Below are 113,457 nucleotides of genomic sequence, written 5' to 3'. Positions count from 1 at the left end.
GCCTGCATATGAAAGACTGTACCCAAACTGCAATATTCAGTGGGATGAGAAAAAACTGCTTAGTCCAGATATTGCCTAGTCTAATAAGGTTAAGAATTTAGACTGTGTGCTTATCTTCACTGCCCGTGCCACAAAGCACCGGGAAGCCATACCTTAAGTCCTCTCAGTAGAGGGCTCTTTAGGAGCCTGGCATACCAGCAAAAAGGGGCAAAAGCTGAATTATCAAGAGATATTTACTGATTAAATAGAACATTCCCTACATGCAGTTATTCAACAGCACTCACTAGTAACAGGCAATGATTTACTCCAATATGAATGTAGAAAAAAAAATAAGAGAAGAAAGCCTGTCAGTTAAAACAATGAACAGTAGTATCACTAGCACCTAGATCCACTCAAAACTCATACACTTGAATAGTTCTGAATATGCTCATTAATAACAAACACCCCCAATTAAAATCTGATTTTACAACAACCATATCAGTCTCACAGGAGACTGTCAAAAATTGCTAGTGTTCACTATATTTCAAATCAACACAGCAGGGTATTGGGAAAAGTTTTCAACTAGCAATAATCATACCTCAGATTAACTTCATTGGTTATGATACTGCCACTGCGCAAAGTTAAAGAAAACCTTCCAATTTTACAAGCCACTAGAATCTGATCATTCTTTCAGATTAAAGGGAGTTTTCACTAGCCCTCAAAATGTCCTGAAAACTTTCCTCCATCAGGTCAATGTAAACCCACCTCTGTTATAATTAAGCAATAAGATATTTACACAGACTTTGACTTTCCCTAATGTTAGTACCAATTTAAAGACAAGAAGAGATACTGAAGCATTCTGGGATATTTTATGCTAATTAGCTAATTGTAATACCCCTATAAAATACGGAGGAAAAAAGCTTAGACTACTGTATTAGAAAAAGACCCCAATGTCAATTATTAAATTAATGTGATTCTGTATCATTTACAGTTTGATCTATCTGATACAATTTTTCACTCTTTCATTTGAAAAGATTTTTCTCATTCAGGTTACAGCCAATTTGTTATTGGGAGAAATTTTAATTTAGGCTCCAAGAAAGTCTGGGAGAATACCACTCTTAAATGAAAAATACTTTGAAGTTGCTTCATTAACTGCTTAAAACACACAAGTATATCTTGGTTCAGATTCTCAACCGATTAACCAAAAAAAATAATTGCAAACTTTATGAGCAATAGCAAAACACCTGGCTCAACTGGAAGTGATAGTTTAGTACATTTTCCCCATATTTATATTCTTGGTTACTCTTTCCACCTAGCAAACATCAATAACCAGCAAAGGTGCTGGAGCAATTTTTATAGTAGGGGTTCTGAAGGACATTGAACAAAACTGTATACCCTGTATATAATGGAAACCACCTCAAGCACTTCTATTTTCAGTACCTATTACAACCAGGGTTAAATTCTCCCTGCCAGGAAAAATTAAAATAATGGGAAGCCATGGCCTCCCTTTTAAAACAAAAATACAAATGATTTCCACTCCCTCTCTCACAAAATATATCATTAACTCCCATCTCCTCCACTCCCACTTCTCAAACCAGGAAATTTAGGCCTGGTCTACACTAGTGGGGGCAGGGTGAGCTAAGTCAGTCTAAGGCTGTCTTCACTACCCGGAGTATCGGCGGGTAGCAATCGATTTCTCGGGGATTGATATATCGCGTCTCATCTAGACGCGATAAATCGATCCCCGAACACGCTCCTGTCGACTCCAGAACTCCACCAATGCGAACGGTGGTAGCGGAGTCGACAGGGGGAGCCGCGGAAGTCAATCCCACGCCATGAGGATGGTAGGTAATTTGATCTAAGATACTTCGACTTCAGCTACGTTATTCACATAGCTGAAGTTGCGTATCTTAGATAGATCCCCTCCCCTAGTGTAGTCCAGCCCTCAGTTACGCAACTTCAGCTATGAATATAGCATAGCTGAAGTCGACGAACTTAGAACTACTTATCACAGTGTCTTCACTGCGGTAGGTCAACTGCTACTGCTTCCCCATCGACTCTGCCTACACTTCTCACTCCAGTGGAGTACTGGAGTCCACAGGAGAGCACTAGGCGGTCAATTTACTGCATCTTCACTAGACAAGATAAATCAACCTCCCACTGGATCGATCACTCCGGAGGTAAGTGTAGACATGCTCATCAAGTTAACTCACACTCCTGCCTTCATACAAATAGTAAGATGAGAACAAAGAAAATTGCGCTGAATATCTACTCATTCCAATCCCCCCCATCACAGCCTATTTACGGAAACCACCAATTAGAACAGGAGAAAAGCTTAGTTACCCAGACTAACACCTTCACATATTAATAAACATTCTAATGCAAATCTTCAGACACTTTCTTACAATTCCGTCTTCAGAGTCATGCACTTTAAAAGAAAATACATTGCTTCAGTTATAAAACTACCACTAAACTGCACTCACTCTCTAAACAAGACCTTCCAAAACTACTAGTACACACTATATTTCAAATCAATACAGGAAAGGTTTCCAAATAACAATCATCACAGCTTCCCCTAACCTCTCAGTCTATAGCACCACTACACAAAAATAACCTTTTAAAATCTTTCAACTTTACCATGCTCAGAAAGTGGCTAGAGTGAGTTTCTAACATAGCCAGAGTAGGAAGGAAAACCTTGCTTATATTCAGGTAGAATGTTGTACTGAAACCTTTATAGAGACTTTTCAATTTTCTAAATTCTATTACCTTTATAACAAAAGATCCTGGGATCTCATGCTAATTGGCTCAAGAAACTGCACAAGGCCATAAGAAACGCTCTCTACACCTATTAGCAATAACCAATTGTATCCAACCTCTGTAAATGTGGGAACATTAAATCTGCGGCAATGCAGCTGTTTGATCTTTCTCACACACTTTATTTTTTCATTGCTAATCTTCTATTGGGGAATAGCCTTATTTAGATGCAAACAATATGGTTTGTTACTGTACCAACTTCAACATCAAAAAATTGTGGAAGCAGAAGAAAACAGTAATTGCTGGCTACACATTTGTTCACATTTGTTTCATATGCACGCACCATCTGCAACAAGTATATCACACAACACAGACATGTAACACAGTGAGTGAGTCCTCTAGGATCTGTGTAAAACTGCATGGGTAGGTAATTTCTATATTTCATGTTAAGAAGCTGTATTTTGATATTAATATTACTGTAATGAAAGCATCAATATTACTTATTACTGTTATGTAACATATAAATGGACTTTCATTTTTAAAGTTTAGTGACTGCTGGGCCAAATTCTATTTTTGAGCCACCCCTTTCAAAAGATTAAATTTTAATAGAATTGGATTGATTAATTAATCTTGATAATGCTAATTGGAAACAATAAATAATTTTATTTATTATCTGAAACATTTATAACTCTTAATTTGGAAGTGATTTATAGGTAATTTCCCAGGCATTATACACAAATTTAATGCTCTGGATGAAAAATAGGGGATTGATAATAGAACCGTCTTTATTAAAGGTATTTAGGTGCCCAAAGATACATTTAGGGCTAGATCCACAAAGGGACTTAGGCTTCTGACTTCTACTTTAAGCACATAAGTAAAATATTTAGATCCTCTGACCCCATGCTCAGCTGCTGCCAAATCCTATAAGTATCTGAAGTATCAATGTGCCTCAGTTTCCATTGATAAACCACCCTAAATTATCTACTAACGTGTGTTCACAGAGCCACCTAAATCCAGACACCATAAGTAGCACCAAGCCTAAACCCTAAACCTAAAGGGGTGCATCCCTGACCATCTGAGCTAATAGCCATTGATGGACCTCTCCTCCAGGAATTTAGCTAATTATTTTTTGAACTCAGTTAATTTTTGGTCTTCACAACTACAGTTGCCAGGGCTTCTGGTTTAGCTGTGTGGCCTGATTCTCCTCCCATTCCTCTGTCTCGCTCGCACAGAAAAGAAACATTTATGAAGGTGATGTTTAAAAAAAGAAAAAGTGAACAGTATGAAGTTTAAGCATAGAAGTTTCCAGTTATCAGGGAATAATGTACAGATTATCAAGGGGTGTGAAGTTTGGTTTCAGATAAAATGGCATAAGGAATACATAATATGAAATATCCCCGATTGGGGGAAAAGGTTGACGGGTCAAAGTACAGACATTGAGATATGAGGGTATGTTGTTCATATGATGGCTATGTTCAGGTGTGGAGTATAATAAGTGGATACAATGATGAGGATGGATTGACCCTCATTTGGTGCGATTTAACATTCAATGAGTTTATGGTTCCAGTTCATATGGTCCAACGAACAAAGTATCTTGGTACCTTTCTAGTAGTCGATGCACAATGCTGCTCTGGCTCACGACTCCTGGTTCTGTCGGTGGCCAGTGATGTGTTCAGTGTAGATGTCCCTGGACCATCGGATGGTGTCTGAGACCATGAGGCACCTCATGAGCTGTGTGTAGCATCGACCGATCCCGCAGGTCCACAGCACACACTTGTTGCAGGGGTTGATGTCAGGTTGCAGCTGGCTGTCAGTACTGGGAATGGTGCAGTTCATGGCGACTTCTCCCAGGTGTGGTGCGATGGCTTTCACCAGACAGTTCTGGATGGTGTTGTGGTGCATCTGCTAGGCTCTGGAGTGGGGTTTGCAGCTGCACAGGATGTGGGGCAGGGTCTCGTTGGAGTAGCCGCACTTCCTGCAACGCTTGTCTCGGTTTTCGTGGCAGACGACTCTGATGAGTGGGATGCAGTTGAGCTGGGCATGGTCAGCGAAACAGGTGAAGCTGCCCCTGGCGAGGAAGTGGTTGCTGATGCCCACTTGCTGGTCAACTCGAAGGCTTTACCCTGGTCTGGTTTACGCTTCAGGGTTTCCACGTACAGTAAGTGGATGGTGGTCTTCAGGTTCCTCTCCAGCATGGCCCTGGTGCTCGGGGTAATGATTGTGTTGTTGTGGGACCTGATCTCTGGCACCAGGACTCCCACCTCCTGGCACTCCTTGCACCACACCCAACAGCAGCTGACGTGCTTCCCCAGGTGTTGCATGGCGTTGCGAGTACGGGACCACAGTGAAGCAATGTCGCGCCCGTACCATCTGAATTCGCCATCCAGACAGCCGCTCAGGAAGGTGGCAATGTCTTGACTGGAGGGTGCTCTGACGATCCGCTTCTTTATCACATCATGCAGGGTGTTCGCTGTGATGTTCCTTAACATGGCATCAGGACATGTCAGCAGGCGGAAGGCATGGGTGATCACCGCAACATCGCACAGGTCTCCCATGTGGGGGATGTTGGCACTGCCATGCCTGTGGCTGATGTAGACCAGCTCGTTGCTGGCTCTCTGGGGAAGGAACAGCCGATTCTTCACCAGCTGACGAACGATCTTGTCTGCCTTGTTGAGGGGCACCGTATATGGTGTCCTTTTACCTTCAGGGTCCAGTCATGCTTTTTGAAGCAAGTGAGCACAGGACTCACTTTAAGAATTCAGGGAGTCTGTGCTTCCCAGCTCTGGAGACCAAGCCTCCCCAAACCATCAGAAAAGGAAAACAGCAGAGCTCCTCAGGAACACAGATTAAACCACAACAGTTTTAAGACAAGATCAGTATTTATTCCTGCTCCAGTATATCATAAATACACCATAAAAGCCTGGTGACAAATTCAGGAATCCCAGAGAAAAGAAAAGAAAACTAAGAAAGAACATAGCCTCTCAGAGAAATTTCCTCATCTTACCTGTTTTTCACTCAGGCAAAAAGTCAGCCTCCACAGAGACTGCCAAAAATAGCCAAGCTATCAAGGCACGGTTTTCAATTAGCAATATCAAGGAAAAGTTTTCAATTAGCAATAATCACACCTCAGTGAACTAACTGCCTGCCTAGCTCACTCTGGGTGAAGCCGCCAGCAGCTATTCCACCATGAACCTCTCTTGCTGCAGGACCTAATCCTGCTGAAAAAAACCACAAGTCTGCCTCATGTCAGCCTTTTTCCCCAATCTGGTCGCAGGGCATCATGGGCCTTATTATGCTAATTAGCCAATCACCCTTTTTGCAGCTCTATCCTCCTGTCCCCTTCCTTTCTCCCAAAAGTTCCGCACGTGTGGCAGCCTCTCCCAGGACTCAGGCATCTTCAAGAGGAGAACTTTCCCATTTCTCCTCCCCTGCTCATAACATCAGCACCACAGCAACTGTCCTGTTCTCTTACAGGACCAATGCCAAGAAACATCCCATTAGATTCTTCCAGACAGCTCGGAGAAGACAAAGGCAGCCCAACGCTCCTTGCGGCCTCAGTAAGGCCGATGACCACTTGTGGAGAGGCTGAGAAGATAGGCCATGGTACAAAGAGGGGAGCAGAACTTCCATGTACCTCAGGCCTCCAGGAGCAGCTTGCCTATCATGAGAGGAGGAGGAAGAACCCCATGGCACTTTTGCTTAACCCTGATTTGACATGCTACACCTCGGGGGAGCACCCTGTAAACCCCATATTCATCATTTATATATAATTGTGGTATTTCATATAAAGCATGGCATGTAAGGTATCGTGGGAAAGGCTATGATCTGCTGAAAGCCATTGTTCTATCTAAATATATATATGTAATTAGTGCAGTAGTTCTCAAACTGTGGGTTGGGATCCCAAAATAGGTCGCAAACCCATTTTAATGGGATCACCAAGGTTGGTGTTAAGTATGCTGGGGCCAAAGCTCAAGCCTTACCACGTGTGGCCAAAGCCTAAGGGCTTCAGCCCTGGGTGGCGGGGCACAGGTTACAGGCCCCCAGTTGGGGCTGAAGCCTTTGGGCTTCAGCTTTTCTCCCCTGCCCAGGGTAGCAGGGCTCAGGCTTTGACTTTGGTTGGTCCCCTCTCCTGGGGTTGTGTAGTAATTTTTGATGTCAGAAGGGGGTTGCGGTGCAATGAAGGTTGAGAACCCCTGCATTAGTGTATATGAAGTTATGAGATTGTGTTGTATGGCTGTCACTAAAATATGTTGTGAGTTGGGGAATTGCCCAGATATTAGATCCCCAGAGACAAGGACAAGGGAGGTAACTAACGCCCAGGCAGGTGTTGACCAACCATCAACAGCAACATTTTCCAGCAAGGGAGCTACAATGCAAGGACTCACATGCACAAGGCCACCCCAGGAGAATTGCTCAACCTTGCTGGTGACTCAGCAAAGCCCACCAGACATGCCTGGACTTGTGTTCTCCAAGCACATGGACTGAGGATATAAAATAGAGGACAGAGGCCACTTGGTTTGTCCTGTCTCTTCTTCCACCTACACTGAAAGCAATGCAAACGCTGAAGCTGAAGAGACTGGTCCCCAGGCTAACAGGGAGAGCCTGAATATAAAGGAGTGTATCCAACCTGCAATATCCAGTGGGATGAGAAAAACTGCTTAGTCTAGATATTGCCTAGTCTAATAAGGTTGAGAATTTAGACTGTGTGTTTATCTTTTATTTTCCTTTGGTAACTACTCTGATTTTTGCCTATCACTTATAATCACTTAACATCTATCTTTTGTAATCAATTAAAGTATTTTAATGTTTATCCTTACTGGTGAGTTTGACTGAAGTGCTAGGTAAATCTTCTCAGGTTACAAAGGCTGGTGTATATCTACTTTCCATTGACAAGGTGGAGAAGCAATTAAACTTGCATTGCTCAAGAAAGGGTCTTGAGAAGTGTAGGATGGTATATTCCTGAGGTACAAGGCTGGGAGCTGGGGGGATTTGGATGGTGCCTTTCTCTAAGAATGCACAGGGGGGTCTGAAGGGTGAAGAGCTCCATGCACCAGCTGAGTGTTCGGGGACATTAATACATAGTTGTAGCTCTGCTCCATTGCTATGAAACACTAATCCCCACGGCAGATCTGAGGACTCGGAGTGATATCCTCTACTCCACAGTGAGTATCTATTAATACTCAGGGTCACCCAGCCTGGAGACATGCATACCCAGAGTTCACTGCCCCTGCCACAATGCCCTGTGGGTACTGCACTGGGAAGCTATACCATAACCCCACTAATTACAGGGCTCCTTATGAGAGGGGCAAAAAACTGAATGATCAAGAAACATTTACTGATTAAATAAACAGAACATTCCCAACACACAGTTATTCAGCAGTACTTGCTAGTAACAGGCAATGATTTCCCCCAATAGGAAGAGTAAAAAAAAATAAGAGATAAAACATCTATCAATTAAAACAATAAACAGTAGCATTAGCTACAGTTAGATCTACTCAAAACTCACATACACTTTAAAAGCTATGAAGATGTTCATCAATAATAAACACCCACAATTAAAATCTGATTTTAAAACAACCATATCAGTCTCATAAGAGACTTTCAAAAATTGCTAGTGTTAATTATATTTCAAATCAACACAGCAGGGTATTGGGAAAAGTTTTCAACTAGCAATAATCACACCTCAGATTAACTTCATTGGTTATGATACTGCCACTGCGCAAAGCTAAAGAAAGTATACCAATCTTTCATGCCACTAAAATCTGATCACTCTTCAGGTTAAAGGGAGTTTTCACTAGCCCTCAAAATGCCCTGAAAACTTTCCTCCATCAGGTCAGTGTAAATCCATCTCTGTTATAATTAAGCAATAAGATATTTACATAGACTATGACTTTCCCTAATGTTAGTACCAATTTAAAGACAAGAAGAGATACTGAAGCATTCTGGGATATTTTATGCTAATTAACTAATTGTATTGACGCTGTATAATGCCGAGGAAAAAAGCTTAGATGTCTGTATTAGAAAAGGACCCTAATGTAGATTATCAAATTAACATCATATTGGATCATTTACAGTTTGATCTATCTCATACAACTTTCATTATAAAGAGCACCCAAAAAAGGAAAACAATTGCCTCAGGACCACAGAATAAACCAAAACAGATCTAAGACAAGACCAATGTTTATTCCCACCCCAACAAACCAGAAACACCACAAAGAACCCCAGTAAGAAATGTAGAGAGCTCAGACAAAAGGAGATAAAACAAAGAAGGAACCTTCCCAAGAGCCTTCATCCCATCTTTTTTTTCACTTAGGTAAGAAGTCAGCTTCTACAAAGGCTGCCAGAAATTACCCATTACAGCTATAATTCAAGCTCTCAAGATGGGATATTGGGAAAAGTTTTCAAATAGCAATAACCATGCCTCAGCTGAACCTCAGAGGCTAGAAACGACCATTGCACAAAGCTGAAACTATAGACCATGTGACCCTTGCTCACTCGCTGGCTATTCCCCTGGGAGCCTCTCTTGCTGCCGGAGCTAACCCTCTGAAAAAAACCCCACCAGGCTGCCCCATGTCAGTCTTTTTCCCCAGTCTGGTCACAGGACATCATGTGCCTGATTATACTAATTAGTCTGTCACCCTCTTGGCAACCCTAGCCTCCTGTCCCCTTCCTGTCTCCCAAAAAATCTACATGTGCAGCAGTCTCTCCCAGAGCTCAGGCATGTTCACAGGGAAACTCATCCATTTCTTCTCCACTGCCAATACCATCAGCATCACAGCAACTGTCTTGCTCTCTTACAGGACCAGCGCCAAGAAACACCCCTTTAGACTCTTCCAGACAGCTTGGAGGATGGGAACAGGGCCAGCGCTTCCATTTAGGCGTCCTAGGCAATTGCCTAGGGCGCCAGGATTATTGGGGGGCGGCATTTTCCCGGGATGGGTGGCAGGCGACTTCGGTGGACCTGCCGCAGGCGTTCCTGCGGAGGGTCCGCTGGTCCTGCGGCTCCGGTGGACCTCCCGCAGGCATGCCTGTGGCAGCTCCACCGGAGCCGCGGGACCAGCGGACCCTCCGCAGAAACGCCTGTGGCAGGTCCACTGGAGCCACGGGAGCAGCGCGCGGGGCTGTGAAATGGCCGTGCGCCTTGGGTGCCAAAAACACTGGCACCGGTCCTGGATGGGAAGGCAGTCCAAAGCTCCTTGCAGCCTCAGTAAGGCCACTGAATACCTGGGGAGAGACTGAGAAGAAGGGCACAGCAGGCCAGGGGAGAACACAACTCTCATGCAACTGAGGCATCCAGGAACAGCTTCCCTAAGCGGGGACGAGGGGATGGAGAACCACATGGCACTTTTGCTCAGTCCTGGCCACTCCTGGCTAGTCCCAGTCACTGCTACCATCCGTACTTGCTGACAGATAAAGGGAATAGCTCATAAGAATGGTCCATCTGAACAGTGCTGGAACAATTTGTGTTGTGGGGATGCTGAAAGACATTGAACTAAACAGTAAATCCTGTATATGATGGAAACCACTTCAAACCATGGAATGCAGCAGCACCCATAGTTCAAGCACCTATGATCCATCTAGCTCGGTATCCTGTCTTCCCACGGATGCCAGTGCCAGACACTTTAGAGGGAATAACAGAAGAGGGCAATTTACTGAGTGATCCATCCCCTGTCGTCCTGTCCTAGCTTCTGGCAGTCAGAGGTTTAGGGACACCTGCAGCATGGGGTGGCTCCCTGACCATCTGGGCTAATAGTCATTAATGGACCTCTACTCTAGGAACTTAGCTGAACTCAGTTTTTGGTCTTCACAACTCAGGTAGCTGGGTGTGACGAGTTGTGTCACAGAGACCCCCTTGAGACTGCCATCTGATGTGCTAAGACTTCTTTGAGCCTGTTTTCCCTGCCAGCTTAGGACTTCAGTACTCTGTCTTCTTGAACCAGACATGCTAGCCTGCTGCAAACATAGATCCAGGTCTGAACCACGTCCCCCAGAAGCTGCAGGCTTAACTGAAAACAGCTGAAGAAATGCTCCTGTATCTAGCACCCATATACCCAGTTCCCAATGGGATCCAAACCCCAAATAAATCCATTTTACTTTGTATAAAGTTTATACAGAGTAAACTCATAAATTGTTTGCCCTCTATAACACTGATAGAGAGATATGCACAGCTGTTTGCTCCCCCAGGTATTAATTATGTCTCTGGGTTAATTAATAAGCAAAAAGTGATTTTATTAAATATTAAAAAGTAGGATTTAAGTGGTTCCAAGTAATAACAGACAGAACAAAGTAGATTACCAAGCAAAATAAAACAAAAACACACAAGTCTAAGCCTAATACAGTAAGAAACAGATCACAGATGAAACCTCACACTCAGAGATGTTCCAATAAGCTTCTTTCACAGACTAGACTCCTTTTTAGTCTGGGCTCAATCCTTTCCCAATCCAGTCCTTGTTCCAGCTCAGGTGGTAGCTAAGGGATTTCTCATGACTGCAGCCCCCTTTGTTCTATTCCATTCCCTTATATATCTTTTGCATAAGGCGGGAATCCTTTGTACCTCTCTGGGTTCCTACCCCTCCTTCTAAATGGAAAAGCACCAGGTTAAAGATGGATTCCAGTGCAGGTGACATTATCACCGACTTTCCAGCACACAGGAGGACCTATGAGTAAACAGAGCCATTTACAACCAGTTGTCCTGGTTAATGGGAGCTATCAAGATTCCAAGCCACCATTAATGGCCCACACTTTGCATAATTACAATAGGCCCTCAGAGATATATTTAATATTTTTAGTTTCAGAAACAAGAATTATACAAAAAGAACAAGAGTACTTTTGGCACCTTAGAGACTAGCAAATTTATTTGAGCATAAGCTTTCGTGGGCTACAACCCACTTCATCAGATGCATAGAATGGAACATATGGTAAGAAGATATATATACACATACAGAGAACATGAAAAGGTGGAAGTTGCCATACCAACTCTAAGAGGCTAATTAATTAAGATGAGCTATTATCAGCAGGAGAAAAAAAAACTTTTGTAGTGATAATCAAGATGGCCCATTTCCGACAGTTGACAAGAAGCTGTGAGCAGGGCCGGCTCCAGTCTTTTTGCCACCTCAAGTGGCAAAAAAAAAAAATTAAATAAGCCGCAATTGGCGGCACTTTGGTAGCAGCTGTATCCCGCCGCTTCATTCTTCGGTGGCAATTCAGCAGCAGGTCCTTCCCACCAAGAGGGACGGAGGGGCCCGCTGCCTAATTGCTGCTGAAGAGCTGGACGTGCCTCCCCTTTCCATTGGCTGCCCTAAGCACCTGCTTGCTGAGCTGATGCCTGGAGCCGGCCCTGGGTGTGAGGATACTTAACATGGGGAAATAGATTAAATTTGTGTAATGACCCAGCCACTCCCAGTATCTATTCAAGCCCAAGTTAATGGTATCTAGTTTGCAAATTAATTCCAGTTCAGCAGTTTCTTGTTGAAGTCTGTTTTTTAAGATTTTCTGTTGCAAAATTGGATGACCACACTCAGTAGATTATAAGTTTTGTAATGTATCAGAGGGGTAGCTGTGTTAGTCTGTATCTGTAAAAACAGCAGAGAGTCCTGTGGCACCTTATAGACTAACAGACGTATTGGAGCATGAGCTTTCGTGGGTGAATACCCGCTTCGTTGGATGCATGCTTTCATCCACGAAAGCTCATGTTCCAATACGTCTGTTAGTCTATAAGGTGCCATGAGCTTTGTAATGATACCTGAAAAGAGACCTTTTGCATTAAGCATATTCCATTTACATTATATTCATGCTCATTAACATATTTTCATAAAATCATATAGAGTATAACGTCACACTGGAGCCTCTGCTTTGGCCATGTTTGCTCATTCACCTGTCATTCCTCTGTCCCCTTCTTGTTGGAAAGAAGGGAATATTATAAAGCTGCCCTTACATCTCCAGGAGTCAGTCATGCTCTTTGAAGGGAGTGAGCACTGGATTCACTTTAGGAATTCATTAACTCTGCACTTTCCCGCTCTGGAGAATAAGCACTCCCAGAGCACACAAAGCATCAGATAAAGAAGGCAGCAGAGCTCCTCAGGAACACAGACTCAACCATCACAGCTTTGAGAGAAAGATCAAGGTTTATTCTAACCCCACTAAACCAAAAACATCACAGAGAACCCCCATGAGAAACACAGAAAGCCCAGAAAAAAGGAGACACAACTAAAAAGGAACCTACCTAAGAATCTTCACCTTATCTATTTTTTCAGGCAGGCAAGAAATCAGCCTCCAAAGAAGCTGCTAAAAATACTAATAACAGCTGTATTTCACCCTCTCAGGACAAAACACTCTAAAAAGTTTTCAGTCAGATAATCACATCTTATTTGAACGTTAGAAGCTAAGAAATAATGTTTGTGCTTCATAGCCCAAAAGACACAGACAAGGTTTTAATTTCAGACCCAAAAGATCAAATACACTTAATCACGGCCTTCCAGAGACTAGCTCCACTTGATAGTAGTACTGAAGTACCAAGAAGTGAGCCAGTGACCCTTGCTCACTTGCCAACCACCTGCTTTCAAACATGGGGTGAACCAGACTGGTTGCAGGGTATCATGGGCATCATTAGGCTAATTAGTCCATCAGCCAACTTGCGACACCAGCTTTCTGTCACCTTTCTGTCCCATGAAAGTTTCACACACGCTGCAGCTTTTCTTAAGCTATCTCTGCTGTCTATATTATAGGATGCCAAATTTATGAATTAAAATATAATGCCAGTATAGATCTGCTAAATTAAGTGTAATAAGCTAAGTACTGCTAGAATCTGTCTCTAGTACTCATGTGAATTTCTCCCCCTAGACTTTGAAAGGATTGTATGATTGGTTTCCCTGTTTTGAAATCTTGCTTTTTTTCCTTGATCAGTTTTTCAACACGTGTGTTCTTTGAATTGTGGGATTTGTAGTTTTCCTTTTTAGGTTTTTTGTGAACTGCATTTCCCAGAGTTCTCTGCTTCAGCCGCCTTTTTGTCGTCTCTGAAGGTCAGGCACTACAATAACGTGAGAGGTGAAATTGCAAATGCTTATAGAATTTTTTGCTGGTTTAACAAGGGCTTTATTTTTTCTGTTTTATTTTTCTCGTTAATATGCATGTTTTATAGAAATGGAGGTATGGCTAAGGTGGGTGCTGTAGAGATCTTTGGAGTCAGGGATTATCTTTCCTGCTGTAATGCTGATCTGATCTGTCTCCGTAGTGGTTTATAGACGGTGTGTGAAATGTTAGTATTTTTTGCAACTGTAACAGGGGAAACGAAGAACTGTAGATGTGGGACTTGGCAGGAGAGTAAGATGGAAAATGATTTTTAATTATTTTGTGGACTAGAAAGCATTGATGTTAAGAATCATATCTTAAAAGTAAAAAGCCCTGTTTTTCAAGTGTATTTATTTTCTTCATTAAATATTTCTTTCTTTACATTTAGCATCCCCTTGCCCCCCAGTATTGCTTGTCACAAAATCTTTCTCTTTCATATTTCACATTTTTCCAATACTGTACATCCCTTCCCCTTGGTTTTTGCTACTTACTGTCATCTCCCACCTATACCACTGCAGACTCTCTTCCTCTCATCTTGCTCCCTTCCAGTCTGACTAATATGCTGATGCATAAACAAGTGTCCATTCCCATTGATCTCATCATGTCAGTCCCTTATTAAATATTGTCTCACTGGCTTCTCTTCAGCTCTATTGATTTTAGGCATCTAAAATCTTTGAGAATCTGGGCCTAAGTGACTTAGGTCTGGTCTTCACTACAGACCTATATCAGTATAACTACATTATTCGGGGTGTGAAAAATCCACTAATACCAACCTAACCCCTAGTGTAGCCAGTATTATGTTGGCAGGAGAGCATCTACCACTTCTCGGGAAGGTGGATTAACTATGCCGAAAAAGCTTTCTCCCTTCAGCTTAGAGCATCATCATTAAAGCACTGCAGCTGTGCGGACGCAGTGTTTTAAGTGTAGACATGCCCTTAAACAGCTATGTCCATTTTCAAAAGTGGCTTCTCTAGTTAGGACCAGATTTTTAAAGGGATGTTTGTATTGCTCAGCTGAGCAGAGCAATGACTAACCCCCTAAGTGGCCCACTGTCTAGTGGAAGCTTCAGCCCTGAGTTAGGCAGCGCTATGCTGCCTACGCTCCCTAGACTAGAGCATGGAGATAGTTAAGCACCTGAGAGAGGGATTTTCAGACGCTGACCAGGAAGTAAAATTTTCAGAACTGAGCAGGAGCCACCTAAGCTATCCAGGAGTAAAATGCCAGGAGGTGGGGCAGGCAGAGGAGAGGGGCTTAAGCATCTAACGGTCTGACTTGGGCCGGTCAGCTGATGGGCCAGAGAAAGGTGCCTCTGTCCACTTAGGATCCCCAGCCACGAACCTTCTCCTGGAGTTAGGCATCTAAACTAGGTCATCTGCTTAGGAAGCCTATGCCCTGGCAACTAACCCCCTGCTTTCCACCCCATTCATACTTCATCCCTCTATTACCTCGCCTCACCCTACATTTCCCTGGGTCTCTCGCTCTCTTTTGTGCAGGGCTGTACTGGCCACCCCTCCACCTATTGGTGGCCACCATCCGGCCCTCCTGCTGCAGGGTCTGACAGGACTCAGGCATGCACAGAGCACACCTACAGGATCAGGCCCTGTTGGCAAGATAGACATTCCTCCAATTAATTTAAAAATCCTAGTTCTTGGGCAGAGCCTCTGGGGCTTCAGCTTGTGCTAAGGCTCAGAGCAGCTCTTTAGCTGCAAAATGGTAGCAGCCCTTAGGCACCTAGATGGGTTAGGTGGCACCTGGGCTGACTCTTTGAAAATGTCCTCTGAGGTATTCAGGCATCTAACTCTCTTTGAAATCCTTAAATACCTTTGGGACTCTGGGCCCATGTGCCTATCTGCTTGTTTAGCTGCCTAAACCCCTTTAAAAATGTCATTGGTAGGTCCCAGCTTTGTAAACACATTTAGGGGAGGGATTTACAAGTCAGACTGAGACCTGGTCTACGCCTAAAACTTACCCCGACCTAGCTGTGTTGTGAAAATTTTTGCACCCTGAGCACCGTATTTAGGTTCACCTAACACCCAGTGCGGACATGGCGAGGTAGACCAAGCTACTTCCTCTCAGAGAGATGGATTACCTACATCATCAGTAAAACCCCTTCCGTCGATGTAAGAAGTGTCTACGCTACATCATCACAGCAGCAGGGCCACAGCTGTGCCACAATAGTGGCTATAGCGTAGCCATTAAGTGCCTAATTGCCAATTCAGGCACCTACATCCAATATTTAGGTGCCACTAGCACTCATAAAATCCCTGCTCAGCTGCTGCTTAAGCCTGTAGGTGCCTAATCTCTCTAGGTGCCTACGTTTGTGATGCACCTAAATTTTGGTGGCTGGGCCTGGGATCAGCTGCCTCAGTCCTGACCCTGTCCAGCAGCTTAGCACCTAATTCACACGTAGGCCCCTTCAGGATTCACAAATTAGTTATTTCTTCACCTATATTGCTTGCGGGTCCAGTTGGGTAGATGTGAACAATGGGAGTTAGGCGCCGAAAACCTCTGAGGGTCTGGGCCTTAGGCCTTGCAATGCTGAGTGGGGCAAGGCCTAATACCTTGAAAAATCCAGCCCAAACTTTTCAGATGTGGGTGCCTAAAATTAGTACCTAAATCCATACTTAGGTACCTAACAATGTGGTCAAATTTTCAGTGATGCTGGGCAGCTGCGGCATCCATTGCCTATAATTGGCATGCAGCACCTACCTTTGCAAATCAGGCTCTTCATTTTAGGATCCCATGCTGGCCTAAGCTGATATATTTGGTGTTTAGTGTGAATTACAAATTCTCTCCCTGTTTTCTATCCTCTTGTCTCCAGAGAGTTCATCGTCTCCACTGTTTTATTTTGTTTTTTTAAATGCTCTTTGTACACAGGGAAATTACAAAGTGGACAAAAATCTCCTGAAAATAGGGTGCACAAATGTTTCGCCTTGTGTCATTCCTCCTCTACGCTTTTTGACTCTTTTCCAACCCTGTCGCCAAAGCAATCAATGCCTCTCCTGTCCCCAGATCAATTCTCCTTCCCCCAGCCAATTTACATTGCTAGCTCTCCAAAATCCATTCTTCCCTCCCTCAGTAATTTAATGCTATCCCCTACTGTTTGTGGGCCACTCTGCGGCCCCTTTGTCGCCCTCTATCGCCCAGCTGCTCCTCCTACACTGGGCTCCTCTGTTCCTGGTTCCCTCCAGACCCCTGTAAGGGAGCAGCAGCTCAGAGACACACTGAACCTCCCTGCTGTTAGAGAAGCAGGAGAGAGAGGCCCCATTCCTGCCTCCCATCTTGCTCATACTGAGGGGGATGGTACCCAACATGGCAACTGGCTTGGTAGGCAGCTTAGGTTGCAAACTCACCCACCCATTCAAGGCCTGTTTTGCCCAGGCTCCGAACAGCCAGAGGCTCCATACTCTCATGCCCAAAAGGGTGGGATGCTGAAGGAATCTCTACCAGTAGGGTCTCTATCGTGGAGAGCGGGGAGACAACAAGGCAAGTCATCTCTGCCTTTCCCTCATCAGAGGCCAGTGGTGAGGAGGGGCATCACCTGTGGGGAGGGGTTCTGAAGATTGGGGTTGCTGCTGTGGTGAGGGCTTTGCTCCATGTGATGCTGCTTCTGTGTGCGCTGCTCCCCACCCAATTTGGAGAAAACTCTGCACTGAGACAGCAGAGCAAAGATCCCACCTCAGGAGAAACTGGGCTCCCAAACCAGCAAGGCCAGTGGAGATGGGCTTGACATTCCTGGGTTTCTCTTACCCTATCTCTCCACTGCCAGTCTTGATGCCCATCACATGTGCCTGAAAGGAGTGCTGTCCAGCTGCAACCCAGCGTAAAGCCATGCGTTAGGTAGATTCTGACTTTCCCCTGCCGTGGTGTCCCTTTAAAAAAGTCATAAAATGTGAGGAACTGGCCCCATCTATTCCAAGTTTGTCCACTTGCAGGGGGAGAGCTGCCTGTCAACCCAGGATGAAGGGTGAGACCTGTGAGTAGGGAACAGGGCTGGGAGTCAGGAGTTCTGGTGTCTCCCAGCTCTATCACTGACTCAGTGCATGACCATGGGAAAGTTACTTCTCCTCTCTATGCCTCAGTTTCTCTAGCTGGAAAAGGAGGCTAATAATGCTTTCCTCCCAGGTGCTGTTTAATTAATTAACGTGTCCAAAGTGATTTGGGATTGTTGACTAGAAGGCAGAAGAGAAGGACAAAGTTTCATTATCAGCATCATGAATTCCTCACAGTAGCCAAAGAAAAAGTAACCTTGTACTTAAGGAAGAGTTCTGTGTTCTAAGGTTTAACTGTCATATATTCACCTTGGATCCTAGATGAGCGTATACTGTGCTTTGAAGGTGCCGGAAGGTTGCAGAGCCCTCGGGCTCCACCATTACAGATCTCACTCTGTGGCCAAGGCCTCTCCAAACCTGGCTTTTGTGCCAGCCAGCCCTCCTCCAGATGCTGTGGAAGTGGAGGCACTGCAGCGCTTTGTTTCTCATTCCCAGAGGCTGTTGGTAATGACTGGCGCGGGAATTTCCACTGAATCAGGGATCCCAGACTACCGCTCAGAAGGGGTGGGGCTTTATGCCAGGACAGACAGGCGACCCATCCAGCATGCTGAGTTTGTTCGCAGTGCCAGTGCCCGCCAGAGGTACTGGGCAAGGAACTTTGTGGGCTGGCCCCAGTTCTCCTCTCACCAGCCTAACGCAGCGCACCTGGCCTTAAGAAACTGGGAGAAGCTAGGAAAGCTGCACTGGCTGGTGACCCAGAACGTGGATGCCCTGCATACCAAGGCCGGGAGTCAGCGGGTGATGGAATTGCATGGCTGCACACACAGGTATTCTACAGGTTTAGGGAAAAGATGGTTAATGCACAGGTACCATCTTATGGGTGGGAGGGTAGCTTACAAATGGGTGTGGTGTTGGGGGGGGCACAAGGAATTATGTAAAGATGGCATGTTACTATACAGGTGAGACAACATAAAAGGTACTGCTTGACTGCGGGGGAGGTGAGCACAGAGTTGCTATGCTATGGTGGGAGGGTGGCTAATCCACAGATGCTGTTCAAGGGGCAGAACATCTTATGCCCAGATGCTCCCACATTTCACACACCTTTTGTGCATCACTGTTTGACTCATTTCCCCTTTAGTCTGTTACAATTAGGAGCTTCTCCCTTTTTGTCATATCTAGAGTCCTCTCAGTGAAGGTAAGAAGGGGAACAGGAACCATGAGTGTGCAGGGAAAGTTAAATGGGGCTGAAATCAGCGTGTTGTGCTGGAAGCACAGAAGGTGCACCTGTTTGGAGACAACAAGTGCAGCAAGGATAGTACATGCCACAGACATTGCATACTGTATGTACACAGTACCACTGCTGTGCAGCCACTTCCTGGGAGGGAGAGCAGCACTCTGCACCACAGAAATGGAGGGGGAATTTTAGCCAAGGCCATTTACCAGAAGATCCCAAGGTACTTTAATGTCTACACAGCGCAGATGGGACCACAAAGTTCAAAGGCCCTGTAGGAAAGATCTGCACACACAGTAAACAGCATGGCAGCTAGTTTATCTGCCTTGGAAAGATGCTGGGCTGAGTTGACACTGTTGGAAGTTGAACCTGTGGTGATATTTCAGAGCAATGCTAAAACCAGGAATCCCCCTCCGCCCACTGGCGAGGATGGAGGTGGGAAGTAGGTAGAGGATTTAGGCCTTGCCTACACTGCCACTTTACAGCACTGAAACTTTCTCACTCGGGTGTGAAGAAACACCTCCTTCCCAAGAGATGAAAGTTTCAGCGCTGGTAGCTACTTCCCTCGTAGGGGTGCTCTTTTTAGAGCACTGGGAGAGCTCTCTCCCAGCACTGGTGCCACAAGTACACAGCTACGTTGCTAGTGAAGACATACCCTTAGATCTCTTCTTGAGTCGTTCTGACTTTCTAGAGCAGTGGTTTTCAACCTTTGTCACTTGTGGATCCTTAAACATTTTGAATGGAGGTGCAGACCCCTTTGGAAATCTTAGATATAGTCTGTGGACCCCCATGGGTCCATAGACCACGGGTTGAAAAGCATTGCTTTAGATCACATATTCTTTAGAATGCACCTGCTCCCACAGGGCAGTTTCCTTCAGGGTCATAGTTAAAGACAGTTGTGAGGGCCATATTGGACCTTCCAGACTTCACGCAGGAATGGCTAGGTAACATTCTCAGGCCTGTATTATGCAGGAGGTCAGATGATGATTAGATTAGATGGCCTTAAAATCTTTGGCTCAGTGAATCGCTGCAGCCCAGTGGAGATGGGGCTCTTTGAAAGACCATGAACTATGTTTCAGGGTTCTCTGTCTTGGCTGCGGAGAGCAAACTCCCCGCTCAGAGCTTCAGAAGCGCTTTGAAGCGCTGAATCCCACCTGGAGAGCTGAAGCACATGGCATAGCCCCTGATGGGGATGTCTTCCTCACGGAGGAGCAGGTGCATAACTTCCGCGTCCCGGCTTGCAGCAGATGTGGTGGGATCCTGAAGCCAGATGTAACGTTCTTCGGGGACACAGTTAGCCGGGAGAAAGTGGACTTTGTGCACAAGCGCCTGGCTGAATCAGATTCCATGCTGGTGGCAGGATCCTCTTTGCAGGTAACTGCTCATCTCCCCTGTCTGTATTCTTATTTTTCAGGGCTACTGTCTCTGCAATTGTCCCTGGTCCCATAATCTGGGACCACCATCCCTTTTATCTCAATCCAGTCTCCAGAGTTTCCTAGTATTTTGTTCTACTCTCTTTATAATCTGGCTTCACAGCCATCCCTTGGGGTACCTATAATATGCTTTTCACTTCAGTGCCAGTCTGACTTAGCCATTTTCCTGATACTGCTCTGATGTGCCTCTGCTATCCCATCTATACTTTCTTAATCTCCACGGTTGCTCAGGTAGCCCTGTTATCTGCCTGACTTTAGATACAGATTAGCCCTGCAAAGATCAAGGTCTCACCTTTTCTTGCCCAAACCTTTTGTCTTTAGCACGCTATTAAGCCCGATGTGAAATATCAGGAAGTTGTGGGACCCCTAAGTGCTGCAAAATCCCTCTTCACCCCCACTTCAGGTTTTCCTTTGAATTTTCTAACATATTCCTCTCACGCCGTAGCGTTATGGGAATGGCAGCCTGAAATAACTTTGTCTCCAATGTGGGAAGGCTTATACATTACCCAGGCTGGAGACCTGCAGGAAGCAGACTGACATAGAGCGTTCTCTGCCTGGAGAGAGAGTTGCAAGTGAATTCCTCATTAGACTGCTGAAAAAAGTTGAAGCAGATGAGGCAGCAGAGAGCCTTCACCTGCTTTCTGGAACAGCCCTGCTGGGCAGCTCCCCTTCTTTGCTTTGCCATCTTTTTTTTCTACCTGAGCTACTTCTTGCCTTTGCTGTTATTTATCCTGACTCTGAATCCACCACTTAACCTGAGAAAGAGTCTGGGACAGAATCTGCGTGAAAGCTACTTTACAGAATGAAGCTGCACTGTAAAATGCTCACACACGTCTCAAGGGCTGCTGTGAGTGGGTAAGGCCAAGGCTGTTGAGTTCCAATCCTCACCTCTTCAGGATACTTGCGGCCTAACTGCTGCTTGAACCTGAAGTGAAGTCATAATCCTGTCCCTGCAAGCGATCAAGGTCTCACATTTATCCACGGATTTCACCAGCAGGACCAAATGGGCAGAGTAGATAGGCCACGATGGTGGAAGCATGTAAGCAAGGCCCTATGATAACTAGCTAAGGGTGGCAAGGAAAGTCACAAACTCCCGTTGAAGGTGGAATATTTTCCACAGTATTGTAAATCTTTCCCCTGCCCTGTTAGGAGTTAAGTAGCAGCTGCTCCCATCCTGTGCAGGTTTGAAGAAAGGATCTAGTGCTTGAATGAAGAGTAGTTTATGTTGCATTCTTCTGTGTAGACAGTATCTGCAAATACACCAGAGGGAACAATCATGTTCCACCATTGGGCAATGGCCTATGCGGACTGGTACTTTCTATAGCTCTTCCTCTGCCCAGGCTCCTCATCACTTTGTTCCTTTGTATCTGTGCAGGTGTACTCTGGTTACAGGTTTGCACTTGCTGCCCATGAGAAGAAACTGCCAATTGTGATCATTAATATTGGACCCACAAGGTCAGATCACTTTGCATCCATGAAACTGAATTCCCGGTGTGGGGAGTTGCTGCCTTTGATTGTCCCACGGTGACTCAACTTCTAGTGTTAGTGAGCTAGGCACCTGCATCCACTCAAGGTAAGTACTCTGTTCGTGGTGAGTAAACTCCCCAGCCTTGCCTGTGACAAGCTGACGTGGGATTGTCAGTCACACCCACTGAGCAGCAGGAGGTCCTTATACACCCATCAAATGCTGAGCACTTCTGGCAGGATAGGGACAGATCAGCCGACCAAAAAGCCATCCGAGTAACAGCTGCCAACACTGGGTCATATAGTTTCAGCTCTGACTGATGCAGTCCTGATCGGGAAGGCTGACTGTCTACAAATTAATTAATTTAAATAAAGATGCTGAGCACCCTTAATTCCCATTGACTTCTTTGGGTTTGAGAATGGCTCCAAGGATGCAAATCCTCCCAGAGAATGGGGTGAGAGAAATTTTCAGACTTGATTCTTGAGTTTTCTGGTTTCTTTGGGTTCCAATCAGATGGTTACTTTAACAAGGCAGTTAGCAGAAAGCCCCCAGGGAGTAGCTACAGGGTCACAAAGTGGCTGATCAGCACATTGTTGAAACTTGGTGTCAAGACATTAAAAAAAAATGTGACTCACCAAGGCCCATTGTGCATTGTGATTTTTAGTGCAAAGTTTACAGGATGTGGTAATACAAAAACTGCCTCGTAGGATTACACTCAGCTAATCGGGCACTGATTTTTAAAGCATCAAGGTCCATCTGGGGCCTATGGTAATACAAATAATAATCAGCATAAAGCAATTTCTTTTCCTCATATTGTTAGGTGCTTATTGACCCATCACAATCTCTTAAGAGGGGCTATTTCAACTCAGGAGGCAAACAGAGGTGAGATCTAAAGGTGCATCTTTTGATGAGACCAGCAGAGAGCAGCAAACCATCATCCGTTCCAATCAGATCAGCTTCCTGCACTGAACCATGGTCTCCGTTTACTTGGAAGCAGGGGTGGGAAGCGTCTGGTATGAGATTCTCTCAGCCCTGCCTGTCCCTACAATCTACCGTGCCTCTGCTTTGGCTTCACTGCAAGGTGCTGGGACAGGGTGATCAGACTTTTGTATCTCCAAACCAAGACACTTTTCTTACAATTGGCACGAGGAGGGTTGGGGAAGGGGAGCTTGGAGGAAGGATTAGACAAATTAGAATGGGGGACAGGGAGAGCACAGAGTTGAAGAGGGTTTTAACAGCTGGGGGATCTAATGTCACAAACAGGTGAGAGGAGATGGCAGAGCTGGGAGGAACCTGTACTAGAAACAAGTTTTCGGCAGAAAAGTTGAACAAGGGCACTTGCTAAATGCAGCCGCTCTTCAGAGAGAGACTTTTGAGGGGTGGGTTATCAGCTGAACAAGTCCTCTTCTAGCAGGGAGAAGACTGAACATTACTGGGCCAGAGGAAGGTACTGTACAATTTTGCAGTTACCCCTGGCTCCTATTTGAACCTTTAAAAAAAAAATTACTGGGATATTGCTGGCATTTCACTGAATCAGTCTGACCAGAGCGCTTCTAACTAAACTATTACCTTCTCGGGAATGCACAGTTGGGAGTAGATTTTCAGTGTGTAATTAAATTTAAAAATTGCTTACAAGATTTATGTTGTTGCTTTGGAATTTTTTTCCCTCCTATGAATTGGTCAAGTTCATGCCTGGGTCAGATTCATTTTTCCAGTTCAGAAATTCAAGCTGAAATTATTAGCACTAGATGAAGCAAACAAGTAATATGACGACACCTGCACAAGAGACCACCCTGATTAGGGGACTGTCTGTCTAAACAGACAGACCACCCGAAAATATCACTATCCCTCATTTTGCCCCACCACTAAGAGCAGATCCACATCTGTTAAGCTACCAATTTCTGTTGGTCCCTTAAGACGTATTCGCTGTATACAGATTGAGAGGCAGAAGTGTATGCTGGGCAAACATTGGGTCTTTGAGCTGACCTGCTCGCTATGAGTGTGTTTCAGTGTTGTGGTGAGTCCTTAAGATTCCATTTAGGATGCAGATTAAAATGCTCTAGTGCCATCTTCAAGGGCAGTTTCCTAAAGTAACCTTCCAAAGAGAATAATAATAAATGCACAGGGCCAGGACTGCTGTGGTCACTTGCTGAAAGGACACTGCCCCTTCAAGTAGCGAAGTGGAGAGGGCTGCTTATGTGACATAGAGCTTTTCCCTACTCATGCACTTGTTGAAATCCAGATCAGGACAGCCGAAACTAATAAGTTAGGGGAGACCTGCTACACATGGCATCTGAAGTGAGGTAGCTTAATGTCTCCCTGCCCACAGACCACCAGCTCTACCTAAAGGGGGACACCTTTGCAGTGAATCATAGGTCTGTTTGCTGATGCTCACAAGTATCATACCAGCTCTGGCCTATTAGAATTGCCCCACCTGCCAAAGCTTCCCAAGCAACCAATCAGCTATTCTCTTCAGACTATCATCATTGCTCCTACACAGCAGAGTTCTCACCCACAATCAAGTAACTTGCATGGAACTTTTATTCATGCAGCAACTTTCCATACAGGAAGAGACAATTACGCCCCCTTTGGAGAGGAACTGGGGCCAGGTTTCTCATTATCCATGTCATCTTCTGAGCCACCTTGAAACCTGGAGAGCATGGGAGTGTCAAAAACAGAAGGTGTGGATTTCATGTCAGAAGGGCCTGCCTTTTGGGGAGAAGGGTTGGGACTGTTCCCAGGAGGCCTAGAACAAGAAAACATTTCCAGTGAGGATCGCCAGGGAGAAGTAATGTGATGGGTAGCTAACCTCTTTCACCTATCCCTATTTGTTCAGTACAAGCAGCTGAGCAACGGTGAAAGGAATTCACAGCACCCTTCAGGCATTACTGATAAATTAGGCTAAGCCACATTCCTCTAATGCTTTACATGAGGTACATATAACTACCCAGGAATAGCATGGTATGGAATGAATTCCCAGTGGTCCAAACCTACTTGCATAGAGTATTATGGTATACAAATGCACTACAGCCTCTTCACTACCACTACACTGCCTCTTCTCCCACTCCCAATCAAGGATCTGATCGTTGCAGAGTCAATCCTCTAAACTGCATTGCTTCATTTGTTAGCACTCTTATACAATGGACTTTAACCTTTTCTTTCCTATGGAGGTTTTTGACCAGCATAAGGCTGAGATGATGGGATTCCCTTTCTGCTGAAGCTGATCCAGCATTGCTGAAGTGGAAGCTTGACCATCATTGACTTCAGTGAGAACAGGATCAGAGCCCTTCATGTGTAATCAAATTCCCCTTTCCTTCCCCAAAAAGGAGATCCCACAAGGAGCCAAAAGGCCCCTCCCCAAGGGTCATATTCTAATCCCTTCTCATAGGAAGCAGCACCTTCTGCCATTTCTTTACTGGGACTGTTTGCACAGTACAGCTCTCCTCAGAAAAACCAAGATCAGAATCTGGCCCTGAGATAGCGGGTAACTATCATGCATCCGACGAAGTGGGTATCCACCCATGAAAGCTCATGCTCCAAAACGTCTGTTAGTCTATAAGGTGCCACAGGATTCTTTGCTGCAGGTAACTAATGAGACCTACCTTGAGAGACTGGTGTACCTCAGCTTATTGATGTGGTTACCAGCCTGGAGGGAGGCATGGAAGCCACCAGGGTTCAGCACTATAGGATGCAGATCGATCATGCTGTTGGAAGACAAGGCATTCAGGAAGAGAGCTAACACTCACTGCAGCCAAACTGTGCAATGCCCCGTTGTTCACCCTGGTTCTCTGAGGACAAGGGGAACCTGAAGGGGGAGATGTAGTAGTCCTATAGGAACAGACAAGAGGGAAGGCATCCCTGCGTCACACTGACCAAGCTGCAGGAGGAGCAGCATTACAGGGATTGAAGGGCATCAAATGTGTGTTCAGCCCACAACTGACAAGTGCCTGCTTCCCTCCAACTCCCTCTCACTTTCCCCTTCACTCCATCACTTATAAGGCAGTGGGGACGTGCTTCCTCTCCTCCTTGCTTTCTCACCCTCTCCTAGGCAATACTGACCCTCCCCAATGCCTCAAACCTCTTTTGGTTCATTGTCGACACCCCAGCCCAGTAGTGCTTCAGGTCAGTGTTTGAAGCTGTTGCTCTGTCCATCTATTGGAAATAAAAGTTCTCGTTAGACAACGGCACAAGCACTGTTTCTTCACAAGCAAGTTAGCTAACCCACCAATCAGTGCTCCTCCACACAATGAGCATGCCTACCCCACTCTCTACAGGGCCTCTGCTGAGGAGGCTAGACTTGGAGTAGCTGTGAGCTCCCCCACAGCCAGTGCTCTTGCCCCTTTCCTACAGAATCTCTGCTGGGAGAGCCTGGGGCTGGAGTAGCTACTGAGTCTTGTTCCTATTGGGAGAGTCTTGCTTTCTGCTCCTGTATGAATGCCAACAGTCAGCGTTAACTCCACACTAGAGAGGCTTGCAGCCTGGGACAGGTGCCATGTGTACTGTACTACAGTGAGGGTAGCACAGAGACCCCAGGCAGCCTGGACAACTTGCACGGCTTGACAATATGTCAGGACTGGGGTCCCTAGGAATATTAGTGGAAGATCGAAGTACAAACCTGTTTGCTCATCAGTTCGGGAAAAGGTCCGAAGACCCTGGGCATGGTGAACTTGGGAGGAGCAGTGGAGCCAGAAGTCCTGGCCCAGGAGGGACAGAACCCACCCTCCAGAGCTTGCTTCTTCCCAGTCACTTGCCTTGGACGTCGCATTTTCACAGCCTTTGCAGCTATGAGAAAAGAAGACAAAAGCATACCCCCAAAGCACTTCAAACCAGCAACTGTAAGGCCTTCGGGTGTGTTTCACTGCCCAGAGAGGCAGGCAGGGTACAATGTAGTTCTTCAGTTCTTGTGATACCATCTATTTCAAAATCAAGGCCAGAGGGGAACTGGACAGCTCAGGGTTTGGTAATAGTCAATGGAGCCTAGATCAGGGTGTCCTAATGCAGCTCAGGTCAGTTGTGACAGAAAGCTCCCAGCCCGTGGTGGCTGCTTGTGGCCTACAGGACATAAATATGGAGGGGCTCAGTCAAGTTCCTATTGGGTGAGTGTCCACATCAGCACAACTGGCCACCTGTTGGCCGTCTCAGCAGAGAGGTCATGGAAACTGAACTCTCCCACCCTGGGCAGTTGTCCTTCCAGGCTAGAGAGGAGAAATGCTGGGAGGACAGTGAATGTGTGGACAGAGGACTTTGCCCTCCAGACCTGTCAATCTAGCATCTTTCACCAGTAATAAATTCAGAGAGGACATTTTCCTTAAAGCACCTGATTGCTCCCTGCTTAAGATACTCTCCTTCTGAGAGAGAGCAAAATCCTGGTGTGCTGGACACATGCCTAGTGAACGCCCATAGTTAAAACAGATTCGATTTGTTGAGTTTCAGCCTAATGCAGTGACATTCCTCTTAGTCATTAAAATCCAGAAGGGACCCATTGATCTTGTTCATCCACCCATCCTGCCTGCAGCTCAGCTGTGGCTGGGTTCTTTTTCTTTGGCAAAAATCCCAAGCTCTGCACGCGCGCGCGCACACACACCCCCATTTTCTGTAACCCATGTATCTTGAATTTGTCTCAATACAGGAAATAATGATGGGTATAAAAAAGCATTTTTGTAGCAGTGTCAGTCCGAGGATATTAGAAGAAGAGATCTGTGTAAACTCAAAAGCATCTCCCTCTCACCAAGATAAGTTGATCCAATAAAATATATTACCTCACACAGCTTGTCTCTCCTGGGACCAACATGGCTACAACAACACATAAAAAAGTGAAACACAGCCACAATATATTAGTGCATCATTAGAGCTTAGTATAGTCTAGAGAGCATAATTTTCAAAAAGCTGGAGGCAAATGTACATATTTACTATTTGTGCACGTGATAGCTAGTAAGACTCACAGCTAGCGCTTGGCATGTGCAGATACCCAAAGTGCAAGTGAAATCTCAGTAACTACCTATGCATTTTTGCTAATAGCTTTGCAAATTAGACCCACTGCATTTTAAAATAATGTCACACCATCTGCAGAGGCACCAGCGAGGGGAATAGTTATAAGGGCCAACAGCTGTCATGCTTCAAGGCATTACCTGAGCACCTGAATTCTCCTTGGCAACGATACAGTATCAGATGTTAAGTACATTATGGCCAATAGGGTTTTGCACCTCCTATGGTGAGAGACAGGATACCAGACTAGATGGGCTATTGGTCCGTTCTTGCCTGCTGGCATTTATGTCCCACAAGCTTGAGCATCCCTCTGTAGTGGCAAGCACAGGGTGCTGTGTACAGGCTTCAGACTTGCTTCTCTGCATCTCTCTCAGGCATGACAATCCAAACAACTCAGCCAGCTTTCCTTGCTCACACAACTGAACCATCTCCCTGCTGTGGGTGCTTGAGCCAGTTTAATCTCAGGATGGACTAGACCAGCATTTGCCATATTTCTTAATTTCTTCTTTACAGCAGACCCGCAACAGAAAGGCTGCAACTGCAGTCCAGGCAGTTCTGATGTGCCCATCACTTTAGCATCAAGACTCTGTTATAACTAGCATTCAGTGAATTCTGTCTAACCTGGGAGCCAAACTCTCCAGCTTCCCTTTCTTATAGCCAGTGATCACTGCCAAGCAGGAGAGCATTACTGGACCCTTCTATTACTCCATTATGGTGGGGAACCAGTGAGAGAAAAATCCTGCAAAGTGCCATACATGAGGGAAGATTTAGACCCACTCTGGTCTCTGAGGGAGGCAATGGCTTTCCACTGACAATGTTCTCCATGTTCCTCTGGCTCAATGGATCTCTCTGCCATAAGGATAAAAGCTTATCTGTGCAGGAGACAGAACTTTCTCAGGAGCTGGTCCAAGACTATGAAATTAACTCCCTCAGGAACTAAGATCCATAACAAGTCACACCACCTTCCACTCCAACTGCAAGGTGTATTTCTTTCACCTGCCTTCTCTAACAAATGTATAGCAACATGTATAGTTATTTAAAAAAAAAACTGCTAAAGCAAGACACCAATGCATACACTTCTCCCTGTGGAGAGAGGATGAGAGACCAAACAACATATGGCAGACATTAATCATGTTGCTTAATGCACAATTGGAGGGCACTCAAATACTATGCTGATGAGCATGGTACAAGAACATATATAGTACTGTTTAGTGATGCTCCCTACCAGCTAGTCAGGATGGAGAAGCTGTGTCCAATGTTCTTTGGGTCTCACCCTAAACCACCATCCCTCAAAATGCTCATATTGACAAGGGACAGTAAGAGGACAAATGGCTGCTAATGGTCTGCAGCAGCTTCCAGAGTCTGCTCTCCCACAACAAAGGTGAGTAACTTTCTCCCTAAACAGCAGCCAATTAACATCTTCCATGTAGTTCAAGCCAGAACAGTTGGATGCAGCTCAGAAGAGATGGCACCATATGTGGTGCACTGTGCAAAAGGGGATCTTGGTTAAACGGTAAATCTCTGCCCTAGCACATACCTAGTCCAGTGCAAACTGATGTCAGGAGGAAGGTGATGCTATGCTCCAATGTGAGGCTGGTGAGAGAAATCAGACAGTGGCATAGGCTGAAATCAGACTGTGACCTTCACTGGTTTAGCACTTGGCCATGAAAGAGCCTGCTGGGTTTAATGATTCACTCCAGTATCTATCACAGAGCTGATACAATGGCTGCAATCAGGCTTCTCCTCTCACTCCTTGCTGGCCTATGTGCTTATTATTTCTACAGCCAGGAAACCCTATCTGCAGGTAAGCAAAGCAGGATGGGCCCCCAGGGAATTCACACCCCAGGCACAGAAGAGGGCTAGGGCTGACTCCCTGTTACAGATCAGATCCTTCGCTGATTGCCAAAAAGTGAGCTGAAATCAGGACGAAGGTTAGTCCCCTTTTGTGGCACTCTCACAGCTCAATGCAAAGGGAAACAATGACTCCCATTTGCTGACTACTGACAGCATCCAAAGCAATTGAAAAATCCTTTCTAAAACTAAGCTAGATCTATGACAATGATCTATTTAAGAGGCATATAAAAAGTTGGAGCTGAAAAACAAGAGGTGAACAAAGAGAAGGGTAAGTGTAAAAGGGGGTAATGAAGCAGGGGGCATGTGGCTCAGTCTCCACTGTAAGGGGAACCACTCCAATGAGTTTAGCAAATGCAAAATGGTGACAGGAAATGAGCCCCAACGATGCCCTAAGGGAAGCCAGATACTTCACTACAGACGTGTTATCACAATGGAAGCTTGTGGCTGCAGCAGAAGATTTCCTCCAGGTGGTGACAAAGGAGAAACGCTGGTTCTGAGTAGCAAGGAAAGACCAGGACTTGGGAGAAACTTGTTTCAGAGGCTAGGGAACCCAAATATCAGGAAAGGGAGAAAATACCTCTTTTTAAAAGGAGCCACTGGGAGAACCAACTTTCTGGTGCTTGCCATGAGCTCCCATCACAAGAGCGATGTGTTTGGGGAACATGCTTTCTGTAATAGCAGGTAAGACCACGTTTGCAGAGAGATGCATTAGCCTGTGGAATAGCCTTCCAAGGGAAATAGTGTAAGTCCCATCGCTTGGGACATTTAAAGCGAGCCTGGACGTACCATATCCTGTAGTGGCAGGGAGAGGGATGGGGTGACCCAATAGGTCCTTTCCCTCCCTAACTTGTCCAATTACACATAAACCCATATCACAAATGGTCTCTGCTCCAACAGGTCGGGCTGATCAACGTTGTAACCACTCCCCAGTTGTATAATTTAGTGCTCAGCACTTTACAAATACTCTCAGTACTCCTGGAGTATCACTATCTCCATTTTACAGATGAAGAGATAGACCCTCTTCGATGGTACATATTGTTGGGATTGAGAGAATCAGCATAGGAGTCCTGGGGCTCCCCGATGCCCAGGATCTTAGGGAAGCAGTGGGGCAAATTCCTGCTAACAGCCTTTTAAACCTCCAGAAATGGTGCGAGGGAAGCGTGTGCTGGTCACTGGTTCGAGCACTGGGATTGGGGAACAAATAGCCTATGAGTTTGCACGAATGGGAGCGCACCTGCTCCTCACTGCCAGGAGGGAGAAGCAGCTCAAGGAGGTAAGACCCCAAAAGAAACAACCCAAGGAGGGTGGAGAAATGGAACATTTGGGCTTCTATTATACCCCCCTCTCCAATTCCACACAGCAGGGTGCAGGGATGGCCAAACACCAGGACACATTGGCCACTCACCCACATTACAACCCTCTTCTCTCAACAGAAGTTGCGTTCACACCCGAGGCCAGGATGCAGCCTTGAGCGTGCTGCTGCAAATCATCACTTTGCTCCCCTGCCCAATGTGATTCTTCAGCACCATTCAGTCCCTTCTATTTCATGCTAGACCAAGTTCCTGCCCCATCCATTAACGTGGGGCGAAATGAAGCAGACGGCTGCATGCTCTCCTCTGTGCTACGAAACAGCTGCAATGTGAAAGGCTGCACAGCCTGCTGCAGTGTCAAGTTCTTTGCTGACAGCTGCTCTTTTGTTTTCAGGTGGCACAGAAGTGTCTGGAACTGGGAGCGAGTTCTGCCAGGCATGTGGTGTCTGACATGAACAACTTGACTTCAGCCCAGAATGTCATTGAAGACGCCAGAAACAAACTGAGTAAAACTTGCATCTCTTCCCTCCTTTTCCTTGTCCTCCTGGGACAGGGAAGGACACAGACCTCTCTTGGGTCATCTCCTCCAATCACCCATGCTGCCTTTCCCGGAAACAGGATGCTCCATTTTTCGGCTAACAGGAAAAAGCTTGACCATCCTAGGGATTGGCCCAGCCACACAGATTCCCAAACACTGATTCCCTGTAGTCTTAGTCGAGCTCTCTTTTTAATAACTAACTACTTCAGCTGGCAGCAGAGATGCAGAGAATTCCAGACGGGGACTTTGCCCCACACTCCAGCTGGAAAATCCCTGCACTAAACCTCAGTGGTAGCAGGGCAGCTTCACTGGGAAGTTGAACAGCCATTAAGGGTGCTTGCTTTAATCAACAGCTGCTGCTTCATCCCAAGCTGCCTGTGCTCAGTGTCAGATGGAATAAACACCATCTCTCACAATAGAGCACTCGAGTGTGCACTGAGTAGCTGCAGGCAAGTCAGACATACATCGGGTGCTGGGTTGGATTTGTCAGGGAGGAGGGAAGGCTGCAGTGAAAATGGGGTAGGTCCTTCAGCAGTCTGCACAGAGGAGGGAAAAGCAGAGTCTGACTGTATATGCCTGAGACGGCTCCACTGGCATATGAGCAGAATGGAGTTCTGAGTGGTTTCTCTGCTAGGGTCCTGACTCCAAAGTCACCAGCCATCAAGAGCATCAGCAGGAATAGCTGACCTGCATCCTGACTCTGGGGAAAGTGGGAATCAGCTTGGGACCAAGGCCAACAATATCAGAGTCCAGTTCTATTCCCTTTTAAATCTGTGGGAGTTTAAATACACCGCTACCCCGTTATAATGCGACTCGATATAACACAGGTTCGCATATAGCGTGGTAGCAGCGGGGCTCTGGCGGCACTTTAAAGGGTCCAGGGATCAGGCTGCTGCAGGGAGCCCAGGGCCCGTTAAATCACTGCTGGAGCCCTGCTGCCACTACCCCGGGACTCCGGCAGCGAGGCAGCGCTTTAAAGGGTCCGGGCTCCCTGCAGAGGCCGGAGCCCCGGGCCCTTTAAGTCACCGCCAGAGTCCTGCCGCTGCTACCCCAAGGCTGAGGCAGCAAGATTCACCGGTGATTTAAAGGGTCCAGGGCTGCTGCAGGGAGCCCCGGGTCCTTTAAATCACCGCTGGATCCCTGCTGCCACTACTCCGGGGCTGTGGCAGCGGGGCTTCACTGGTGATTTAAAGGGCCTGGCGCTCCCTGTGACAGGAGCCCCAGGCTCTTTAAATCACCGCTGCAGTCCTGCCACCACTACCCCTATATAATGGCGTTTCACTTAGAACTCAGTAGGGATTTTTGGCTCCCCAAAACTGTTTTATGTCAGGGTAGCACTGTACTGACCTCAGTGGCTGTTATTCCAGTTTAGGGTGACCAGATATCCTGATTTTATAGGGACAGTCCCATTTTTTGGGTGTTTTTCTTATATAGGCGCCTATTACTCCCCACCCACTTTCCTGATTTTTCACACTTGCTGTCTGGTCACCCTAGTCCAGCTCCACCTAAGAAATATTTGTGATGAAATGTGAGTGCATCCCAGTGCAGATCCCCTGATTCTGGTAGGACTCTGATTCAGAACGGCTGCTATCTTGGAGCAGAGAGGGCAGATAGTGTACCGCATCCATCCTGATCCAAGAACAGATGCACACACTTCATCTGAATCTGTGTTTCCCTTTCTCTTTCAGGGGGTCTCGACTACCTGGTTTTGAACCATGTTGGGGGGAGTGGCCGGTTTGGCCCATTCCAAGGAGACATGGCAGCAGTGACCAGCTCCATGACTGTCAACTTCTTGAGCTACGTCCAGCTGACAGTTTCTGCAATGACCATGCTGCAGGAGTCTCAGGGCAGCATCATTGTCATCTCATCCCTGAGTGGTAAGGAAGGCTGCTTCTTTCAGTTACCAGTGAACGCATCCAAGCTGCCCTACTCAGTCAAACCAATCTCACAGCTAACAATACTGGTGGAATCACTGTCTCATCTCGCCTCCTTCACAGGAAAAGCCATTAGTTACAACCACAGCCAGTCTCTTCTTGCCTGTTACAAAGGCTTTTAGTTCCAGAGAAGTTTCATTCTCTCTTTGGTGGCAGAGAATGAGTAATTACAACTCTCCTCCGAATCTGTCTTTCAAAATGCTCTGTAGAAACTGTTCACTGGGATCACTCACCCACCGCTGAAATGCAGCTACCCTGGTGATTTAGTCTGAGTACTAACTCAAAGCAGAGTAAAGAGGGCCACCTACGAAACCATCAACACTACAAGTGCCCCTAGAGGTAGCGGCGGCCGCAGGCACCAGTGCTCCAAGCGCGTCTCTCGGGCGGCAACCTGCGGGGGGCGCCCTGCCGGTCCCTGGGAGGGCGGCAGTCAGGCAGCCTTCAGTGGCTTGCCTGCGGGAGGTCCGCCGGTCCTGCAGATTCGGCAGCAATTCAGCAGCAGGTACGCCGAAGCTGCGGGACTGGGGACCTCCCGCAGACAAGCCGCCGAAGGCAGCCTGTCTGCCATGCTTGGGGTGGCAAAACAGCTAGAGCCGCCCCTGCCTAGAGGTCTCCTCCCAAGCACTGACATGCCCTGCCCCTGTTTAGCTTGTGAGATTTGATGGGATCCCAGCAAGAGCTGGTAAGGCTGCCTCATCTAATAGAAGACATGTCTGGTTACTGAGGTTGGCAGTTATGCAACAGAAAAATGATCTGAACAGTAATTTAGACTTGGATCTATGTGAGAGACTCCAGCTTGTCCTCTGATAGCTCCACATGCCTAAAACCGTTTCCCTCAGCGAATCGTTTCCTTGAGGGAAGTTCTCAGCTATTCCTGTTGCTTTGATTCTCTTCAGGTCGGATAGGAGCCCCATTCACCCTCTCATACAGTGCAGCCAAGTTCGCTCTGGAAGGATTCTACAGCTCGTTACGCAGGGAGCTGCGGCTTCGGGAGATCAGTCTCTCAGTCACAGTTGCTGTGCTGGGATATATTGACACAGGTAAAACAAAAATGCTACTCTCTACTGAGAGACCCAATCATTAGGCTGCAACACACAGTGCAGAAGGGGATAAATATCATCCAGATGTTGAGAGAGAATCTCAGGGGAAGAAGGGGAGGTCAGGAGATTTATTATATGATAATGATCTTTAGAACTATAGAAAAGGTTTGGGAGTTGGCTCCTGTAGTTCAGAGAGCTCATGCTCCCCAATGCACCAAGATACACTCTGTTTAATCTGGAAGAAGAGCGGGAATGAGATACTCTGTGTGATAATTGTTCTCTTTATCCCAGACAATGCTTTGAAAATCATCGGTGATAAAATCACCATGCAGGCAAATCCCAAAGAGGAGTGTGCACGGGAAGTGGTGCGGGCTGGTGTGCTGCGACATCGAGAGGTCATATATCCTTACTGGAGCCTAAAGCCTCTGCTGCTGCTAAAGGAATGGATGCCAGGCCTGATGGAAAGAATGCTGGACAAATTCCTCATCCTGGAAAATATCCTCTGAGCCTCAGGGCAGTTCAGTTTCACATTGAAGCACAATAAAAGGAAAACCCTGCTCAAGCAGAGGGGGCAACTGAGATGCTGGACTCATGTTTGCGCTGGACATAATCTTTCCAAAGTGCACAGAGAGATGGGTTAAAAGATAGGAAACAAAGGGTAGGAATAAATGGTCAGTTTTCAGAATGGAGAGGATTCATAGATTCATAGACTCTAGGACTGGAAGGGACCTCGAGAGGTCATCGAGTCCAGTCCCCTGCCCTCATGGCAGGACCAAACACAGTCTAGACCATCCCTTATAGACATTTGTCTAACCTACTCTTAAATATCTCCAGAGATGGAGATTCCACAACTTCCCTAGGCAATTTATTCCAGTGTTTAACTACCCTGACAGTTAGGAACTTTTTCCTAATGTCCAACCTAAATCTCCCTTGCTGCAGTTTAAGCCCATTGCTTCTTGTTCTATCATTAGAGGCTAAGGTGAACAAGTTTTCTCCCTCCTCCTGATGACACCCTTTTAGAAAACTGCTATCATGTCCCCCACGGGTCTGTAAATAGTGGTGTCCCCCACGGGTCTGTACTGGACCAGTCCTATTCAACATATTCATAAATGATCTGGAAAGAAGGGTAAACAGTGAGGCAGCAAAATTTGCAGATGACACAAAAGAACTCAAGATAGTTAAGTCCCAGGCAGACTGCGAAGAGCTACAAAAGGATCTCACAAAACTGCGTGACTGAGCAATTAAATGGCAGATTAAATTCAATGTTGATAAATGCAAGGTAATGCACATGGGAAAACATAATCCCAACTATACATATAAAATGATGAGGTCTAAATTAGCTGTTAACACTCAAGAAAGAGATCTTGGAGTCATTGTGGATAGTTCTTTGAAAACATCCACTCAACGTGCAACGGCAGTGAAAAAAGTGAACTGGATGTTGGGAACCATTAAGAAAGGGATAGATAATGAGATAGAAAATATCATATTGCCTCTATATAAATCCATGGTACGCCCACATCTTGAATACTGTGTGCAGATGTGGTTGCCCCATCTCACAAAAGATATATGGGAATTGGAAAAGGTTCAGAGAGGGCAACAAAAATGATTAGGGGTATGGGACAGCTGCTGTAAAAAGAGAGATTTATAAGACTTGGACTTTTCAGCATGAAAAAGAGACAACTAAGGGGGGATATGATAGAGGTCTATAAAATCATGACTGAGGTGGAGAAAGTAAATAAGGATGTGTTATTTACTCCTTCTCATAACACAAGAACTAGAGACCACCAAATGAAATTAAGAGGCAGCAAGTTTAAACCAAACAAAAGGAAGTATTTTTTCACATAACGCACAATCAACCTGTGCAATTCCTTGCCAGAGGATGTTGTGAAGGCCAAGACTATAACAGAGTTCAAAAAAGAACTAGATAAATTAATGGAGGATAGGTCCATCAATCGCTATTAAACAGGATGGGCAGAGATGGTGTCCCTAACCTCTGTTTGCCAGAAGCTGGGAATGGGTGACAGGAGATGGACCCCTTGATGATTACTTGTTCTTACATTCCCTCTGATGCACCTGGCGTAGGCTACTGTCAGAAGACAAGATACTGGGCTAGATGGACCTTTGGTCTGACCCAGTATGGCCGTTTTTATGTTCTTATGTTGAGCTAAGATTTCCCCATGAGCCCCAAAATACACACCTCAGAGCTGGACAGAGCCATGAGACACAGCTCCATCCTTCAGTCATCTCTAGCATCTGGACACCTTGACATGTGTAGCTTACAGCCTCCTCTACTCAGACAACTTAACCCCCAGCCTGGCCTGAGGTGCATGTGCAGCTACCATAGACTACCTAATAATGCATGGAATTAGACCCCAGAGTGGGGATACAGAGAGGGCATTTCCCTGTCAAGGGCTGTCCTTTCCCGGCTCTTCTAAGTAGTTCAAAACTATGCAGTTGTATAGGCTTCTGGGCAGATCTCAGAGCTGCTGTCCACCAATTAGAGCATAACGATAAGGGACAGTCCCGTCTCTCTGTTTCAAACTGTGGTATGTCAGTACATACTAGGGAACTTTTAGTGTGCATCAGGAGGGTCTACACAGTTAAGTGTGCGGTATGCTGAAGTGCTGTAGGTTGATACACACACACCCCTCTCTATACCAGTTGCTAATATAACCAGGAAGCCGAGAAGGGAGAAGGATACATCAGAGCTATATCATAGACAGGGGTGAAAATGGCCATCAGAATTCAAACACCTAATTAACAAACAATTACATCTAATATTTCTATAACATCTTTCATCCTAGACATCCCAAAGTGGTTCACAAACTTTTATACATAAACCACCACTAAAACAGCCATGTCAGGGATGGGAGAGCGGCAAATAGGCACACAACTGGTGCATAATGAAAGGGAAATTTTGGCCCAGGACAATGAGGCAAACTGGGGAGGCTGTGCTGCCCAGGCACTAGACTTGGAAACAGAAGACCTCGGTACAATTCACAGCCTTGCCCCCAACTCACTGTGTGACTGTCACAAAGTTACTTCATCTCCCTATGGCTAATTCTTCATAGGTAACAGAGATAATACTGCTTATCTCCCTTTGTAAAGCATTCAGATCTATGGATAAAAATCACTAGAGAGATTCTAGCTAAAATAAACTGTTTCGGGGAGCTTAGCTATTTCAACCTTGTGCTTAGACTCCTGAGTTATCCCTTCCCAATAGGGAAAGGCACTGTTATAACACTGCTGCATTTTCTCTTCTGCATCACAAGCCACAGGATGGAAAGAGGGGAGCCTAGAAGGGAAACTTCCTAGAGTTGTGCCACAGGCCCAAAGGGAGACTGAAGCACAGGGATTACCCTGAGCATAGTTGTTCACTTTCTGCATGTCTCGTTTCAGCTGCACCACCTTCTCTTGCATCTCCGCAATCCCCACATAGTTACAGTAATTCATCTCTCCCTGAAGTGTCCAGAAAAACTTGGCCTAGAAAACAACATGGGGGGGGGAGGGGAAAGGGAGGGTAAGGCACTGCTATTCGCCTCTGCAGTGGATACTGCTGTCTAATAGCCAAAGTGGACTGTTGGTTCACAAGACTACCTCACCATCTCTCCAGTATTCCACATAACAGCTGTTATGGCTTTAATGTTCTGTTTGTCCCTCCCACAGCTTCCATCCCTGCCCCGAGCACAGGAACAGAGTCACTGAAAACCAGGCTGTGTGTGCAGTGGGAGCGTTAGTGATTTGAAATCACAAAGATAGCTTTAAGCTACCTTTTTAACGCCCCCCCTCCTTCTGTTGGTTGGTAGGGTTGTGCATGCTCCCAGTGTAAACTGCAGCAGCCTCTGGGCTGCTCTAACATTCTGCTTCCCATAGCTCCCTGTGAACCCTGTTAATCCGAGAACAGCTGTAGTGCTGTGCAATCTGGCCATCCCCTCAGTGCACCCCTATGTTATGGACTAGGAGAAGGACTGGGGTAGAGCTTTTACACAGGTCAGGCAGCTCCCTGCACAAGGGGCAGTCTCAGAGGGACATTTACACTCACTTTAAGGCCCCTTTACACTGCCAGAGCAGTGACATACAGAATCATCAGGTACCTTCAGCCTTCCATTAGATTCACGTGGGTTGGAATCAGGGGAAAGTTAATGGAACAGAGCAGCTAGAGGGCTGGAGAGTGTATCTGAGGGCTTGTCTACATCAGAAAGTTGCAGCGCTGGTGAGGGAGTTACAGCGCTGCAACTTTGAGAGTGTCCACATCTGCAGGGCATCACCAGCGCTGCAACTCCCTGTTTGCAGCGCTGGCCGTACTCCCGTTTTGTCTCGGGTGTAGAGGATCCAGCGCTGGTGATCCAGCGCTGGTAATGCAATGTAGACACTCACCAGCGCTTTTCTTGACCTCCGTGGAAGGAGGAAGCCTCTGGTAATCAAGCTGGTTTCCTTTCCCGGTTTGCTCTCTCGGTCCCGGAGCCAGCCAGCAAACCGCGGGGAAGGAGACCTGCTTGCTCGGGGTTCCGGGACCGAGAGAGCAAACCGGGAACGCCGCGGTTTGCTCTCTCGGTCCCGGAGCCAGCCAGCAAACCGCGGGGAAGGAGACCTGCTTGCTCGGGGTTCCGGGACCGAGAGAGCAAACCGGGAACGCCGCGGTTTGCTCTCTCGGTCCCGGAGCCAGCCAGCAAACCGCGGGGAAGGAGACCTGCTTGCTCGGGGTTCCGGGACCGAGAGAGCAAACCGCGGCGAAGCTGGTTTCCTTTCCCGGTTTGCTCTCTCGGTCCCGGAACCCCGAGCAAGCAGGTCTCCTTCCCCGCGGTTTGCTGGCTGGCTCCGGGACCGAGAGAGCAAACCGCGGCGTTCCCGGTTTGCTTTCTCGGTCCCGGAACCCCGAGCAAGCAGGTCTCCTTCCCCGCGGTTTGCTGGCTGGCTCCGGGACCGAGAGAGCAAACCGCGGCGTTCCCGGTTTGCTCTCTCGGTCCCGGAACCCCGAGCAAGCAGGTCTCCTTCCCCGCGGTTTGCTGGCTGGCTCCGGGACCGAGAGAGCAAACCGCGGCGTTCCCGGTTTGCTCTCTCGGTCCCGGAACCCCGAGCAAGCAGGTCTCCTTCCCCGCGGTTTGCTGGCTGGCTCCGGGACCGAGAGAGCCGACCGCGGCGTTCCCGGTTTGCTCTCTCGGTCCCGGAACCCCCCTTGAAGCCGCCCAACAGCGCTGCAGTGTGGCCACATCTAACACCACTTGCAGCGCTGGTTGCTGTAAGTGTGGCCACTCTGCAGCGCTGGCCCTATACAGCTGTACTAATACAGCTGTAACAACCAGCGCTGCAAAATTTTAGATGTAGACATGGCCTGAGTCAAGCTAAGGAGCCCTTACTACAGGGGAAAGGAGGAAGTACAATAGCTTCAGTATCACTTCCTCTGTCAATTCCAGCCTCTATTCCCTGCACACTCCCCCAGCAAACAAAAATAAAAAATTCCTAAAAAACAGAGTAATTTTTCCATGGGGTGAGGGGTATTTGCTCCCATAATTTCCCACTAGTGGAAATCACATGACTGGATTCATATTGACCAGGTTGAACGTATATCATCACAACCTGTGATTTCAGTAACATTTAACTCCCCTTAACACTAGGACCGCTCTCCAAATAGCGATCTGAGAATCAGAGTCAACACACAGGCGGAGACTACAGTGGTGGTCTCAAGCTAGCACTTCTTTCCCCAGTGCCAGAAGAGATTGATCCAGGTCATGTGATGAGGCTACATCTAGGCTTTTCCATGCTGGAGGCAGGGGGGAACCCTGAGAGGGCTGCAGGTTTCAGGAAAGCTCATGTACAATTTGGAAAACAGACCTTTTCCTCTTCTTGTGGCACAGATACCAGCAGCCTAAGGAGAAACAGGGAAAGGAGTGGTGGTGCAAACCTACATGGTGATTTGTCTCATTACAAGAGTAGTCAGAGTTCCTGGCTCTGAGGGACACGCTCTCTCGCTGTTATTCCCGATAAAATCTCCCGGCAATAATCTCAGATATGTTGGGGGGAGGAGGAGCTGTTAGCCAGGAAGGCACTGCAGGTACCTTTAAGAATGAAGCTAGGCCAGCTGCCTCTTTCTCCATCTGCTTCCGCTTTCGCATGACCCTCTCACAGATCTCTGGGCTCCGCTCCATGTTTGTATACAGTTCTTGCAGGCACTGCTCAGTATAGGATAAAGACTGTACTTCGAAGTCCTCAGGGGAAATCAGCTTGCAGAATGACATACTGAGGGGGTACTCGTTGTCAAACTCATCCAAGGTCTCCATCCTATGCTTTGCTAGAGAAAAACAGGTAGTGAAGCTACCCTGACTGGGAAAGCAAGCCAGCAGAGTTACGTAGAGGCCTCCCTCCTTTCCCATTCTGAGGCCCTGACACTGACACATAAGAGGGTAGATTGCTGCTGTATTGGAGCTAATAGCTACCCTAGTGCCAGCCTCTCCTGGCAAGAATCTGTGTAGGGAATAACTGAGTTGCTGAAACTGCTGAAAACTTTAGGATAGAACATCCTCTCACAGGAAAATAAGGTGATAAGTGATCCTCTTGGGCGTGGCTTCTCTTAGGCTCCTTCTCTGCACACAGAAGCATTTTCCCCAAGGGCAGTGCTGAGACCATGACCTGCATCCTGTTTGAGGAAAGTGACTTCCAGCTGTGGAGAGGAGCTGGCTCAATGCCACTGAGGAGTCAAATCCCCTCTCCCAAGAGAGAGGCGGCAGCTGAAGAGGTCCCCTCAGACTCCTGCCCAGAGGCTGACAACACTACCACAATCTTCACTTCTGTCCCCACCTCCCTGTGCAGCCAGTACCCCCATGGGGCACGGGGGTGTCACAGAGTGACAGGCCATGCACAACAGGACCATGACCCACAGGCACTGGTGGGGCTGGACTGGACCATGTTGACCCCACTCACTCCCCTCATTCAAGAACAGGTTAGGAGGGGCCATCCAGCAACTTGGAAAATACAGAGGGGAACAGCCCGGCCCCTTTACCCCTCAAGCAAAGACCTGAACCCCTCATTCTTCGTACAGCGGGGAAGGCAGAGCAGGTGAACCTGCCCACCCCTTATACCACTGAAGGAAAGAGGGACTAGATCAGTTTCTACAGCCCCAATCGCCCTATGGGGGTGCGCGGAGGGAGGGAGGGAGAGGAAATGCCGGCGGGCGTGGCTCAGTCCTCCATGGGATCAGTGAGCGGGACTCGCTGTCCCCGGGACTCGTAGAAGGGTCTAGGTCTCCTATGGGGGAGGGGAAATGGGCGTGGCTCCTTATCCCCTACCCCGGCAGTGGGCGGGGCTCACGAACTCCCTGTCCCCTGTGTAGCGGCTGTTCCCGCAGGGTCGCTGGCTCCCGGAACACGTGTCCGTAGCGGCCCAATCGGGGAGGTCGGCGCGTGAGCCGCACCCGTGACAATGCGTTAGTGTGACGGTTAGGAGTGCAGGGTTACTACGTCACTCCAGGGAAACTAGCGCGCGTCGCCCCGCCCTCTGCCCCGCCCCGGCAGGTAGGTGGAGCCAGCGGCCGGGTCCCCTGCCCTGAGGCGCGGAACCCATCCCCCAGTCCAGCCTGGCGCGCGGAAGAAAAGGCGGGAGGCGCGGGGCGGGTGTCAGGCTTTATTGCGCAGCGTCGGGGCTGGGGCCGTCCCTCGGCCGGTCAGGCGCACAGGGCGGAGTCCAGGTTCTTGTGCTCCGGGTTGTAGGGCGCCCCCGCGAAGCAGATGGCCGCCTTGCGGTCGCACTCGCAGATGAACAGCTCGCACGGGTCGTTCTTGCCTGCGGGGGGAAGGGAGGCGACGTCAGCGAGGGTCCGGCCACGGGCCTGGCCCGCCCTGGGGACCGCGCACTAGGCGGGCTCCTTCCCCGTGCAGCGAGCCCAGCGCGGTTCGCCCCGCGCGGGTCTTGGAGCCAGAGGGGGGCAGCAGGGCACGTCTGGCACCCCCGGGCTGTGGGGGCAGGGCCCCAGGCGGCGGCGCCTCTCTCCAGCCCTTGGGCCCGTTACCTTGGAGGGCGAGGACTGAGCTGAAGACTCTGCACCGCCCCAAAGCTCGGCTCTTGCCCTAGCAGGACCTGGGCCAGGAAAAGCTGTTGCCTCATCCCTTGCCCCCCCGTGTTCACAGGCCTGGGACCACCACTGCAAAGTCCTTTATCAGCCACAGGACACCAAACCCCGCCAAGCCAACCACCAGAATTGGAGCAACATAGCGCAGCCCTTGCAAGACTAAATTACCATGTGCCCCGGGCAGAGAACAGGAGGGACCTGCTGCACCAAGACCCTCGTAATGGCAGGGAAATGATTTAGTAGGATAGTCCTAACAAGTGCATGGCCCATGCTGCAGAGGAAGGTGAAAACTCAGAAGGTCCCTGGTAACATGATAGCTTCTCCTAGTCCAAGCAATGGCAGCCCTTTAGGGAAGACAGAACTTCTGTTGTTTTGAATCCAATATTTTCTTTTTTTTTGCCCACTGCTCTGGTCCTGACCCTTTGTGTGTCAATTGTGCCTATCCCCTTTTAGGTGTCACTAGCCTCTGAGGGAATCCCTGTGGCTCTCATGGAAACATTACATACTTTCAGTTTTCAGATGTTTGAACAATAACTGTTAAGAGAGGCAGTTTCAAACTACAGTGATGGGAAGCTTTAAATCTTCCTAGGTGACAGGCAGGAGAATTTGCAGCCAAGATGATTCTCTCTGCTGGCAAGTGAAGCTGATTAACTAAAATAGTTATATTCCTTCCCTTCACTCTCATACCTACTCCCTTTAATTTGAAACACTCTCAAGGTTCTTTACAGAATACTTCAAACACACCACTACTGAAATGGAGCTGCCCCAGGGATAAAGAGCCACAGTCAAGTAGCCCTCAACAGTGGGAGGAGAGGAAACTATGGGCAAAATACTTGGGTAAATCCCCTCTCATAAGAATTGACATGAAACTTAATAGCTAGCAAGAAGAGATGGAAGCACTGTGCACCAGACACGGTGTGGAACTTAGTTTAGCAGGACAAAAGGCTTTGTCCTGTGTGTGTCCCAGATATGAACCTGTGATCCCAGGGAGTTAAGGCCTTTCAAACCAGAGCTATGGGCTATGCTGTGTAGAATGTGATTGTTATAGAGCAGGGGTGGCCAACCTGTGGCTCCAGAGCCACATGCAGCTCCTTGTATAGGCACCGACTCCGGGGCTGGAGCTACAGGCACCAACTTTCCAATGTGCTGGGAGGTGCTCACTGATCAACCCCTGGCTTTTCCACAGGCCTCACCTTCTCCCCTGAGCCTGCAATGTCTTTGCTTTTGTCCCTCAGAGCCTCCTACATGCCAAGAAACAGCTGATCAGGAGTTGCTGATCAGCAGGGCAGCTGGTGGGCTGGAGGCATTGGGAGTGAAGTGGGGGAAGCCGATAGGGGGCTGCTGATATATTACTGTGGCTCTTTGGCAACTCTGGCTCCTTCTCAGGCTCAGGTTGGCCACCTCTGCTATAGAGTCTCTAGGGGGAGGTATACCCACTCCTAACAAACACTGTCTCTGCTGAAGTGGTTGATGGTATAGAAGGAAGCCTGCTTTTAGGAAGCACCTTCCTGCTGAAGGAGATGCTGCTTAGATCAAACCCCGTAAAAAAGAAATCAGTGGCTGACGTGAAATAAGAAAGAGTTAGACATACTGCTACAGGTAACGGTGGTGCCTGAGCAGCTGTAGGTATACAGCTCTGTGTAAGGGTTGTCCAGAAGTCCTTTACATGCTGAAAGCTTCTGGGCCTCAGAATAGCAGTTATCATGCACCTGACAGCACCTGTGAAATAATGGGGAATACATTCAAAACCATGTACTCAGGCTTGAGCTTAGTTGGCTTGTTTTAAATTATCTAACTAGGGTGGATTGTCTAGACAATGCTCTAAACAAAAGGCCACAATGATCAGACAGCAAATGTAGGGCATCTCTGAAGAGAAAGTAATCTGCTAGATAGAGGGTCAAATTCTCAGTCTTATTGTTGCACATGCACTTACATCAGTAGCATTGTAGTGGCATCACTTAGGTACAAAGCCATATGATGTATGCTTAAATCAGATTACCCAATTTGTTTCTCTCTTGGCTGCTACTTAGCACCACTACAAGAGTTGCTTCTACACATTCACTTCAGCTCTTCAATATAGCAACCACCAGCAGAAGAGTGGAACAAGAGGAGCTGCTTGGATGATGTGTAACCTCTGAGAATGTGCACAGTGAAATACAGTACAACCCCATTTCTTAGCTCTGAATGTCATATTAGCCAGGAATGTTCTCCAAACACCTACAGACACAGGCACCTGGGAAGGCACAGTCAGCAAAAACGGCAGATACAGCTGCAAGGAGAGGGAAGGATTTTGAGAAGACAAAGTCTCACCAACCTGTCAAGGGTATCCACTGGTGTTCCACTGCCTCCGAGGCCACAGTAGCAGCCATAGTTATTGTAATCCAGTAATGGGTTGCTGCTTGGGATAGTGCATTTGATCATCGCACGGAACTGCAACAGAGCCCTGGAGGTGGCAGCGGCAGCGGCCGCACCCACTGAGAAGAAACACAAACGCTCAGGTTGAGCTATACCTGACATTAGCAGACAATACATATTCACGTCCCAGATATGCCCAATCTGGTTCCCTTGTAGCTGCAATCAAACTGATGTTAATCACAGGTCCTAAAGACTGGGGTATGGGGGAGGGTGGGAAAATAGCTTTCTTCTTTGAGTTTTTGAAGTTAAAGCAATAATGCTCCTGCCTATCAAAAATGGGGTGCTGCAGAGGCAGCTTCTGAAGGTGGATGATCTCATTGTCCAGCTGTAACTTTCCATAGATTACCTGTGTCTGCTCCCATATTTGTGGCAAGATGAGTTCGTACCCACCAAGACCTCCAGTCTGTGATGCATATGCAAGATAGACAGACTTAGGGTGTGAGAATGAGTAAATGAGGTAGCCATACCTGAAAACAGCAGAATGAGCAGAATGAATTTCATTCCTTCAGCAGGGTATGAAAAATGTGTCTTTGTGGTCTGCATCAGTCTCTTTATATTACAGCCTTACTTTGACACAGGTGTGATAACAGGGCAGTGTTTACATTGTTGAATGCAGACTTCTGTCAGTGGATGTGGGATCACAGAGTATAGCAAGGTTGGCTGAAGGTCAGCAGTTACCTTTCCAGGAGCCAACAGGCCAGCTGCATACTTCAGGGTTTTTCTTTTATTTTAAAATTAAGATAATGTTTGTGTAACAAGCTAAATTTGAAGTCCTGGAAATAAATTCTTTACATCCATAAAACAGATACAGTATAACATGGGCAAGCTCCCCAACCACAAACCTCGAAGAACTATTTCCATGCCCAGACAGTGGGGCCTCTCTGCTGAGAATAGCACTAATGGTGGCAGTTGTGCTAGTGACTCTTTTAACACAAATACCTATCCTCCAAGGAACTACCCTGACATTTTCATAGCACCCTATTTTATCCCCAGTCCAGAAGGTGCACCTGTGTTCTCCTGGCCTGGTCCAGATAATAGGGTGAAAGCAGTTCACTCCATTCTGAATGCTCTTCTGTCATGAGGTGGATGGCCAGGTGGAGGCGCTGTGTGATGCTAAGGGATAAGCAGGTTGTTATTTTGAAAACATGAAGGAGGGAGAGGATGGAGATACTCAATGATCCAAAAATCAAAAAAGAGTCCTACAAAAAGTGGAAACTTGGTCAAATTACAAAGGATGAATATAAACAAATAACACAAGTATGTATGGACAAAAGTAGATCAAACTGTCTAGAGACAAAAGGGTAACAAGAAAACATTCTACAAATACATTAGAAGCAAAAGGAAGACCAAGGACCAGGTAGGCCGTTACTCGAGGTGGGGGGGAAATAACAGAAAATGTGGAAATGGCAGAGGTGCTTAATGACTTCTTTGTTTCGGTTTTCACCAAGAAGGTTGGTGGTGATTGGATGTCTAACATGGTGAATGCCAGTGAAAATGAGGAAGATCAGAAGAGGCTAAAATAGGGAAAGAACAAGTTAAAAATTACTTGGACAAATTAGATGTCTTCAAGTCACCAGGGCCTAGAATACTTCTAGAATGCATCCTAGAATACTCAAGGAGCTGACTGAGGAGATATCCGAGCCACTAGTGATTATTTTTTAAAAGTCATGGAAGATAGGAAGAGATTCCAGAAGACTGGAAAAGGGCAAATATAGTGCCAATCTATAAAAAGGGAAATAAGGACAACCCATGGAATTACAGACCAGTCAGCTTAACTTCTGTACCCGGAAAGATAACGAAGCAAATAATTAAGCAATCAGTAAACATCTAGATGATAAGGTGATAAGTAACAGCATGGATTTGTCAAAAGCAAATTGTGTCAAACCAAACTGATAGCTTTATTTGACAGGGTAACAAGCCTTGTGGATGCGGGGAAGAAATAGACATGGTATATCTTGACTTTAGTAAAGCTTTTGATACTTTCTTGCATGACTTCATAAAAACACTAAGGAAATGCAACCTATATGGAATGGAACTGCTATAAGGTGGGTGCAAAACTGGCTGGAAAATTGTTCCCAGAGAGTAGTTACCAGTGGATCACATTCATGCTGGAAGGGTATAATGAATGGGGTCCCGCAGGGATCACTTCTGGGTCTGGTTCTGTTCAATATTTTCATCGATGATTTAGATAATGGTATAAAGAGTACACTGATATAGTTTGCGGACGATACTAAGCTGGGAGGGGTTGCAAGTGCTTTGGAGGATAGAATTATAATTCAAAATGATCTGGACAAACTGGAGAAATGGTCTGAAGTAAAGAGGATGAAATTCAATAATGACAAATGCAAAGTACTCCACTTAGGAAGGAACAATCGGTTGCACACATACAAAATGGAAAATGACTGCCTAGGAAGGAGTACTGCAGAAATGGATCTGGGGCTCATAGTGGATCACAAGCTAAATATGAGTTAACAGTATAACGCTGTTGCAAAAAAACATCATTCTGGGGTGTATTAGCAGGAGTGTTGTAAGCAAGAAACGAGAAGTAATTCTTCCGCTCTACACTGTGCTGATTAGGCCTTAACTGGAGTATTGTGTCCAATTCTGGGCACCATATTTCAGGAAGGGTGTGGACAAATTGGGGAGTGCCCAGAGAAGAGCAACAAAAATGATTAAAGATCTAGAAAACATGACCTATGAGGGAAGATTGAAAAAATTGGTTTGTTTACTCTGGAAAAGAGAAGACAGAGGGGGACACTATAAACAGTTTTCAAGTATGTAAAAGGTCGTTACAAGAAGGAGGAAGAAAAATTGTTAACCTCTGAGGATAGGACAAGAAGCAATTAAATTAAATTGCAGCAAGGGAGGTTTAGGCTGGACATTAGGAAAAACTTCCTAATGGTCAGGGTGGTTAAGCACTGGAATAAATTGCCTAGGGAGGTTGTGGAGTCTCCATTATTGGAGATTTTTAAGAGCAGGTTAGACAAACACCTGTCAGAGATGGTCTTGATCACTGAATGTTTGGCAAGTGGTAGGAACCAGGGGAGCTGGAATGTCTCTCAGCTTCTTAGGGTGCAGAAGCAAGGAACAGCCATAACATGGAAAATATTAGTGGTAGGATGTAAACAAAGGTAGAAAGGAATTGTCTGAAGAATTAACATCAGTTACTATGGCTGCAGTTCCAGATCAGAATTCAGAAAAGATCCAGCAGGGCTTTCACTGATATGCAAACTGAATGGGTGGCAACAGAAATTTGAGCTCATTCTTGTGCAGGGGTAGCTATTGACTGGACAAAATTGTGGCTACATTAGCATCTTGCCAAAAGAAATACATTAGCCACAATTAGTTTGTTTGAAATGGAAAAGATTGCAGCCAACCTAATTTTTAATGGCATGCTGTGCTCCCCAGGCTGCTAGGATCAGGATGGCACTTTGCATCTTGGGACCTGCCATCTCCACAGACAGCATTAAAACTAAAGATGCACGGGACAGTGTTGTAGAGATACCTGGCCTGTATTTGGCCAATGGAACCCACTTTGCAAACCCCTTTCCAGAGGGCATTGGAGAATTACCAGCACCTTAAAATTTCCCTTCTCCCATGCATCAAAACCATCTTGGAAACACAAGTATTTCACTCGAATACACTGTGTATACCAGGAATGATGACCTAATGTCCCACATTAAGAGCAATCCTAGCACTACAGACTTACTAAGTGCACCTCTAATTAGCACTGCACCACCAGATCTTTCCCTAGTTATGATCCTGCTAACCCATGACTGCTTTGGGAACACCTGCATCCACTTCTCTTCAGTCAGATGTCATCAGATTGATGACAGAGTTGCTAATGGAAAGAACTGTTGATGAATTGATTCCAGGAATAAGCAAGTGGCATGGTACTCACACTCCTGGAAAGACAAACCATCTAACTTAGACAGAGCCAAATTTATCTCTAATGTAACTCCAACTTCAGCAGAATTACTCCAGGGGTGAATTGGGCCCACTATTTTTAACTCATCCACCTGGTTATCTTTTATCTGAGAGATACTGATTTTCCAGTGCTGGCTTCTGAATTGTGATGGGAGCACCCAGTTACGTCTCTCACGAAGTTTTGGCTACTTTCCAGATCATAAATGATATTGAATAAAAGTGGGTTTAAAGACAAGCAGCTCCCCACTAGCCACCTACCTACAAGTACAAGCACCCAGTACTTTATCATCATTTCCCTTAATCTGTGGTCCTTCTGACACTTTTCAATATCTCAATTTTTCGGACAAGTTTCATTCACGTGCTTTGCTAATATCCAGATATTTCAGCAACTGTTTCTTTCAGCTCCTCATTTTGTGCTTTGTGTGACCAAGTCTCTCCAGAACTATTTTTATAAATAAAAACTTGCCATATTTATTACTTATGGTTCCATTATCCTCTAGAGATGCAACTACACTTAGACTTTTAGCCAATTCTCCCACTATATCTAGTATCTGTACCACCTCACCAAAACTAGCAGAAGAGACCACTTACATTCTTACCAACCTGTCTGCTAAGCCTCCTCAGCGTAGGTCTAGTTAACATGTTGCCAAAACCACTGGGTGACCAGTCTACACTAGTGCTCCTACCATTTCAAACACTGGTGGAGCTGCACAAGGGCTAGAGAAAGGGTGGGAGAACCGCCGTAAATTCTCAGTTGTAGACTAGGCCTCTGCTCAGATTCTCACGATAATTGTATTAAGGGCTTGTAGCTAGTTTTACTGGCTGCAACTACCAGGATTACTTTTTTCCTCCTTTTGTGTGTCCCACGTGCTGTTTGTTGTTTTTTAAACTCTTGGTTTCCTCCCCAGTTCTCTAAGACTCCAATCATTGGTTCAGAAAGTTAATTAATTCCCTTTACACCGAGATACAGATTATTCAGAACATTTGCTTAAGTACGTGTTCATTTTCCAAGTAGTTCAAGATTCTCATGACTAAACTGTCCAAACCTCTTATTAAAGCCAGATTTAAAACAATTCAGTATCTCAGTTGCTTTGGAATCACCATTAATTTCACCTTTTCCCCATTGTCTTTTCCGCTACTATTTTCACTTTTCATATACTTGTAAGCCTTCTTGTTCTCCACTTCTCTACTCTTAACATATTCCTTTTATTGCCTGTAAACCTTCACTTTCTGGGGTTCCTTTCCTCTCCAGTTTTAGCATGTGCGCTCCCAAAAGAACTTGATGGTTGTGTGTTGTGTATTTTTGTGTGCCCCATGTACATAAGGCACACATGTGGCAGGTACAATTAAAGGTCTGAGCATTTGTGTCTGGTGATTTCCAGACAATCAATCCTAAAGTGTGGGAAAGCGAGTTAGTGAGGACCACCCAGACACCAAACAAGGAGAAACAGGATACATTTCATTCTATCACTGAAGGATACTAGATGAAAGCTCTGGTCTTCATGGATCAGTCTATCCCAAAGCCTCCCACCTTGATAGCTGTGACAACACAGCAGAATTTCCATTATTAAATGCAGACTCCATCAGGACTCTTGGGGTTACTTTTGCCAGCAGATCTTTGAACAGTGTTTCATAAAACTATATTAGTTGCTGCTTATTATTTGCATTCTTCTCTCAGTAGCATTGTGACCTGTTGTATATTAATTTGAGTGCTTTTTAGGAATCTCCAACTTTCTTGTACACTAACAGATTTTAATATTTCCTCCCAGTGCTCTTTATTCACTAGATTTCTTTATTCTCCACAATTTGCTTTCTTGCAGTCTTAACTCCCTTGTTCTGCTGTGTTCAGCAAATCCAAAGAATACTTCCAGGCTTTTTGATTTCCTGGTGTGTTACTCCTTTCCGGAATCCACAGACATCCATGCATGACCCCTCTGAGGTGGAGAAGAATTATCATCTGTGTTTTACGGATGAGAAACAGATGCTCAAAAGAGAGTTAAGGGATGTACCATTGCTGGGAGTTGAATGCCAGGTCTATGGCTCCCAGGCTTGTATGCTAACCACAGGGCAAGATTCCCAGCATTCCAAACCTGGGTGAAGCTTTGCCCAATTCAGAGCCACTCAGACACATACCACAATCGAGGAGGACCATTTTCAAATAATTTATTAGGAATTTAAAACTGAAATCTGGAAAAAGGGTTACAGGTGTGGAGAGAACAAACACTGGAGTGTAATAACTTACTGGCTTTCAAAACATAGCTTTATTTCTTTTTAAAAAATGCCCACCGTCAAAACGGAGCCCCAGCCTCTGGGCAGCAGCAGCACTGACTGGAGAGCGAATCACAGCCCAGTGGCAATACAGTGGGGCTGTGAGGTGTGTGGAAGGGGGCACAGAAGCAGCTCAGCGCATGTACCAAGAGGGAAGAAAGCGCTGTCTGCAAACCCAAATTTGAAGTATACAGAATAAAAATAAACCCAATACAATGCAGCTCTTCTTTAATTAGGAAATATTAAAAAAACTCAGACATACAGACTCTTGTCTCAGTAACAAAAATTATTGCTTTGTGTTTTCAGTACTAACCCATTAAGTACCTCTGACTAAACAGAGCTCTCCAAATGTATTGCTTGGTCAGGCACGGCCCACACTGCTGGGTCTCAAAACTAGCCACAATGCAGCTAGGGAATCGGGAAGTGGAAGGGAAGGGGTCCATTTGCGCACCGTGGCCCCCCTCCAATCCTCTCACTTACTGGGGCTCATTTTGGGAGAAGAGAGGGAATGATTTTTAAAACTTAAGATGAAGCTACATTATTTCCCTGGGAAAAGTGTTGGGCTGCATCTTAATAAAAGGCTTAATCACCCCCCCTTAACAAGGTCTTTGGTTCACTTAAAACAAATCCAGACCCAATCCTGTCCCTTAAATTCCTGCTTGAGGCAACCCCACAGCAGAGGCCACTTGTTAACAAGGGCTCGGGCAGCCTCAGGAGAAGGGACCATATAATCAAATTACAGGACAAAGGACGAACTCCCCCAGATTTCAGGACACAGAGGAAAGCTAATGGGAAGCTGTGATTCTAGAATTCATATGATCCCTGAGAAGCCCTTTACTCACCCTTCCCCCATACAGTACCACCCCCAGTTCCCCCCCCGTTAATGACTTCCCCCACCCAATGCCCTGCCCTTCAAAGAATGACCACCTCCACATCCCACCCCAGACGAGCCCTTCCCAGTACCCTGCCCCCTAGAAGATGATGCCGTTCCCCAGACTATCTTGACACAAGCGATACTGTTTGGAGAGTCAATTCCTTTCAAAATAATGAAGACAAGCAGGGGCAGTAAAGCCCTTTGCCTAGCCAAACCAGATGCTGGCACTTAGGGAGCCCAGTGGTGGAGTCTGTACATCAAGCGACTGGAAGCAGCTTTAACCCGCTCAGCAAAATAGCCGATGGCCGGTAAGTTTCATTTCCCTCTCCCGCCCCTTCATCTCAGAGGTCTTAAAATCTTACAGTAAAAGGTATACAAAAAAGAAAGGAGTCCTGACAGGATTCTGCTGGAGAATATTGCTCACACTGAGGTGCCAGGTTCAGGAACCTGGAGCTGCTCCTTGAGTCAGGGTGCAGCCAGGTTCACCTCGCGATATTTACATATTATACACTAGGAAAAAGAAAACCCCACGTAAAACTAAACCTAGGAAAACAAAAATACTTTCAGCTGTAAGGATAGTGTTTTTACTTAGCAAAATATACATTTTGTTTTGTTCCGTAGCGATGTCCCACCTTTTCAGATCCTTGGAGCTTCACACATTTCAAAACCTCACATTTACAAAACAGAAACAATTAAAAACAGTTTCTTTAAAAAAAAATAGAAATGCGTCAGTTCTGCTCAGCGTTCTCTCTCTCTGCATCTCTCTTCCCTTCAGAACTGCATTCACATCACATACTGTCCTTTAAAAACTTTGACAACAACAGAGTTGAAAAGATTCAAAACAATTTCAAAGCCAAATAAAAATACTCCTCATTAAAAACTACCTAACACGATCACAAAGCCAATTCATAAAATATGTCTACTAGCTCAGGAAAGAGCAAACAATGAAAAAGGAGGGTCACCACCCACCAATAAAGATAAAAAAATAAAATAAAAAATAAAACTACCAGCTAATAAAATAAATAAAGAAGAATCGGTGGGTTGGGGAAGGGAGAAGCGTAAACCATCGGTGGTTAGTAAGAAAGCGAGATGATCTCCTTAGGTTCAGTCCAGTGTGGTCTGTTCAATGGGAGAGATCAGGGCAGGTCAGCAGGAGCCTGGCAACCAGCCGGCAGTGTGCAGTTTTATTCAATAGAAAGGAAACCTTGGCTCATCCCCCAAGGCTCACCAGATCCTCCAGCCCGCTGTCCTTGGTTAGGTAACGGGAAATCTGCAGGAGACCAGCAGAGGTGGAGAGTATGGCGGGGTAGAGGAGACAGAAACAGAAAAAAACAAACAAACAAACTAACAACTTTTCCTTTTTTTGTCATCTAACACAGCAACAGGGGGTGTCCAAGCTTCCCCTAGTGCAGGATTGTGCTGGCACCTTGGCAGTGGCATGAAGATCGCAACTGACTGGCAAAGAAGTGGGGCAGAATGCAACTGCCCCATCTTTAACATGAAGGCGTGGGTCAAAGGGACAAGCCCCAGCATGCAAATGCGACCTGACTTCTTGGATCAAGGAGTACTGAATGCTAAGATCTGCAGGCTCCCTGGCTCAAACTTCTGTATTAAAGACGAGGCTAGTTATATGCTGCAAACTGAACTCAGCTGAAGAGAAGCAGCCCAGTCACTCCCTTTCCCTGGAAACATCTGCCCTACTCATTTCAGTCACATTTCTCTTTTTAAACTACCAAACTTCTGCCACTTTTGAGGTGTGCACTGAGACCCTCCAACAGCTCCCCCTCACCCCTTCTAAGGGACACAGCTGGAACTGCATGTAGGATTTTCCCCTCTCCCATCTGGATGTGGAAGCCTCTTTTCTCTCCACAGATCACCTCCATGCTCTCAGCAGCAGTGAGATTTGCTGAGTTAACCGCATGCAGGGTAGTGTAAAGTAAAAGGGTTGGAGGGGCTTGTCTTTCAGAGTGCCAGTGCAAGAGCTCACATTGCCTTAGGATTTTGGCCAACTGTGCCTGTCTGTCTGTCTCCGTCAACTCCCCAATTTCTACCAGGTCTCCATTTCCCTCACTCCACACCCTTCCAACTGAGCACTCCCCCGTCTCCCTGCCACCACTGGGGCACAGCCACTTATTCTTCTGGCCTCAGAGACCTGGAGGAGCTTCCCTTTAGAGCCCAACAGTGACACTAATTGGCCAAAGAGGTTACTCAAGCAAAACACCATTTCCTTTCCCTTCCTGCCCACACTCAATGGAATGCCTCTGCAGCACTTCAAGCATGGGGACCAGAGTCTGGGAGAAGGAATTAGAACCTGGGTCACTGGGTGGACAGGACAAAAATGCAGCCCCTCGCCTGGCCTCCTTCCTCTCATCTTCAGATGAAGCCCCTGAATGAAGGCCCAACAACAGGAAACTCTCACTGTAACTTAATAATACAATCCCCTCCTGAGCCTAGCTTCACTCTTCTCACACCCTTCTCACTCCCTCCTGTTCAAACATCTTACCTCCTGCCTCCTTGGTTGCTAGCTTCAGTGGTACCCATTGGTAAAAGCCGTTGCAATCAAGGGACCCTACAGAGGAAGAATTCAAATCCCCTGATTAGACAAACCACAGGAAAGAGGTAGAGTCCATGAGTGTGATTTGTCCATCCGTCCCTCCCCTTTGTAGGAATTTACTGGGATGTCAATGTCCCTAAATGTACTATTTCCAAAGACAGCCCTACCCCCTTTAGAGATCTACTGGAATCATTTAGTCCCCCAGTCCACTATGAGGAGGCCTCCTAGCACCCTGAGATTTACATGGAGTGATACAGTCCCACTCAGGAAACATGCCATCACTAGACCGTCTCTTCAGAGCCGCCTAATATCCCCCTGCAGAGTCCTATGGAATCCCCAGTCCTCTCCCAGCTGTAGCCCCACATTCCACAGGGAAACATGCAGCAAGCAGATATTTGCTCTGCACTCTCCCCATCCCTGTCCAGCCTTGTGTTATTCCTGGGGACCCCTGTGCGTTCCACCCTTGGAAGGGAGTTCTGTGTTTCATTTTGATGGTGAAGAATGGTTGTGGTCTTTCTTAACACTTACAGTGGTGAGTTCAGCTATAGCCCAGCTGCTGGGAAAGCGCTTTCCATTGCTCATGAGTCTCACCCTTGAGGTGCCAGTTCCATCGACCCAGAGGAACATAGCTGTCATGGCAGACTATGATCAGAGTGAGGTAATAGGCCCTTGAATAGCTTGGGCCAGTTCCATGGAGGGCTTTGAAGAGTAGGACCAAGCCCTAGCACTTGACCTAGTATTTGATGGGGAATCAGTGTAGAGAGCAGAGATCTGGGGTGATATGCACTCAGCAGCCTGCTCTGTAAGCTAAGTAGGCTGCTGAATTAGGAACCAATTGGGGCCTTAAGCGGAGTGTTTTTATGCCTAGGAACTGTATATTGCAATAACCAAGCCTTGAGGTTGCCTGCAGCTGTCATCATTTGGGTATTCATAGTTGTAGAAATCACCCTCCCAAAAGGCTTAATGATTTATACACACCCCACCTCCTCCTACCTCCCAACCTCAACAGCTGGGTGTGAAACACTTACCCCAAGGCTGTGACCAAAGCCAGTACTTGGAGCTGGACTCGCAGCACTGATGTAACTGCTGACCCCTGAATCCTGATTGGCTGCTCCGTAAAGCTCTGCCATTGGCCCAGGACTGGTAGTGCCCAGAAACCCACCAGTGCGGCTCGGAGTAGAACCTAAGGGAGGAAGCAAAACTACATGGTGAAGATCCCAAAATGCAACCCCGTCCCACCCCCCTCCCATAGCCCAGTGCAAACCTCAGCCAGGTTGCTTCACAGGGTAGGAAAGTGGCAGTTACCTGTCCCTCGCACTACAGCTGCTGCCGCCGCTGCCGCCGCCATCGGTCCATATGCAGTAAGGGGAATTGCTGAAAGAGAAGGAACAGGCATCTCATAGTGGCACCAGAGGAAACTCCTGAGCAGGCATCTTCACTTCCCTCTAGAAACAGCTGCCAAAAAAGTGCATTAGCTTGGCACGTAACCTACTACACTCAAGATGGATAAGCAGGAGGAACACACAGCCCTGCATTTACAGGATAGTTTTCATTTAGAAAAGCCCTCAAGCAATTGAGCTGACCAATTCTAGACATAGGAAACTCTCTATTTAGGACTGAAACACAGCGACATCTGGGTGACACTGTTCAACCACAGTACCACATGCCATCTTAGGGCAGGAAGTGACTGAGAATCCCATAGCCAGGTGAACTGGCATGGGGTATTTAGGATGGCTATTGGCATTTGGCTCCAACCCTAAAGGCTAGCACCCCAACTCTGGGGATTTTTGGTGGGCACAGAGGGTCAGTAGCCTGGTTTGACATCTCATCCAGAAGACAGCTTCAATGCTGATCATCCTCTAGCCATACTGGGGCACAGCACTGTTCGCTAGCATCTTTCAACAGTAATGATTCAGTACTCTCACAACCTCCTCCACCCCAGCTCTCCCACTGCTGCAAACACGCAATCCTCCCTACTTTTCCAGCTCTCCTGCCAACTGCAACCCCCCAGCTGTCCATGCTAGCAGAGTGTGGAGCGTGCACCTGGGGGTGCAGAAGCCAGAAGAGGCACAATTAACACTGGAAGCTTTAACTTATATGTAGCAAATGTCATCCATATTTCTACTGCCATAGGTACCCAGCCCTGAGGCCACAAGGCACCTACCCACTACTGTTCTCATTGCCCCTAACATGCCTGGGTTAGCATTTCATGCTCAACTGCAAAATCCACTGTGATTCTGTTTATAGCAATGTAAAAAGAGGTCAGAACAAATCGATTGAGTTAAAGGGCTGAAATCCAGACTAGCTCAGGAGGGAATGTTTCATTGCAGGCTTTATCTGATTTCAGGCGTACATCACATTGGGGGCTTATATCTGGGTTAGTGGCTTATCATACGTCTACAGCAAACGTAAGCACAGAGCTGCAATATTTTTCTCCCAAAGATGCTGTTGTGGTGAATAAAGGGCCAGTTTTGCTGAGAAAGAATCCAATTTCCTCTGTAGAAAAAATATTTTTGCCTCGTAGTTTATCGAGTTAGAAACCAGACTTCTGCCTTGCCTAGGAAGCTCCCCTCTCATTAGCTGCTTCACACAGGAGCAGCATCCGATACTCTCAGAGTACCATCCTTCTTGTTTCAATGCTACTCAATACACTCCCTGCTGATGGTTGACATTTATAGAGCCATGTTCAGCCAGAAGGTTCTTGAAGCACTTCCCAACCTACTGGCCTGGTCCTGCAGGCTGCTGAATGCCCTGTTCCCACAGATGTCTCAGCAGGAGCTGCAGGAGCACAAACGTCCTGGGAGCAAGCCCAAGGTGTGCACATGAATCAGCACCCACCACTGACAACAAGCTGCCCGGTGACTGTTTAACAGCCCCCAGCAGAGAAGTGAGGAATGCCACCATCTCCAGCTGAAATTCTGGGGGGAATCTAGGGACAGAGGTTGTAATTACCCAACATGGCATGTAGCCAGGACACCAACATTAATAGTTCACTGCTGGCAAAAGTACCAGTGTCTCTCTAATGAGCTCCAATGAGCAGGACTTCTGTTTTATGCTCCTCCAGCAGCGAGGTGCCTCTTCGCACGCTGCAGGGGCACTAGTCCCATGTGGACTTAGAGGGAAGAGGACCTTTTACTGAGTTATCAACGCTACTCTTGCAACACCATTTTTTTCTATTCTAATGCAGACCCAGTCCAACCCTGCTCCGTTTGAGAACTGACAGAATCACAGCCACAGGTGGAATTTCAGAGGCTTATTCAGCTACACCTCTACTCCGATATAACACAAATTTGGATATAACGTGGTAAAGTAGCACTCCAGGGAAGGGTGTGGGGGAGGACAGGGCTGTGCGCTCTGGCAGATCAAAGCAAGTTCGATATAATGCAGTTTCACCTCTAACGCGGTAAGATTTTTTGGCTCCCGAGGACAGCATTATATCAAGGTAGAGGTGTATATATGTGGCTCCAGGGGATGGCTTTATTAACTTAACACACCCCACTTCCCTTTGAGTAACTTCTTTTACCAACCTCAGCGTTCTTTGACGTGCACACTCTACGAGGATCAGCACTATTCTGCGCCATTGAAAAATCCCCTTCCAATCCTCCCCAAACCCCCTGCAGCTAGCAAAGCTTCCAAATAATAAGCTCCCTGCAGAAGTCTGCATCCTCACTACAGACAAATCCAGTCCTTGAAGAAACAGATGATGTCAAGGAAGTGTCAAAGTGAAAGAATGTTACGGAAGATGGGACGGTGGTTAGGGAAGAGGAGGCCAGCCCACTGCTAGACACAGCTGCTTTTCTAAGACAAATACCAGGCATGCTACAGAGCTTGGGAAAACGTGGCCATGGAAGGAAGATCCTATGGAAAGAGCAGCCCCAAGATTACATGCTGCACAAACTCAGAGGCCTGAGGAGCTGAGGGAAGAAGCAGGTATTTGGGGAAATACTCAGACTCCTGACTAGTCCTTGCAAAACTTCATCATCCCCCCTTCTATTACACCAGGCTCAACCACCACTATTGATGAGTACAGCTGGGAGGTCCACCACACTCAACATTCCTCTACCATTCCTTGCCTAGAGAGCCTGGGGCTTAGGTAGCGCTAAGCTCCCCCAGGTCCAGTGCCCTGCACTACACCAGCTCAGGCTGGGACTACAGTAGTGGATTTCTTAGAATTCACATTGCTAGCAACAAGTTTTCATCAATGATTTAGAGGCTAACCCCTGGATAAGGAGCGAAAACAGGGCAGGGAACAGCAGCATTCAGAAGCTAGAGAATTTGGGGATTCAAGCCCACTTGCCTTTATCATGTATGAGCTGCATCTCTCACCTCCTCCAATGTGATATGCATGGTTCTGTTCCCCTCTCCACCCCTCACCCCCAGCCCCTGTTCTTGATGTAGCTAGTGCAGATGGAAGAGGAAATGAGGAACGTTTCCAGTCTCACTGCGCCAAGCTATGGGGCAGCGACATCACTGGAATAACCCAAAGCCCCTTCTCCCCTTCCAGCTTGTGAGTTTTAGGAAATCATGGGACTGACCTGTGAGCTCGGGGAGGACGGGGGCACTCGGGAGAGGGGTCCGCTCTACACGGAATTCTAAAAACGAAATGTAAGACAACTTAGGAACTTGTAAAACACCCCCGAGGGGGATCTGGCAGAGAGAAAGCAGCATTGGGCCTTTCTGGCTAGAACACAAGGCCAGACAGAGATGGATGAAGTCACTGCGGCACCTGGCCTTCGACTCTTTGTTTTAAATGAATTTCAAGTTGGACTGACCGCACTGGAGACCAAAAGCCTCCGCTTACCCCCAGAACAGGCATAGCACAGGCAAGGGCAGTGGAAGCGTGTCTTACACTGCCCCGCCCAGACCACGTGCCTCAACTCTGCCCTGGAGGGACCATCTCTAGGGTTGAAAGGGAAATTGAGTGCCTTTGGCCCAGCCAATCCTTGGCCTCACAGCTAGGACTGACAACAAATGCCAGTTGAGCTGGAGGTGGCTTTGTGACATGAACACCTGGTTCGCTAGGACTGAGACCCAGCACTGGATTCACACAGACTACCAGACAGCTACTTTCAGTTGCTGCCAACGTAGGCTGGGTTCTGACTAGCAGCTTAGAGGTGACAGCTGCCAGAGCTCATTGCCAGTCGCCTAATGTCAGGCCTTTCTACACAATCCATTGTGGTGGGGGTGGGGGAGGGGCAGAGGAGGGCAGGGACACTCAGAGTTGCCACTTGTCCTGAGAACAGCAGGGCAGTCTTTTATAGGATGGCCTTGCAGCCCGCTCTTTGCTTGTGCAAGAAGGGGAGGGCGAGGAGGCCAGCAGAAAGCTCAGAGCAGCTGCAGGGCATTCATCAGCGACCAGTCAGTGATGGTGACATATGGGCTTGAAGACGAGGAATGGGGCAGGTTGGGGAACGTACAAATATGCGGCGTTATGAAGAGGGGTTTACTGGGCCTTTAAGAGATCCAGGATACAACTTACTGCATCTCAGACTCTCACATTTAGGAAGCCTAGGAAACTTCAGGCCCATTTAAAGCTAGCAAGCTTCAAGTCCTGCACTCGGTTTTCAGAAAGGTGGCGACTCTGGTGGAGAGACAGACACACACAGAGGCAGCAAGACAGGCAGACCTGCAAGGGCCATTCTGTGTAATAGCAGTCCCCACGGAGGGACCTAGCAGAGAGGGGGGTGCATGAACCTAGGACTTTTCCTGTCACTGGAGTGAGAGGATAGCAACAGCAGACGCGCACATGGCTACAGCCGCCTACCTAACTAGCCAGTAGGCTGTTCCCACCTATTCCAGGCCTCTGTCCCCTCCCACCTTCACAGATTTAAAGAAAGTCCAAATTAGGGCACGGGTAAAACAGGCAGAGTTGGGTCACATGCCATGGGCTTCCCTTAGTGTGAGGACAAATGGGCAGGAAGAGGCACTTACCAGGAAACTGGTAAGTGTAGCCAGGCGCAAGGCCCGTGTAACTCCGACTGGCATAAGTGGCAGCTTGGAAACCTGGATAACCTGCCAGCAGAGAAGAGGGGATTGTTACACGAACGCACACGATGCCACTTTCCAGTTCCAGCTCTGCCTGCCTCCCCATAGCCTGAACACACACTGCGAAAGGACCAAGTAACATAGCAGTTACCACACACAGTGCGCACCATGCAGGAATCTGGGGAAGGATTTTAATACATTGCCCCTTTGTAGTTCCAGACATTGTTACCCTGCAAAGACATGTAAGAAAGCTGTCAGAAAGCTCAAGGTTTTCTGAAAGGGGGCTCTGAGAGACAGTGGAGCATATGGATGATGAGTGATTTAGTGCCAGTCAATCATCTACTTTAGTAATAGGGCTGCTGGCTAACACTCTGAAGTAGTTACAGAAAGAACAGGTGGCTGAAAACGTGCAGGCAGATAGCCTGTTCCTGGCACAGATCATGAGGACAAGTCTTCCCATTTCCTGAGACGCACTCACAGCTAATCACCTACTTTAAACAGTCCCATGAGAAAGCTAGCAGCTGACTAGGAGCTGAATGTTTGATTTGAGATCTCCCATGACAAGCATACATGGATTTCCCACTGACTCATTTGAGTCTACTGGTTTAAAATACAATTCTACCCAAAAAACCCAAAAACTAAAATCTGAAGTGGCTCTGTGGGGTTCCAGATCTATTTTATCTCAGCGGCTCTAGTGAGAATGTACCGAGTGCAAATGCAAAGAAGAGGTGTTTTTCCTCTGCCTGCCAGCCCAAGCTGGGATCCAAGTGCCAGGTTGAACGTTCCTCCTCCAGCACTACTCTCTGGGGCCCTGACCCAAAGGACACATGTGTTTGTTCACCTTAACCACACCTATAATACAGGTTGGATGGGCTCAGGGTGCTGGTGACGATCAAGCAAGAAAGAACCAAGTTTGACTCACAGACCCTAAAAGGAGCTAATTGGGCTGGAAGTCAGGGGTGTGGGGGGAACCTGAACACCAAAAAGAGGTCCCCACAATGCCACACAGACACTTCCTTGTCAGAGTGGCCGGTTTGATTTGTGACCCAGAATGCGTTCCCTAAAGGAGGGAAGTCAGTGGTATAAAGGCTCCACTGAATTCTCAAGGACATTTTTATCACCCTTGAAAACAATTATCAGAGGGGTAGCCGTGTTAGTCTGGATCTGTAAAAGCAGCAAAGAATCCTGTGGCACCTTATAGACTAACAGACATTTTGGAGCATGAGCTTTCGTGGGTGAATACCCACTTCGTCGGATTTTCGTCGAAATTTCCAGGGGCAGGTATATATATATGCAAGCAAGAAGCAAGCTAGAGATAACGAGGTTAGTTCAGTCAGGGAGGATGAGGCCCCGTTCTAGCAGTTGAGGTGTGAAAACCAAGGGAAGAGAAACTGGTTTTGTAGCTAGCAAGCCATTCACAGACTTTGTTTAATCCTGAGCTGATAGTGTCAAATTTGCAGATGAACTGAAGCTCAGCAGTTTTTCTTTGAAGTCTAGTCCTGAAGTTTTTTTGCTGCAGGATGGCCACCTTAAGATCTGCTATTATGTGGCCAGGAAGGTTGAAGTGTTCTCCTACAGGTTTTTGTATATTGCCATTCCTAATATCTGATTTGTGTCCATTTATCCTTTTCCGTAGAGACTGTCCAGTTTGGCCGATGTACATAGCAGCAAACAGGAAAACATCAAAAAAAGAGCTCTCCAACCTGGAGACTCATTAATAACCAAAAACTTCCATACAAACGGACTTCACTAAAATAAGACAGGAGATCTACATTACTCTCTTCACCTCTCTACAAAGGAAAAAGGAGTGTAAGCTGTCTAAACTCCGACCTGCACATGGGGCCACAACCGTGGTACCCCTAACCCACTCAGCAATATCGTCAATCTATCCAACCAGAAACTCAGCCCAGAAGAAAAGTCTGTCCTATCTCGAGGACTCTCTTTCTGCCCTGCCACCCCCACCAACATGATACAGTTCTGCGGCGATCTGGAAGCTTACTTTTGCTGTCTCTGACTCAAAGAATACTTTCAGGACAACAGTGAACAGTGCACTGATACACAGTTACCCTCCCACCAACAGCACAGGAAGAAGAACTCCACATGGACTCCTCCTGAGGGTCGAAATGATAGTCTGGACCTATACATTGAGTGCTTCCGCTGACGTGCACAGACAGAAATTGTGGAAAAACAACATCGCTTGCCTCATAACCTAAGCCGTGCAGAACGCAATGCCATCCACAGCCTCAGAAACCACCCTGACATTATAATCAAAGAGGCTGATAAAGGAGGTGCTGTTGTCATCATGAACAGGTCTGACTATCAAAAGGAGGCCGCCACACAACTCTCCAATACCAAATTCTACAGGCTACTTCCCTCAGATCCCACTAAGGAAAACACTAAGAAACTGCACCATCTACTCAGGACACTCCCTACACTAACACCGGAACAAATCAATGTACCTTTAGAGCCCCGACCAGAGTTATTCTATCTACTGCCCAAGATCCACAAACCCAGAAATCCTGGACGCCCCATCATCTTGGGCATTGGCACTCTCACTGAAGGACTATCTGGATATGTAGACTCTCTACTCAGACCCTATGCCACCAGCACTCCCAGCTATCTCCGAGACACCACTGATTTCCTGAGGAAACTACAATGCATTGGTGACCTTCCAGAAAACACCATCCTAGCCACCATGGATGTAGAGGCTCTCTACACAAACATCCCACACACAGATGGAATACACATTGTCAGGAACAGTATCCCTGATGATGCCACAGCACAAGTGGCTGCTGAGCTCTGTGCCTTTATCCTCACACACAACTATTTCAAGTTTGATGACAATATATATCTCCAGATCAGTGGCATCGCTATGGGCACCCGCACGGCCCCACAATATGCCAATATTTTTATGGCCGACCTGGAACAACGCTTCCTCAGCTCTCGTCCACTCACGCCCCTTCTCTACCTATGCTACATTGTTGACATCTTCATCATCTGGACCCATGGGAAGGAGACTGGAAAAATTCCACCATGATTTCAACAGCTTCCACCCCACCATCAACAGCTTCCACCCCACCATCAACCTCAGCCTGGACCAATCTACACAGGAGGTCCACTTCCTAGACACCACAGTGCAAATAAGTGATGGTCACATTAACACCACCCTATACCGAAAACCTACCGACCGCTATGCCTACCTTCATGCCTCCAGCTTCCATCCCGGGCACACCACACGATCCATTATCTACAGCCATGCACTGAGGTACAACCGCATCTGCTCTAACCCCTCAGACAGAGACCAACACCTACAAAATCTCCACCAAGCATTCTCAAAACTACAATACCTGCACGAGGAAATAAGGAAACAGATCAACAGAGCCAGACGTGTACCCAGAAGCCTCCTACTGCAAGACAAACCCAAGAAAGAAACCAACAGGACTCCACTGGCCATCACATACAGTCCCCAGCTAAAACCCCTCCAATGCATCATCAGGGATCTACAACCCATCCTGGACAATGATCCCACACTTTCACAGGCCCTGGGTGGCAGGCCAGTCCTTGCCCACAGACAACCTGAAGCATATTCTCAACAGTAACTGCACACCACACCATCGTAACTCTAGCTCAGGAACCAAACCATGCAACAAACCTCAATGCCAACTCTGCCCACATATCTACACCAGCGACACCATTATAGGACCTAACCAGATCAGCCACACCATCACCGGTTCATTCACCTGCACGTCCACCAATGTAATATACACCATCATATGCCAGCAATGCCACTCTGCTATGTACATCGGCCAAACTGGACAGTCTCTATGGAAAAGGATAAATGGACACAAATCAGATATTAGGAATGGCAATATACAAAAAGCTGTAGGAGAACACTTCAACCTTCCTGGCCACACAATAGCAGATCTTAAGATGGCCATCCTGCAGCAAAAAATTTCAGGACCAGACTTCAAAGAGAAACTGCTGAGCTTCAGTTCATCTGCAAATTTGACACCATCAGCTCAGAATTAAACAAAGTCTGTGAATGGCTTGCTAGCTACAAAACCAGTTTCTCCTCCCTTGGTTTTCACACCTCAACTGCTAGAACAGGGCCTCATCCTCCCTGACTAAACTAACCTCGTTATCTCTAGCTTGCTTCTTGCTTGCATATATATACCTGCCCCTGGAAATTCCCACTACATGCATCCGACGACGTGGGTATTCACTCACGAAAGCTCATGCTCCAAAACGTCTGTTAGTCTATAAGGTGCCACAGGATTCTTTGCTGCTTGAAAACAATGAGACTGTTTATTAGGATGATACAGAGAGAACATGCTCTGCTTGTGTATTTGAAGTGATTACACTCTCCCCTTCGCCCAGCTGAAGAAGGGTGACTAATAGTATTTGAGGCTGTTGAAGCAAACATCAATTGTACAGTCTAGCCCAGGACAGCAGTAATATACGTGGACGTGGAAAACTCTGCTTTTGGCCCAATTGTGTTACCAGGGCATATACAGCCTTTTATTTGTGTCGAGTCACTGTGTATATCCTGTTCTATAGGTATTATATTGGACAGGAATTCCAATTATGTGTTAAAATTTCTCCCAACCCAACTGCATTCCTGTTCTTTTAGTGACTCCACCTCTACAACCGTGCATACGCACTATATCTACAGTTCTTCCACGCTGCCACCAGAGGGCAATTTGTGATCATAAATTGGTCCCAGCCCTCCTCCTAGCTTCAGCGTTGCTTTTCAAAATGGGGTCTGATGTCATAGATCCAATCTCTTCTTGAACAGCCTGAGTCACCTCCCCCACTGTATTATCCCTAGAAACGTAGTCCCAGAATAAAGCCTTCTGCCCCCTGAGCAGAGTCGCGTACTGCTGCTGCCAAGTATGACATGGGGGCTAGAAAGAAGGGGTTTTTGCAGCGCTTACCCAGCATGCCAATCCCAAGCATGAAGGCATCCATCCCATAAGGCATCACTCGGGACCGCCCTCTCGCAGAGCCAGTGGGGGACATCACTTCCTTTGGCTGCGCTTTTTTACATTCCACCTGCCACAAGGAAAAAAAAAAAAGTGTCAGACCTTGGCCTTGACTTGCACAGCACGTTTGCTTGGAGCACATACAGTACCGCAGGCCACAGGCCAGGAGGGCTGCCTTAGTGCACTGGAACCACTGCGCTTGCTGTCCCATGCACCACTCCCCAAGCCTGCCTCCCATCCTGCAACCACTAACACGGTCTGCAGCCTCCCCCGCCCTGTTACTCTGCTAGAGAAGCACCATTGTTGAGTAGTTAAAACAGGTGACTAAAAGTTCTAGGCGTGGTTCTGTCCTTGACTTTCTCTGTGACTTTTGGCAAGACAACCTTGGAGCCTCAGTGTCCTCATTTGTTAAACAAGGATACCTGCCTCACAGGGGTGGGGAGAAGTTTAGTTAACACTTGTACAGCACTCAGGGGTCAGTTACAATTCCCAATTATGGTTGGACTGCATTGTCTTTTGGGCTCCAAATACCAGCAGTGGCTCCCCTCCTTGTTGAGTTCCTCCTCCCTAGATCTGGGGCAGTGATTTCAGGGGTCCCATCTGCTTCCAACCTGCAGTCCCAGAGCCCCAGTGCTATACCCCATCCCTCCACAGCCAGCTTTGTCCTTCACACTTACCATTTTGTTATTGATCTCATGGAAGTGGATCTCACACACCTTCTCCACAATATCTTCACTCTCAAATGTGACGAATCCAAACCCTGAAGAAAGGGCAACACTTCCTGGTCAGGGCACAACTCTGTGTAATCAGTACCTGCCACCTGCCTGTGCACATGCCCAGGAAAGAAGGCAACCCAGAGGTTCGTGGGGTGGACCAGTTGGGTCATGGCAATACTTCCACTCCCCTCTGGTCTCCAGTAAGTCCTGCATGCATGCAACACTCATATGAGGAGCAGGGAAATCACTGTCCTCTCCCAGATTTCCCTCTCTCCTCCCAGCTCCATTTCTGCACCTCCCACCTTCACTAAAGCCCATGGCACTTGTTGCTGATGGATTTATTCTATTAAACTTTGCCATTTTTCCAAGACAAACTAGATGGCTTAATGACAGATAACACAATAGAGAGTTCCAATCCAGCAGAGGTCCATATGAACAAAATTGTGGCCTACCAATGCCTGTTCACAATGTGAAATGAGTTTGGTGGGTCCCAGTCCAGTCCTCCACATCACAAACATCACCATCCCAAATAGTGAAATTTAGCATATTTTAAAGCCCTGCCTGTACATTAATTGGTCCTTACAGCCCTGTGTGTGACAGGCAAGTATCAGAATCACTATTTCTGGAGCAAAACCAAGGCATGGAAAGTTTAAGTGATTTGCTCACGTTCACACTGTCCAGCAGTATCTGAGGCGGGAAAAGAATTTGGGAGTTCTTGCCTCCCAGCCCTATGCTCGTGGCCCTTTTAGGGAAGAGCAGAGGCATGGCAGCGAGGGACCTTGAGTGAGCTTGCATTGCAGCTGTAGCTAAATGGAGCTTTCAGCATCCAGGGCTGCTAACTGAGTCAACTTCACCAGTGCTAAAAAAAATCACTTAAACACACACTTTTCTATTTTTCAGTATTTTCCAAGATGGACTGGACTCTTTCTATGAGCTTCTCCTTTCTTTCCAGGTAGGAATTTATATTGCCCCAATCATGGTCTGGTATCTGGGTGTCTTGGAAACTCAAGAGAAAGTACCCTACACTGTAGCCATGAAGTTGCCAACACCAGACCAAATGATTGGTCCATCTAGTCTAATATCCTGTCTCAGGCAGGGACCAATACCTGATGGCTCAGAGGAAGGCAGTCCTCCCTACCCCCTTCTGTAATGCTCTACATAAGAATGGCCATACTAAGTCAGACCAGTGGTCCATCAAACCCAGTATGCTGTCTTCCAACAATGGCCAGTGGCAGGTGCTTCATAGGGAATGAACAGCACAGGGCAATTACCGAGTGATCTGTCCCCCGTCATTAAATCCCAGCTTTTGGCAGTTGGAGGTTTAGGGACATGCAGAACATGGGGTTGCGTCCCTGACCACATTGGCTAATAGTCATTGATGGACCTATTCTTTATGAACATATCTAATTCTTTTTTGAATCCTGTTATATTTTTGGCTTTCACAACTTACCTGGGTAATGAGTTCCACAGGTTGACTATGCATATTGCAAATTATTTCCTTAAGTTTATTTTAAACCTGCTGCCTATTAATTTCAGTGGGTGACCCCTGCTTCTTGCATTATGTGAAGAGTTAAATAACACTTCCTTTTTCACTTTCTCCAAACCATTCATGATTTTATAGACCTCTATCATATCCCCCCTTAGTCATCTCTTCTCTAGGTTGAATAGCCCCCGCCTTTTTAATCTCTCCTAGTCTGTTTTTGTTGCCCTTCAATGTATCTTTTCCAATTCTAATACATCTTTTTAAGATGGAGCATGCAGTACTCAAGGTGTGAGCATACCATGGATTTATATAGTGGCATTACGATTTTTTTCGTCTTATTATTTATCCGTTTCCTAATAGTTCCTAACATTTGGTTTGCTTTTTTGACTGCCACTGCACACGGAGATGTTTTGAGATAACTAACCACAATGACTCCAAGATCTCTTTCTTGAGAGAGAACAGCTAATTTAGACCCCATCATTTTGTATGTACAGTTGGGATTATGCTTTCCAATGTGCATTACTTTGCATTTGTCGACACTGAATTTCATCTGCCGTTTTGTTACCCAGTCACCTAGTTTTGAGAGAACCATTTATAACTCTTTGCAGTCAGTTTTCGAGGTCTCTACATTGAGTAATTCTGTATCGTCCGCAAACTTTGGCATTTCACTTTTTACCTCTTTTCTAGATCATTTATGAGTATGTTGAACAGCATTGGTCCTAGTACAGATCCTTGGGAGACCCTGCTATTTACCCCTCTCCATTGTGAAAACTGACCATCTATAACTACTCTTTGTTTCCTATCTTTTAATCAGTTATTGGTCCATGCGAGGATTCTCCCTCTTTTCTCATGACTGCTTATTTTGCTCTAGCGAATTCCCGTAGAGGGCAGAAGTGCAGGATCTGATGATTTATTATGAGCTAGCCATTTTTCTCCCCCGTCAGTGTGGGGCTAGAGTGGTACATCTATAAAATCAGGCAACCAGAATCACCTAAACGGTAAGAAAATGGGATGCACTGAAGGGCACCCTAGACAGCAAGCGTGAATACTTAAGTATGGCTGGGAGAGAGAGCCAAAAGCAGAAAATGCTTCCTGTGTGAGTCTGAGGCAGATAAACAAACACACTGTGTAAGTGCTTAGTGACGTACGTGAACATGGCAGTGGCCCAGCAAAGGGCTGTCACCATCACAGTGTAGTTGTGTCCTCAGGATGGTGCACACCATTGTGGTGTCCTCCTAAGAGTGGTAGCCAGTTAGAGGGCACATGTACAAGAGAATCAGGCACCTCCAAAACTAAGGCTCAAACTCAGTGGTCTCCTGTCTGATCCGAAGAGCCTGAATACCAAAGCCAGGCTCCCACTCTGTACCCAGATTCCACAAATGGGATTTGATGAAAAGGTGACTTGGGAGCCCTGGGCTGAGGAAGGGGTCAGAGGCAGGCACTCTTCTGGGTCTTGCGTCAGCTTCTCCAGGGTTTGGATTACTCAGGACAAGGTAAGACACACACAGACGACTGGAGCCACGTAGGTAGTGGGGAGGGGAGGAGGCTGCCTCCTCTCACATGTCAGCAAGTTTACAGCACAGGAAACAGGCTGGACAAAAGCTCTCTGTGATGCAAAGGACTCTGCTAAAGGATGCGGATGCTAAGGGATGGGTGATGGGAGGTGAGATAAAGAGCAGCTGTGACCTGCATGCCCTGCTGCTGGCCACCGGACACTAGCTTCCCCTCCACCCCCATCACCACAAACACACACGCTGCTCCTGTCATTACGCAATCCCCTGCCAGCTCCCCACCCACCCACCCACCCACACTGCCAGGGTGCTGCCCTCACCTCGGTGTCGGTTGGTTGTCTTGTCAAACATCAGCATAGCATCATCCACCTGCAAGGGGCACAAAGGAGGAAAGGGCTCAGATTAGGTTATTACTAAGAAAGAGCTCTCTCCCACTCTCCCTCCTTCCGGCTGGCCCCTTGCCAGAGAGAAACGAGACACCCATCTGCCCCCAAAGCGGAACATCACACACACACACACACACACACACCAACCATTCACTTACCCTTGGGAGGCCCCCCAAGTGCCAGGGCCCTGACCCAACAATGGGACAGGATTTCCCGCCACATTAAAGCGTCCGTGCTGTACTGAGGGCAGGGACACCCAGCCTGAACCAATGGGCCCATCTCCATCCAACTTTTAGGGTGCTGGAACAGGTTCCCACCTAGCCATCTCCTGGGGCGGGCAGGCACTTTCCTTCCCACTGAGCCAGGAAGCAGCCCTGGACAATTTGTCTGCAGCTTCGGGGGGGGGAGGGCGGGAGGGAGAGACTGACTGACTGACTCAGGGTATGGCTACACTTGAAATTTCAAGGCTAGTGTGGTTGGAGCGCCAGCGCTGGGAGAGAGCTCTCCCAGCACTGCACGTAAACCACATCCCTTACGGGTGTAGCTTGCAATGCTGGGAGCCGCGCTCCCAGCGCTGCTGCCCTGATTACACTGAGGTTTTACAGCGCTGTATCTTGCAGCGCTCAGGGGGGTGAGCGCGAAAGTTGCAGCGCTGTAAAGTGCCAGTGTAGCCAAAGCCTCAGTGTCCATGTGCACAAACCAAAGCCTGAGAAGGGAGAAGGAAAAAGAGCCTCACAGAGGCCTTGGCTACACTCACACTTTACAGCGCTGCAACTGGGGTGTGAAAAAACACCCCCCTGAGCGCTGCAAGATACAGCGCTGTAAAGTGCCAGTGTAGCCAAAGCCTCAGTGTCCATGTGCACAAACCAAAGCCTGAGAAGGGAGAAGGAACAAGAGCCTCACAGAGACAGAAAATGGAGGCCTCAGATACAACAGAGACTCTGCTTGGGGACTCTCGGAAGCCACCTCCACCCCAGAGGAGCTTTCCTCTAAGTGAGATTTCCCTGCTGGAGGGTGTAATTAGAGCAAATTTACTGCAAGGACTGAGCTAGTGCTGCCTACTGAATGGGGGAAGTGGAAGCAGACACCAGCCATCCCCCTCCCCCACCCTGGGGCCACTCTCCCTCTCCAGCCCCTGCCCCCACCAGTGCCTGGTGCAACTTTCTTTCCCGTGCCTGCGCTCTGCTGGGTATTTCCTTGTAGAAAAGCAAATCTGTGCAGCTACAAGTCAGGCCAAGCAGAGTTAAAAACGCACTCCAATCCCCTCTGCGTAAACCACCATGTAAACCTGTCCCACTGACCCGTGCTCCTCACTAACACCACTGCCTTAATCTGATTATGAAACTGGATGTGCAAGTGCTCAAGGGAGGGCCAACGGTATCTATCCAGCAGCTAGCCAGGGCCTTCCTCCGCCTCAATCAACAACAACCAGGAGGGACCAAAGTAGCTGATATTGCTTGAGAGCAGCTACTTTTCCCTCCCTCACTTACAATTCCCCTTTTTCCTCCTTCCCAGCCTCGGTCAGTGAAGGAAGCTGAGATACTGCCTCCCCAGAAAGGCCCTGCAGTCCGTGGCCCGAAGCATAAGGGGCTGAGTCCATCTCTACCAACCAGCACTGTCAGATGGCCAAGCCCCAGGCTTCATTCAAAAGAGAGCTTGCAGCTGGAATGAGATGGGGAGGGGGCTTACCAACATCCCCCTACCCCCGACGAGAGGGCTCCATCAGCATCAGCCGCCAGTGAGATAAAGGGGCACCTTTCTCCCATAGGTGAGAATGGAAAGAAGCCATTACTAAATACCCTCCACAATGTCACATGGAAAAGGGTCATATGGTCACTTGGGTCCCCCCCAAGAACAGGGGTCACCACCCACATCTGCCAGCTCCAAAGAGCAGAGTGACATACAGAGGACTCAGCTACCACCCCACACCTCACTGCAGCCAGGGAAGAGGGACTTGAACTTTCCCAACTAGGCCCAAGATCCATCAGATCAGTGGTGTCAAGACCTGAGAAACTCACTAGTGATCCAAGTTGAGCAGAAGGGGTCCGAACAGTTTATATGGAAGACATGACAACCAACACTTTGTCCGACACTCCATGCTACTGGCTCATCTCCACTGAGGCAGGTGGGAGGGGGAGTTGCCTAATGGGTGGAAATATGCTGCAGCTGCTCGCTTTCACTCTCTTGTCAGCCATATCCACTGTTTACAATGGTCTTTGTTACCTGCAGAGCCTGCAAAGGGAGGGAGCTTTCACGGCTGGTGGATCCCATGGGTTAATTAAGGTTATGTGGGCCTGAGTGGGATGGAGCACAATACCATGGCCCTCTCGGCAACACCCTAAAATCAGCAGCTGCCTCCTGGCAGTACATGAACCCCAATCACAGTAGCTACCATCCCGAACTAAGCCTCACGTCCTGACGGAGCTAGCAGCCAATCCTCTCTGAAATCTAGTCCTCCAAAGTCAGATTGCCTACTCTGTACTCTAAACAAGCCCCCACACAGCCTATTTACATTTACAGTCTGAAAACAACTGGCCCCTACATGAACGCTACAGCAGTGCCACAAAACTCAGCCAACTCCTGCACCCTCTCAATATCTTGAGCCTCCCATCCAGGAGCTCTAGGATCAAACAAAATTCCATTAGGGCCAGGATCATTTTATACACAAGCATAAATACACTTTTAGAGTATCAACAGAAGCACTCACAGATAAATAACGGTTCAAAACACAGCAAAATGTATTCCTCAGACTTTCACCTCTAGAGACCCTGAGTCACATCTTTCCAACGTAACAGGTTAAATAAGTTTGATGGGCTCAGACTAGTTTGGAAATTGACCCACAGTTCAGCACAACTGGTGAATTTCTTTTAGGAGAGGCCCAAACTAGAACATCAGTGGGTTAGAATTAAGGAGCATCAGCAGCCTGAGGGGCTCAGGACTGGCTCAGCCAGCATTACAAATCGTCAGGATTGAGGTGCACTGTCAGAACAGCATGAGTGGCCCAGGCCTGTCCCAGCATGGGGTGGCCACTTGCAATTCCCCATCCCATTAGTCAAACTCCCTTGTTATCGCCCTGCTGTGTCAAACAACTGTACCAAGAGGACCTCTCAGGCTAGCACTGCCATGGTAACTCCCAGGACACTTCAATAAGCTGTGCTGGCCCTGGGCTGGCTCTGGTGTCCTGGGGACAACGAACACTAAAACACTCCAAAACCCACACAACAAAACGAAAGTGGAGCTCATTCCACGATACCCTTCACTCCAGCAGCTCAGAGCAGGGAGGGACTTTGCATCTCAAACGCCACCCTGACAGGGTTTCTCAAACTACACAACACAGGACTCAAACAGCACCACCCTGTGGAGAGCATGGTGGATTATGGAAGATAAGCAAGAACAAAGAAACTTCCAGTTGAAGAGCAGAAAGAGCAAGAATTCAACCACAGAGCAAAAAACTAAGCAATCCAGACAATATGGCAGAAGTGCAGGGAAATCTGGGAAGTGCCTAACTGTGCGCTCAGCTGCCACCAACTGCTGTCAGTATGGAAGGCCAGGGGGATCAGACAGGAGGCTCACCCTCTGCCAGGGAGATGCACCTAGGAATGCCAAGCATGGGTGCTTTACAGACATGAACCAATAAATCCCACAGCCTCCCTGTGAGGGTGTGTGTGTGTGTCACGATTATTTGTCCCATTTCACAGATGGTGAAACCGAGGCATAGAGCAGCTAAGTGGCTTGTCCAAGATCAGTGTCAGGAATGGAAGCCAGGGGATGCTGAGCTTGCAGCTCCTGGAAAGCAGAAGGCCAGGCTCCCCTTCAGCCCTCAGCACATTCCCAGTGACACAGGCCATTCGGAGCACTGCACCGGGTGCACATTCAACTCACCAACTGCTAATGTGTGTCCTTAATAGGCTTCGGTGTCCATGGAAACCCAGGGCCCGGGAGGCGGGATTAGTGGGGCCGGCTGGCCCCAGCAGCCAAGTTCATGTGGCCAAGCGCTAAGTGTGAGTGGCAGTCCTTGGCGGGCGGCTATTGTTGTGGCTGGCTGTTGGGTGCCTCTCTGGGCAGAGCCCCCGCTGGGATCCTTGCCACTCCCCAGCCCATTCTCCTGAGCCTTTCTTCTCCGGGCCACGCTAGCTTTGCCAACGCCGAGTTAGGCCTGAACAAAAGAGGCTGCTGGGGACAGCTTCTCTTGGGGCCTGATTACCATGGTAACCCTGGCCCCTCCAATCCCAGCTGCTGGATCAGATTAGTGCGAGCTCTAATGCTCTTCTGCAAAGCGCTCAGCACAGACACAAAGACACCCTGCTGCGGCCAGTCTCACCAGGGGCCGGCCTCACGAGCCTGTGTGAGAGAGGGCAGCCTGCACCCCCGCCCCAAATACACACAAAACAGCCTTTCAATGCCACCTCACTCCCTTTGTGCGCACAGCGCTGGAGCAATGCTACAACTCATACCACAGCATACCCAGTACAGCAGCTCAGATCTATGCCCATACCCCACACCCGGCCTCCAAACATCCTCCCTCTGTCCCCAGATTCCACTCACCCATATTCCAACATAAGCTTGCCCAAAGAGGGAAGGAGCAATGAGCCATCCCACACTCTTCTCAAAGGGGAGGGATGCACAAATTTCCCATCTCATAAAACTAAGTGGAGGAGGAAGAAGGGGAGCACCCAACTTCCCCAGAGCTCCCTCCCTCCAAGGGGGTCATCTAGAGGACACAGCCACCCCCTGATTTCTTCCAATTTCACAGACACAGTGTTGGGCGGAACAGGAGCAGAGTTACCCCAGATTTCCCTCACTCATGCACACAACCAGCAAAACTAAAACTAACAAGCATAGCCCAAAGAGGGCTTTGCTGCCTTACTCTCTGTAAAACAAAATCCTGTTGACATTCAACCACACACCTAACAAAAGGGCATTGCAGTGCACACATGAGGTTGAGAACGTATTCTGCTCACACACACCCTTCACAAAAACTACCCGTTATAAAAATACTATAGTTAAGAAATTTCAAGTCTGGCAGCAAATTCTCAGTTAAGGCTCCCAGACCAACTTGAATCCTGTCCCTATCCCCACTCCATACCCAGGCCCACACCCCCACCATGCCATTGCCACATCAACTCTGCCTGCCCTCTTGTGCATATGCATTAGGATAAGTTATTTCATTCTGTAATCCTGCCCAGGGACCACATGGCTGGGTGGGGAGATTCTGGCCCATCTCAGAAGGGGGCCTCAACTCCCTGTTGAGGAGATGTGAGAAAGGGTTGGAGAGGGGAGCATTTCAGTATATGCATGGGGGAGTAGAAAGGATCTCCACTCTGCATGCTAAGGATAGGTAGTTATGCGGAGAAAGGTCTGGGGACAGGCTGGTACTGGGGGATGGCACCGAATACGCTGGCCACAAAGAAAGGGATAGAGTTAAAAGCGGTTTGCAATGAGTGTGTGGGGATTATTTGGTCTGTACACTGAGAGGTGTAAAGGCAGAGAAACATTTTGAGCTTGTACTGAGAAAAGGAAGGGTTGGCCAGTGGGAACAGGACTGCAGGGTGTGATCTCCAGCCCATGTGGGGAAGGTGGGCAGAGATACTGGGAAAGGATTAAAATTAACTTCAGAATTGTCTGATTTTTTAAAATAGCATTTACAGTTCCAACAATACAGTTGCAATGGGGTGTGGACATTCCATACAACTGTAACTGGGCATTAACAAAAGTTTTGCTGGGTGAATGGTCTTGTTTCTCCCTCTTAAATAAATATTTGTTTTAATTGTTGAAAGACAGCAAATGAGTGTTTAGCTTAGTGGTCAAGGCTGTAGTGATCCAACACCTGACATTAGAAGCTCAAGGCTTAAGTTTCTTCTATAGCTGTTAGATAATGTCTTTCTCCTTGTTCAACTACTAGGCTCAGCCGTGATGGGGGAAGGAAAAGGTTAATATATCAACTCCAAATGTACTGCCTCCACAGAGCTTGGCCACAGGACTCACATGGCAATGGGACTATTTGGTAGTTAGGGGGCGTACGCATGTCCCCCAAGTCCCACATTCTATAGACAGAGGGTATAATGATCCCCACTCATTAGCAGCCCCCCAGCTCCTTCAGAAACCTTCTCTGCAGTTGGGCACCAAATCCATGGGGAGGAGGGAGGAATAATGTGGCTCTGTGGAGGAAATACATTCAGGGACAGAGTCTCCCTTAGGCATATGCAGCTGCATAGGGCAGCCAAAATCTGGGGCACCACCGAGACCACAGGTGTGACTTCTCATCTTGCTGGCGGGTGCTTGACCTCCACTTCAGGTCCTGCCCCAACTCCAACCCTTCTCCCAAGCCCCCACTCCTACTCCACCTCCACCCCATCTCTTCCTCATCTCCTTCCCCTTCCTCCTGGAGCTTGAACGCCACAAATCAGCTGTTTGCAGCGCTCTGTGAGCGCTGGGAGGGACAGGGAGGAGTTGGTAAGCGTGAGGCCACTGGTGCACAGGAGAAGGGGGGCAGAGGGGAGGAGCTCTGTACCCAATAAGTTTTCCAGCCCCTGAGTCCACGCCTATGACCAGGACAGCAGGTAAGAGCAGGTCGGCTCCCACACATCCAGCACGTGCTGCAGTCTCCTTACTAGGCAGAAGGCAGGGGCCATATTCACAGAGCCAAATGCACCAGCATAGGGGCACCAGTTGCACCGGCATAGGGGCACCTGTTTAATAATCTTAAGGATGGCCCTGTTCAGAGAAAGTGTTAACTGGTGGTAAGGAGCCCTCTCTCCTAGTCCTTCATGGCATTGCTACTGCTGAGCCCGACTTTAGGGAGCTTTGCTAGCAGTGTCCTCCCTGAGGAAATGGGCTAAGGAGCTCAGGTAGCTGATCAGGAATTGAAGCTCTTCCCTCCCAGAGCAGCCCTACAGATTTCACAGACAGGCACATAGCATTGAAGCTGCCCTCCCCCAGGTGAGTAAGCCCTGAGATGTTTAGGCAGAAGGATGTTAACCAGTTCACCAGACTGAACATACAGTATTATTATCCATGCAGATAGCCTTTCAGCAGATATGCCTTAGCCTCCAGGTTTTTCCTGAAAAGGCCACCAACAGTTTAACCTTTTCAATGGCCTAGTCCCATCAGCTAACAGCTCACTAATACAGTCATGGGGCTTTAGGGAGGGATGGGCAGAGACTGATTCAGATGAAAATCCAGTCAAGTTTTGGAGTGAGCGTCTGTCTGCAGGTGTACAGCTTGGTGAAAGTTACAAATATTCAAAAAGGAACTTTGAAGGCAGAAGTGGAGGCTTCCCCATGGCTGCAAAGAATGAGACCTTCAGAAAAAGACTGAACCAGGGCTTTGGAGTGGAGCATGGAGCTGGAGTGTGGCGTAGCTCTGGAGCAGTGGAGCTGCAGGTTTTTGCCTGTAGCTGGAGCGGAGCCAGACAGCTCCAAAGCCCTGGATGGAACAGGATGTAGTAAATCATGATGAACTGGAAACTAACAGCCATGCTACCAGGTGAAATGATATGAGGTCCTGGTGTACTAACCAAAATACTGGGACAACACAGCTTGATTTAGGGGAGGAGTAAATGGTTACTTGATCCATGCACAGGGACAGAAACTCCAAAAAGTAGATGTGCTGAGCCCATGCCAGTGCTAAGAAGACCACACTGGCTCTGTCCTGCTGAAACTTTCTCACTGCTCTGGGGATGACTGTAAAGTGAGGACAGGAGCCCCTTTCCCCCAGTGTAAATGAAATGGGCCTGATAGGCATGCCTTTGCCTGCTTGCTCTTGAGCAGATCCTTGGACACCTGGCAAATATCAGATGAACCACCAGTATGAGTGGTCATTCAGACTCTTGATCTGCGCTTCTCTGACTCAGGTCATTGGCTGCAGCCTCTTTAGCTCCGTGCCTGCCAGATGCACAGTAAAGGGAATCCCTTTGTTCCAGATGTAGAATTGCCACAAGACAAGTTGCCTGCTGACACAATGGAGGTGATCAAATTCCCCCCATCTGTTCGGGATGTAAATTGCAACCATGTTGTGAATAAAAATTTGCATCAGTTGCCCTTTGATCTGTGGAAGAAAGGATTTGAAAGCAAGTTTGTCAAGCCTCTGCTGTAGCAAGTTTACACAGAGCTTTGATCCCTGAAGTGGACTGTGGACAATTAAAGATCCTAATTGTGCTCTCCCAACCATGAGCAGGGGAGAAGAACATTATTTTTAAGACATTCTCCAGCACTGTCCACAAAAGTTTTTGATTAGGGGAGTGGGGAAACACTCATTTCCCAGCTGTGAAATACTAGTCTGTACATGATTCAACTACCCTTGCAAGGGTCACATCCCTGGCCTTTTAATGGATCTGCGTGTAACACAAAGGTGCAGGCGGCTATCTGGCCCAACACCTAAAATCTCACAGGGCCTTCTAGCCTGGACCTGGCTAGGTTCACTGCCTGGATGAGATCTCAAAACCTGGCCTGTGATGGGCAACTTAGAACCTTTGTAGAATTTAACATGGCCACTATGAAGGTGAGAACCCAGGCTGGACAAAAGGTAGATTTTTCCTTGTTTACCCTCAGACTGGGAGATATATAGAGGGAGTACAGGATATGGGTCACCTCACTGAAAGACTGAGCTCTCATAAGCAAGTCATCTAGCTATGGATACCCCTGCAGGCCCAGGCAACATAGACAAGTCACAACCACCTCCATGGATCTGGTGAACACTCTGAGGGCTGTAACCAGCCTGGAGGGTCAAGTACCTTGTACTGATTGGTAATTGTCTACCACAAAACTCTGAGGTACTTCCTGTGCTTTTTCCTTTTCAAAATGTGAACATAATCATTGTGAAGGTCAAGGGCCTCAAACCAGCCTGGAGGGTTAGGAGTCAGGATTAATCTCTCCAGGGAAAACCTTGCGGAACTGGATTTTCCTTATGTAATTGCTCAGTTGTTCCAATTTCTAGAATTGGGTGCAGACCACCATTCCTTCTTGAGACAAAGAAACAACACTTCTACGATTCTAGTTTAACTGGGCCAAGAGCTCTTCACGAAGTTCCTCATGAGAAGGCTCCCTGAAAAGAGAAGGGGGCTTGAGCTCTCTCATTGTCATGAATGGGAAGAAGTACCCCCATGCAGTGAGCTCTAGGATCCAGCAGTCCAAAGAAATTACTCAGATGCCTTTAAAAATAAAAAAGGGAGTTGTTCCCAAGGGGTGAGGTAAAAGAGGAAGAAGTTGAGGATCTGGGTCCTCCAAAATTGCTTTTGAGGTCCTCTGGGGCATACTCTCACTTGCTGAACTAGATGCAGCACCAGCTCTGGTTGAGGTGGAAGGTATTTTCCTCCTCTGATGGTTTCTTTTTTTAAATTTCACTTTAAAAAAGACTGTCTAGTCCTATTGCTGGTACCTTGATTCCAGGAAGGACTGCTGAAATTGTCCCTTGTGAAATCTAAACTATTTCCTGCAAATAAAAGCTGACTCAAGTCCAGACACCTCTCCATGGATTTCACGACCTTAATTCTTTCCAGAACCTCTGTTCCAGAGGGGAAAAAGGTTGGTTTCTTTAAAAGGCAGGTCCATGACCTTGGCTTGGTGGAGATGAGAGTTTTGGAGCCAAGAGTGTTTCTTAAGGGACTCAAGTATGTTCAAAGTCCTAGTATAGTGCAGTCTGAGACATCAATGGAAGCTTTGGGAGTAGGCTTAGACACATGGCCTTCCTCAAACAATTCCACACATCCTTGTATCTTCTCCTCATAAAGGGAGCTGGTCAGTGTTTTTCATTCACAGCATTTTAAAAATAAAAACAAAAATGGCCTCTCTTTGAAAGGAAAAGCTTTTTTATATTGATTTTTTTAATTTTCCAGTTTTTTGTAAACAAACAAACGAACAACAAACATTTGAAGTTTTGGCAGGTTGTTTTTACCCTCTCCCTCCATTTCCCCCCTTAATTATTGAGCAGTGACTAGTATTTTCCCTACATGCACTTCTTCTTTTGCCAAAGGTCAGAGAAGTTTAAAAAAAAAAATCATTCAGATACTTGTTCTCAGGGGCAACCCATTTTTCTTTCAAAAATTTGAAATTAAAAAAAAAAAATTGTGATCAAAATGGAAAGTGGTTCCATTTCAAACCTAGCAACACAAATTTCAAATTTGCTCATTAAATTGTTTTTTTATTTTTCTGCTCATGAATGTGCTGGGCTCAAGATCCTGTCTTTGATTAGGCAGAAAACTTATGTCTGGCAATAGCTACCTTGGCAGCCTTGACAGCTGGAGAGTTCATACATTTTAACACCAGGGAAACCACTGTGATAATCTAGCCTGACTTCCTGCATAACACAGGCCACGGGATTTCACCTAGTAATTCCTGCATCATGCCCACGCCTTCTGGCTGAGTTAGAGCATATCTTTCAGACAGACACCCAATCTTGATCTGAAGATTTAAAGTGAAGGAGAATCTTCCACATTCCTAGGCTTGTTGTGTCAGGCTTGCCTAGCAGTTAACTTTCCACCTTAACACATTCAGTTGTTTGAGCCCCTTGTCCCCAGAAATAGATGACAACTTCCCGGCTTTAAATATTTCACTTGCAGCTGAGAGCACAATTGAGCTCGGGGTAGGATTCTGGAAGAACAATCCAAATCTTTCCCTGGAAACTGGCAGAAAGATCTAAGAGTCTGACAAATCAAGGCGGAAAGGCCAAATGCTGCCTGCCAAATCCTGGGAGGCTCTGGTGTCACACAGAGGAGGGGACATAGTAGTCACAGCAGTCTCATCAGGGCACCTTAGAAGATAGTCCTCACCAGTTCCTGCCTCTCAGAGTACCAATCTCCTGTGGATCAGTGGTGCTACTGGATGTGGGGTCAGACGGAGGTCAGGCAGTCCCGAAGGAGACTGCTTCCTTTGGAGGAGACTTCCTGGCAGAGGAGATAGAGGTCTCCTCAATTCCTTACACTAAAGATATCACAGATGCAGGAGGACCACAGGGCCAGACACAACAAGAGGTAGAGTACCTCTAAGGAAGAGATCCTGGGTAACTCTTTAGAGGCTCTCCAAGATGACAAGGTTCCAAAGATGCTGTTGTATTAAAATAAGGCTCCTCCATGAGGAAGAACCATAGCTGACTGGTACAGAACACTCTTTTCATAGACCTGGATATCATAGCATCCTGAACTCAGATCTCATGGGAGCTGAGAGCCCCCAAGATCGAAGGGTGGCACAGGCTTGTCTCAGAATCACAACACCACAAGAGTCATCCACACATGGCCAAAGGAAGACCATTTTGGAGAGAGCCTCTCCGGAAATGATCCCACTGGGAGAAGAAGCTGGGGCTTGGCATGGAGAATGGGGACAACCTTCGCACCAGAGCTCTGAGGGTGTGCATTTCTGTTGGAGTGGCTAGGTGAATCAGAAGGATGCTCTGAAGCAGAGGATCAATCCAATCGACCCAGAACTAAGAGGCCCTTCCTTGTGGGAAACTCCTGTGATACGAGCAGGCCAATTACATCAGAGATAACCTAGCTCTAACTGCAGGATGCTTTCTGGAGCACTCCTCCTTTTTGCCATGAGGGTTACTGAACTGCATGAAGCTCTCCTTCCAGCCCTGTCCAAGGAACCTGGAGCCTTAGCTCAGGGAACCAATCTGAGCAGGGCCTCTTGGGGGGATCTTTTAATTATGGACATTCCCTTTTTGCATGCGTGTTCTCTCTCTTGGCTTCCACTCTAAGGGAGGTTTCAAAGGCACATTACACAGCCCTAGACACTCCTCCACAGGTCTCCTAGAATACTGCGCCTCCAAAGCTTATGGCAGCAAGAAATTCTGCTGTTTTCTTTTTGGGCCCTTTTAGAATCACAGCATTTTCCCCAAGCACGAAAGGCACTTTTCCTGCTTTTATGGAGTAGGAAACATAGGACAAGAGGAGCATTATTTAAAGCCAGTCTTTTTGGTAGTGTTCTCTCTCTTGGGCAAACCCTGACAAAACAGTCAAGACATTAGAAAGGAGAAGTGTGCATTCCTAAAATTAATTATAAAAGTACATTAAAGCTATGCACAAATGCTGTGTGTCTTACATGACTGAAGGGAGAGGTTGGTTCTGTGACACTGTTTGGAAGGCAGAGGGACAGTTACCAGGTGCAGGGTATTTGTGCTCTATGGAACTTAAGGCTAAGAGAGGATTGTGCCCCTGACTTTCAACTACTGATCAGAACGGTTCTGTGACCATTGAGCAGACTCATGACTCCTGCAATGGTGCTCTGGAGACATCAACACAGAACAGGACATATGGTTACAGCACATTTACTTTCTGTGTTAGAATACAGAAAAAATGTAAAGAAGTGACTAACGTGGATACTGATTCCCAGAGCACTGAACACTTGCCCTTTCTCCCAAGACTGACTGGAAACATTAAGCTGCTGCAAGTGACTGTGATGTATATTTTGTTCATCCTAGGATGCACATATCATTCATTCTACAAGACAAAGCAAAGGTACTGGACAGCACCACTCCAAATGGAAAAATCTAACTTTATAGGTGATAAAGAATTCCTGAAAGCTACACTGATATGACACAGCCGATTGGTGATGATACTCTCTCCCAACTCATTTTCTTCTCTCCAAACATTAAGGCATTCACACACCATAAAACCATCTTATGCCCTCCTCTGGGCTGCTGCTGGTGCCCTCTTTCAGAAGAGAAACAGATACTGAAGTCTCATCTGTCATGGTCATTCAACATTTCATGGCATTTTCTGCCAAAGTTAGGGTGCTAATCCCTGTGTCCTGGCAAGATTCCAATGTAGATAATTACATTCTGCCTCCCTACAATCCCCAAGAAGTAGTTCTAACTGGCTATGGTATCCTTCACTTCCTGTCCTAAACAACTGTGCAACGGTTCTGTGCACTGATAATTAAACAGTTACTGTGCTCCACCCTAGAAGCAGTAGAGCAAAACAATCCCTATCTGTAATAACTTGCATTATTTCTTAAGTGCATCAAGTGCTTTAAGGACCCTTCAGGGTGACAGTAGTAACATTATACAGCACCTATTACACCACAAAATCCTCACTCTTCCCAGTGCATAACAGGCTAAGACGGAAGATCTTTATCACTTCAAATTCTACCCCACTTGTTTTCCAGCATATGACAGGCACGTGTGCTCACTGAGGACTGACTGAATTGGAGTTAGAGGAGCCCATCTGGTTTTGAATGATCAGCTGACATAAAACAGCTACAGTAAAATGCAGAATCACTTAGAGCTTTGGGCAGCTTGCTTGACAGATTTTCTTCCAGCTTCCTAAAACTGTCACTTCTGGCCCAAGACTCAGCAAGCAAAGTTTCAGCCCAAAGGATTTTGTTTTAAAAGAAAGTTACAAAGGGGTCAACCATAAGGCTGAGAATCAGAAATGGCCAAACCTACACAGTTTGGTTCTGGATCAGATGATCTCAGTTCAGATCTAGGGTTCGAACGGAAGCCAGCTTTCAAACACCTTAACTATGAGTCTATGGGACTCCAAAGCCTCAGAGGCATCTCTGGAGAGATTCAGGGGAGGGGGCAGAGCACGCAGCCTCCCCTCTCTCAGGTTCCATCTACTCCATGAGCAAGCAAGGGGCTTCTGTTCAAAATCATTACAAGGCAGGCACACCTGGTCACAACCCTCTGCATGAAAATTCCAGCCACCCAAACCTTTTGCTAACCTGTGGTTTACCTGATCACCAGGAAGCACCCCTTCCTGCCTAGCAGAGAAACAACCCTGATCCAACTTCACCCATCAGACTTACCTTCCCAAACTGCTCAAAATACTGTTTCACATCCTCCACGGTAGTGTTCACAGAGAGACCCCCCACAAATATCTTCTTCGTCCGCGTTACCATCTGGGAAAGGGGAGGACAGGGATTCATGGGAGAAACAGAGTTAGCAGAGAACAAGATCTGTCTCCAAAACCTTCTCTTTTGTAAGCTGAAGAACATGCTGTGCACTGTATTCCACTGGAAGATTGCCGCAGCAATGGAGCAGAGTCCCCTAACGAAACACTGTATCTAACGAAGGACATTTCAGGCCCCAGAAATTTCACACTGTGAAACTCCATCACTCAGTGCAATCTCAGACCTGCCCAAACACGCACCATATTGCTGTAGGGAGACCAGATGTCCTGATTTTATAGGGACAGTCCCAATTTTGGGGTCTTTTTCTTACATAAGCGCCTATTACTCCCCACCCCTGTCCTGATTTTTCATATTTGCTGTCTGGTCACCATACATTGCTGTCTCCTACCCCTTCCCTCCCTAACCTCTCGCATGCACAAGCTCACCAACTGCCCGTGAGACTTGCCAGGGCACTGCCACTAATCTCTCATCTACCCCCTGGGGACGGGTACAGCATGTTAAATTCTTTCCCTACTAACCGTTCAGTCACCCACTTTCACAAACCTCCTTGCAGACACACAGAGTGCTGCCATCTCCTTCCCCACCCTCCAGTCACTCACACAGGGCACTGCTCTCACCCTGCCAGTCTCCAGCTCACCCTCCCTCCCTGCAGTGAAATGGGAAAGCAGAGCATGGCTGTGATACGAGGTGGAGATCTCCATGGCCCACAGGTCTGCAAATTGTGCAGTGTCCAGTCCTACAGGGAACAAGCACCACTCCGCTCCCATTCCCAAGCCATCAGGTTTAAGGAGCCAGAGGAAACTCCCCATTAAGCCTTCTTGTGCATCTGGGAGGAGGCAAAGGAAGAAACCCTGCCCTTTCTCTCCCCCCAGCCACAGGAGACTGAGGAAGAATAACCGAGGGGGGCAATGGCTGCTAGGATGAGGCACACTGGTGTCCTTTGAACTGACGCTCCAGCTGCAACCTCCCCTCAGCCTCTTGGCCACACCCCTGCTCTAGCAGGAACACATGGTCCTAATAAGCCCAAGGAGCACAGGGCTAATCCGCAGCAATTCCATGGTTTGGAGAGCAGCCTGTTCTAACACTAAAGCACCTTCTGTCACCAAACTGCTTAATGGAATTAACCCAATTCCTACAATGTGCTTCCTGGCTTGTTACTCAGGATACCTGCTCACTAACTGTTCTCAGCTCCTGATTTCCTGTGCTCCCCACATCAGTCTCTTCTTCCACTCTGCAATTCTCTCCTCTCTTCCTCAGCAGCCCTTTCTCCCACTGCAGTACTTGGGGTGAGACTGTAGGTTCTCGTCCCCCAGCCCAGTTGAGACCCCCAAATCTGTATTGCACTTTGAAGGCAAGTTGCCAGTTCGCTCTTCATTCTTCAGTTAAAAGTTTCCCATTGAGCATCTGATAGAACCCCCACAGCTGCTTGCTTCCACCAAGGCCCCACGTTCCTGGTGCTTGTCAAGTCCAACGTCCTTCTCTGGCCTTACGATGCTGGTGTGCACCTTGCCATTTCACAAAATGAAGTTCTTTCTCCCACACCTCTGCCCAGGTCATCCTATAGATTCCGGATACAGGCTACCAAAGAGCAGGTGGTGTTATGTCCTTGAGCAGAGTTCTGCATTTCATCAGCTCCACTCACTAAGCATGATCTAGCCACAGTGGAGTGGAGATTGGGCTGTTCCATACCCACACTGGCAATCACAAGAGCATCACAAAGCTCCACAGTGAGCTAGATCAGGCACAACGGAATGCAAGTCTAGAGGTGGAGCACCAAAGGTCATCATTAAAGTAGGAACTAAGCCTGAGTATCAATCATCAGAGCCTTAAGGACCAGTGCTGGCAGGTGCACCAAGATGCCCTTCCAGCATCCTCTGGACAAAAGCACAAAGAGGATTTAAGTTCATCGAGTTGCACCTTTTCAATTTGTAAAAGCTGCACATGCTACCTACCTTGGGCTGTGCTCGGCGGGGGAATGCTACTTTTGGGTCGATCTGAAAGAGACATGGGAGAGAGAGAGAGCAGGTGAACACACTTTAATTGCCTACATTTCATTTTTTAATGTAAGCTCTCCACAAACTTTGCCCAACTGACAGCTTGTCAGATCCAAGAAAGACACCTAATGAGCATAAAGTAGACTGCAGACAACTTTATCTTCTAACAGAACTGTGATCCCTGGAGACTACAGTTCCCAGCATGCAATGTTCCCTCTGAATGTGAGCAGCAGCAGTTCAGCACAAGATGGAACACCACAGGCTGGGATTAGCAGCCTCTGTTGGCCAGTCCTCTGCATTCACACTCTACCTTGGCCACCCTGCACCGGCAATGTCATATTAAAGTGCTCTATATTCCCTCCTTTGCTCTGGCTAAGTGTACAGAGCTCCCCTGGTTAATAGTGGAGCAGGAAATGGTCAGCACATAAAAAGCTAAGAACTTCATCCCCAAAAGGATGGATTCACATGAGAAGGGAAGATGTGTATTAAACAGAAGAGTCTCAAGGACAGAAAGTTGCAATACGGACTGATATAGACTCCTGTCATCAAATCACACAGTATACTACTGCCCCGTCTGCAGGATTTATGCTTTACAATAAAAACAATCCGTTACAATCATCCTACTGTGCGAGATGTACCTATCTGTTTGGTTTATTAATAAACCTGCTGTCCACTGGAGCACCTGTATCTGGGACCAATATCCAGGAGGTGCACATTCTGCTGAGGTCAGCAATAGATGAACACACGGCTGCACTATTAACACCATCACAACTTAAACTAGGATAATACTAATGCACTGAAAACCAAACACACACACACACCAACTCTTGTGATGTCACCTTTATATCAGAAATAATCCAAATCTACAAATCAGCTCAGAGAGCCCTGTGCTAAAGGAGGGTCTGTTCGACCCACAGTGGGAAAGGCTGTAGCAGGGAGAGGAGCTGAGAAGTTTGTCCCATTAGCCCAGCAGTTCAAACAGCCCACAAGGAAACTGCGTCTCTCCAGCACCTCTCACTGCTATTGTTCTACTTTCCAGCCTGGCTTTTCTCCCTTCATTCATCCTTCCATTTGTTATACAGAACCCAAAGCTCAGAATCTCTTCAGATCACTTCCCTCTGCCTTCCCACCTCCATCCTGATTCATAACCTAGAACATAAATAAACTCAGCGTGTAAGTAAACAGAGGCAAAAGTGAAGAACATAAATACACCTCCTCTTATGACCGCCAAACACAGAGAGCAACATACCCTCTTGGTGCCTCATAGGGACATCTGAGCACCTTTCCCTTCTCCTCCCCTTTCCTCCCACTCCAGTCCTCTGGCTTCCTGGCTAGTGCAGAAATCCACAGTGAATTCTGAGGACAGAGGACGGCAGGAGACCAAGAGGCTGATGGCAGATAATAAGCAAAAACAATAATCTACTGTCTTTTAGTTCTCAGCCAGTGTCATTCAGCTCCTGCCAAGAAGATGCTTTCATACACAGCAAAGTTAAGCCCAGGCCTCATTTTTTCATTACCCTGAGCGTGATAAACTGGGTAGAGATAACATATCCACCTGGCTAGAGGGGGTAGGCAGTAATTTCACAAATTCTTCTGCACAACTAGCTATTGTTGCTGGTAAAATGAGGCCTGACCAACCAACTGCAGATGTGTAATGGAAGGTGCACAAAGGAGAGAATGTTCAATACAAGACTCAAAGTGCTAAAAGGGGGCTATTCCTCAAGTGCAGGAATTTTCATAATTAAAGGAGAAGTGGTGGTAATCTCTTCCTGTATCCCTGGTATTAAAGCCAATAATCTGGTAGAGTTTTACTTCAGTGTCAGTTATGGATGTGATAAAGATTTGTACATAAGGAATTCAGAGTTACTCAGATAATGTCCTAAAAAATTTAACCAGTATCATATACTGGTTAGGGGTGTTATTTAAGTACTTGTCATTTCATTTCAATTTACTAACCTTTAGGGACAAATTGTGCCCATGGTTATAGCCATGGAATCCCACTGATCTCACAAGTGTAAAAGAGGGCACAACTGGGCCCTTCATTACCACTTTTCAGGCCACATAACACTGTTTAATTCCCATGTAAGCTCATATTACTACATTTAACTTGCTGACATAATTATCCATGTTATCTATATCCATTATCTGCGATCTGAAGTGATTCAAAAAAGCACAATTGTCATAACTCTAGTGCCAGCTTTGTTACATTTGTTAATAGTAAATCTGAAAATGCCTACAGCACCCCTCTCACACACACAAATAAAAACAGCAAAAGCAAAAGCAAGAAAACCTCAAACACATCACTGTTTCTAGGGCACATAAAGAAACTGAAGGCAGCAGCCAGCTGCAGCTTCACGCAAATCTTTTACCTTGAGACGGCAAAGCCAACTCTCATATCAAGCATTTCCATAAATAACCCCTGTAGGCTGCTAGCTAGCTTACAAACAAAGAGAAGTCTGAAAGGCACAAGGTTTCCTCCAGAGAATTAGGCCAACAACATTAATTACAATAGGAAGAATCAGAAAACAATAAAGCAACAAGTTGGGCAGACGTTATCTACCAAGTGCTGTTTACCAGGAGACACCAAGCACAGAGAATGGGGTGTAGTTTCACGACACTGGGCCTTTTCCCACAAAGTTTTATAAAAGCCTAAATTAGGACTCAGATGAGTTGGTGACATTTAGTCCATGACTAACAGCAGAAACTTTCAACTAAAGAGGGGTTAAAAACAAAAAAACCCCACACATCTAAGGCTCCACCCAGGGCTACAAAATCAGCATGTTTTAGGGGAATTGAGAGCCACTGAACTGCACATATAGATCAGGCTTAGATCCTAATCCAGCAATTACCAGGCAACATACCCCAAAACATTCGGCTCAGATTTAAACTTTAAAAATAATAATAATAATAATAATAATAATAATAATAATAATAATAAAAAAAATCAAAGTTCCTGACAAAGAAAGGACTCTAGAGAAACTGCCACCATTCTTCTTGCCTGCTCAATATACAATCAGCAAGCTAGATGCATCAGAGTATTTCAATGGCTGGCCAGCCCCACATGTTCTTTACACAAGTCCCTTCTCTTCTCCTCCAGCATGCTTACCCATTCCCCATCCCCTCCCCTTCCTGGGCCCAGCCAGAGGATTGCAGAATTGCTTTAAGACCAGAAGCAGCATTGGTTTAGACAGGTAAGAATGGAGACCATAGATTGCATTTCACTTCTGTCCCAGAAATACTCTAGGGACTGCTGCTACCATCAACATCCATACTCACCTTTTCAAGAGTGAGGTAGGCCAGTCCCACAGATTCACCATCAGACCCCATGTTTACATGGACTATAAAATAAAACAAGCCTGCTCCCACACCAAAACATTTCATCATAATCCTCCCCCCAAAGCAAAACTAACTTTGCACCACTCTCAAGAGAGGATGAGGTTTTTAAGACTCCTGGCAATCTGCATGCTGCAAAGGCGGCTGGAATAGGTTTAACCAGGAACTCCCATGGGGAGGAAGGTCCTGTATACATCAAAGGGAACGATCCATGCAGTTAAACAGGAACAGACATAAATCTCACCGCAGCTCATGCTGTAAGCCTCAAGAAAGGGGTCTCTCTCTCCCGCTCTCTCTATTCAACTCAGATAAAGAATTTGATGCTGAACTGCCTTACTAGACTTCAAGTTACACATGTGGACTTTTCGTTATTTCATGGCTGGAACAGGAACTTTTTTTCCCTCCATGTGCCCCCATCACTTGTATCCTCACCCGTGGGGCAGTATTAAGAAAGAAGAATTTGACAGCACAAAGTCACTAAAACTACTCAGACAATAGCTCTCCAACACCCACTCCCCAAACACAGATCCTACATCTCTCTCTGATGCCAAGGGTTTGCAATGCAGGAACTGACAGTCTATGCTAAGAGACACAATGACTCTACAAAAAACTATCTACAAGTTCACAAAGTGGCTAAAACAGCTTGTAATTGCAAGAACTGATGCACCACTCTGGGGGATGGAGGCACTAGTGATATCTCAAAAAGCAGAAGATGACCCACAAAGGCACCTTCTGAGTACACTAGGAGACAATAAACTTCAGGAATTAGTGGTAATTGCAAATTCGTATCCTGGGGAAGCCGTAAGAGAGCATGAGGCAACAGCTCCTCAACACAAAGAGATATGGGTCTATAACAGGGGTTCTCAAACTGGGGGTCATGACCCCTCAGGAGTTGCAAGGTTATTACATGGTGGGTTGCAAGCTGTCAGCCTTCACCTCAAAACCCTGCTTCACCTCCAGCATTTATAACAGTATTAAATATAAAAATAAAAAGCATTTTTGACTTATAAAGGGAGGCGCACTCAGAGGCTTGCAATGTGAAAGGGGTCACCAATACAAAAGTTTGAGAACCACCGCTCCACAGCATCACCAGAGACAACAGGCCTAGCCGTTTGTAAGCAGGGCTTTGGAGCGGTGCTCCGGCTCCACTCCAGCTCCAAGCAAAAACCTGCAGCTCCATTGCTCTGGAGCTGCTCTGCGCCCTGTTTGTAAGGATCAGCCGCCCACCATGGAGGGGTTACACCTATGGCAAAATAGGTGACTGGTGCACGCAAGAGACAAGAAAAGCCTACCAAAGGCTGTGGGGTGCTGTATTTCCATAAGGGACTAAGAGAGGGCACCATATGAGTGTGAGAGACTCTGTATGTCCTCTCCACTTAGGGGGCAGTTGCCCCCACAGACAGTTAGTTTCACATGGATACACTTTTTCTTGCGCAGTCCTGAATGTATTCAGCCTTTCCAACTCATGAAGTGCCACAATCAGTTTCTCAAAAGGGATCTTGCAATCAGCAGGCAGAATGGAAAATCATAACCTGGGATTCACGATCAATATTCCAACATTCACAAACTAACCCATACCTGGTCATCCATAGCTCAGAAGAGCAGCCAGTTAACAAACCATCACCAGGATGCAGAAGGGTGGGATAATTATCAGTAATCAATAGTTTACACCCCTCCTTGGGAATCAACCACCACAATCAATCAGTCCTCTCTGCTGAGGCTCAGCTGACAAAAGAACCCCCTAAGATGGGAGAACAAACCTCACCGTCTTGGAGTCCAGTTCATGTCTGGATTGGGCCAGAACCTTGTCCACACCGGCCTGGTCCATGAATGTGACAAACCCGAACCCCCTGAACCCCGAATCCCAGGCGGGAGATGGGGGGAAAGAAGGAAAAGAGAGAAAGTTGGTTAAAGTCAGGACCAGTTCTGGCGAGGGGCAAAGGAGGAACAGGGGCTGGTCTTCTCACCTGGATCTCTTTGTCAGCGGGTCCCGCATCACTAGACACTCCTTCACCTCCCCGAACTGGCTGAAGTATTCCCGCAAGCCCTCTGCAACCAGAACACAAGGCCATGGGCCCCTGCCCAGCGCCGGCCCCCCGGGCTCCCTCCTCACCGCGCAGCCCGGCCCACCGAGAAAGCGCCCCAGGCCCGGAGCCGACCCCTGGTGGCGAACCGCGACGCGCCCACACACACACACGAGTTCGGGGGCGGCCGCGGCTGTCCGCCCCCCTCCCAGGGAAGAGGCATCGAGGGAGCCCTACAGAGCGCCCCCCCCCCCGGCATAACAGCCCCGGGCCGGGCGGAGCAGAGCCCCGAGCCCGCTCCCCCGGGGAGTTGGGAAAGTTTGGGTGGCAGGTGCCCGGTCCCGAGTTCGACCGGGGCCCGCAGGGAACGGCCCCTGCCCGGCGGGCCTCACCTTGCGTGGTTTGCCAGCTCAGTCCCCCGATGAACATTTTGCTGCGGGAGACACAAAAAAGAGCCGTGAATGGAGCGGAGCGGGCCGGGGGCAGCCGAGGTTCCGGGCCGGGCTAGCAGGCGACGGGAGGGGAGCAGTGCGGGGCCAGCAGGCGGGGCGGGCTGCCCGGCTCCAGCGGGGGACCGGACCCGGCGCGCCGCGGATGCGGGACGAGCTGCCCAGGCTCGGGAGCGGGCACGGGGGGAATCCTGCTTGGCCCCCGGGGGGGCGGTGCGGGCGGCCCGGTCCCGGGGTCAGCGCGTGGCCTTATGACCGGCCCGGGGCAGAGGGGCTCGGGTCCGGACTCCGGCGGCGGCCGGGTGAGCTCGCAGGGATCGGCCATGTTGGCAGCGGCCGCCGCCACCGCCAAGCCTGCCCGGGCCACGAGCTGGTGGGGAGCGGGGAGCCGGCTGCAGCCGGGAGCGGTGGGAGAGGCGCGCTGCCGGCTCCGGCTCCCGCCCCCCGCCGCGCTGCGCCAGGCGGAGCGGTACCAGGGATCGTGCGGGGAGTCCGGGCAGGCGAGGCCGGGCTGGCTGGCTTCTGTCTCCATTCGGACCTCTTCTCCCTGCGAGGCGCAGAGCCGCACTCCCGGGGCAGATGAGCGCTGGAAAAGGGGCCGGACGGACAGGCCATGCTGCCCCCTCCCCCGACCCCTCTCAGCCAGGCGGGGAGGAGGGCCCGGCGGGGACAACCTGCCCGGCTCCTCCCACCTCCGGCGGGCGGGCAGCCGGCGTGCACATAAAACCCGGCCGGCTGCTGCTTGCCTGGCCGCCTGCACCGGGGGGACAGCAGCGAGCGGGGCGCGCCGAGAGCCGCGTCCAGGCCGGGCAAGTACAGCGGAGTGGACCCGTCTGCGGCTGGTACAGCCCGGGAGAGGAGCAGGGACGGGACCCCGCGTGCGCTCCGCACCTGGCCCCCTTCTCCAGCCCGGGGGGAGGGAACGAGCCAGGCTGTAGCCGGCGCACGGAGGATTCTCACCTGGCTCGCCATGGCGCGGCTGCTGGGGCTCAGGCAGCGTGGTGCGTGCAGCTAGAAACAAAGGGGGCCTGGAGCTGGCCCTGGGGAAGCGTCTGCTGAATCGCTTCTAGCTTTGGCGAGCTACCGTGCGGGTCTCCGCTGCTCTGGGGGACCCGGCAGCGTGTCCGAGAGCGGAGCCGTTTCTGCCAAGAAAGCCGCGTAACAAGAGCCGAAGTGCTGCCTGCAGTTGGGGCTTTTCAAACGTGGGGGCTTAAAACGGGGCTGGAGCGGCCTAACTTTAGGCACTCACGTTTGAAAACATGGCACCGAGCGGCACAAAAGGAAACCGGGCTGCGAAAGCCCCCGAGAGGCTGCAGCGGGAGCCTGGCAGGCTTAGATCCGTGTGTGGGTTTAGCTTTGTTACTCAGCCTAAAACTTGGCTTTGTGCTTCTTTCACTTACCCTGAACGGAGGCCAAATGTCCCAGTGAGCCTGAGTGTGGCAGGAATGTGAACCATACTCCTCTCCAGGGCTGCCTTGCACACCTGGGACATCACCTCCAGGCTGATCCACCGGGGCACACAGGAGAAGCTTGGCCGGAGAGGGTTAAATCAAATTGACGACAATAAGAGGTGTCCCAGACTTGCAGAAGAGCCCTCTGTAAGCTCAGAAGCTGGTGTCTTGCCCACAGAAGGTGATCCAATAAAAGATATTCCCTCATCTACCTTGTCTTTTTAATATCATGGGACCAACACTGCATACGGTAACACATGACACAAACAAAGCCTGAAGCCGGACCTGCATGTTGTGGCATGTACCTTATTTAAACAAGACTGCTGACCCCCCCTTGCACATATCCCTTCCTTGCTGCTGATGCTTCTGTGGTACTCTTATATAGCCATGGTATTGCACAAGTGTTCACTACAGCAGGAGTTTTCAATGTTTTTCTTTCTGAGCCCTCCCCTCACCCCATGCAATTAAAAACTCCATGGCCCACCTCTGCCACAACTGTCTTCCCTGCATATAAAAGCCAGGGCAAGTATTAAGGGGGAGCAAGCAGGGTAATTGTCCAGGGCTCTACATTGGGGAGTGCGGGGGGGCTGCAAAGCTAATTTGTTTAGGCTTTGGCTTCAGCCTCAGCTGTGGAGGCTCAGGGGCCTGGGCTTCAGCACCATGTGCTGGGGGGTCAACTTTCTACTCTGGGCCCCACCAACTGTAATACTGGCCCGGCTTGGTGGACACTCTGAAACCTCGTGGGTTCCTGGTTGAGAACCTCTGCACTAAATGATACATTTACTCCTCACAATCCATGGGCAGCATTATCCCCATTTTACAGATAAGAGAATGAGGCACAGATGTGAAGTGACTTTACCAAAGCCACATGGGCAGTCTCCGGCAGAGCTGGAGCATGAACCAAAGAAGTCCTCACAGAGGCCTTTGCACAATCCCTTGACCACAGCATCGCCTTAGCACGATTGATTAGAGATCTATCCCCCTTTCAATCACCAGCATGGAGACAGACTAGTGTAACTTTTCCTCCCTCAACAATTTTTTTTCTATCTAGATTCAGGTACTTGTGCCCATCACTGTAGTACTTGTCTCCTGGTACTTTAATCAACTGTTATCACTAACCAAACAGACTGTGAGTGAGCACCTCTCTTTAAAATAGAGACAGCACCTTTACCAGCTCCTGTCGTTGCCAAGGGACTGTGATTACAGCAGAATAATATTTTTACTGAGGTACTGTGGGCCAGGATTACCACAGCAGGGGTACATATTACAGTGGATCATCAGCTCAACTTCTATTGATGGCAGTGAGCATTATATAAAAACTGAGGGTAGAATACAACCATATTTTCCTTTTGCAGCTGCCTTTCTCAGAGGCACTGGAGCTTGGCCCAAACCACAGTGCAATTTTACATTGGCATGGATTAATTAACTGATCAGACCATAGGCCACCAGCCTGACACTTATGCCATGTTCCAGATCTTCCTCACTACCAAACTAGTCTGTCCTGCATGTGTCCATGTACAGATACTTTGGGAAGCCAAGTGAGTGCACCCTCTAGTTCAACCCCAAACCATCCCAATTGGGAGGGAGGAAGAAGAGATAGCTCAGTGGTTTGCACACTGGCTAGCTAAACTCAGGGTTGTGCTGGGGCAAAAATCTGGGAATTTGGGCCTGCTTTGAGCAGGGGGTTGGACTAAATACTGCCTGAGGTCCCTTCCAACCCTGATATTCTATATGCAGGTTAAACATTTTATTATACTCATTCCTCTCTCCAATTTATCCAGCATGGGATCCAGCATCTTCTGATTCCCCATCATGTCATGCTGCCTGGTTAGGAATGGTAAGATAGATATCAAGAAACTCCCATTCATTCTTGACCTTTTATAAGTTTTATTTCCCAGGCTCCCATTCCCTGCAGTAATCTTAATACTGTACCTCAGCTCCAACCAGAATAGCCAAGCTTTTTTTTTTTTCACACTGTAAGATTACTGGGGCAGGTGCTATTTCTTACCTCATGTTTGTACAGCACCTTGCACAATATGGCTCAGATCCTGAGTGGGGCCTGTGGGTACAACCACAATACAAATACAACAGTGTAACTGCTAATAGTGCTGCTAGGCCTGGTACAGGTTGCTGCAGAGTGACCAGGCCTATCAGTGCCCATCCTCTCAAATCTGGTGACACATGCTAAACATTTGCAGAATTGGGGCAAAAATGTCAGCAGAAGTTGTCAGCAGTTTCTTTGGCTACACATTGGCCCTTATAATTATGTACAGTAATGTTAAAAAGCAAAAGACTTTGTAACCATTTCTTGGGAAATCAGTTACATAGTATGAGCTCGAGCTGCTAAGTATCCTAAACTCCCATGGGTGTCAATGGGAGATGAGCTGCTTCTATACAATAACGCAATGATTCCATACTGTGTTCCACACACACCAATAGCAAAATCTACTGGTTTGAAATCAATGTATGTCTGCAGTTTACCATTCTTTCCATCCATTATAATCTTTTTATTTAAGAGATGGCTAGATAAGGGATGCCCCACTGGAAGACCCAGAGAGGAGGATTAAATATTACATTGTGTTATTGTGGTGTTACTCATGTTTTACTCCATTTTCCCCATCAAAATAATGTCGGAGAAGGGAAAGAGGGTATTTGATTAATGCGGGTTAATGTCTGTGGGACTCAGAGAAGAAGTGAGTGTTTAGGAGAACATAATGGGTTTGACCAATGGTCCATCCAGCCCGGTATCCTGTCTTCTGACAGTGGCCAACACCAGGTGCTTCAGAGGAAATGACCAGAACAGGCAATCATCAAGTGATCCATTCCCTTTGATCCACTCCCAACTTCTGGCAAGGGCTAGGGACACCCAGAGTATGGGGGTTGCATTTCTACCCATCTTGGCTCATAGCCATTTATGGATCTTTCTCTTTCGGGGGTGGGGGATGAGATCACTCAGAGGTTTGCAAATTAGTCTGCTAAACCCAGGGTTGTGAGTTCAGTCCTTGAGGGGGCCATTTAGGGGATCTGGGGCAAAATCAGTACTTGGTCCTGCTAGTGAAGGCAGGGGGCTGGACTCAATGACCCTTCAAGGTCCCTTCCAGTTTCATGAGATAGAGGAAATAATACATGGAGATATACCTATGAACTCAGAGGCAGATAGATATTCATATTATTCACAAAGGGCAGCAGGACCCAAAAATTGAAGGATGAGGGAGGAATAGAGTAGCAGAGACTTTTTTTCCTCCTCCATCATTGCAGGAGGCAGAGAGAGACAGCATTTTGGAGATCCATCTCTTCACAGGAAGTGGGAGACTTCAGCAGAGGGATAAAGGGAAGAGCCTTGCTTTAAATTTAATTTGGCCAGTTAATAAAAAAGCTTGAATGAGAATCCAAATAATGTCTGTAATATTTGTTTTAAGATAGTGAACATGTAAACCTGGAAAATATTAACTGCGGCTTTTTAGCCAGCCTGGAGGCAATGCCAGTTTGCTGACAGTGGCTTCCAGTTATGCTCACGCCTGCTTTGGAAATAATGCTTGCTCTCCGGAGAGAATGATGGTAAACACTCCCTGCTGGCCAGTATATGAGGCATACTGGTGTCTGGCTCAAAAGAAACTGCCTGGCCATTCTCCTATATGGTGGAAACTGACTTGAGGCAAGTGGTTTAGGTATGTAAAGGCAAGATTAATTAACTAGAATGAAGGGCTGAAAAGGAGCCCTAGGCTCTCAAACACTACAGTTATGTGGGCCATATAAGCACCTAGATAAACAGAATTTGGACCTGGTTCATGTTTGGGCATCAGTAAGTCAAACAGAACAGCTGAAAAAGTTTAAAACTTTACTCTGTTGCAACACAACCCATTAAATAGGGTTAGATTATTATAAAATAGGTTGTATGCTGCAGAGCATTTGAGGAAAGAGGAAGAAAATGCACAAAAGGAATAGGGATTTGGATGGAAGACTGAAAGAATGGGAGAGGAGAAATGCAATGATGAATAAGAAAGAATGGAACAAAGAAGGGATATAAAAGCTTAAAGGGGCCATGACAAGTAGGTAAAGTGCAGATGAAAGAATCATGGGAAAAGGAAAAGGGGTACAAAGGGGGAGAATACACCAAATGATGCAAGAAAACAAGTGAACAAGACTGGGGCCCTGGCACCACAAGGAAACCAAGGTCTGATGTGGGAAGGAAAGCAAGAGCTTTATGATTTGGGTACCAAAAAGGGGAGTTTGTACTGAGCAGGGTAGTAAAGAGTAGTGAGTTCAAGGTAAGAGAACAAAGAGGAAGGGAATTTTGAAGGAGATAAAGGAAGTTTTGTGTAAGGGGAGTGCAGTGCGCCAGCTGCTGTCCTGGAGGTGAAATGGAAAATGGACAGAGAATAGTTCAGAAAAACCTTTCCATCATTCACCCAACTCACAGACTCATGTAATTATTATCTGGCACCCAGCCTATACGACAAAAAACTATTCAAGTGTAGCTCAGACTGATACATTATGTAAATGGGGGAAACAGTAAATATAAAGCCTAGGCCAGTGGTCCCCAACCTTTTCGTCTGGCAGGCATCAGACGAAGGACTGTGGCGGCGGTTGAGTATCCGCCAAAACACAGCCAAATTTCAGTGGCATTTCAGCGGATGCTCGACCACTGGTCAGGACGCGGGCGCATTTACCTCTGGCCTAGGCTAACTGATTTGTTTCACAACCCTGAGTATTTACAGGTCTGAGGACTGGTCAGTTGCTACCAAGTTGTTATTGTGCTTTAACATCTGCCATAGACCCATGCTGGCTTTGTTCTTCTTTCTCTTCCAAAATGCAGTGTGCACAGGATTCTCTTTTTCATAGATAAGGATAGAGGTACTTACCTTCGAGCTGAGAACATTTTTCTGCACTGACACCATATTCTCCACTTTCCCTTACACCAGATTTTTAGTAAAACAAGATAAACACTAAAATGTTTACAATAAGAGCAAATGAAAACAATTAAAATAAGTCTTTGCTCCCCCTCTCAAAAAGCGACCTGAACTCATCCTCACTGTCTGTGCTCTATCTCCTCTAAATGCCATTGGCACAGACCTTTATCATAGTTGATGGTTCTTGTACTACCTTTATTCCTAGCTTGCTATCCCCGGTAACTCTCACCCAGTCCCTCAGCCCAGCACCCAGTATAGGGGGGAATATCTTCCAGTCCTTCTCCCCGTCACCAGACTGCTCAGTGTCCTTGGGTAGGGGACTGCTTTCTAGTTGGTGCTGGGGGGATGAAATCAGACCTATTTTTCCCCATTACAGGCCTCCCCTCTTCTACTCTGAAGCCTGATTAGTTGAATTTGGCAGTCAGTGAAAGGTTGCCACCAACAAGCAGACCTCAATTCCAGGATCAGCTTCAGAGTTCTAAAAAGTGACAATTGGAATACTACTTGTTACATCAGAGACTGACAGTTTCATTGCCCAATCCCTGTGCTGGAGACTCTCTCTCAGCCTCTGCCACCTTCAGCTCATGCTACTTTGTAGCGATTCTGCAATAGCCTGAGGGGCTTTTTAAAGCTGATGCCACCCTATCTCCCTACTGTTGCCTGCATCCAGCCAGGCATTACAGAATAGATAGTACAGATGCCACAATGGGGGGAGGGAACCTCATTTTCATGTTCCTTGCGGATGCCCCTGCCATCACCACTCAAAGCAGTTGCACAGCTCATATTTTCACTCTGCACTGTTTTCTGTAGCTACGGGCCTACACCTTTTTAGGAGCACAAGTATGAGTAAGTATTTGGAGTAAGGATCTGAGTGAGACAGAAGGGGATTTGGGAGGAGCAGAGGAGTCAAAGTGAGGGCTTGGTTGGGGAGAAAGGGGAGTTTGGGGTGTGTAACAGAGATAGGAAGGCTAGAGAGAAGGACAGAAAGAAAAGGGGAAGAGAAACGCATCAGGGCAGGGAATAATGAGAATCTGGAGTTTGGGACTGAGATGCAAGAATCTATAGAACTGGAGATAGGAGTAGAGAAGGGGCATGTGGGAAAGGGTAAAAAAAGAAGGTATGTGGTGAGGTGGGGAAACAGAGAGATCTGGAAACAGAAGGGGGATTCGTAATGTGCAATCAGACAGGAAGTTGGTTGCACTTGGGACATGGCTCTTATTCCTAATTAGTAGACTATACAATATGGGTTTAATTCTCTATTGCTGTGCGTCTTGTGCCATCACATTAGAATGGCAGCATTTTACACTCACTTTGCACTGACGTATGTGTCTATACCAAGTGAAGGGCAATGGAGAACTGGGCCCAAAGAGCATAACTCTCCTGTTCTTTGGATAGTCTCTGCATAGTGCTCAGCAGAAGCAGACACTCACAGGAACTGGGTCCGATTATGGTGCTTGGGAATAGCATGAATGTATCCCTCACAGAGCAGTTCAGAGGGATCAGATTCATATGAGCTGTTCCCTACCCTCTCCCCAGCAGCACCGAGTGATCATGCACAGGGACACAAAAAACAAGAACAGTCATAATCCACTGTATAAATCCATGGTAGACCCACACCTTGAATACTGCATGCAGTTCTGGTCACCCCATCTCAAAAACGATATACTAGAATTGAAAAGGTGCAGAGAAGGGCAATGAAAATGATTAGGGATATAGAACAGCTTCCATAGGAAGAGAAATTAAAAAGACTGGAACTGTTCTGCTTAGAAAAGGGATGATTAAGGGGGGATAAAACAGAGGCCTATAAAACCATGAATTGTATGGAGAAAGGGAATAGGGAAGTCTTATTTACCGCTTCACATAACACATTAACTAGGGGTCACCCAATGAAATTAATAGGCATCAGGTTTAAAACAAACATAAGTACTTCTTCAAACAATGCATAGTCAACCTGTGGAACTTATTGCCGTCGGATGCTGTCATGGCCAAAAGTACAATTAGAGAAGTTCATGGAGGATAGATCTCTCAATGGCTATTAGCTAAGATGGTCAGGGATGCAACCCCATGCTACAGGTGCCCCTAAATCTCCGACTGCCAAAAAGCTGGGACTGGACAACAGGGAATGGATTACTCAATAATTGCCCTGTTCTGTTCATTCCCTCTGAAACATCTGGCACCAAGCACTGTTGGAAGACAGGATTCTAGCTTAGATGGACCATTGGTCTACTCCAGCATGTCCATTCTTATGTTCTTACTTGCAGGACTAGAGTACATCTGGCGCAGCGCTCAAGCATACTCTGAGTGAGCAGAAGTTGTTTTTCTGTCCCTCTCAAAAGCATTCACTCTTGCTTATGATATAGTCAATGCCCCACCTGTGTTATAACACAATCTATGATTTAACCCTTCCACTCACTTTCTAATCATCAATAAATGGACGTTTGCTCCACAAATCCCACCCCTAGCCATCTTTATAGCGTTCCCATGTTGATGATGGTGTTAAAGCAACCCAGGCCACAATGAGATTTTAAGTAATAAGATTTTGGAAAGTCAGTTGGCCATTTGAAGAAGGGGTGAATAGAAAAAGAGCATCTTCTTGTACGCTGAAACTCCTGTAACAGGGCAGGTTAAAACCAAATCCAGTGCCCAGGACATAAATACATCTCACAAATCTTCTTAAGCAGCTCAGACTGTCCTGGTTCCTCAGGGCTTTGCCAAGGTATTTTCTTTGTATCTGTTACATGATTTATATCAAGTATCGTATCCTAATCAAGACAGACACCAGTGTCTTCCCAGGCAAAACCCCATCTTCAGACTGTAAGAACAGCTTTGCAGGCTGTGCAATCATTCACTGTCTTCCCTTTGTAGGGGGAAGGGAAAAAGAAGTTCCATGAGAATATTCAGAGTCCAAAGATCCAGGTGATTTGGGGGTTCAAATGGCATTGATTTAGGTTTCTGTAGCTGCAGTCTGAAAGTTCTGAAGATAGACATATAGAACCCATTCTGTATTCTCCACTCTGCCTGGGAGCAACAGTATAATTTTCCTCCCGCCCATGTCTGCCACACCACTTAGTAATTCTTTTGTCAGAAGTTGAAGAGTATTTTCTTAATCATTTTATCAAGCAAGTGACAGTGACCAAGTTCATCTAATGGACATTGTACTGAAAAAAGAACTGCCATCCTTCTCCAGCTGTGCAACTGGAGCAGGTGTCTATTACCAGGAATATCATCTCTTAAAGAAGAACCTTTTCCAGGGATCCAGCACACTATACACATCACTCACTCATACTTTTTGTGGATCCTCATGCTTTCAGGCTAGGGAATGTGAAATAGGCAGGTTGTTGCTGTCCCTTTAAATGTTTCACACAGTTTAGGACAACCTTAGATTATAAAAATAGCCATACTGGGGTCAGACTGATGGTTCATCTAGCCCAGTATTCTGTTTTCTGACAGTGGCCATTGCCAGATGCTGCAGACCGAATGAACAGAACAGGGATTCATCCCTTGTCATCCATCCCAGCTTCTGGCAATCAGAGGCTAAGGACACCCGGAGCATGGATTTGCACCCTTGACCATTTTGGCTGATAGCCACTGATGTACCTATCCTCCATAAACTGATTTAATTCTTTTCTGAACCCCGTTATAGTTTTGGCCTTCACAATATCCTCTGGCAATGAATTACACAGGTTGACTGTGATTTTGTGAAGAAGTACTTCCTTCTGTTTATTGTAAACCAGCTGCCTATTAATTTCATTTGGTGACCCCTAGTTCTTGTGTTATGAGGAGTAAATAACACTTCCTTATTTACTTTCTCCACACCAGTCATGATTTTATAGACCTCTATCATATCCCCCATTAGTCATCTCTTTTCCAAGCTGAAAAATCCCAGTCTTTTGAATCTCTCCTCATATGGGAGCTGTTCCATACCCTTCATTATTTTTGTTGCCCTTTTCTGAACCTTTTTCAATTCTAATATATCCTTTTTGAGATGAGGTGACCAGAACTCATTCAGTATTCAAGCTGTGGGCATACTATGAATTTATATAGTGGCATTGTGATGTTTTCGGTTTTATTATCTATCCTTTTCCTAATAGGAAAATCTTGATTTAAAAAATAATAATATTTTGAGTTTGGAACTAACATGGTATCAATAAATCATCTTGGACCCTGAGCCATGTTGGCTCATCTGTGACCCAAGGCCAAATGATCTGAACTCTCATTGAAGAAGAGGTTGAATTCTGTTCTGCTTATGATCCAGTTTGGAATATTTTGCTTTTCCTCCTATTTGTCTATTCTTGCCCTTGCTCACTCTTCCCAACCCTTTTATATTTCTCTCTCTGCTCTCTTCCTTGCTGGTTTTGCTACATGTGGGTCCTTATTGAATTTTTGTCCTGGATACAGCTTTCCCATCTATGACTCTCCCATGTAATCCTTTCCATAGCTGCTGAAGTGGACTAGCAGATTCACTGCTTCTTTTCCAAGAATTCCTTTGTGGCACAAAATATTTCCCAAAGCCACTAGTTAGCTGGCAGTCACACCACTATCAAGGCCAACCATCACCATCTTCCAAATTAGCTGTCCAAAGCCATTTCCCACAGTGAGAAGCTGTTATGAAAATAAGTAGGTATAAGAGGACATGCTCCCCCAAGCCCCCAGGAATGCAGGTGAGCCAAGGGAGATACTCTTAGAATGAAGGGACACTGTAAAATATCCTAATGATCTACTTCTCTCTTTAAAATATGAAAAAGAAAGAAAAATCAATATAAAATCCACAATTAAAAGTTTTTCAGATGGATAGTAAAGACAGGGGGTGATTGTGGTAAATCCCTCAGCTTTTGGGGAAAAATAAAGTCCCAAAGGTGTCACACATCTGTCATCTAATATATTAAACAATGAAGGGCTTGATTCTGATCTCCCCCTGTTCAACATTGGAGCAGCTCCCCTGACTTCAGGGGAGAAGCTCCTGAATTATACTGATGTTAGTGGAGTCATGCTCGGGCTTGAAACATCTTGTCTCATTTGACTTGTAATCTGACTACATAGTGGAAACGCCCTAGTTTAGGGTGGTTTATTTTCCTTTTTTTTATTTTGACGTGTTATTTAATGTTTTATGCCTTTCTTTAGCACCTTCCATCTGAGGATCATAAAGTGCTTTCCAAATAGGAGCCAAGCCACGAAAACACCCTCTGAGTTTTTATTATTACTCACTTTTAACAGATGGGGAACCTGAAGCAGTAAAGGCCCATTTTTCAAAAGTTGCTACTGATTTGGGAGTCCCAACTTGAGATATCACAGACCTGATTTTCAGATGCACTCAACACCCACAGCTTCACATGAAGCCAATGTGAACTGTAGGTGTTCAACATCTCTGAAAGTCAAGCCTAAGGTGTCTTACATGGGGTATGGAAAATCAGTGGTTACTGTTTAAAATTTTGGCTTCAGTGATTTGCCCATGATCACACAGCAAGTCTGAAGTGAAGACAGAAATAAAGCCCAGCTATTCTGTCTCCCACTTTGTGCTTTAGCTGCAAAGGCATCCCTCTTCATCCCTGCTCAGTTTCCCTCCCCAAAAAGTCAACAGAAATATTTTTACAACACAGATATTCACTATTAATTTAAATATGTACGCAGCGTGTATCCAAGAAAACCCCTCTTGTCCCTGAAGCAAGCAGAGAATGAGTGTGTGTGTGTGGCGGGGGGGGCAGGGGGGATTGGGTTGTTTATGGGGAAAGGAGCTTTTAAGTCAGGAGAATTCTTGAAATGGGAGATCTCCCTTACACACTCCAATTAGTTCTACAAACTGCATTCAGCATGGTTGATCATTATGGAGTCCTGAACACTGTGCAGTCTGCCAGGCAAATCCATTCTCAGATGCTGGGGATAGTAAAGGGCTGTGGCAGTGGATTTAGGAGTGCAGACGTAGTTTGCTGCAGAACAGAGGGAAATCAGTAAGTTTGTTCAATCTTTTGGACAGTGTTATTTTTGTGTTCATGTCACTTTAAGGACAGGAATGCTGGAAACAGAGGTATTTGATATCTTTGCTGGCTAATTACAGTGCAAGAGCCCAGTGTCCTGACAATGCCCTTGTCTCTGACCTGGAGGGGCCTCCCTGTCTCAGGGTCAGATGTAATTTAGTCTTAGGTCAGACTTGAGACTCTCCTTCCAGACTGACTGCACTTTGTTTTGAAGTGGAAACCATTTTCCGGTTTGAAATGGATTGAGACCATCAAACTCATTTTACTGATGAGAAACAGGACATAAATGCAGAGAACCAGAGGTGAAGGTCAGTGTGTTCATTGGAGTGAAGAGTATTCAGCTGTATCACCCAGGAGGTGATTGTTCTGCTCATCAGGCTGTATGAGGTCAGAGTTAGCATTTCCTGTTTCCATCAGTTATTATGCATGTTTACTACAGTAGTGTCTAGGGACCAACCAAGAAAGGGGCCCCATTGTGCTAGGCATTCTACAAATAGAGCGGTAGTCAGTCCCGGCCCTGAAGAGCTTACAATTTAGTAACTAGCTAGTGGGAAGCTTAAAAAGGAGGGAATGGTCAAGGAGGTAAAGCACAAGGCAAGGAGTCCTTAGATCTGAGTGCTATTCTTAGCCCTGCCACTGAATTGCTGTATGACTCTGGGTAAGCTACTTCACCTCTCTGTGGCACAGTTACTCCATCTGTAAAATGGATAAAGTCTTCCCAACCTCACAGCAAGGTTCTGCATAAAGTGCTTTGAGATCCTTGGACAGTAAGTGCTATAGAAGAGTAACATAATTATGAAAGAAAAGTGCTTTCTGCAACTGTCCCTGAACCACCAGCATTCACTACCTCCCAGCAATTGAAAGATTTTTTTTAATCCAATCAGTCCAGTTCCCATCCTCCTGCAGGTTTCTGTCCATATCAGTTGGCAGAATATGCTCTGGCTACAGCTCAGCTTGCCTGGTGTCCTCTGGCCAGAATTTGGCTGGGTATCAAAACTCAACCTAATTCATACTGTTTGCATCATCATGTTCTGTTGGTATTGGAGAGATTATGACATTGCAACAGAAATGTTCAGTGTCATAATGTTGCCCAGAATTAACCCAGCACTTAAAAAATCATTCTGTACACCAAATATGTTAGTTCCTGAAAATCAGGTATGTTATGCACATTTCTATTGTCCCCTCTTTTCCATTTGCATGCCAACATAGGATTGAATTTGCCTATCCATATATGAGGGAATTAAGTGTTTTGGGGTACATAAGCCATTGTATGGAAAGGCGTGCAAAGCTGTGCTTATCCAAACAGAGGTTAGGATGCAGAAGTATTTTGACAGTGAGAGTAATGGGTACCCAACTCCATTTGAGTGGGGGGAAAGAAACAGAGGCACAGAACCAAACATACTATTTGGTAACATCTCTACCAGCAAAAACATCTTGATCTCTGGGGTAGCAGCTGGGCTTAGCATTGCCATATGCCATGCCATGGTTGTATATATGAATAAAGGGATTATTACAATTTATCTCTTGCTTCAGAAGAAGGTGAGGTCTTCCCCCTACTCTTACATGAGTAAGAGGAGAGAATTTGCCAGTCCCTGCAGGTCACCATTGTTGCAGGAATATTATGAGGATTGACACATTTCTGTCACAATGTCATAATCTCTCCAGTACCAACAGAACGTGATGATGCAAACAGCATGAATTTATAGCATGAGGATTATCTGATGTGATACATTTGTGACCAAAATAGGGAGTCTCCTTTCAAATGTGAGGGGTCAGATACAGGGCTCATCAGCTCACCTAAGCACACATAGGACCCACCAATCTTAGTGCAACTAATAACACTCTCTTTCTCTAGTTGTTCTCTCATCACATTCTCCAAGTTCAAATTCTTACATTTCTTCCTCTGTCTCTGCCTTCTTCCTCAAAGACTTTTTTTTAAAGTTTATGGAAGGGGTAATCAGCAGTAACAGTATCTCACAGACAGCTGGAGGAGTGCTGCCAGAGGCTGGAGGAGATGTCCCAGAGAAGCAGGAGGCAGCCAGGGTTGTCATAAGTTTGCTCAGGTGGAAGGTGCTCTGGTCAAAGAGGGAGCTAGCTGGTATTTTACATGTCTTACGCTGCATACAAACCCACCAAATCTGGGGCCAGCTGGTTCATCTTGTGTCCCTTATAAGCATAGGAGCTTTGTAGTGGGAAACCAAAGCTGTCTGCTCAAGATCTTGGGTTATCTGCTTCCAGAGTCACTACACCTCATGGGTGTCATGGCACTGAAAATCCTTTTAGAATGGGCTTTACATCAAGATCTTTTTCTCTTACAAGATGCCAAATGGCATGATAAGTTTTGATGTGCCTTGTGGCAATGTATTTGCTGGCTCCATTCTGGAGAGCTTAACAGACCCCGCCTGAGTCTTCTCTAATTCTTAATGATCTCCCACAAAGCCAACATTGTCTTTACTCAGGCAAATTGGATTGTAGTTCCCAGAAATAGAAGGCCATACTCTGTAATCCTTTACACCACTTTTGCCCAAGAGTAATTCCATTAACTTCAGAGTTAGTCCTGATTTACACTAGAGAGTAAATAAAGATCAGGCCGAGAGAGCTTCTAGATACCAAGGTGAAATTACTGAGACACACAATGGCCAGTCTCCACTGAAGCTATTGAAGGCAGCATAGTGTGCATGCCATCAATGCAAGTGCTGATAGGTGGTGCTTATAATTGCTTCTATAGCACCCTCAGGAAGACAGCAATAAAAATCAGTTCCATAGCTGCAGATAAGTGTATAGCTCTTGTCTCAATTAGCACGGCACTAGAGTACCTGAACAATATAAAGAGACAGGAAATTCCCAAGAACTCAATAACCTGACCACGTCAAAACACAATAGGGATTCTGTCTTCCTCTGTGTTTGGAAAGTAACTAAAACATTTCGAGAATTTCCAGAACCTAATATCTAACAATCATTAGTATTCTGGTTACTAGTCCACCACTCACCTTCTGTGAGTCTCCTTCCAAGTTCATCCCCATGTCCCCATGCATCAAATCACCAGTCAGTTTCATAGAATAGCAGGTCATAACTCCATTGAAATGTACACCACTGTATCTGAAGCAGCAGAAATTGAGTGAAGGCAAGTGCCAAAGAGCAGGTATGACAATAGCCAGTGATTTAGCCCTTTATGCCGTACAAAGTACTAAAATGCCAGCAGCAGATCATGTTCATGCTGAATTTGACAAGCGTAGGACCTCATCAATGGGATGTGGTGAGTAAGCTTTTTAGTCATGAAATATCAACTCCAAAGCGATGCCACACTGGGAGTATAACTGCCCTGCCCAACCTGGGGAAGAATGCCAATCTACAGTACATCCCAGTTATTAAACTATATATAATTTTAGTCCCCAGTTAGATTTTCTGAATGAGTAAGTCTGCCTTCTTACCTAAGGGCTTATCTATCCAAGGGCACTCAGAAAAGTATATCCAAATTAACTGAAGGTGTAAATTGAAAGTGGATTATTTAAACCCCATGAAACCCGTGAGTATTCAGAATTAAAGTGGGCTTAAATCAGTTTATCTTATTCATAATTAACTTATTCTAGGGCCACTGGCTTCTGGCCATGATCTAGCCCTACCAAATAAATTCTCACATCCAGAGTGACTCACAAGTGAAATGCAAATCTGCTGAGGTTTTTACTGATGTAACAAAGCTGATTTATATTGCTACCTTTCACCCATGCTTCACTAATATGTCCAGTAGTTAGTACACTGAGAAGCAAGGTTGGACACACAACTTAAAAAACACACTGATTTCCTTAGTATCTACCTAAATGATAACTCAACTATACATGGACACAAATCGCATTTGTCTGGTAGCACAGTCTGCATCTTTAAACACCCTGAGCTCATCCCTAAATTTTGTTTAACCCTGATTGATTTCTCTGCACTTGGAGACTCAAAACTCACCTAATGAAGTTCAGTAGCAGCTGCTTTCATCAAGTACTGAAGTACAATGAAAATTTGAGTTCAGAACTAAGGCATCCCTGGCATGCAATACAGCTGGGAGTCCTTCTGGATGCTTCACTGTTAGTGGACAGTGAAATAGTGATGTTTGTTAAAACACATTCTTCTGTGTAAGGTGGGCGAGGAAACTGCAACCCATCCTGTCTGACTCAGATTTGGTCACAGGGATATAGCCGTTGTTCACCTCCATGCTTGATAACTGCAATGCACTGTACCTAGGAACAGAAATGCCAACCCTGAAAAAGCTCTAATTGGTTTAGGATACAGCAGCCCAGCTACCAACCCAGGTCCCTAACAGCACATCACCCCAGTGCTCTGCTCAGAACACTGGCTCCCCAATTAATCTCAAGACCGCTTCAAAGTTTGGACCCTAATCTTCAAAGCTCTTCATGGGAATGGCTCAAGCTACGAAAGAGACCTCTCTGTCATTTTGCCCAATGAGAGGTACATCCTTCAGATACTATAGATGTGTCAGCTACAGGGATGAGACTCATGAACATCAGAAACAGGGCTTCCTTGGCTGCTGGCCCCAGCACTGGAACTCACTCCCACAAGCAATAAGAATGTGCCTGCGCTTTGACACCTTAATTATTAAATGTACAAGTCACTTCAACTTAGCTTTCCCACAATAGCAAAAATAAGGGGGGAAAATGACAGTTGGGAGCTGGAAGGTGGGAGATAGAGATCCTTGCTACCTTAACTTGTAGAACTTTGTAAGGTGCTTAGATAACAGTGGTCAGTAAGGGACGGACAGAGACATTGGATAGATAATACTTCACAAAGGGGAGAATAGCCTGATTACCAACTCTGATCAGGGCATTATGTTCCTACATAAGATGGGCCAAAGATAGATCTGTGGTTGCAAATGTTGTGGTGACATTTTAAAATCTGTGACATAATATAAATTAAATATAACATGAAAAATACTTCATGTAACCAGCAAATCACCTCATTAGAGTCTCTGGGGTGGCATTGGAAAGGAGTTATCCTCCACTTCCCTGATAGTGTAATTTATAAGCTGGGCAGACCAGAATAAAATTTAAACTCCCTTATGTCTTGTCTTCATTGGGAATTCTCCCTTCTCCAGCCATTGGTGTAGTTACACTGACACTGCTGCACCACTGCAACCCCTAATGTAGGCAAGGAAAACCAATGTACACTGGTAGAACTTATCCTGGTGGGCTACATAAGGGATTTTGCATGGATGTAACTGCAGTTGGATGAAATCTGGGCTAATTCTTAAGCTAAACACAGTCTCAGTCTCCCCACTGCCTATGGAAGCTGGAGCTGGGTCTCCTGAATGGCAGCATATAGCAGTAGGACTCTTTTTTTTTTCGCTTGCAGTTATCAGTTATCACTGCCTCTGGGGCTTACACACATGGAGTTGTCTTCCCATCCTCTGCTCCTCAGATTGTTGCCACTGGACCAAGTTTGCATAGTGAAAGGAGGAGAGGAAAGCTCAGGGCTGGGCTACATTCAGGCAGGCAGTCTTGGCCTGGGAACTCACTGAGGAACAAGGAAGGAGGGGATGCTGGAGTGGAAGTGATTTGAATTAGAACAAACTGGCTGCTGAATAGAAGCTTTTATTCCAGCCTGGAGAAGGCTTTGTTAGTCAAGCACATGTGATGCACAAAAGCCTCTCCTTGAATTCATTGAGTTTTAATTGGTTCTCAGGTGGGGGGAGTAGATGGGTGTTATGAATTAAGGATTCCTTAAAGAGACAATATCATTAAAACTTCACCCCTAAGATTTAGGAGTATGGACAAACTCATTGTTTTTTATGTTAAATGAGAGGATCAGAAACATTGAGAATGAGGAGTGGGGGAGGATCCGTAATGGAGGAGTGTTAAGAGAGTGAGGGGCAGAAGAAAGAGAGGAAGGGAGAGACCAGGGAAAATGAAGGGAGGTCACACACAGAGGGAACACAGAAGAATGTGAAAGGGAATGAGGGAAAAGGAGAATGATACTGTTTGGGGCAGTGCTTCCCTTCCTTGCCACTGTGACACAGAAGGATCCCGTTGGTCACATTTCCTCCTTTATTGAATGCTTTAAGATAGGAGTGGGCAAACTTTTTGGCCTGAGGGCCACATCTGGGTATAAAAATTGTATGGAAGGCCATGAATGCTCACGAAATTGGGGGTTGGAAGGCGGTGAGGGCTCCAGCTGGGGTACAGGCTCTGTGGTGGGGCCAGAAATGAGGAGTTCAGGGTGTGGGAGGAGGTTCCAGGCCAAGGAGAGGGGAATGAGGGTTTTGGCTGGGAGTATGGGTTCTGAAGAGGGGCTGGAGATGACGGGCTTGGGATGCAGGAGCATGCTCTGGGCTGGGACCAAGGGGTTCAGAGGGCAGGAGGGTATCGGGGCTGGGGCAGTGGGCTGTGGCAGGGGGTGTAAGGGCTCCAGCTGGGGATGCAGGCTCTGAGGTGGGGCTGGGGATGAGAGGTTTGCGGTGCAGGAAGGTGCTTCAGGCTGGGATTGAGGGATGTGGAGGGTGGGAGGGGGATCAAGGCTGGGGCAGGGGTGCAGGGCTCAGAGGTGCAGGCTCCAGGCAGCGCTGACCTCAGGCAGGTCCCAGAAGCAATGGCATGTCCCTTCTCCAGCTCCTACACGGAGGTGCAGCCAGATGGCTCTGCGCACTGCCCCGTCCACAGGCGCCACCCTTGTGGCTCCCATTGGCTGCAGTTCATGGCCAATGGGAGCTGTGGGTGCAGTGCCTGGGGCGGGGGTAGTGTGTGGAGAGCTGCCTGACTGCCCCTATCTGTAAGAGCTGGAGGTGGGATATGCCGCTACTTCCGGCAAGCCCTCAACCCCACTCCCGTGCTGGAGCACCGGAGCCGGGCAAGCCCATGACCACGGAAGCTCGAGGGCTGGATTAAAAGTCCTAACAGGCCTGATGTGGGCCGTGAGCCACAGTTTGCCCACTGCTGCTTTAAAATGTCCTTACTTCTAGATCCTCTTCATCACTATCTACGATTCTGTTCTCCAGAGCACAGTAATGAATTGCTGCCGCAGTGTGAGGAAGAAATTGCTGGGACAAGGGTGGAAGGTGGATAATGTGAGAGAGGTGATGGGAAGAGGAGAACAGAATGTAATCAGAATTCCTGTTCTGAATAACCTAGTAAGAGCTGAATCCAGTTTTGGCCAGGCCCTATACAAAACAACATGGTTTTTTTTTCAGGAAGATTTCAGTAGTTGCATAGCACATTTTCAATGGAAAAGTTCTACCATCAGGGAAGGGGATTGGGTACTTGTCAATGGAAGAGGAAAGGTTAGATCAAAGTGCTTGCCAGTGGTGGCAAGGGGGAAAGAGGGTGGCCAGCAAAGGCTGAGCTCCAAGTTTAAGTTCAACATGTAATATGGAGGGGCAGAACATGGACTAGCAAGGTAGGGAGACTGTAGGTAGATGGGATTGTTGACAGATTCAAAAGCGTTGGGCCCTGGGCAGCCACACAACCGGTACATGCAAAAGGACAGCCTTGATCCTTATAGTTATTTCCATTATTTCAACACATTTTGGAGGAATGAATGAGGGATGTTAGATACTGACATAGGAATCCTAGGTGGTATAAAGCTTGAGTGGCCAAGGTTAGACAAGGGAGAGGATTTCTTACGATGTCATTTTTTGTGCTATTCAGTTCTCCCTTTAAAACAGGACCTTGTATCTGCCACGCTGTAGAAAAATCTAGTTCACCTTTTGTCATGCGAGTTTCAGGCTAATTCAGCTGGGTCTTTTCAAACCACACTGGTTCATCAGGAATAGACAGACACATTCACCATGAACAGGGCAAGCTAGGAGCTTGTCCCTGAAGTGGATCCTGCTTGTCCATGGTCCTTATCGTGGTTTCTCTGTGAATATCCACAGCAACTTTGGTAGACAGCAAGGAAAATCAGACTGTTTGTTACAATACACTGCACCTGAGACAAGAGATACTGCAGCTTCCATCCTAAAATGATTATCTTTCCAAAAATAGACTCCACAATGAGGCTCTAACACAGTGAGGATAAGCAGTAAATTTTTCTACCAAGTTATTCTCTATCATTTCCCTAGTCCTGTTGCAGGGCGTACAAGCCCTTTTCCTTGCTACCTCCACCCTACACCCCTCATTTATCAGTACTAGTCTTTCCTGCAGTCATTTTTTTTCTTTTTCAGGCATGTTCAATGTGTCCTTTTTTATTAGCACAATACTAGAATATCAACCTTTGCCCCCACACACTGCTTATGAATAACCCTCCCTGCTGCACCTGGTAAAATCCAATGGGATATGGGCACCTAACGGCCACTTGTACCTCTGAAAATCTTCCTCTTATGCTTGAAAATGTTGCTGTTATCTTATGGCCTTTGTAGAGGCGCTCAGCACATGGGATCCTCTTACAGCAGTTTCCATAGAAAGCACCATTTCCACAGCCTCCTGGTATGTGAGATCAGGCTCCTACCACAGGCACTTCTGAACTGCCTGGCTACACAGACCACAGACCTGCCGATCACAAAGAATATCATTTATCACAGCATCAGATTCACTACTGTTCAAAAGGCCTCTTTAGAGCTGACATGAATTGGGAAACTGATTCTCCTCTTTCATGGTGTCTTAGAGAACAGGAATTATCATTAATGGCTTTGGAGCAAAGTGTGACTGATGCATCTGCACAATCTGTGCATTTAGTTTTGTTCCTGGTCTGCCTGGTTGCGCCAGAGTATATAATAGGCAGCAGTTTTACCGTCCATCACCCTTCGGAGAGAGGGTACAAACTGGTATTAGATAGGGCAATTTTGGCTGCTAAATATTCCCCATGTTCAGGACAGGAAACAGCACCTCATTATAACCAAAATGGCCGAAGTGACCCTTTGCAGCTCCCGTTATGGTGATTAAAAAAAAACAACAAAGCAATGTCTTCAGCAATGCCCCAGCAACACTTACCCACTGTCAGCAATCCCTTTTCGCTCTCTGGCTCTGCTCAGCTGCACCCAGTCAGGGTTTCCTCCCTAACAGCTATTGACAATTTTCCCTTCTTCTTTCAGTAGGTATCTTTCCCCTTCCCCTCCACAACACACACATACACCTCTTTTTAAATTACAGCTCATAACGGCCACACTTCTTTCCCATCTACATGGAGAGCTTTTCCCTCCAGGAAGCTATTTTCTCTCAATCCAGGATCTAGGAGATTTGGAGAGCATACACAATCCAACAAATTAAACTGGTTTCACCTACCAGATCCTCCTGAAGCTACAAAATTGCATCTTCCTTGCCACTACTAAGGAATAGACACTCACATAAGGAAAAGCTGCCTCAGGTCAAATTTATCCTTAATAATATAACTCTGCTGAATTAATTGGTTACCCACCAGGGATGACCTTGGCCAAACTGCTGGTCAGCAACAAAATCTTACTATATTGTGTTTTCTTCTATGGAGAAAAAGATGTGTGATGTCTGCTGCCATAGTTCTAACAATTCAAACTATTGTGCAGTTCTTTTCACAGCCAATTAGAACACCAACGTGTACAGTAGAACCTCAGAGTTACAAAATATCAGAGTTATGAACTGACTGGTCAACTACATTCCTCATTTGGAACCGTTCACAATCAGGCAGCAGCAGAGACAAAATACAAATTAAAGAAGCAAATACAGTACAGTACCTAAACTACCTAAAAATAAAGGAAAATATAGAAAACAATTTGATGAGGTAAGGAAACTGTCTCTGTGCTTGTTTTGTTTAAATTAAGATGGTTAA

General features: G+C 46.9%; 5 protein-coding genes and 3 non-coding genes across 23 annotated transcripts; 2 read left to right on the top strand and 6 right to left on the bottom strand.

The window, feature by feature from the left end:
• Positions 1–481: 481 nt before the first annotated feature.
• Positions 482–622, bottom strand: LOC115661239. The gene has a single exon (XR_004003047.1). It is a non-coding gene; the product is annotated as a U4 spliceosomal RNA (small nuclear RNA).
• Positions 623–8,319: 7,697 nt separating this feature from the next.
• On the bottom strand, positions 8,320–8,460 carry LOC115661237. Its single transcript, XR_004003045.1, has one exon. It is a non-coding gene; the product is annotated as a U4 spliceosomal RNA (small nuclear RNA).
• Positions 8,461–9,058: 598 nt separating this feature from the next.
• Positions 9,059–9,198, bottom strand: LOC115661243. The gene has a single exon (XR_004003050.1). It is a non-coding gene; the product is annotated as a U4 spliceosomal RNA (small nuclear RNA).
• A 4,523-nt stretch (positions 9,199–13,721) lies between these two features.
• SIRT4 (sirtuin 4) lies at positions 13,722–23,558 on the top strand. 7 transcript variants are annotated; one of them, XM_030582766.1, is made up of 5 exons: positions 13,722–13,769; positions 17,926–18,619; positions 20,103–20,397; positions 21,832–22,029; positions 22,742–23,558. In XM_030582766.1, exons 2-4 carry the CDS (start codon positions 18,114–18,116, stop codon positions 21,982–21,984), a joined length of 954 nt encoding a protein of 317 aa, XP_030438626.1. In that variant the 5' UTR covers positions 13,722–13,769; positions 17,926–18,113; the 3' UTR covers positions 21,985–22,029; positions 22,742–23,558. The 7 variants fall into 7 exon arrangements, with proteins under 7 accessions (XP_030438626.1, XP_030438624.1, XP_030438623.1 ...); XM_030582764.1 differs by having other exon boundaries at positions 13,723–13,776; positions 18,114–18,619; XM_030582763.1 differs by having other exon boundaries at positions 13,728–13,889; positions 18,114–18,619.
• An 882-nt stretch (positions 23,559–24,440) lies between these two features.
• On the bottom strand, positions 24,441–41,976 carry LOC115660902. The gene is made up of 7 exons (XM_030582771.1): positions 41,866–41,976; positions 40,639–40,871; positions 37,942–38,065; positions 26,537–26,703; positions 26,000–26,073; positions 25,524–25,625; positions 24,441–24,667 (listed from the first exon to the last, which is right to left on the bottom strand). Exons 2-7 carry the CDS (start codon positions 40,858–40,860, stop codon positions 24,499–24,501), a joined length of 858 nt encoding a protein of 285 aa, XP_030438631.1. The 5' UTR covers positions 40,861–40,871; positions 41,866–41,976; the 3' UTR covers positions 24,441–24,498.
• On the top strand, positions 27,724–35,163 carry LOC115660903 (hydroxysteroid 11-beta-dehydrogenase 1-like protein B). The gene is made up of 6 exons (XM_030582772.1): positions 27,724–29,710; positions 30,903–31,033; positions 31,465–31,576; positions 33,297–33,485; positions 34,439–34,582; positions 34,874–35,163. The coding sequence occupies exons 1-6, from the start codon at positions 29,593–29,595 to the stop codon at positions 35,086–35,088; spliced, it is 909 nt and encodes a 302-aa protein (XP_030438632.1). The 5' UTR covers positions 27,724–29,592; the 3' UTR covers positions 35,089–35,163.
• A 223-nt stretch (positions 41,977–42,199) lies between the features above and the next one.
• PLA2G1B (phospholipase A2 group IB) lies at positions 42,200–45,746 on the bottom strand. Its single transcript, XM_030583034.1, has 4 exons — positions 45,527–45,746; positions 44,959–45,118; positions 44,236–44,363; positions 42,200–42,358 (listed from the first exon to the last, which is right to left on the bottom strand). Exons 1-4 carry the CDS (start codon positions 45,600–45,602, stop codon positions 42,240–42,242), a joined length of 483 nt encoding a protein of 160 aa, XP_030438894.1. The 5' UTR covers positions 45,603–45,746; the 3' UTR covers positions 42,200–42,239.
• A 5,386-nt stretch (positions 45,747–51,132) lies between these two features.
• MSI1 (musashi RNA binding protein 1) lies at positions 51,133–106,797 on the bottom strand. Of its 10 annotated transcripts, XM_030583023.1 has the most exons (16): positions 106,713–106,797; positions 92,790–92,918; positions 91,333–91,373; positions 90,884–90,965; positions 90,682–90,766; positions 85,542–85,583; positions 83,485–83,577; positions 69,680–69,728; positions 66,327–66,409; positions 65,602–65,719; positions 60,614–60,694; positions 59,218–59,274; positions 55,988–56,056; positions 55,711–55,883; positions 54,632–54,697; positions 51,133–53,398 (listed from the first exon to the last, which is right to left on the bottom strand). In XM_030583023.1, exons 2-15 carry the CDS (start codon positions 92,879–92,881, stop codon positions 54,656–54,658), a joined length of 1,107 nt encoding a protein of 368 aa, XP_030438883.1. In that variant the 5' UTR covers positions 92,882–92,918; positions 106,713–106,797; the 3' UTR covers positions 51,133–53,398; positions 54,632–54,655. The 10 variants fall into 10 exon arrangements, with proteins under 10 accessions (XP_030438883.1, XP_030438885.1, XP_030438892.1 ...); XM_030583025.1 differs by lacking the exon at positions 106,713–106,797 and having other exon boundaries at positions 55,711–55,865; positions 92,790–93,041; XM_030583032.1 differs by lacking the exons at positions 92,790–92,918; positions 106,713–106,797 and adding an exon at positions 92,350–92,777.
• Positions 106,798–113,457: the final 6,660 nt, after the last annotated feature.

This window comes from Gopherus evgoodei, chromosome 13 (genome assembly GCF_007399415.2).
Source record: "Gopherus evgoodei ecotype Sinaloan lineage chromosome 13, rGopEvg1_v1.p, whole genome shotgun sequence".
In the NCBI taxonomy this organism is placed as follows: Eukaryota; Metazoa; Chordata; order Testudines; family Testudinidae; genus Gopherus; species Gopherus evgoodei.
Note: the sequence above shows the minus strand (reverse complement) of the source record. Positions and strands in the feature narration are given on the sequence as shown.

Coding starts and splice junctions, on each gene's coding strand:
- SIRT4 (XM_030582763.1), top strand. CDS start 13,860: ATGTTTTATAGAAATGGAGGTATGGCTAAG. Junction 13,890..18,113: donor GAAATGGAGGTATGGCTAAG/GTGGGTGCTGTA, acceptor CTTGGATCCTAG/ATGAGCGTATACTGTGCTTT. Junction 18,620..20,102: donor TTGCATGGCTGCACACACAG/GTATTCTACAGG, acceptor ACTATGTTTCAG/GGTTCTCTGTCTTGGCTGCG.
- LOC115660903 (XM_030582772.1), top strand. CDS start 29,593: ATGATTCACTCCAGTATCTATCACAGAGCTGATACAATGGCTGCAATC. Junction 29,711..30,902: donor CCAGGAAACCCTATCTGCAG/GTAAGCAAAGCA, acceptor TTAAACCTCCAG/AAATGGTGCGAGGGAAGCGT. Junction 31,577..33,296: donor AGACGCCAGAAACAAACTGA/GTAAAACTTGCA, acceptor TTTCTCTTTCAG/GGGGTCTCGACTACCTGGTT.
- LOC115660902 (XM_030582771.1), bottom strand. CDS start 40,860: ATGGAGACCTTGGATGAGTTTGACAACGAGTACCCCCTCAGTATGTCA. Junction 38,066..40,638: donor GCCTAGCTTCATTCTTAAAG/GTACCTGCAGTG, acceptor GTTGTTTTCTAG/GCCAAGTTTTTCTGGACACT. Junction 24,668..25,523: donor AGGTACACCAGTCTCTCAAG/GTAGGTCTCATT, acceptor TTCTTGTTCTAG/GCCTCCTGGGAACAGTCCCA.
- PLA2G1B (XM_030583034.1), bottom strand. CDS start 45,602: ATGCAGACCACAAAGACACATTTTTCATACCCTGCTGAAGGAATGAAA. Junction 45,119..45,526: donor GCTCATTCTGCTGTTTTCAG/GTATGGCTACCT, acceptor GTTTCTTCTCAG/TGGGTGCGGCCGCTGCCGCT. Junction 44,364..44,958: donor CCAGTGGATACCCTTGACAG/GTTGGTGAGACT, acceptor ATTATTTCACAG/GTGCTGTCAGGTGCATGATA.
- MSI1 (XM_030583023.1), bottom strand. CDS start 92,881: ATGTCCCAGGTGTGCAAGGCAGCCCTGGAGAGGAGTATGGTTCACATT. Junction 60,695..65,601: donor GCTTGGGATTGGCATGCTGG/GTAAGCGCTGCA, acceptor CTCTGCTGGCAG/GTTATCCAGGTTTCCAAGCT. Junction 55,884..55,987: donor AGCTGTAGTGCGAGGGACAG/GTAACTGCCACT, acceptor TTCACCATGTAG/TTTTGCTTCCTCCCTTAGGT.